At 45.4% G+C, this 113,396-nt stretch overlaps 7 protein-coding genes and 1 long non-coding RNA gene across 12 annotated transcripts in view; 2 read left to right on the top strand and 6 right to left on the bottom strand.

Annotated features, from left to right (window-relative positions):
- Window positions 1–2,148: 2,148 nt before the first annotated feature.
- Window positions 2,149–22,293, bottom strand: WBP11 (WW domain binding protein 11). 3 transcript variants are annotated; one of them, XM_075934578.2, is made up of 12 exons: window positions 21,851–22,293; window positions 18,942–19,055; window positions 18,148–18,179; window positions 14,879–14,972; window positions 14,134–14,330; window positions 12,567–12,700; window positions 11,183–11,382; window positions 9,241–9,429; window positions 8,207–8,308; window positions 7,152–7,460; window positions 4,417–4,599; window positions 2,149–3,278 (listed from the first exon to the last, which is right to left on the bottom strand). In XM_075934578.2, exons 2-12 carry the CDS (start codon window positions 19,003–19,005, stop codon window positions 2,860–2,862), a joined length of 1,923 nt encoding a protein of 640 aa, XP_075790693.2. In that variant the 5' UTR covers window positions 19,006–19,055; window positions 21,851–22,293; the 3' UTR covers window positions 2,149–2,859. The 3 variants fall into 3 exon arrangements, with proteins under 3 accessions (XP_075790693.2, XP_075790699.2, XP_075790709.2); XM_075934584.2 differs by having other exon boundaries at window positions 22,030–22,293; XM_075934594.2 differs by lacking the exon at window positions 21,851–22,293 and adding an exon at window positions 21,331–21,351.
- A 668-nt stretch (window positions 22,294–22,961) lies between these two features.
- Window positions 22,962–32,974, top strand: LOC102454470 (uncharacterized). Its single transcript, XR_012905520.2, has 3 exons — window positions 22,962–23,117; window positions 29,132–29,221; window positions 32,838–32,974. It is a non-coding gene; the product is annotated as an uncharacterized LOC102454470 (long non-coding RNA).
- On the bottom strand, window positions 24,526–25,750 carry SMCO3 (single-pass membrane protein with coiled-coil domains 3). Its single transcript, XM_006125884.5, has one exon. The coding sequence runs from the start codon at window positions 25,748–25,750 to the stop codon at window positions 25,073–25,075; it is 678 nt and encodes a 225-aa protein (XP_006125946.3). The 3' UTR covers window positions 24,526–25,072.
- Window positions 32,975–33,071: 97 nt separating the features above from the next.
- C1H12orf60 (chromosome 1 C12orf60 homolog) lies at window positions 33,072–33,629 on the top strand. The gene has a single exon (XM_075927578.1). It carries the CDS (start codon window positions 33,072–33,074, stop codon window positions 33,627–33,629), a length of 558 nt encoding a protein of 185 aa, XP_075783693.1.
- A 1,764-nt stretch (window positions 33,630–35,393) lies between these two features.
- ART4 (ADP-ribosyltransferase 4 (inactive) (Dombrock blood group)) lies at window positions 35,394–47,049 on the bottom strand. 2 transcript variants are annotated; one of them, XM_075934618.2, is made up of 3 exons: window positions 46,410–47,049; window positions 37,656–38,373; window positions 35,394–35,529 (listed from the first exon to the last, which is right to left on the bottom strand). In XM_075934618.2, exons 2-3 carry the CDS (start codon window positions 38,353–38,355, stop codon window positions 35,438–35,440), a joined length of 792 nt encoding a protein of 263 aa, XP_075790733.1. In that variant the 5' UTR covers window positions 38,356–38,373; window positions 46,410–47,049; the 3' UTR covers window positions 35,394–35,437. The 2 variants fall into 2 exon arrangements, with proteins under 2 accessions (XP_075790733.1, XP_075790722.1); XM_075934607.2 differs by lacking the exon at window positions 46,410–47,049 and adding an exon at window positions 41,571–44,077.
- A 143-nt stretch (window positions 47,050–47,192) lies between these two features.
- Window positions 47,193–57,394, bottom strand: LOC102443906 (osteocalcin-like). Its single transcript, XM_014574980.4, has 4 exons — window positions 57,224–57,394; window positions 52,779–52,814; window positions 50,113–50,185; window positions 47,193–47,723 (listed from the first exon to the last, which is right to left on the bottom strand). The coding sequence occupies exons 1-4, from the start codon at window positions 57,288–57,290 to the stop codon at window positions 47,594–47,596; spliced, it is 306 nt and encodes a 101-aa protein (XP_014430466.3). The 5' UTR covers window positions 57,291–57,394; the 3' UTR covers window positions 47,193–47,593.
- Window positions 57,395–68,732: 11,338 nt separating this feature from the next.
- MGP (matrix Gla protein) lies at window positions 68,733–75,776 on the bottom strand. Its single transcript, XM_006125880.4, has 5 exons — window positions 75,699–75,776; window positions 73,101–73,241; window positions 72,104–72,139; window positions 70,383–70,455; window positions 68,733–69,111 (listed from the first exon to the last, which is right to left on the bottom strand). The coding sequence occupies exons 2-5, from the start codon at window positions 73,159–73,161 to the stop codon at window positions 68,967–68,969; spliced, it is 315 nt and encodes a 104-aa protein (XP_006125942.1). The 5' UTR covers window positions 73,162–73,241; window positions 75,699–75,776; the 3' UTR covers window positions 68,733–68,966.
- A 34,035-nt stretch (window positions 75,777–109,811) lies between these two features.
- Window positions 109,812–113,396, bottom strand: part of ERP27 (endoplasmic reticulum protein 27) — a 21,118-nt gene continuing 17,533 nt past the window's right edge. For both annotated transcript variants that reach the window (XM_006125920.4, XM_089780606.1), the window contains 2 exons: window positions 111,456–111,653; window positions 109,812–110,075 (listed from right to left, as the gene is read on the bottom strand). In XM_006125920.4, the coding sequence (XP_006125982.3) occupies window positions 110,037–110,075; window positions 111,456–111,653 (237 nt within the window). In that variant the 3' untranslated portion in view covers window positions 109,812–110,036. The remainder of the gene's footprint in view (window positions 110,076–111,455; window positions 111,654–113,396) is intronic.

Below are 113,396 nucleotides of genomic sequence, written 5' to 3'. Positions count from 1 at the left end.
ACTCTTCAACCTAGCAGAGAAAGACATCACACAATCTAATGATTTGAAATTGAAGTTAATTCAAATCAGAAATGACAACATTTGAGCAGTGAAAATAACTAATCCTTCAACCAATTTACCAAGGGTCCTGGTTGAACCACCATCACTGAATTTTTAAATCCGGATTGGATTTTTTTTCCGTCAAGATGTGCTCTGGGAATTATTTACAAGATGTTCTTTGGACTATGTTTTATAAGAGATAAACCAGAAGAGATCATTCTGATCAGCAGTGATGTCATATTTAACAGCAAACACTAGAAAGTTAAGTCAATTAGGTCCCAATCTCAATTCTGCCCTGATCTCTACTCAGCCCTTCCCTCCTGACTAAAAAACACTGAGTTGGTCAGCTGAAATTTCAGTTTCTCCAACTAAGTAATAAATTATAAAACATAGTGGCAATGTCTACATTGCCTCTTGCGCAAGAAGGAGCTGTCTACACAGCTCCTTGCGCAAAAAAACCCTCTTGCGCAAGAGCCATTCTGCCACTTATTTTCAGGCAGCACAGCTCTCATGCAAAAGGGGGGTTTTGCGCAAGGAACAGTGTAGACAGCTCCTTCTTGTGCAAAAAATGGCGGCTCATTAAGTAAACAAATGAGGCACGGCACCTCATTTGCATATGTTCTTGCACAAGAGCACGCAATGTAGATGTAGCCAGAATTTTAGTTTTCTGATTTGCTCATCACCTTCCCATTTATAACACACAGGTGGTCTATAAATATAAGCACAAGTAAAGGGCAGATTCTTAATATTAGGATCAGAAGTCAAAAAGCCTCAGTGGAGGACATGACAGCTGAGTGCTAGTGTGTCTTAAAACTTATGCAGCATAGAACAGAGACTGAACAAGCAGGAACATACTGCATGTTTTCACCTCCTCTTTTCGTATTAGAGGAGTATTGCCTAAGGGAAGAGGAACAGGCAGTATGCAGCAGTAGGAGGATGCTTTTACTATATTAACTACAATTGGTTAATAAAATACTTGGTCAGTCCTTTCACTGTGAAAATATATATAAAATAGTAAATGAAACAATGAATTCACACTATTGTGGCTCTTTCGGGTAATGAAACGATCACTAATTTGGCTCTTGAAACAACAAGGTACAGACCATTGGACTTCCCCAAACTAAATTGAATACAATACTTGTGGCTGAATTGTAGTTAATATAGTAAAAGCATCCTGATCAATAATTACACTAGTGTTTAAATCTATTTTGCAAAGAGCAACAGGAAAAGCATTTAAAGAGCCACCTGCAGCTCATAAGCCTCAGTTTGAAACTGCCCAAAATAATCACAATTGGCCATCTGGCCTTAAAAATCAATGACACACTGGGGGTTAGTCCCCATTTGGTACAGAGAAGCTAAAGTACTGGTTCTATTGAACACAAGCAGATGGAGTAGAGAAGCAGGTTTGTGTCCTGCATGTGATAGGAATATATTGGTATATATGGTGAATATGCAGATGCATGCTGGCAATGTTCTGTAATTACTATCGGAAAAGATGGAAGAGTATGGTGAATGGAACTAGCAGAGTTCTCTGGCCTATAAGTGGAAGGAGAGTTGGCGTACGGAGAAAGGTTAAATTTAGAAACTGTTCATGTTAAGTAAGAAAAGCCTAAAGTTTAACATTTTAGTACAATATTAGCACTTTACAGAATTTACTAGAATTTTTCTTGTCAGTAAAAATAGTATTCATGCTCTTAAAATTTGTAAATTGTTTTTACTTCTAGCGATGTATTCTCTCATCAGTCCCAGGAACATCCAGTGTAATTAAGTATTTTAGGCTTGAAGTAAGTTAAAGCTTTTCTGGCTTAAACAAGGAAGCTTGTTAACCGTTATGAATTCCACATTTCTGGTCTCAAAATGAGATGTTCCACTAGCAGAAGTTGGTGGACAAAGAGGGATTATATACGATACAGCAAAGTACAAAAGCGGCAATAGATACAGTTTTAGTATATTTAAAAACTGCTTTGTGAAGTTGTGACTACATGATTGTACTTAATTCAAAATCTAGCCAGGCTATTCTTTCATAAAATTAATGCAATAATCTCACCACAGGAGTTATGCAGAGTCTTTCCCCAGCTGCATTAATACAGACACCAGATTACAACAGGATAGGAGTTTTAGTACATCAAACATTTATTTGTTTCAAGAGAGACACTGACATTTCCCCTGTGAGCAGGAAGCCATCACTTTGACTCTGGAGGGGACAGGGTGCAAAACTCTCATGAAGTATATGCAGCAAAAATACCTCCCTGACAGTCCCCTGCAGGAAGTGATTGATTAATCTCACTCCAACTAAAAACACAGTATTACAAAATATTTACAAAAAGACAACCAAAATGGAACATAAAAACTTAATGACTGGGTGTGTATATGAAATGTTGCCAACATATTTCCAGCACCTCAGGAGTTTATTTGGACTACCCAGAGCTGTCAGATGAAAAGATCCCAGTGGGAGGGCCAGACCCACTTGTCTTTCAGTACCAGTGTCCCACAATAGAAAAGCCAAGATAGGTTCCATCATAGTGTCACTTCTGGATTTTAGTCTCCGCCCACAAAGAGAACAGAAAGTGGCAATTCTGGCTCTGAAAGGACAATCCCCACCAGAATCTGTCTGCAATGGTCTCTAGTCTGTGCCTGTTGGTAAATTCAACTGTGGTTAGATGGAATATTCCAATCACACAACCCTCCTCCCCACACACTCAGCAGATGGAGCAAGAGGGTGGTCTCCTTCGATGACTGGGTCTGTTACAGGAAACAGAACTCCCACCACCTTACAGTAATTTGATTTGAGCTCAGAAGGTAGGAGGCCTGAGTGGGATGTCACAGGAGCCCCTCCATTTCCTTCATGAAGGCTTCATACACATCATCCTTAGTCTGCACAGAGATAGGGGCAGAGGAGCCAACCTTCGGGGTTGCTTTGGTTAACTGGAGAGCTGGTTCATCATCATGTTTTCTCTGGGAGACAGCAGAAGCCCCCTTATTCTCACGTCGCACTCGCAGAGCAGTGGGCACAAAGCGGGTAATTTCTGCTTTGGGGTTGGTAATCTGTGGCTTGGCACTGATTGTGGCTGTGGCTTTCTTTTCAATGGTCGCTCCACTGGTGTCATCCGCCTTGGGGCGCTGGATCAGATTGGGTGGGGCACTCAGCACTCCTGGGTTTGGAATGGGAGCCGGCGGAAAGAGTCCTGGTGGAGGCACGAGAGGTGGCCGCAACATGCCTGGACGAGGAGGGGGGATACCTGTGGACAGGACAGAAAGTTTGAGGGAATTTTAACAGGGAGGTTCAATGCAAGAGGCAATCTAGAACAATTCTGTGACAGTACAGTAAAACTCCAATGGTCCAGCACTCCTGATGGTCCGGCACCATCAGGAACCCGGAAGTGCTCCGGGCAGCCGGACCATTGGAGTTGCTCTGCCCCCAGCTTCCCCGATTCAGCCGCTGCTGAAACTGACCAGCAGCTGACTCCAGGAAGCCCGGGGCAGAGCAGCTCTGCCTCAGGCTTCCTGGAGTCAGCTGCTGATCAGTATGAGCAGCGGCAGACTTGGGGACACCTGGGGTAGAGCAGCTGGGGTGCTGCCGGGTTGGTCCAATAGCACCGCTCCTCGGCGCTGTGGGACCAACCCAGCAGCCCCCCAGCTGCTTTGCCCCACGCGTCCTGATTCAGCCACTGCTGAAACTGACCAGCAGCTGACTCCAGGAAGCCCGGGGCAGAGCAGCTGGGGGGCTGCCGGGTTGGTCCCACAGCGCCAAGGAGCAGCGCTGCCGGACCAACCCGGCAGCACCCCAGCTGCTCTGCCCCAGGCATCCACAAGAGCAGCTTGGGTGCTGCCGGGTTGGTCTTGCCGCGCCAAGGGTTGACGCTACTGGACCAACCCGGCAGCACTCCAGCTGCTCTGCTGCAGGCATCCCCGATTCACCCGCTCCTGAAACTGACCAGCAGCAGCTGAATCAGGGATGCCTGGGGCAGAGCCGGACTATCGGCAGGGGGGGCTATGAGGGGTCTGTGGTGGCATCCCCCGCACCCCACCCCAGACTCCTCAGAGCCCCCCCTTCCGATAGTCCGGCATATCTGATAAACTGGCACCCCCTGGGTTCTAAAGGTGCCGGATTATCGGAAGTTTACTGTACAATGAAAACAAACATTGCCAAAATGGCAATTCAGACCTCCAGATACAAGTTTGCATAGAACAGCAGGGAATTAGTCATTGACGTTAAAGGGAAAGTAACAACTTCAAGACACCAGTGTAGTAGTATAGCCTAAATGTAGGCAGTCAGGCACTGGAACGTAACAGTATACGTGGTATGGGGAAATAACTCAAGTACCAGTGGGAAGGTTTTAAATAAAATGCACAAAATAAGGAAGCAGAAAAATATACCTGGTGGTGCTGGAGGTGGCAAACGAGGTGGGGGTCCACGTGGAGGAGGGCCAGGTGGCAGTCCTGGAGGTGGGCCTGGTGGAGGACCAGGGGGCCGGCCAGGTGGAGGCCCTGGTGGTAAGAGTCGTGGTAAAGGCCCACGCAGCCCTGGTAATCCTGGAGGTCTCAGGAATGGAGGAGCCCCTGAAAATAAGCACACACAACATAGGCAACTTAACTCAGGAGTCAAAAAAACACTGCATCACATAACAACAAGCAGCATCTGAGATTATGTGGAGTCGTCTCCAAGACGAGACGAACCTTCCAAATAATTCATCATCTAGTCTTATGGCATCTTAATCCTTTAGACAAAGGCTAAGTCGGTACTATGTGTACACTGCATGCATATAGATATTGACCCTTGCTCTAATGGAGGTAGTGAAAGTACAAATGGTAGCGTAACCACAGTAGCCCGAGTAGCAAAGGCACAGTTCAGCCATGCCAAATACACATTCATCAGTTTCAGGCAGGTTTGTACTCAGCATGACTCATCCCTCACTCCGCTACCTATATACCAATGCTATACTGTTTTCCACTTGCTCAAGGAGGGCTGGCACAAATACACACACATGAACAGGAGAATCACACCCCTACCTTACAGATTATGCAGAGCCCTAGATAATGTGGTGTCCTGGCTATTCAAGCCAAGTCATCCCTCTTTTTTCCACTAGGGATGTTGAAATAAATGTATTTTTATAAATGTGTAACCGCTGATAAAGAGGCACCAATGCAGGGAAAGACAAGTGGCTACGTGGGAGCCAATGCTCATGGGGAGCCAGCTTTTCACTGTAGTATCACATTCCAGTTGTGTTAAAGTGTCCTTTCCTCTGTTGTGACAACATCACAATTTGCCCTTTATCCCCCAACATTTCTCCTATACAGGCAGTCCCCGGGTTACATACAAGATAGGGACTGTAGGTTTGTTCTTAAGTTGAATTTGTATACAAGTCAGAACTGGTACATATTGTACCCCAGGTGTCCCCGATTCAGCCGCTGCTGAAACTGACCAGTGGCGAGAAAAGCCTGGCCTGCTGGGGGGGGGGCGGGGGGGGAAGCACTAGCTGCGCCCCCCCCCCCCCCCCCCCAGCAGACCAGGGAGACGCGGGTGGCGCGGCTTTGCTCCGCGTCTCCCTGGTCTGCTGGGGGGGCACCCCCAGGAGACCAGGGAGATGCGGAGCAGCTTTTCTCGCCGCGGAGGACGCGGGCGGCGGGACCGCCACGGCACGTCTCGGCGGTCTGCCGGGGGGGTGCGGGTGTGCAGCTAGTGCGAGGTGAGTCACCCCGTTCGTAAGTAGGGATCCGACATAAGTTGGATCCATGTAACCCGGGGACTGCCTGTATAGTGTTTAATGAGATATGCAAGTGCTCAATATCACACCACATTCCCAAGACTGGAACTTCCTTTTCTGGAAAAATGTGTAGCTTTCTCCCAGTAGCTGTCTGAGAGACTCTCTCCCCTACCACGTACTGCAGTGACATTTGAGAAAACAGTTAATGAGTCAACAGTGCCTACATTTAAAATCCTGACGTCCATATCTTCAGTTAAAAACCTTTCACTTTGGAATCTGCTTCCCCCACAATCCTGGCTGATGGCGGTTTCTATTTTTGTTTTGGGGAGGGTGTGGAAGCAGAACTGAGGAACATGTCTCATGTTTACTTATTAAAACCATGTTTGTTATTCATAGTGTGTATGCACATGAATAGCACTGGGCTCATTTTATATATTGTTCTAGATGTCCTAATGCTACCAAAGCCAATATTATATTTAATTAAATTAAATGGTTCAGACAATGAGTTCGAGACTTTCACCTCTAGGCCAACTACTGCAATCCAGTGCAGAGAGGTGGTCACCAAACCATTTTCCCCTGATCTATGTGAAATAAGTTGCTGTCTCCCTATGGTTCCTGGTGAGATAAGTACTAACACTGCAAAACCACTATCAGAAAAGGCACAAATTGTCCATCTGACTCACTAGGAAGGCCTTCTTCTGAATAAGAATGGGATCAAATTTCCCTTTCCTAAGCAGGGTGGCTAAAAATCAAATAATAAAAAACAACAACAAAAATTGAAAGCTCTGCTTTTGAAAGTGAGATTGGAAAAAGATATGCAAATTTCTGCAGAATTTGCTTATCCTCTTTTGACACTCTAGCATAGTCTAGATGAGCCCAGAGACAGCAATGTAGGGGGGGCGAGGGGAAGGGCAGCAGCTCCTGCCATCCTCTTTGCTGCCTGATACAAAGGCAGCAGGAGGGGGGTGGGGGGTGAAATGTGTGTGGTTGACCGGATTAACCAATAAGCCCACGCTTATCTACACATTAACATTCCTATTAATGAGTATGAACCACTAAATTAATAAAAATGAAATTATCTAAAAAGTTACCCAAAGTATACCATCTAGAATGATGTAAAATGCTGAACTGTAAGTTAACATGTTTTAGTGATTAGATTTGCACTATTGCTAGAAGCAACATGTGAAGAATCAGTGGGAAACTTGATTTAAACCTGATTTGATTTTTTTGGTGATTTCAATTAATCCACCCTGTTCCTAAGTATGTTTCCCTCCCTGGTAAGGGTTAAAAACACATTAACTATGTAGCTAGCCTGGGAATAAATACTGATGGTCTGCAGGTTTGAGACTGGCACCTGATGACTTTCAGTAGAAGAAAGTTAATGTAAACAATAAGCTAAGTGTTCACCTGGTGGAGGACCAGGAGGAAGACCAGTAGGTGGTCCCGGAGGCCTCAGGGGAGGGGCAGGAGGTGGTCCCAGAGGGGGAGGCCCAGGCATGGGCGGTGCCTGTATCTGAGTTGGAGGAACAGGCTGTGGTGGTGGTTGCTGCTGCTGCTGCTGAGATGGTGTAGTAGTTGATGACCCAGTATCTGTAAGAGACTCCTCCTTGTGTTGCTGCTGTGGTGTCTCTTCAGATTCAGAATCATCTTCATCCTCCTCTTCCTCTTCTTCTGAATATTCCTCCACTTCTCGGCCCTCCTCAGGGATTTCCTGACCTGAAGACAGAGAAGAATAATTTATGGTAATTTATAATCACCATAGAAAATCCTGAGATGGAGGATCATCTCTTCCCTCACAAAATGGTGATAGGGAGGAGGGGGAAAAAAACCTAGCCTCATGTAGCTACTATAAGTATTTAAATAATAAAAAAATAAATAAAAAAAAAGAGTACAGCTCTCATTTATAGCACTATCATGGATCACAGAACGGTGTACCATAACCTCTAAAATTATGGAGTGGTTAACAATTCCTTTGGGGTTGAAATTCCTCTCACAATTTGATGCTGCTACACGTTGGGGGATTTTAAGAGGAAAACTGATTCAACCATTTGAAGCATTCAAGAATTTTAAAGAAAACCACTTTAAGAAGGTGATTTTGTATGACATAGAAGTGAAACAGCAGACACCTCTGAGCTGACAAATGCAATAAGGAAGGAAAAACAAGCTCATGTTTGGAGAAAGACATCCTAGTATTGATGAAGTTATGAGATTACCTTTATACATCTACAGAGACATCTTAGTTCTGAAAGGGTTTAGACTATTGAGAACCAAGTTGCTTCAAGAGAGAAATTACTTAAAACCTGAGTTGCTGTTCAATTTCTCCCCATCTCTTCTCTTAAAAGCAGAAATGTTAACATTTCATTAATCCAAGTTACCTTCATTAAGGTTTAGAAATTAAGCAAGCAATTTTTTTAAATAAAGCTAAATATTCTGTATTCTAATTAAAGAATCTATGTTCTCACCTGCCATTCGCAGCATCATGGCCTGAAGTGGAGTCAGTTCCTTCATGTTCTTCTTCTTCTTCCGTGACTTCCCAGGCATGTCAGCAAACCGCACACTAAGTCCTGCATTGGTGGATGGGAGTGATCACATATATACATGAAAAGTTATCAAGTGATATGGATAGCAAATCAAATACCTTGAGACTCTTTTCAAAATAGAATGTTAACACTGGTGTTATTTGTCCCATTACAATTTGTTAACCTAAAATTCCAATCAGTTCCTGACTTCTACTCAAATAGTTGAACAGATGGTTGATGCTCGTTCAATGAGTGAAATAATCATGGTCTATGATTAGCAGGAAATTCAATTACATATCTTGTATAGTTCTTTTGAAAAGTCTCAAGTTATTAAAGTGTGGTTCTAATCTGATATAGAATTAAAAATTGCATTGTGGAGTTCCATGTTTCTCACTAAATGCTCCAGATTCAATGCGTATATATGTTAACGAGAGCGCTAAATTTGAATACAATTGTTCTAACCTCAGCCTGGGAGCTCAAATTCCAGGTAGAAGCTTTGATTCATTTATCAGCAGAATGAAAAATTCTGTAATAGAAACTTCAGTAATAATTTAAGGGCTTCAGGGGATAGCCGAATTAGTCTGTTACAGAAAAAACAACAAATGGTCTGGTAGCACTTTATAGACTAACAAAACATGTAGATGGTATTATGAGCTTTCGTGGGCACAGCCCACTTCTTCAGATGATCGGAGTTATGAGTAGGGGATATGAAAACTGGAAATAAATAAGAGAGGGGAAGAGAAAGGAAAGAGGAAGGGGGGCAGGAGGGAGGGTCGCAGAGAACAGGGCATCATTAAGTATCTGGAGAATGGGTAGTTAAACCTAAGCAGATATAGATCAAATTCAATAGATAGATTTAGTTAGTTAACCCAGAACAGAATTCAGTTTGTTCTCCTTTCAGCTTCATGTCTAGAGAATGAACAGAAAGAACTGTCACTTTTCAGGTTATACTGAAATGGAGCTCCCACCACACACACCTGATTTCTTGTCTTCACCACCCTCCCTTTCATTGTCATGATGCAGGAAGTCATCAGCTTCGCTGTCTGCATCTGATCTGTCACTATCACTGTCATCACTACTGTCATCATGCCTGTCTTGATCCATATCCTCAGGATACCCTTCATCTTCACTGGTACTGGAGGCATCATCATCATGCCCTCGCAGACCTGAGAAGAAGAAAGCAGAGCATCAGGAACCAAAGCATGGAAGAATGAGAATATACATCTTAGGTTTATATCTATATAGTTAGAGAACCCCCATGCCCAACAAACTCCATTCTAGCGAGGAACAGACATTCACTGTCTAGCATTTATCCTTTTCAGATCCCCCATCACATGGAGGGTTAATCAGCTCTATCGCTGACAGCGATATGAAATTACTGTCTTCTAAGAATGGGGAGAGAGAAACAAAAGAAAGGTAAACTCTAGGAGAGAGGTGAAGGTTCTTTAGTTATTAATTCAATCAGCTATCACCCATTGCTTGTCTTTTGGCTACTAAACAATGTCTGCACTCTAAAATTCAATGAGTTTGTCTCTACCTTTTCATTTCTACCTATCTCTGGTCACCTGACTTTGTGCCTTTTTTAATCCTGCAAATCTTAATGTTATGTCTACACAGAACTTCAACAACATGCATAAGCTGATAAACTTAGCGTCACCATACAATATATGTAGATTCTGCAGGAATTAAATGAAATTTGAGGGTCTAATTAGTTTCACTTCTGGGCTACTAATTCTACAGGTGCTAATGGGAAATACTTTGGATAGAAATGGAAGCATGCCCAACTTTTCTGCTTGATGCCAATTAAGGAAGATTTTAAAATGCAAGTCCCACAATCTTGCGTCCATCAACTCTGGCATTAAACTATGCAGCATACTAGCACCGAAGGAATACAGGACAATAATCTTTTAAATGAAGACAAGTCTTGGGGGCAGCTGTATTAGTCTGTATCTGCAAAAACAAAAAGGAGTCCTTAAAGATTAACAGATTTATTTGGTCATAAGTTTTTGTGGGTAAAAATCACTTCGCTAGATATATACATGAAAACCCATGAACATTTATGCCCAGATAAATCTGTTAGAGTACATATACACTGCACCGCTATTTTGGGATATTTCCAGTATCCTGAAATAGCTATTCCGTGTCTTTTGAACAAGCCCGTTATTTTTAGCTATAACGGGCTCTCTATCCCAACATCCCTATAAACCTCATTCCACAAGGATTAAGGGATATTTCAGAATAGCACTTTATTTCAAAATTTGGCGCTAAATTACAAAATAAACTATTTGAAATTAACTTGAAATAAACTACGCAAATTTGCGTAATGCAAATTGCATATCTTATTTCGACCTAAGGGTGCAGTGTTGATGCACCCTTAATCTTTAAGATGCCACAGGACTCCTCGGTTAACAGGGCACACATCCGAGACACAAGACTTTTGCTCACAGAAGTCTGAAATGAAAAGTTATTCCTCTCCCAGAAGGATCATTTTTTCAGATCACTGTCTCATCAAATGATGGATTTTTCTACCATTTCCCTTTTGAAATGATTCTCTGATCTATGAGATTTAACTATTAGCAGCAAAGGCTTATTGATACCCAGTCTCATTTTCCTCCTTTATTGGATTTCATTCCATTTCTCTTAGGTGTAACAATCTAGATAGTCTCAACACCTAAGAACCTTTCAAACATATGCAAATTTATCTGATTTCAGTTAACTACATAGCTTAGCCAAATGGTATTTCATTCTTTCATACAGTAAGAAAAATCTCTGTGAGCCTATAGAAGCCAGTCTCAGATAATACAACACTGCACTTTCCCTCCAAAGAGCAATACCAATGGAAGAACAGGGAGAAGTTAAGGTACATCTCCAGTACAAGGATTACATGAGAACTGGGGGAAAGGAGGAGCAGCTTTTTACCTATGTCTGGACTGTAAGAAATCTCTTCCTCTCGCCTCCAAGGGGTCATCTCTAAAGTGAAGCCCACTTTACGGCCATACATCTGTAAGACTTGAGGCGGGGGAGGTCCTGGAGGTGGCCCAGGGGGCTTCCGACCTGGGGGTAAACGTGGCACGCCAAGCCCAAGAGGTGGAAGTACAGAAATGGGCCGGACTGGAGGGCTGGAAATGAAAAAAAGAAAAAAAAAAAAAGATACTGAAGATGATCATGAGAAACTGGGACAGGTTTTCATGTTTATCTTCACAGCAACCATTAGACAATGATCTATCTGTCCATGTCTTAAGCATAATAAAAATACATTAAATGTTTAAAAAAAAATACCTAGTACAATATGGTCCTTGCCAAAATTGTTTATGAATTGGCTCAAAAAGAGGTAAAAAATTATATGAGAGAGGACTTGAGACACTGATGATGAATATTAGAGATAAGAAAGCTTTAGGGAAGAGGTAAACGTAAAGACAGACAAAAGGAAGAGATAAGGATAAGTGGGAACTGATGCAAATATTGGGGACAAAAAATGGGAAAAAACCCATGAAACCAACAAAAATAAAAGGATGCTGAGCAATCAGTAAGATAAAGCAAGAAATAAGAGGCAGAGGCCAGATTAAGAGGTGAAATAAAACCTTAAATTTAATGCAGCAGCAGATAAGCAGCCTATAAAAGAATATAAGGCAAAAAGCGTAAAATAGTGAGAACACTGGGGGCACGTCTAGACTACATCCCCCTTTCGAAAAACCCTTTTTTGCAAGAACGCGTGGCTGCCATTATGCAAACGAAGTGCGGGAAATTCAAATCCTAGCTTCATTTGCAATTTCAATCTGCCTAATTTACATCCCTCTTTTGAAAGTGAAACCGCCATCTAGACACGGTTCTGCTAAAAAAAAAAAAAAACAAAAAAAACCCCACACATTTTTCAAAATATCTGATAGTACAGGATCTTTCAAAAAAAGGGGTTCCCCCCCCGAAAGAACACGCGGCTGCCATTATGCAAATGAAGCGTGAGAAATTCAAATCCCAGCTTCATTTGCAATTTCAATCTGTCTAATTTACATCCCTCTTTCAAAAGGGAGGATGTAGTATAGACATTCCCGGAGGAAGAGAACTCTAGCAATGGGGCTTAAGGCAAACAAACTGGTGTGCAAAAGGAGCTAAGCAGGAATATTAGGGACATTTATCTTTCATATCGACTCTGATGACCAAAGCACAAAGGTTTTAACAGCAAAGACAGATGGGGAGGTCACTTCCAACTCCCATCTCCCAAATATCACTTCTAGAAACAGCCCCTTCCACCATTCTGCAACGAGTGTTCAGCATTTAACAACCCTCCAGGACACTCCACTCTTACCCATAGGCTGATGTCTTCTTGAGGATAGAAGGTGGTTGAGCCCCAGGTAGGGGGATGTCCTGTATCAGGATGTTGGAGGGGGCATGAGGCATGTCTGGCAAGGGTATACTCTCCACCTCAACATGCTGCGCATTCTGGAAGAAATGCAATCAAAAGGCAGGTTAATCTCTCAGTAGGTAGAGGGAAAAGCATCGTATATACACTCCTCACTTTATAGATTATAGAGGTAAGGTGTCAGTTCCTTCCCCCTCATAAAAATGGTTATTCATTAAAGATGTCTGTACAGCTGGTATGGTACACTTTGTGTTAGACATTTGGAGAAACAGATTGTAAGTATACAATAATTAAGGCTTCTTTTGTCAAAGGTGACACAGAGCTCAACTAATATACAACATTTCCCCATTCAAATAATCAAATCTGATCAAGCCTACGTTCCTGGTAAGATACTTAGTCCTAGTCTACACTACAGCTTAAGTTGACCTAACTATGCTGTGTCAGTTTAGACATTGCCTTCCTTACATGGTTGTTGGCTGTCATTGACAAGGAAGTTCCCCCTGCTCTCAGCCCAGCTGCTTGCTCGCTCGCTGCATGGGCTTCCTGCTTAGGCCTGGGCAGCTCCTAGGGTCCTGGCTTTCAGCTTCCAGCTGAGCTGCTACCTAGGCTCCCAGCTGGGCTGCTCCTGAGGTCTTAACTACCCACTCAGAGGCCAAAAGGCTACCCTGCTACCAGCAGGGAGCTGAAATCCAGAGCTTGCCAGGCTTCTAACAGGAAGTGGAGAACCAGGGAAGACAAAAATGGAACATGTGGGGAGCCTGTGGGGCAGCCAGACTCCCAGTAGGGAGCTGCAAGACGAACACAGAGCCTGGGATTTCAGCTCCCCATACTGCTCCTTTTATTGGTGAAGACAATCCTGTTGCAGAAATATCCCACTGACTGAAGGAGGTTAATGTGGTCATGACCCACTGTGTGGCTCTACATCAACCTAATATAGGTCAACTTTAAGTTTTAATATTAACATTCCCTTAGCTTCCAAACCAAGAACACCATGCCCTTGCAGAACATCTAAGAAGCACATTACAGTTGACTGGGACAGAGCTTAGGGACTCAGATACTGCGGCAAAACCACAGAAACACTTATAAATAAATGCTGAGAGCCAGCCTCATTACATGCACACAGACTGAAGCAGGTTATAAAACAAAATCAGCTTTATTCATGTTACAAAAGACATCTCACAAACCGGGATATGCAAAAATAATGAGGGCTTCCATTCCATTTTAAAATCATCCTTCCTTGTAACCCTCCGAGAAATAAAGTCTAGTACATTAAAGGACAACAAAGACATGCTAATGGAACATGCTGCCCCTGTTAAAGTACTACAACTGAAGAGGTAGCCAACATGATTCATTTGCCACTTGGTAAAAATATTCAATATGGCAGGGACTCAGAACCACATACAGAATACACCAGTCTCTTCTCGAGTTCTTTTCCTTTGCAATGGCTCTGCTTACATAAAGTACGATTACCACCATAGCAATGAACACGTTTACATGAGAGGAACAACGTTACCTTGACAGCATCGAAGTATTGGCTGAGCTGCGATCTCTTCTGCTCATACTCCACTTCAAGCTTGCGCAGTTCTTTATAGATGTCAGGGTTCTCCTTCTCATAGAGCCGCAAGATACGCTCGAAAGTCTCACGCAGCTTTTTACGCTTGTCCTTTAGCACCTTCTCATTCAGTTGTGGCTGCTGTACTGGGTTAAATTCTGATTTGGAAGAACAGAACCAGGGCAACAAATAAAACTCCAAAAAAGAAATTATCAGGAAGACTTACAAAAGAAACCATGACCACCCCGCTGCATATACTGCACAGGCTCAATACAGCAATCTCTGGAAACAATGACAGTGACTATCAGAACCAGCTTTCTATAAGGTCTCTGGAGCCTTAAGGAGATTGTCTCCTTTACCCAACCCCTTTTACCCAGCCATTAGAGAGACAATAGGCATTGCTCCTATCCTTTTGCCTTCCATAGGAACATCCAGTCATCCACAATTCTCCAAAATCCAATTGCCTTGAAAAAGGTCCCCACATCTTACCTTTCTAAGAGCCCTTTACCCAGCTTCTTTCTCCAATTCTTCCAACAAGTAAAACCCAGTATTTGGCAAAGTTTCTGCAGTTTCAATCCACACAGTCCCTCCATTAACCCATAAATCTATTTTGTCCCATCTCTCAATTCTCACCTCCCATTTTATCTGATCCTTCCATCTCTCTTCTTACCCTAAACTCATGTCCCTCCAGATGGCATCTACTCACCCATCTCATCTAATTTTTCCATGTCCCGAATGATCTGTTTGGGATCTTTCATCTTAAGTACAGCTGCTCGTACCATCATCCGCTGCTTCTTGTTCTGAGAAGGTCAAAGAATAAAGAATCAGGAAGAGTGTTGTTCTAGGATAAATGGGGGAGTAGATATCTATAATATCACATTTCTCTTTATAATTCAGGTTTCCAGGACTTCTAAACATGCTAAAAGAACTTCCTTAGGAAAGAGAAATAAATTCATCCATTCATTTCAAAGTACTTTACAAATGTTCTTCACTCCACACCATCTAGTAAGATCCATTTCAAAAGACATGGCTCTTAACCTTTCCAGACTACTGTACCCTTTCAGGAATCGTATTTGTCTTGCATACCTCCAAGCTTCACCTCACTCAAAAACTACTTGCCCAGAAAAATCAGATACAAAAATGTAAGTGTGACAGCATGCTATTACTGAAAAATTGCTTACTTTCTCATTTTTACCATATTAAAAATAAACTGGAATATAAATATTGTACTTACACTTCAGTGTATAATATACAAAGCAGTATAAACAAGTAATTGTCTTATGAAATTTTAGTTTGTACTGATTTTGTAGTGCATTTATGTAGTCTATTGTAAAACTAATCAATCAGCTAAATGAGTTGTGTCACCTGAAAGACCTCTGTGTATCTCCAGTTGAAAACAGGGATGTAAAAAGTTGTTTAAAAATGTAATCACATAACTGCTAAAAATCCTATACAGGCAGTCCCCAGGTTACATACAAGATAGGGACTGTAGATTTGTTCTTAAGTTGAATTTGTATGCAAGTCGGAACTGGTGCTTATTGTAGGGGAAACTCTAGCCAAACATTTCTCCAGAGCTCAGTTTTATTCTCCCACACCTCACTTCCCTCAGTCCTTTATTCTCAAGCTGAGGTGTCTACTGAGAAAAGCCGCTCTGCGTCTCCCTGGTCTGCTGGGGGGAAGCAGCTAGTGTGGGGTTGCCTCACCCCGTTTGTAAGTAGGGATCCGATGTAAGTCGGATCCATGTAACCCGGGGACTGCCTGTATATAAGCTTTACACACTGCAGAGGCTGCAGCAAAGCTGGCTCCCTGGGACCCAGCGAGTAACTGTAATGGAAGCCAATATGCTGATGCTTATCAGTTAACCATTTAGATCAAGGCTATTCAACATGTGGCCTGCGGCCCATTTGTTTGCAGCCCACAGAACGCAAGGCTCAACATGTGGCCTGTAGGTGGGATCCTTTGAACATGGCCTCCACTGGGAACATGCTCCACAATGGCAAGTCAATATAATGGGCTTCTGTTGAGATGAGTTTTAGTAGTTACATTCCTGGACTGTCATTGCTCACTAAAAGTGCTGTCATATGGGTGGAAACTGGGTCAATATTGCATTTTATTAATATCAGCAGAACTGACTTAAATGAGGCCTGTGTGTTGTGTAGTCTTGCCTTAATCTTTGTATTCATGCGCGCGCACACACACACACACACACACACACACACACACACACACACACACACACACACACACACACACACACACACACACACACACACACACACACACACACACACACACACACACACACACACACACACACCGCTCAATAAATGCACTCGCCCGCTCGCCCTTGGCAAGTAGATTTTTCCAGCTGGCGAGTGCAGGGGTGGACTGGCCCGGTGGGCCGTTGTGACGGGCTGGCTAAAGCCCGCACTATGGGCGGCCTGGCCCCATCCAATCCGCCGGCCGGCAGAGGAGCACAGCACCGCTGGGAAGGGAAAAGTGGGGAGATTCTTCCCACCGGGCTGCCTGCGTGTAGCTCCGGCGCGAGGAGGCAGGGTGGGATGCCAGGCAGGGTGGGATGCCAGGGATGGTGTGACCTGGCCCCGCTGATTTTAAAGGGCCACGGCAGCTCGGCTCTAGCCACGTGTCCCTGGGAGCTGGCTGCGGCGCGCAGCACACCCAGGGCCTCCCCCACCAGCTCCAGTCCTGCCACAGCCCCACTTTGTCTCCGTGCCACCCATTCCCCATGCCTCCCCTTCACCCCAGACCCGCTGCTCTCCCTCTTCCCTGCGACCCTTTGGCTCTGCGCCGCCCTTACACCCCGCACCCTGCTCCCCCCCGATCCCTGCCCCCGCCCAGCTCTGTGCTGCCCATTCCCTGCACTGCCCTAGATCCTGATCCCTCCGTCCCTCCTGTTCCCCGCATCCCATTCTCCGTGCCTCCACCGCACCCCCGCACTCCCCGATCCCTGCCCCCCCCAGCTCTGTGCTGCCCATTCCCTGCACTGCCTCTAGACCCCGATCCCTCTGTCCCTCCCGTTCCCCGCGTCCCATTCCCCGTGCCTCCACCCCACCTTGCTACCCCCATTCCCTGCATCCCTCTGACTCTGTGCCTTCCATTCCCTGCGCCACCCCCGTACTCCCTCACTGTTCTCTGCACCCCTCTGGCTCTGTGCTGTCCCTGCACACTGCTCCCCCTGTGAGTTGGGAGTGAAGGGTGCTGGCCCATAGCGAGGGGATGGACAGGGCAGGGAAAAGGCTGCTGTGACCCAGCAGCGAGTGAAAGGAGGAGTTCACTTGAAGCACCTTTGCCTTTATGGAAAAAAAACGAATGAAAATGCTATTTGTTATTTATAAGGCTAAAATGCCGACACACACACACACACACACACAATATGCAACTATACTTAAGTTGCAGCGCTCTGCATGTGCTGTATCATTGTGGCCCCTGGAGCTTCCAAAGTTCAGTAGCTCTGATTTAGATGGTTACACTCTTACATCCCTAGTTGAAAACCACCAAGTTATAGTACTTCGGGGTAATCTATGTACACCGTTTCCTGGCACTGCCATTTGTTGTAACACTGCAGTCTTTTTTCTCCTTGTGTTTAAAAATGTTTCTTGATGATCCCCAGTTATTTTGGAAAAGACCCACGCAAACAAGGGAACACAAGAAGTGCTATCAAATGCACAAAGTAAATGGGAGGAAAAAAAAGTGTGGGTTTTTTCCCCTTCAATTTTAGGCATTACAAATTGAAGTTGCAGATTAACAAAATTCAGACAAATGTGATTTAACTTGACATTTCTTTAAATTATGTGGTCAGACAATATTTTCCACAGTATAGAACATGGATCCTGAGGCGCCAACCAGAAAGTCTGGATTCTACCCACGGTCTGAAGCCCGTAACAGTTAGGAATGTGATGCATATTGGAAGGCTATGTATTAATCAAGTGCTCTTAGGGATAGTAAGTATCTTACCTTCTTCAGCTCCCTCTTCCGGGCCTCCTTTCCTGCACAGGAGAGAAAAAACTAATTTAAAAAGAAGCAAATATAGTCATGACTCTTTTCCCTTATGACTCCTACTGGAGTTCTGTTTAATAGCTTGTGATTTGAAAGCCAATTCTACTCACTTTCACTTTAAGTCTCAGACATTTGATTAGAAACAATCATATTTTATACCCGTTATAGAAAAAGGAACGGGGCAGCTGGTCATATTGGCAATATCACCGCTCCAAAAGGAGATTTTTTTTTTATATATACATATATATACATATACATATACATATACATATACATATATATATATATATATATATATATACACACACACACACACACACACACACACACACACACACACATATACATACACACACACGCACACACACATACAATTAATGCAACAAAATTGGAGTAGGAAGTCTTTTTGAAACAAAACAAACAATTAACACCCTAGAAACTGAAATATTCTGTGTACACAAGACAAAACATGATTTTTTTAGAACCTGCATTGTGGACAAAACATTGCTATTCACAATCTGCAGAATTATTTGACGATGAGTTGGTCTTTTTGCTTGTTCCTACATGCTTACCTGACCATCAGAATCTTAGTAATTATACTAATGCAGAAGAAATAGCCGTGGGTAGTTATTTTCTTCTCTAAACTACACAATGCTTATGGAATCTGACCTGACTCCCAGTCAGCTCTCACTCCCATCTTTATCTCAGATGAATTAAACATGCTTACATCAAGAAATTGAGTGAATACTTACGGGCCTGATCTGTAGGATTCATGAACTTCCCACTCTTGGTGGAGGATGTTGATCTCCGCCCCATTTTGACCAATTTTTTTTGACTGCTTCAATAAAATGGGGGGAAAAAAGCACCTGAAAAAAAAGCCATGCCCACATTAGTGTTTGTTTTCTGAGAAATTTAAATGTCTATCACCTCCCTAAATCTCAGCTCTCAAAAGCATGCAAAATGCCACTGCAGACTCAGGCAAATATACAAAGCTGGACAACCACTTGCCAGGGATGGGCAACCACAAATAGTGGGTGGATCACTTGAGTGGCAGCGGGCTGCAGCAGCCTGCGGCTCTCTAGGGTTCCACCTGCACCCCCTCCCCACCATACTCTCCCTCCCCCAAAGCTGATTTATGGTATTCCAGCTCTGGGAAGGAAGAGGAGAAGTGAGGACAGAGCGCAAATCAGGTGATTTGCAACTCCTCCAAAAGTGCTGGGAGGAAGGGGAGAGGCATAGGAAGTGCATGGCTCTGGTGCCCCAGTGCAAAAGAGTCACTTGGGTGAAGGGGATAGTCAGAGAGTCCACAGGGCACAGGTGGAGCCCCAGTGGGCAGCAGGTTGCCCACCCCTGCTTTATGTCATCTAATCCAGTGGTCCCCAACGCAGTGCTTGTGGGTGCCATGGTGCCTGCCAGGGCATTTATGTGCGCACGCCTAGTGACCAGGGCTGGCCCGAGCCATTCTTGCACCCCAGGTGCCCGGCGCATGCGCGGCCCCCACCCTGGGCTCACAGCACATGCACAGCGCCACCCCCAGGCACCCGGCAGCCCCAAAAGGTTGGGGACCACTGATCTAATCTCTCTATTTCAGGAACTCCCTGAAACACTCCCAACCTCATGCCAGAATCTCCAAATGCCCTCAAATCCTTCCACCAAATGGTCCCCTTTTCTCTCCCTCACAGGGCCTCAGTGTGATCTCCCATTTCACCCCCATTACAGGGGCCCTCTAATGTATCCCATTATTTCTCTCTCACACACACACACACACACACACACACACACACGGTTCCCCCTTCTCTTCTACTGGGCTGCATGCCATGGCTCTGTGCCCCCAACTCTCCCACATTTCTTCTTCTGTACAAGAGAAAAGCAATTCAGGATGTCAATGTTAAACTCTACTGGGAGGATGAGCAGAGAAGAAACGGGGTATTGTTATGTTGCAAGGTGTTAGTATTGTTGGTGAGTTACTGGATCTATAAACAACTATAGCATACAGAGCTGTGGGCATGTCCACTAAACGGATGGCAGAAGATCTGCACGTCCTAGGGATGTTAGCTATTGGTTAACTGACTAGTCAACTAACCACATGAATTCTTAGGGGTTAGTCAACTACTCTGTACTCCCTGGGTACAGGGCTGACAGCCAGTGCAATCCAACCCCATTCCCAGGGAGCCCCCAGCCACCCTGCACTACTGCCTCCAAGAGTAGTGTTGGGTGCCAGGCAGGAGCCGGTACACAAGGGGAGCCAGTTTGAAATCCAGCTCCCCTCACAACTCCCCTGTGATATAGAGGCAGCAGCATGGGATGGTAGCAATCCCTGTCCATGGGGATCCAAGCTCCCTGCAGACAGAGGCTGCTGAGGGGAAGTGGGAAGGCTACCCTAAAGCAGCCTCTGTCCACAGCCAGCACTGGCACTGCTGCAGGCAGAGGCTGCTTCATGGAAGCTTCCCCTCCCCTGACTCCCACCGCCTATGGTGGGAGGGAGGGCGCTTTTAAGGTGGCTTTTAAGCCATCTCCCCCCAGCACCAACTCCTGCTTCCCCAGAGTCAGCAAGGGAGGAATGCAAGTAGTCGACTAGATTAACCAATCGGTTAATCAACTAGTTGGCTACTGGTTCACATCCCTAGCATGTTCCCCATTCTCCCGTCTCAATTTCCTCAAAACAAATAGTTTTTCTATCCACTGACACCAAGAACATTACCTGAAATTTTGGAATTGTTTCAATCCAGTATTCAAAAGTTATTGATTCCAATAAACAACCATTCAAAAAGAGAAATGACATCAAGTTGAATTTAAGGTTGCACAAGCCTGATCAGAAGCTCTTTGGGCCTGTTGCAGACTCTCACATATACCTCTCTGTATACGGTTCCTACACATCCAATACCGATCATCTCTCTCACAGAGATATCTTTATGTGAGGAGTCTCAAAAATGCATTGCTCAACACCTGGATTTAGAATTATTCCTTCATAAATTGTAAGTCTAATACAAAGTGTGAAGAAGTGTCACCACACTAATCTTTCCTCTCTTTGTGCTCTAATTTAATTACCTGCCGCTAGCATATTTTAATATCTAAACTTTGTATCTTGTGTGTTATGAAACATTATTTGCCAGATGATTATTAAAATAATCATATGATTACCTTTAAAATACTAAGCAGTGCACTAATGTGGTATTAAATGCCCTCAGTCTGTGAGCAGGACTGGACCTTTACACAAGAGGTGGAAATGATTATGGTCAATACTGTTTAATCCAACATTTGCAAAATCCTTTTATCTGCACTGTCTAGCTAGAGAGCATCACTGTGTTTGCAACTAAAGCGGTATAGATTTTGCATTCACTGATAAAATAAGAGATCTCTTATGGATTGCTAAGGCAGCACGAGTTTGATTTGTGTCACGGTTATTTTCTCGAAGCAAGAACGCTCCGGGACAGGGAGTTAGCGAAGTTCTACTTCTCACCTACGGGCGCGGGAAACTCACGTCTCTAAAACTCATGTCGCCTTCCCACCATCCCGCTTGGAGGGCACCAGCCCTTCGCGCCACCAACCTGTTCGCAGCCTTAACTGCGCCGCGAGCCGCCCCCCCCGTACAGACACCAGCTCTGCGGGGCAGGAGCCCGAGCCCACGAGGGGCCCGCCCCAGAGGCGGCTGCGAACAAACCTTCGCTCTGCTGACGCCTCCAACTGGCCCGCACCGCGGCGCCGACCACCAGCCCGGCCCGCGTGCGCCGGCAGGCGGGGGAGGGGGGCAGGCGAGGCCTTGGGGCCCGGCAGGCCCCTCCTGCCCGGCAGCTCCGCGGGACCCCCCTGCCGGGCCCTGGGCTGCTCCGCTCCGCGTACCGGGCCGGGGGCGCGCAGCAGCCTCCCGCCTCTCTCCCTTCTGAAGGGCTGGGGCCGAGCAGCCTCGTGCCTCGCTGCGGGGCGGCTGCTTCTAGGCTGGGCCCCCGGCTCCTCGCCTCCTAGGCCCCGCCGCCATCTTCAATGGGCCCAGGCGGGACGCGCGCCGCCGGCCATCACGTCACTTCCGCCCCGAACCGCCGGCCGGGCGCGAGCGCCTCAGCGAGACGACGGAAATCGGCAGCCAGAGCGTCGCCCGCCTCAGGCCGCTCCATCAGAGACAGGCGCCAGCGTGCGGCGGTGGGGAAGAGAGAAGCGGGCTCCGCCGCCTATTGGCCCAGTCACCACGCGGGGGAACACGTGATGCGGCAACGGTGGCGCTGATGAACTTGGAGCGGGAAGAGGAGGGGGCGTGTCCGCCGGCTGTAGGAGCGCCACGTGGCTCAGCGGGCGGGCCGCGGCTCACGTCACAGAAGCCGCCTGACAATGGGGGCACCAGCGCGCCCGTGGCAGCGTCACCAGGCAAATCAACAGCTTCTGTGGCCAAGCGCCTCCCTGCTCCTTAGAAGCGGCCCTGGGTGGGAGCAGAGCAGGACGCTTCCCCGCCTAGCTAGTGACGAGCCACTAAGTAGCCAGAGAGGCAACAAACACAGGGCAAGCCTCAGATTGCTTGTGAGGATATGCTTGCAGCGGGCAGCTGAGCGCACACTGCATTGTGGAACACAAAATACAGCAAGCATTTTTCAGCCAATAAAAACACATTGTAAATAATAAAAATAATCACCCACATTATATTCTTGTTGGATTTAGGAAGACAAATCTGGTGAAAGTCTGAGCTAATTTACAGTTCGCTTTAGCCTATTTCAAGGTAAAACACAGGGGTCCTTCTGCCTGGTTTATCTGCATAAACCTCTGTGAGGTAGCTGCCTCATCTCTTGAATCATGCAGAACTGCTGACTGCCACAGGCCTCTGTGAGGTCATTGCCTTGTGCTCTGTATTCTGTGGGACAGCTGGCTTGCCACAACCTCTGATATGACTATTTGGATTTGTCTTTCCTTCTTTCCCGCTGTTGTCAAAGAAACGTAGAAAGGTGAATTTCTTTTTATCTTTTACATTTTTACAATTTTTGCTGGGAATTTCCTAATGGTTGGTGATGGATTGGCCCCTACTAAAACAGATTGCTAGGTGTGAGTCTCATCTGTAAGTGCTCCCAAATGCTCTTTTGCTGAATGGATCAGACAAGCTGAAATGTACACAACCACATTGTTTTCTAGAGGTGCAGCCTATGGAGGAACTAAGACCTAGGAAAGAGGAGAAGGGAGGGAGGAAAGATGGAAAAGGGAAGAAGGGAATAAAGAGAAGGATGGGAGATAGGAGAAGAGATTAAAAAGTGGAAAAAGAGAAAGGGAAGGATATAAAAAGAGGAAGAGCTACCTCTCTTACAACAATCCCCCAGTGTAGTAGTTTTTTACAGATACAAGCAAGTTATTACTATTGTACCATTGCTAAGTATTAGTCAATATTTCTGAATAGTTTGGTCACAATATGGTGTTTGTGAAGTATGAAAAGATGAACCTTTGTATAGCCCTAGACTCTTCTTAGCATATAAACAACATCATTCAGGGGGCATGTGATCAGGATTCATCACCAAATTTTGTCTACTGGTTGGGTCATTAGCTCTCCCAGCCTGGGCTAAGTACAGATGGGAAGTACATGAATTCAGATTCATGAATGATAATCTATACTGTGTATGCTGAGTAATTAATATACTACATTTAAGTTCCCTATAAACTGTGCAGCCACATGGCCAGCCATGCAATAGCCTCTTAAGTGCTGCACAGGCATTCATGCTGTCGTGAGGAGAGATGCCTTTCCCCCATCAGCCCTGAACCTGCTGTGGCCAAGGGAGAGGTGCCCCTAGCCCCAACCCAGATGTGCCATGGCTGGGGGAGAGGCACATCTCCACAGAACCCAGCCCTAGCCTAGACCTGCTGCAGCTGGGTGAGAAGCACCTATCCCACATTACGAACTTTAAAGCTGTCCCAGCAGGGAAAGGCACCTCTCCTCCCCAGCTCAAGTGCTGCTGCAAAGGAGAGAGCTGGGGGAAGTCTTTTCTCCTCACTGTAATCACAGGGAAGCCTTCACCTAAAACTCTTTATCTTCAGCCCTACCTCAGAACTTGCACCCCCAGCTGGAGCATTCAATGCCCCCACACCGCAATCTTCTGCCTCATTTCTGAGCCCCCTCCCACACTCCAAACCCCTTCACCCATTTCCACCATATGAATTTTATGTGCACTAATAGGGAAGTGATTGGTACACATAACAACATTCATTCTGCACATGCATGGGAAAAAATTGAGAAAACAGAGTATGATCTGTAATATAGATTGTAATCTTTCTCTTAATAAGTGCTGTGAATAACATAGTTCTGGTTTGATTTCTGAGATAGAAAGAATAAGTAAATATGGACTAAATCAGCTACACACAGGGATGACAACTCTCAAAACCTATAATGTATATTTCTAATTCATTTTAAATTACAATTTTTCTGCAAAGAACAAAACAGAGAAACAAATCAAAGCATGGGAGAGAGAGAGTCCAATCAAACTTTTAGCTCTAGCCTTTTATTTACAAAATATGCAAATTAAGGACTTTTAATTTTGTGCTAGTCTTATAATGATGTATGAAACTCAGAATTGTACTAAACAAACCCTCACATCACTTTATCAGACTTGTCAGGCCCCTGGGCAACGGGGGCAGCTCCACACTCGTGGAAGGGGCAGGGCCCCGGGCACCCAGAGCGTGCCATGATGGTCCTCCCCACCTGACTTTTACATGCTACCTAACAGGTTTGAATCAATTTACCTATTGGTATATTTCTTTGCCAGTCTCCTGATCCATTAAAGCCCCCATTTCCCTAGCTATTTTATGTGTTGCTAAAAAAGAAGTAAGAACATTCACTCTATTATAAAGAATCAGAAAAGTTAATGTAAGCGTAACTGGTGTGGATATTGTGACAGCCAGGGAGAACATTAAAAGCCATTCATTTAATTTTACATTTCACCATGGAAGTTACTTCAGTTATGGCTTGCTGATATTTCTCTGAGGCCATCTTAAATTCAGCCAGATGCTCCTCATAACTTTTAACACTTGCCAGAAGTTGATCCCTCTCAACTGCCCCCAGGATGGCCTGGAGGATCATGTCAATACCTAGCCCAAGAATGGTAATGCCAATACCTCCAAGAACCGAAGCGCCAATCTGGGCAAGCAAAGCAGCCAACTTGTTAACAGCAACAATTATAATATTTGAGCTGATTAATTTTACAGCTACCATCCCAGCAATGGAAGTGGCTTCTCCTAGAACAACTGAAAAAACTTTATGTGCTATTGCAATTTTCTCCATCTCTGGCTCTTTGATATCATAAAGCTTGTGGTACAGCATTGGCTCCAGTATTTCCTTCATTTCTTTGTCAATCTTCCATACTTCTTGTTGGACTTCACTCATGGCTCGGATCATAATGTCACAGTTTTCCTTGATGGTTCCACCCTTTTCCATCTTAATCTGGGCAATTGTGCACCCCAAATGTGTATTCAGTAGTGCAATTAATTCATCTGTGGCATGGAAATTAACTAACATGCAGTCTAGCAGCTCCTGGTGCAGACGGATCACTTCTTGACGTCTCTTGGGGTTATCTGGGTAGAGGAGGTCACTCAGAGCCATTCTTCAGAAAAGAGCTGACAAAAAAGAAAAATAAGGTTTGTTAACATCTTTAAAACCCAGAACATTGGAGGGGAACTGGATTGCATTGGGAACTGGGATATGGAGTCTCTAGGTCAATAATTCACTTTAGATACAACAAATCAAATCTAGAGGTGTTACTGTCAGCAGGTCTACACTATGGAGCAAGGTCAATCTAATTTTTGCAACTCCAGCTACATTAATATAATCAATGGAGTAGTCAAGAAAGCAATCAGTGGTTAATTTATAGCGTATTTTTTACTAGACTTGCTAAATTGATCAATTGCTGCAGCGCCAATTCCCTGGTAAGTATAGACATGCTCTCAATCTGTCTTGAAGTAGTCTTAAAATGACATAATTTACAACTTCTGTAATTGTCCAACATATACATTATAGCATTCTAGATTTTCTTAAACTTATACCTGCTTAACATTATGCAATTGATATCACCTCTGAATTTAGCCCAATGAATCTGAGACTGCTAGGGAATTTGAGCAGAAGTAAATCACACCACTAAAGGCCTAGAAAAGAGGGGTATTGCAAGCAAAAAAACTCGTAGATCAGTGTTAGCATATGTGTAATGTATGGGCAGTAGGTCAAACTGCAGCGTGGGAAGTCCGCTGCCTGTGACTCCACCCATACTCCCTCCTGCTCCGCCCTTGCCCTGCCCCCTCTTCGCTGTTTCCCTCTTCTTTTCCCTACCCGTCTTTGCTCACCCTTAACAGCCAAATCCCTGTCCCCAAATGTAGCACTTGACATTTAAAAAAAACACTTCTAAAATTTCTTCCTAATGAAAATGGAGCACGTCCACTGTATGCCTGATTGTGAAGACTGAGGACATCCAGAAGATATCTAATTAAAAGCACTACATTTGGGAATAACAAATGTCAGTCACAGGGTTTATATATATATACCTGAGGTTTGTTAGCGTTTTATTTGCAAAAACTTTGTAGTAAGAGCAAGTCATCTGTCCTGCTAAACACAACATTAAATATTATGGAATACTGTACATGCGAGGATATTTAATATGGTACGACTTTTGGCTGTGTCTAGACTGGCCAGTTTTTCCGGAAAATCAGCTGCTTTTCCGGAAAAACTTGCCAGCTGTCTACACTGGCCGCTTGAATTTCCGCAAGAACACTGACGATCTCATGTAAGAAATCAGTGCTTCTAGCGGAAATACTATGCTGCTTCCATTCGGGCAAAAGTCCTTTTGCGCAAAAGAGCCAGAGTAGACAGCCCAGATTTGTTTTCCACAAAAAAGCCCCGATTGCGAAAATGGCGATCGGGCTTTTTTGTGGAAAAGCGCGTCTAGATTGGCACGGATGCTTTTCCGCAAAAAGTGCTTTTGCGGAAAAGCATCCATGCCAATCTAGATGCTCTGTTCCGAAAATGCTTTTAACGGAAAACTTTTCCGTTAAAAGCATTTCAGAAAAATCATGCCAGTCTAGACGACGCCTTTGTGTATCGCCAAGGTCTAACTTATGCCTAACTTATGCCACTTTACACATCACCTCCAATAACCTGTTTTTGTCCTGATATTTAATCTATATTTTTGCTTTCTTAATTTGATCTCAATATTCCTGTTTATTTCCCTATCACCATAAAAATGTTCTCCATTTGTCAAATATCTGAAGATGGGTGTTGTGTCCCAAAGAGCATGCTTTTTAGGCACTGTCCATATGAAAGGGTGATGCTTAACTGCACTGCCCCACTAGGAACACCAGGAGGCATCTAGCCTCAGAGATAAAATGTCTCTCTGAACTCCGGGGGGGGGGGGGGGGAATGTCTCTCTGAACTCCACTTCCACACCCCTTTGTAAGTAGTTACCTTCTCCACACTGTGTCCGTCTTGCTCCAGTGCAATGGGTGGGAGGACTAGCCAACCCCATCTTATCTTAATTGCCTTTGGGGATGCACTGTGCCTAGGGAAGTGGGAACTAACCAGCTATCTCTCCCCAGACTGCAAGCTCTTCAATTCTGCCTGAGTACACAGGTTGCTCACACAGGCCTAACCACTGAGTTCTCATGCAAAGACTAGGCAGAATCTGACTCTGGATTATTACTAAACTAAGATGTAATATATTATTTTAGCTCTTTCAATCTTTCCCTGAAGGATGCCGACCTAATAAGCTGCTACCCTCTCAAGCCTCCTAACAATTTTTGTTCTTCTTGACTGAATAGTCTCCAGTTCGACACTGTTTTTATAGAACTGAAGCACCAAGAAAGGAGTATTATTCCTCTGCCTCAGGATATGTTGCTTTTGTACATGCAACTGAGCATTGTTGGCCTTTTTCTGTATTACATTATAAATCATACCTAACGTATTATTCACCTTGCTCCTTCTGTGCATATATCTTCTGGCTTGTGTTTTTGCTTTATCCTCCTCATCTGGGTTTGTGTATTAGCATATATTTTTACAGGGTAAGTCTCATTTTGTTATCAGTGCTTAAATAACACAGTCATAAGCCCCTCAAGAATATCTAACAGATAGGGTTTCCAGATGGTTTAACCAAAAATACCGAACACCCCTCCCGCCCAAAAGAAACAGCAGGACAAAAAATCTGTTGAGGAAAAAAACAGGGGGAGACCAAAGTTGTTGAGCAGTTAAGCAAAAATAAATAAATAAATAAATAATCAGCATGGCCCCTTTAAGAAGAGGCTTTTTTTGCCAGTGGTCATTTCGTTTTTCTGTTCCAGCTACAAGACAAGCCCCTCTGGAACCAGATAAGCAGGGAGGGTGAGAGGAATCCGGGGGGAGAGCTTGGTGGAGGGTCCAGGGAGGCCCAGCGGGAGGTCTGGGGGGTAGGCCCGGTTGCTGAGTGTGTCGTAGTGTTGCCAGGTGTCCAGTATTTTCACCTCCTGGCAGGGAAAAAAACCAGAAAATACCAGACATTTTAGGTGTCCGGTATTTTGTGAATTTTTTTACGGGACAGAAGGTGAAAATACCAGACGGTCTGTGTCAATACCGGACACCTGGCAACCCTACTAACAGATGGTAGCTCATATAGCTATTTCCTACTGCTAGGCTCCTTCAGAATTCCATCTTCACTAGTTTTTGCTACACTTGCCAATTTAGAATCAGCTGTCACCCACCTGATGGTACTCTTTTCCCTTCCACAGCAGCAAGCATTGCTATACGTAATTGTTTTGATTTCTCCTCCAACCTGCCTTCAATCCAAGGGACCGTGTTCAGCCACAAGCCAATTGGAATGTATAGAATTAGTAACCTTGTGTGGAAAATTTAGAGTATGAAAATCCAAACATATTATATCCCCTGTATTTCCTTTGCACGCTTATTTTGTAATTCTCTCTCAAAAAAACTAGAGCTATCATTTCAACTCATACTTCTTTTTCTTTTGAGGATGGAGGAGATATTGGTCATGTACATGAAGAGTTTGTGATTTTGATGAAAAGTCATAAACTGATCTGAAACAAAACCTTGTGAGAACAGGTATGATTTCTTATCAATTCTACCTAAGGAAAATAGAGAACAGGCTTCTTTCTGACGCCGACTGGTTATTTGGGTCCTTTCTCTCTAAGAAGTGCTCTATGGTTAGTACTGTAGTGTAGAAATTTGGAGGAAATGAATGTGCTAAATGGAGCACAACTTTTATAAATGTGATCAATAAAATAGAAATTTAAGAAATGGAAAAGGCCAATCAGCTCATATTTTTTTATTCCTAGCCAATCTAAGATTATTTCAGTTTATCCTATTACTCCTAGTTTTATCTCCTCCAGACACCATCAGCCTCATCTTCTTTGGCATTTACACTTTTCAGACATATATTATACTACTTCTAAAGTTAAATAGCCAAATTGGCCATATATATTACACTAAAATGTTGTGCACACTATAAATCAGCCCCTGCAACCCAGTATATACTTTTTAAGGAATTCTACACAGAAACTCAAAAAGGCGACTTACCTGCTTTTTGTCAGAGCTCTGTAATCAGTGGTAGGTGTGCAGGCCAGTGAATTTTCTATTCACTGGGTTTCTCTGGCTCTTTCTGGTGGAATGCGATGACCTAGGTCTGCAGGGATTGTTGCTTCAACTGGGTCCTGCTGCCTGCCTGGTTTCTAGATTATTGTAGTGGAATGCTGCTCTCTAGACTCTATACCCAGCTTTGTCTCATTGGTTCTCCATCTCCATTTCCATTTTTAAATTCTTTTGTTTAATACATGTTGATAAAGTCATTTGATTCACAACCCTAGAATCCATAGCCTTCTGTTTATGCAACAAACAGGTACCGTACAAATCTATATGCAATCTAATGCATGCACCATCTAAAACATTTCTAAAAAGACGTACTTCATAAACTTGAGTGCCCTGCAAACATAATTACAAACAGCTAAATCTTGCTGTAACTGTACATCTATGAATTCCAAAAGAATAGTCAGTGGCAGTTCAATATGAAGAGAAGAGTATATACCCAAAATATATGCCAGGTACAGGTTGAACTTCTCTAGTCCAGAACTCTCTGGTCTAAAAAAATCTGTGATCTGGCATGGTTTTAATTAGCCAGATGTCCACTATTCATGGGTGTGGCCAGGTTTCCTATGGCCCCATAAAGTTTGTTTATAGCCACCAGTCCTAGCTCTCAGCATTCTGTGCTATTATTTAGCACTAATTTATCCCTAAATGTCTTCTAACAGCCAGTAAGCAATGTAAGTGTTGGTAATGCTGCTAGATAATATTGACCTCCTGTGGTCCAGAAAATTATCTGGTTCAGAACTGGTCAATTCCCAAGGGTGCCGGAATAGAGAGGATCAAGCTGTATTACAGGTTGAAACTCTCTAATCCAGCACTCTTTGGTTTGGCAACATCCATGGTCTGGCATGATTTTAATTAGCCACTTATCATGAATGTTGCCAAGTTTTCCACGGTCCCATAAAATTTGTTTACAGCCACCAGTCCTGGCTTTCAGTGTTCTGTGCAGTTATTTAGCTCTAATTTCCCCCTAAATGTCTTCTAAAAGCCCCCTAAATGTGGAAGTGTTGGTAATGCTGCTAAGCATAAGCATGTTTTCATATTTTATCTACTTATATCCTTGTGCCAATATAGTAAAATTTTGTAACAACACTAAATTTTGTTATGAAGAGAGCAATAAGACTTGGCTAGATGTAGGCTTTGATAGGGTGTATCCAGACAGTCATACATTAATAAGCAGCATTACAAGCGTTGTTCCATTTATTCCGCTCTGTAAATTTTTTTTAAAAGAGACATGCTTACTACCATAGTGACCTCCTGTGGTGCAGCAAATTCTCTGGTTTGGCAATTTGTACCAGTAGTTCTTTAGTCAATATTAGAACCTGAAGTGCTTGTCTTAAACAAGAACATTACATATTTCAGACTTGATTCTGCTCCTACTGAAATCCATGGTAATTTTGCAACTAATTTAAAAGGACGCAGAGTTGAGTCCTTCATGAGCAGGAAATACACATCCAACCTTTCTGCCCTTTTGACATAGCTCTAAATTAGTTATGGAGAAACCTCATAAAATTGGCATTTCTCTTCAATTCAGGTGCTTATCTGAACCTTATTAGACTGAAGATCAGATTGGAAATGTGAAGAGAACAATTTTTTAGGAAATAACTGGTGGTTTCTGCTGGTCTACAGAACATTTAATTGTCTTTCTCGTGGTTTTTCAGAACCCCCTTTTACAGCCCAAACCAGGAAATTCAGGGACACCTGATTGTTTTGTTTTGTTTTGTTTTGTTTTGTTTTGTTTTGTTTAAAGAATGTTAATTACAATTCGTCCAAAGCTCTTGAGTTTGGGGGAAAGATTTAATCTGGTTTGCCCACCACTAATCTTTTTTGTAGACATTTCAAGTGCTAGATCCTTCTTTCTGATCCCCTAAGAAGGGGCTAAGAGAAGTGGAGAAACTCTTAACTTTCACCACCTCTGTGCAAGAAGTAGGGCAGAGTCTCTCCCTAGCAGTCAAAAAAATGATAAAATGAAAGCCCAGTCAGTGATATGCTTGTGCATCAGCCTACCAAGAGTTGTGGAATGCTGGCTGAGTGACCTGTAGGTAACTTGAGCTGGATACCAGGGTAACAGCATTCAGCAATACCTGTTTGCTGAGGAGATGCTCACTGCTCCAGAATAAGGAAGAAGCAGTCTGCCTGACTCCCAGTCCTGAGTCAATCTGCCCTATGAGCTGTGATTGAAGAATGGCCCTTATGGAATTAGTACCTTTTTGCTTCTTCCACAGAGGACCTTACTCCAATTTTATGTGGTGTACACAGTATATACATGTAGGGAAAAATGTTAAATTTAACCAAAACAATTACAACTAGTAAGGGGGAAGAAAGGTATCATATTTTCCAAAGACTTGCAGTAAATCTAGCAACAAAGGGACACATTCTCATCCCTACTCTTAATTCTTTTGTCTGCTTACACTTAAAGGGTCAGATTCATTCCAGGTGTAAGCATCAAAATCAGTGGAGTTGCACCTGCTTACCTCAGTTCTACATGTGACCCAGAGAATAGGACCTTCAGGGGGTAGCCGAGTTAGCCTGTACAGAAAAAAAACAACAAATGGTCTGGTAGCACTTGTTTTGTTAGTCTATAAAGTGCTACCAGACCATTTGTTATTTTTTTGCAGAGAATAGGGTACATCTAGACTACAAAGCTCTGCCATGTCCAAGGAATGCATCTGCTTTTCCGAAAAAAAATTCAGAAAAGCAGATGCGTTTTTTCACCTTCCCTGTAAACCTTGTTCTATGAGGAAGAAGGGATGATCCGAAAGAGGGTTTTTTTCTGACATTTGGCCCGTATAGACGAGCCAAATGTTGGAAAAGCCTCTTTCAGAAGAAAAGCAGAAAAAGATATGCAAGTTGCAGTTCGCAATTTGCTTATCTTTTCCCAACTTTTCTTTGTAGTGTAAACACAGCCTAAGACACATGAAATGTAGAAGCTTTTGGAGATACACTGTTTAGGAGTTGTACTGCAGTTCTGATTTGGAAAAAAAAAAGTACCTGGGATTATTTTTGGAGATGTATATCTCAGGATACAGGTACTATATCTCTTAGATTCCTCACTTGTGTCTTTTGGCTTGTTTTTCAGTGTCAAATCTCTTCTCTGGAAATGTTGTCCATCTTTGGTACAGAGAGAGATAAACAAAGGGTGCTTGCCGCCAGCCAGACTCTATATGATTTCATATACATATATGTCTCTTCCACTAATACAATATTCCGAATCCTCAATCAACACCTTGGCACCAACTTCCCAATCATTACAGTGAGGGAAAACTTGAGCATTAAGGAGAACCTTCAGCTCCTAATCAGTACGCTGAAAGAGATGCAGTCTGTTGTGGAAATGAAAGACAAAGACGTGCAGAAGAGCATCAGCCACTGCTTGTACACTAAGATTGCTGGACCCATCACGTCTCTGCAGGAGAAGATTACTGTCCTGAAAGATCTTTATGAAAATTATAAGGGGATCCTAGGAAGTATCATTGGCCCAGTGGCTGCCGTACTACTGAAACATAGCAATCTTCCTGAGACTATAGAGACTGCCATTCGTCATATAGCGACTTCCCCTGCCCTGTCCCTCCGAGTGGTTGACCTTCTGATGAGTCACGATGAAATTGCCAAAATATTTCCAACTACTACTGAGCACAATCCTTCCGGGAGTAAGGCTGAAGAAGCTAGACCTCGCAGTACATCAACTTCCTTCTCATTTTCCAACTTCTTGAAATCTGTCCTTTGGGGACACGCTTCTACAAACATCCTGAAAATAACCGCCGACTCTCTGGAGGAGGCTGTCAGAGTGCTGAGACCATCTTGTGAATCTTTCCAGTGCATTGTTAAACTGGCTGAGGTCTATATCTCACTGATAACAGACAAGTTGCAGTAATCCATACAGCAACTGTTTGTGAGTTAGAAATATGCCTCTTTTCTTACACCAAGAGAAGTTGCACAAAGAAACAAGAGAAGGTTGTGGCTAATTGCTGAACCCACAATAATTTCTGCAATCACCTTTGGTGTCTAGATTTGAACATTGAACTAAGGAATCAAGGTGAAGTCTTCTTGCTTTGTTAATTTAAAACCTTGATTAAAGAAAAATCAATGGGAAATAAAATGTAATAACCAAAATCTGAAACAGTTTCTATTTTAATAAGTATGTTTGAACTTTCCGAGAAAGCTTTTTAGAGTATTCTGATAGCAGCAATTCAGTTTGGCAGGTCAGGTTATAGTGGTTAGCTAACAGAAATTAAAATTGAAATAAACTATGGTATTGACAGTACCACCATGGTAAGATTTTCATCTGATTGACCAACAAAAAATAGTAAATCACTGTGATTTGAGATGAGAAGTTTCTGGATAATCTGGGGCAGAGTGAAAAATAATCTTATAGTCTGCCACAGGCTTTGTGTGCAGCTTTTGGGTAAATCATTTAATTTCTCTTTGCTTCAGGTTCTCTGTGAATCTGGCAGATTTTTCCCTATCATAAAGATGCGTTGTGAGGGTACATTTAGGAATGAATGTTCACCACTCTGAAATGCTGGAATGGAAGGAATTGTATAAGGGCAAATATTATTATGAGACTAAACTTTTGTGTTGGGGCAAGTAAACTAAAGAAACATAACTCATGAAAGGGATTTGCAGAAGCTCTTTCACACCAATGTATGATCTCAGAAACTAATGTGTTTTCTGTTACTTTCTGTCAGCCGACGGTCAGGGCAGTGTGTATCCTGGGTTTATAGGAAGAGCCTATTACATCTCAGATTTTAGCTGCTAGAATACAGGATCCCTTCACAGCGGGCAGTCCAGGAAAGACTGAGAGATGCCCCAACGGATCTGTCTGATTGACACTCAAAGTGAGTGTGCTGCTGGACCCATCTTTATACCCATGGGGTCACGTGTTTCTCTTTCTTATCTGTGATGCCAAATGGTGCTGGTCTGTCTTTTGTGAGACCAGTTCTTACAAGGGAGTTGTGAACTTAATTTACACTTGTAAGAGAGATAACTAAATTGGAAGTACTGGGGATTCTTTTCTCAGTGGGAGATTCCTCTCCCAGGGACTGTGTGTGATCGTATCAACATGGGTGCCAGCCAGGGCAGTTCTCGCAGCCTCGAGGTCAGCTTATTGCCTTAATCGCTCTCTTCTCATATCTATTTTCACCCATATGATGGCACTTTTAATGAGCATTGATAGTCCAGGAATTTAACTACTAAAACGCAAATCAATCAAAGACCATTATATTTACTACTTTTTGGTTTTGGCTCCACCAAATTGCACTGCGGGCCGCAAACAAACAGGCCCCGGGCCACATGCGGCCTGTGGGCCGCCTGTTGAGTAGCCCTGCAGTACAAGGTTTATTGTGGTTCAGGAATTCCTATTGTGTGGCTATATCCAAAGCCCTGCAGATTACATCACTAGATGACTGGCGTTGCTGCCATGCTCTTCAGTAAGCACACAGACCCATTACTTTCCTAGTCTGAATACACACTAAGTGTCCTAATTTTGCTAGGTATTAAACACTTCCTTTGAAATTCTGAGCAACTCATTGAATTCAGGAGAAGTTAGAGGTAAATTCACAGGAGGTGTTCAGCACCTTATAGTGTCAGTTATCTCTGTGGCTGGTTAGCTGTAAATCCCTCACACTCATAACTCACTCTGGTTTACACAGCACATGAATCCTTCTGTGATCAGGGAAAGAGTCATTGTCTGGTAGAGTAGAAGAAAGCACAGATCACACAAGAAAGAAAGGCAGCAATAGGAGGATTGTGGATGTAGTTCTTGCTGCTTGAAGCTGCAAAAGAATCAAAAGAGGTGTCCTTTAGAAATTCAGCCCACAGCTTTGATGCACATGGTAACATGTCTCCTCCCTAGAACAATAATTTCCTCATAAAGTATTTTAAATGAATAAAAACACTCATTCAGGTGAACAGGTTCAGATTATGAAAACCAAACAGCCACAACAACAACAAACCCAAGTATTTGCCCAGAATTCAATACATATAGTCCAAACATATTTCTTCCTGAGGTTTGACTGTATTGGTAGTTGGAATAATAGCACAACATAAACCTCAGCTCAGAATGGGCTGTTTCTAAGGTTTCCCTGCCGATACCTTTCTGAGCAAGACCCCAGTCCTGCCCAGAGAATCTCTGCCACCTGGTTTGTACCCAGATGGAGTTAATCCTCACTTGCCACAATGATTAAATAGAATTTACTCAGCAGATGTATGCAGGGTTCTATCTAGGGACGTGACGATTTAACCAGTTAACCAGTGGGGGTTTGAGCAACTCCCTACCTACCACAGGCAGAAGTTTGCTCCAGCCCAGCTAGAGTAAGTAGCCCCTGCCTCCAGCGTGAGGCAGGGCTGCTCCAGCCAGGCTAGATCAGTCCCCTCCCCCACTCACCTCCTTTATTGGTTAACTGGTTAAGCAATATGGTTACATCATTAGTTTTAATATGTTTAACAAAAATCCTACCACCTTGTTCCAGAGCCATATTAAAGTAAAACAAATCTCAGTCATCATTTCCCTAATACATTCTAACTGACAATAAGATTTAGCCTTAAAAGAGTGAAAGATTTTTGTTTGTGTTGACATTTCAATGGGAATCAAAATCAAACTTACAATGCCATGGTGAATGCAACTTTACTTTCATCTCTCCATTCCACACTACATGCACCTTCTGAGCTGGGGCTAAAATTCCGGTCCTATACCTCCAAAAACCCTAGGCCTGTATCATGGCAGCTAAACAAAGATGGGTTTTACATGCCAATTATTGAAAGAAACATACACACACAGTGCCTAGAATTAAAGATAATGGCAAATATTACCATTGACATTATGGAAGAACATCTGGGCTCAGTGCTTTCTGCAACAAAATATATATGCATGTATTTTCAGGCTCAACTCATTTTTCAAACCAGACTTACAAGAGTGTCAAAATAGATCTTTAGAATGGAAATTGATTGCAACTTGAACTATGGAAAGGTCATTCTCTGCAAATTGTTGCCTCTGTGTGTGTGTGTGTGTGTCTTCTATCAATGCTGTGAAAGGAGTTAGGAAGGAATGTTTAGCACCGTTCTTATTGACTGATATCTACACTGGAGCAACAACTTGCTACTGTGCATCAACCGTGTGAATAGAATCAGTGTGCTTTCGGGTTCCCAGATGGTTTAACCAAAAATACCAAACACCAACCCCCTCCCCCCTCCAAAAAAAAAACACACCAGGGGAAAAAATCTGTTGAGGAGAAAAAGAGGGACACCAAAGTTGTTGAGCAAAAAAAAAGGACCCCCACCGTTATTAAACAAAAAAACCAATTAAAAAAAAAACCAGCATGGCCCCTTTAAGAAAGGCCTTTGGGGCTTTTTGCCAGTGGCCATCTTGTTTTCCTGCTGTGAGCCACAAGACAGTTCCCCTGCGAAACCAAGGTTTCTGGCTGATTGTCAATTAATGCTGTCCGGGATGTAATTCTTACAGACACCCCAAAACAAAACCTTTCACTTTTGCTCACACTATTTAATCTGCACCACTGTAAGCACATTTGGAATCCCATTGCAGATGGCTCTGCATGTCTTGCAACTCCAGCATCATGCTAGGATTTGGCTAAGGGAATCTAGGTGGGAGTAATGGAAGCATGGAGGAAGGACATCTGGTTAGACCCAGGTTCCTTTACAAGCAGCTTCTGGAAGAACTTTTAACCTGTACACACGTGCAAAAAAAAAGTCTGCTTGCTTCCACCACCTTTCACAGCAGCCAGAAAACACAGTGCACGCTCAGCAAGAGCACATTCCTGGCTTCTTCTGCCCCCAAGGGAGATACTAGGCCTGAAATATGAAATGTGGTACAGCAGGGTGAGCTCTCAAGGTGCAGCGCAAGACCCTCCTGGATCTCCACTATGAGAGTTTCTACATACCGTACCTTTCAGGAGCTGGCAATTGTACTGGCTGTAATTTCCCACAGATCGCAGATAGAGCTGGTTACCACTTGGTGTTTGGCTGAAGTTTCTGACCTGGAATATCTCATAGGGTGGGATGAGGACCTCCCTCTCAGAGAAGTAGTGGGAGAAGTCTTGCACAAGCGCCCCTGAGCAAGTCATCAGGGTGAATATTGTTTCGTTCCCAAATCTCTGGGCTTCCTTCCGGAGGAGTGAAGTGGAAGTGAAGCGGCCAAACCGCACTTTAGTGCCTATCTCCGCCTCAAAATACAGGCCTTTTACCCCCCGGTGCACCCGGTAGCACTTTCTTCTAGAGGTGCCACTTTTCCATCTCCTCACCAGTTGAACGGCTGTTGTCAAGTAAAAGTGGAGGTATTTGAAGGGGAAGCTATGATTGTAGTGCTCTGGGGATCTCCCAGCTCTGGACACAGCCCAGTTTAAATCAGAGTGCAGCGAGGTGTTCATGGTGTAAGCCGTGAGGGCTACAGCGTGATTCTCCTGCATCTCCCTTAGCAGAGCTCTTGGGTTTTTTGACCAGACCAGCTTTGCTTTCTCCCAGATGCTGGAATAGTTCTTGTTACTACCCAATTCCTTCTGAAAGTAGTCTCCTCGATCCAGTTCCTCCCTGACCTGCTCACGGCAACCCTGGTACTGGTCATCAAAGGAATCTGGTGCCATATCCATGACAATGTGGGATGTGGCCTGCAACATAAAGGTAATACCCATTTATCCTCAAGAATGTGACCGTTAGTATGTGTGTATTTGTACAGCAGAGTTCCCTACTGTTTTTGTCCTGCTACAGAGATCACAGAGTGCATGATGCAACATTAAAATTTCTCAACACAATGAGTACAGACCAATATTGCACCCATTTTGAGCTTGTCAACAGCATATATGCAACCTTAGACATTTGCACCAGTTTCCCGGTAAGAGAATATTGCCCAGGATACTGCCATCATTTCACTGAGGCAAATTCATAGGTAGGCTGGGAATGCATGCAATAGCCAGAGGAGAAGAGTTTAGGACACATTGATGGGGCTGGAGAAAGGAGCATTCACCTGGACTCAAATTTGGGATATGGTAGAACACTCACCTAGGCTCTAAACAGTCTCTCACAGACTTGAGGTGAGGGACTAGTCAGCTCAGAGCTATGGATCTGAGCAAGGACACCATTTCAAGAGGGAAGGGGGACAGCAGCTGTGCATATTGGGATGCTGCTTGCTTTTCTTCTCATTCCCCTGACTATCAGGGAGCAAGGAGAAAGTACACAGCTTCTCTGCATGCCTCTCTCTCCTGGCTGGTGAAAGGAGGGGACAGAGGAGTAATTCTGAAATCCGTGTACTTTCTCCTTCCTCCTGATAGAGAGGGGAATGTGAAGAAAAGCAAGCAGCATCCCAGTATGCACAGCTGTTGCGCACCCACCGTCTCCCCAAATTGTGCCTTGAATCTGAGGTTGCCACTGATATTTTGTTTCCTATGCTAGGTGCAGAGAAGACATTACTCATGAAGCTTTCTGCACACTACCAGGTCAAATGCACAGATATGCTGTTGGAGACCCATACCACTTCATCTCAGCTCTGACAGGTGAAAGTAACTATATCTCCAGTGTCTCCACTCCCTTATATTCCCTGCTGCACCACATAAGAAAGAAAGGTGGGTGGACAGAGATAGTTGGGTAGACCATAGGTAATCTAACTCCGCTTGGCCAGCGCTTTGGTAGAAAATAAAGGAACCTATAATGCAATATATAAATTGTGTAATGCTGTGGGAGCGCACTTGAGAGCTGAATTTCTTCCTATTGTCCTGCTTAGAGTTCATTGGATTATTTTTTTGTCAAAACAGTTGTGCATTGGAAAACATCCTCTCAACAAATCTGAATTTTTTTCATAAAATCATATTGATTCCAATGAAATGTTACCGATGGGAAAAAATGAAAAAAAAAGTTTTGAAAATGACAATTTGGAATATTTTGACATTTTCAGAATGTTATGATTTCATTTTTCATTTCAAAATTTACTTTATTTTGTATTTTAAAAGTTAAAAAGGGATAAAATTGAAACAAAATCCTTTGACAGAACTGAAACAAATTTATTTTTGTTTTGGAATTTTATAAGATAAAAAAGTATGGATTTTTGGCTTTTTGTCCTGATTCAGGACAAAAAAATCAAAATGACATGATTTTTCATGGCATAAAAAATCAATTTTTAACCTGTTGAATTGAAGTAGATGTTTTATCTGAAGGGCTTTTTTTACATAATTTGGGATAAAAATAATCCTAAATCTCATAAATAGCCTATACTCATGTCATTCATTCTAGTGGAGCCAGCTGGACGAATGCAAGTGAACACTTGACAATGGTTAGGTTGCTGGTATGCTCAGATCACTGCCTATGATGCTGATCACTACTGTCTCATTGTTTCTATTTACTCCCCTGTCTGTATCTATCTGTGATCTCTTATCTTAGATTGTAAACTCTTCAGCCCATGGAGTGAATTTTTGTTCTATGTTCATACAGTGTCCAGCATAATGGGGTCTTGTGTGTGGCCAGATCTCTGATATATAATATTCTAAATACAATATAGCTGGGCCCCATAACAGGAAAATAATATCTAGTGTGTTCAGTTTGTGAGTTTGTGCTGCTGATTAACTATTGATATCAATTCTTTTTCTGAAAACCTTCCATGAACAAATATCATAATGCAAAAAGTCTCAGAGGAGTAGCTGTGTTAGTCTGTAACTTTAAAAAAAAACAAATAGTCCTGTGGCAGATGAGAGACCAACAAAAATATATGGAATCATGAGCTTTTGTGGCTAAACCCATTTCATTAGGCAAGTTGGAGTTCATTAGGCATAACAGAATGCAAGATATATATAACAGAAAAAGCAGGTACCTGTCAAGTGTAGCACCAGCGTTAATGAAGCTAATTAAGTAGTCTGGATGTGTCCCATTCATAGCTTTTGATGTGAAAATGCAAATGTCAAAAGCAGGGGACATAATGCATGTGATGATATCATTGATCACTTTTTTCACTGTTGGAGTTTTAAGTGGGCTTTGACTAAACATTATATCCAGTTATTTAATATTTGACTGAATATAAGCAGAGACTGAATTCACCATGAATATTCATTCTCACTTCTCACTTGAAAAAGGGCACCTAAATGAAGGCACTGACCAGGCCCATGGAATTAGTAGCGTGGACTTCACAGTTTTCAGACACAACTTCTCTACCCACAGTATCTGAAATATTTTTGGGAAGAATCCCAGATACAGTCCCATGGGATAGAAAAATTAACAAAAACATACCTGTACCATCTAAGAAAGACTGTATTGATTGGGGCATTTCCTTAGGCTCAACCACAAACATCCCCTGGAAAACATGAGACTTGAAAATGGAGGGCATTTCTCAGCAGGGTTAGAGAAAGTGAGAAATGGAACAGATCAAGTCAAAGCAAAGTAGTTCCTACATTATACTTGATTCAAAGCCCACAGAAGAGAATGGAAATACACTCATCATCCTTAGTGGTCTTTAGATCAGCCATTTTCTCTGAGGCTACATCTAGACTGCAGCTTTTTATCGGAAATGGTACACAAATTGCACTCTGCAATTTGCATACCTTTTTCCAATTGTTTTTTCGGAAAAGGCTTTTCTTTAATTTGGCCCATCTACACTGGGCCACATTTCGGAAAACCTCCTCTTTTGGAAGAGCCCTTCTTCCTTGTGAAATGAGGAAGACAGGGCTTCTGAAGGAGCACTTCTGCTCTTCTGCAAAAAATGTCAGAAGAGCAGACGCGTTCCCTAGACGTGGCGGAGTTTTTCCGGGATACCTCTGATATCCCAGAAAAACTCCATAGTCTACACATAGCCTGAGTAACTTTACAACTTCAAAGAAAACACAACCTTTTCTCCTTTTTTCAGCCCCAGCAGGGGGAAGATCAGCACCAGCAGGCAGACCAGTAGATGAATTGTCATCCCAGAATCCACAGGAGAGCTGCTATAGGACATTGAACTCCTACAGAACCAGAAGAGGGGGATTCTCTCAGTTTCTTCTTTTCTCTTTTAATGTCATAAATTGAATTCCAGCAAATCTGCAATGTGAAATTGACACTCAGATAAGAGCCAATATTCTTTCTTTTCCTTTCCCGGAGCTGGGATCATTCATCGGACTTCAGCTGTAGTTTGAAGGCTACTAACTTAGTGCCAAGGTGAGGACAAATCAGTCATAGTAGTTCCTCGTTTGAAATAAATTTGGTAAAAACGGTGTCCAAAATAAATGATCTGGGTCCTTTAAAGGACAGTTTCTCCTCCACCCCAGTTCCAGTCGGTATGTGTTCACCTGTCCTGTATCAGGTCACTTAATGCTGAGATTTCCTATCATCTTCTTTCTTTTCCTTCTGTCTCATGAAGATTCCTTATGTCAGGCCTTGTTTAAATCCCATTAATAGTCCAAAAGAAGAGGAGACTCAGACTGTTGAGGCATCCAAGACATCTTCTTCTGTTGCTTTAAATGGCAAGATGAGGTTGAGTGAAACAACCTATCTCCAGCCAAAGGCTGAATGCTCACTGAAAGGAATGCAGGGTTCTGATAAAGGCAGAACTGAGATGCCTCCCTGGTTCAAAACCCATCTGGCACCACAGATAACACAGCTGCCCAACCCCTTCTTCTCCCACCCTGCCCTAGCCTCTAAAACCATACTGCTGCCCATCCCGCTCTAATCCTTTTTCATAGATACTGTAAATTAATATATTGCTTGGGAAAGGTGCCTGACAGCCACGCAACCAAGCCTGGCTTGCCAGCTGCTCCCCACCAAACAAGAGACTGCTGTTCCCAGCCTTGTTTTCTGAGACAGCCAACAAAGGCCAAAATACTGGCCAAAGTTGAAGATGGCATGGTCCCATGTCCCATAAATGCACTGTGACTAGACTGAGACCCACCAGCTCATATTACATGTCACAGAACAGAAGCAGAAGATAGCAAATTCCAGACCCTGCTGACTGGCTGGATTCCAATGAGTGCCTGTGGTGTGAGAGGCTATATGTCCTATTTCCATTTAGCACTTCCATATGAGCTAGTTTTGAGAAGCAGTCCTGGTTTGAGGAGGGAGACTCCCTCACAGCCTGTAAAAAGCAACTTGCACAACCCTGAAGAGGGATGACCCCAGGGTTTTGAAGACCCCTTGCAAAGTAGCACATGCTGGGCCCCACTCAGCGAGCTTCACGAATCCTCATCCATCCGCAGTTTCCCATTTCCTTATGACCTCTCCTCCAATAAGCTGTGGGAATCTCTCATTCTCCCATCCCACTCTATGGGCTTTGATGATGATTATGCATAGACACCGAGAATGTTTTGGAGCTGAGTTTTACGGTGCGATTAATTGTGGCCTTGATACACGCCACAGGCACTTTTTCTGTGGATACTCTGAATCTTTTCAGAAGTACTGAGATAACAGTGCGCTGTGTGTGGTGGCTGCTTTCAGGCCCTTCCACCTCTACCACCCAGCCACAGTCCAGTAGGTGCCTGGAATTTCGAATGGTCACAAGTGGGGAGAGAGGAAGCATTTCCATGAAGAGCTTATGGTGGACATCCCGGATGGGACCAACAAGTGGCAGCGCTGCCAAAGGGGAAAGAATCCCCGGCAGATGGAAAGGCACCAACAGATTGCAGAGCACAAGGAGAGGCTTGCAGCACAGTGTGTGGAGCAGGAACAACGCTTGAGGGAGGAGGAGTGTTGCTGGGGAAGAGGGACAAGACATTCAATCACTAACACAGTTTGATAGCAGTGGGGGCAGATGGGATTATGGATGGAGAATCTAAGCTAAGTACGCAGTTGTGTTTGTGGTTTGATACATCTGAAAAAAGCAGGTTCTTATGCCATCACATGGATGACAGGCCTACAGTCATGACTGATGCTGAAACATAACCAGGGGCTGGCATATTGTGTCAAACCACTTCAAAATGTTCATACATTGTGCGATGATATGTCAGTGATGCAAGGGCATTTGCATTCTTGTGCTGATGTCACATTGTGCCACAGAGGCAAGGTAATAAAGGCAACCAACCTCCTCCTAATTCTTTGACTCGTTATCTCTGTCCCTATCTTTTAAAGCATGATGTCTCAGCCTTCAACTCATAACCCCTTTGGAGGGATCATAAGCATATGTCAATACCCTGGAGCTTCCCAGAGTGCTAATTTGATTAGGCTAACTAATCATGACTAAATCCTAGCTTGATTAGAAGGAGTTCTACTATAAAAATAGTTGAGAACCACTGCCACAGGATAATTGAATTTTGGCAGAGCTTGTCCATTTGGGGGCTGTAAGCAAGAATATTTCCTCCCTCCCTTTCCCCCACAACACACAGTAAAAAAGTAAATCAGGGTATGTCTACACTACCCCGCTAGTTGGATCTAGCGGGGTAATGTAGGCATACCGCACTTGCAAATGAAGCCCGGGATTTGAATTTCCCGGGCTTCATTTGCATAAGCGGGGAGCCGCCATTTTTAAAACCTCGCTGGTTCGAACCCCGTGCAGCGCGGCTACACGGGGCTCGAACTAGGTAGTTCGAACTAGGATTCCTATTCCGAACTACCGGTACACCTCGTTCGGAATAGGAATCCTAGTTCGAACTACCTAGTTCGAGCCCCGTGTAGCCGCGCTGCACGGGGTTCGAACCAGCGGGGTTTTAAAAATGGCGGCTCCCCGCTTATGCAAATGAAGCCCGGGAAATTCAAATCCCGGGCTTCATTTGCAAGTGCGGTATGCCTACATTACCCTCCTAGTTCGAACTAGGAGGGTAGTGTAGACATACCCTCAGATTCCCTGCCCCGGAGCCAGTCAGGGCACTAAGCAATTACTTCATCTGTTTCTACCTCATGCCAGCTCTATTTGACTAATACTGAGATAAATCCCACATGTCTCTAGAGTATAATTTCAGAGTTGGTGTTAATTCATTAATCTGTCTGTGCATATCATGTCCACTGTCCATTATCCCTCCCCACTAAACACTTAGGCCTTTGCCACTGTGTATATTTTAGTGGATGATAATGAGGATTTGCCTGAGTGTGTAGTGCAGGATCATGCCCTGTGTTCATGCAGAGCTCTGAATATGTATCAGAGGAGTAGCTGTGTTAGTCTGTAACTTTAAGTTGCCACAGGACCATTCGTTGATTTTAGAGACTAACCAAAATATATAGAATCGTGAGCTTTTGTGGGTAAGATCTAAAATGCCTTAGTAGTGCCATGAAATGGCCATAAGGTGGCAGCAGAGGATATCTTATGAGACAGGGCTGCACAACCATAAGCCTCTTGTGCTATTGGAGTCTGTGCAGACTCTACCCTCCACACTTCAGTAACATATGCCTGCCCTAAACAAAGCCCATCCCAAGCCATACAAGCTCAGCACGGTTCACACTATGACTATTTAAGCTGGTTAGGATGCCCATATCAACAGTACAGCATTAGTTCAGTATCTTACAGTTGTATCCCACAAACATATGCTGTCCGCAAATAGAGTGGGGTTCCTCCTGTAGGGGGAACAATTGGCCTTTGTCTCTGCAGGAACTCCAGTCATCCAGCTCAAATATAGACCTGTTCTGTGCAGGCTGAAAGACTTAGTTCCTTCTGAGCCACATGGTACAGTACCAAGTAATTATCTGGTGTTAGACATTCCCGTTGCCCTTCTTTTCACTGCAGAGCCAAGAAGGTCAGGCATTTTGCTCAGACCCACATCTCTTTCTGGTTACAGTCAGAGTGAGATGCCCAGAGAAGGAAAAACATTCATTTCTCAGCCCAAAAGAAGAAGTTCCTCCAGGGGAGAGTTAGGATTCCCATTGGAGTCTGTGGGGACCAAGTCTATTTGTATATGAACATGGAGACTATGTCCCTTTTTCCTCCTAAGAAGAAAGTTTCTCCAGGGGAAAGCTGAATTCCACTGATGGTATCACTTCATTTATTTCAATGTAGTTATGTCTGATTAACACTAGAATCAAGCCAATGTTGTTGTTTCCTGTTACCCATGATACAGTAAAACTCCAATTATCCAGCATCCAGTAGTCTGGCACTCCTGATAGTCCAGCACCAACTGGAACCCGGAAGTGCTCCAGCCAGCCGGACAATTGGAGCTCCTGTGAGCCCCACGCACGCTCAAAAGCCGGGAAAGGGAAGGGAAGGAGAGGAGAAGGGGATTATACCCCTGTGACGGGTCTGCCCGGACCCACCCTGGGCCCGGCTGGGGGGCGGGGTCAGCGGGGAACGGCACAGCGAGGGGTGAACCCTTCACCATTTTGCAGGGAGGCGGGGGAAAGCCCCGCGCAGCCATCTGCTACAGGCCAGCTGGAGCTGCAAACAGTGGTGGAGGAGAGGGGGTGAGGTGAGGGGTGGCGCTGCAGGACCAATCTGGCAGCACCCCAGCTGCTCTGCCCGCCGCTTCCCCAAGTCCTCTGCTCATCAGTTTCAGCAGCGGCGGACTTGGGGAAGCCATGGGGCAGAGCAGCTGGGGTGCTGCCGGGTTGGTCCTGCAGCGCCGCCCCTCCTGATACTCCGGCATATCCGATAATCCGGCACCCCCTGGGTCCCAAAGGTACCAGATTATTGGAAGTCTACTGTAGCTACAAAGAAAGAGCTTTAGCTTCCAGACGTCTCTTTCATCCCAGCTGATTGACACCACCTCTAACACCCCCATTGGATGCTATGCAAATGAACAGAAAGGAGTAGAACACGAACCTGATTTATATAACTAACCTTTATTATAGCCAAAAGCTGGGGATGATTTCACCAGCCAGCATGCTAATTGAAAGATCTCCTTCACTCCCCATCTCAACTGCTGAGGAGATGCCCGCCTCTCTGGAAAAGCTGACATTTTCCTTACAGAGCAAAATATATGACAGTATAAGTGAAATTTCAGAAAGCTGATAATGTATAATATTCATTAAAAATACCTGCCTGAATTTGCAAAAAAGGAAGATACATACTGGGGATAAGGAAACCTATTCAAATAAACCAGGTACTGACCCAACTTCAACCCAAACCAACCCAATCCTGAACACACACATGCTTTTTTTGAAGATTCATAAAAGTTCAGTTAACTTTTTGGTTTATTTTTACTGTTGCCTCTGCATTTTGTTGTAGTTTTAGCCAGAACCAGAAACATAAGTGATAAACTAATCATGAGGAACAGCTTTTCTGTTTGAGTATTTTCAGCCTGACCAGAAATAGAGTGTACCAGACGCACCTGAGGCTTCCACCCAAATTTTTGCAGGTCCAAGAAGCTCAGTGAAGTATATGAAATCAAAGTGCTTAGTTGAATAGAACCACCAAACCTTTGGGGGCTCATGCATCATCACTAACACATATGTTGGCTGGTTATCCCATCCTAGGTGGCAAACTGCTGAACCTTTCCCCTCACAACAGAAAGCAGCAGGAGCAGTCCCTTTCTATTAGGGGCATGAGGATCACTGTTCTCCACAGCAAACATTACACACATACCCCGCTGCATTTCATTTATTATTCACTCCTCTCCTTGTATTTTTGTGGGGGGTGGAGCGGGGGGAGAGCCCAAAAGGTCTTGCTGCCACCCTTTGTCATATTTTGAGTTTCTTCAGAAGAATCTTCTCTTTTGGCTAAACTTGCTCTGGAACTTTCCTGCCAAGGAATCTCCTCACTTTCCTTTCTCTGAAAAAGCTCAGAATACTATGGTAGGCCGGAGTGGAGGAGGGTAAAAGGGTTGCAACTAGTGTTCAGCAGTCTCGTAATGGAAAATGGACACGTTGGGTTCATTTTGCTATTTTGCTCTGATCAATGCTAAGCAGAATTCAAGTGGGCCCAATTTACCTCTCTCTTTTCCTTCCTTCCCTCCTTCCCCTACCCCACTCTTTATGGAAATCAGGCTGGACCCCAGCCAAGTGAGGGAAGGGACAGTCTCTTCTTCAGAATCTCCCAAAGAAACGCTGATAAGCGACATAAAATCCCATTTGTTCTGAGAGGTAGTCACAGGGGGCGTAGTTTTCACACTGTTCCTTCCTCAGCTCCATTGGGGATTTGTGCCGTTCATAGTACCTGCAGTGGATAAAGAGAAAGGTGCTATTCATCACTCCCCAAACTCTTCTGCTGCCTGTGAGTGCTTACCCAGCATTCCCTAGAAATGGACTCCCTTATAATGAGCAACTAAAAAGGGCTAGAACTTAGGGTGTGTCTAGACTACCTAGTTTTGTCGACAAAAGTGGACTTTTGTCGACAAAACAATACCAGCGTCTACACTACCGCGGAGTTCTGTCGACATAACGTCGACAGAACTCCGCGGTTTTGTCGACGCTGGTATACCTCATTTTACGAGGCATAACACTTTCTGTCGACAGAACTCTGTCGACAGAAGGTGTTATTGCCTGTAACACTGCGTCCAGACTACGGAGTTCTGTCGACAAAGCGGCTTGCTTTGTCGACAGAACTCCATGTGTCTGGACGCAAATTGTCGACGGAAGTTTTGTCGACAGTATCTGTCGACAAAACTTCCGTCGACAAAACGCGGTAGTCTAGACGTACCCTTTGTCCCTTCGATTAATGCCCAGGGGTGGGAGAGAGCTCTTTCAGTCGTGGATGAAGCCCCTTCCCCATCTCCACAAGACTCTAAACCAGGAGTCAGAAACATACGGCACATGTTCCATAAGTGACATGCAAGATGATTTTGAGTGGCACCGGCCGCCTCCCAGGTGGTCCGTGGCTTGAGTGCATACCCCGCACCCACACACAGTGGGGAGCCTGCACTGCAGTTCGAGCTTCATGTTCACCACGCAGCATGGCATAGGCACCAGGCAAGCAGAGCGGGTGGCATGACCCTGCTCTGGGTTCTGCATTCCTAGAGCGGCCCCGACCAGGCTGGGCGTGCAGCTTCCTGGAGCTAAGGGGTTAACATCCACTCCTCCCCCCACTACAGGCTCTGCCTCCTGTTCCAGGAGGAGGCAGGGCTGGGGCTGCTCCGTAGATCGGGTGGCATGGCCAGTCACACTCTGCTGCCACCTTCATGGGGCACTGGGGCCTCTTCCCCAGCACCCTGCTGTGCCCAGCTGGAGGCTGGAGCCAACTCTGGGCAGCCCCAGGCTCTGAGGGGGTGAGCCCTGGGCAAAAGGCTGGGCTGGACAGGGAAGTGACTCTGTACCCCCACAGCCCTCCTGGCCCCAGTGCTGCTCCTGAGGGGGCTGCGAGTCTCAGTGCTGCTGCCCTGCTAGTGTGTGCGCTGGGGGCACAGGGATGTGGGGGCAGAAAGAGGGTAAAGGAGGATGCAGCACACACTTGAGGCCACTGAGAGAGATTAATGAAGCTGCTAAAATGTAAGTAGGACTATTATTGACTTTAAAAAGTATCAGTGGCATACAGATACATACATAGAAGTGAATAAGTGAAATCTCGGCACACCACTTCTGAAAGTTTGCCAATCCCTGCTCTAAACAGTGGTGTCCGAAATGCTAGCCACTAGCCATATGTGACTATGACCAGTTGAGTGTGGCTAGTTGGCTTGAACAATGTGGCTATTTTGCCGGTTGACTGTGGCGAGTTCGCTATAGCAGTAGCCTCTCTAGTGGCTACTGCTTCAGAACTGGCTGGACACCATTGCTGAATATAGAATCTCAGCTCCTGGCTTATTGTTCCATGGGAAAGAGTCTATAAAATGGGGTTCAACCCAGGAACCTTAGTTACCTCAGAAGCTTTATGAGCTACGTATTAAAGCCAGGCTTTTAACTCCTGCCCAAGGATGCTCCACTAGAAATGTTTTATCTCTCAGGGCCTCTGTGAGACGTAGCATCATGACCTCTCCCCAGAGGTGCATGAAGCACGTTCTTGTGTCAATCTGTCAGCACAAGTTCTGCGTCCCTATCTCCAGGAGTGTTGTAAAATAAGCCCTTAATGTAGTATTTGAACCTAGCAGACCCAGTCTGGTCTGACCTTATCTCTGCATTACAGCTGAGCTTGGTGCAAGAACTGAAGGCAAAGATTAAACCACCTCACTGCATTCTGTGCTGCAGATTCTTTCAGTTCCTGATACAGATTAGAGCATCCTCAAACTTGCACCCCACTCTCCCTGGCTCCTGTGTCAATAGGCAGCATTAACCAGGAGCTTAGGAACACTGGCCAAGTTCCCTGCTTCCGGAAATACCCCCAGAATGCATCTGACATGCCCCTGTGCTGGGGGCTCCTACAGGAGGTGATGTAAAGTTGACTATGCTCACTCAATACCTAACAGACATTCCTTAGAGGATTTGTATGACTCAGTAAGGAAGAATAGGCCATTTGTCTCCAGGATCTCCTGCATCTTCTTTTTTTCTGTTTCTGTATGTGGGGTGCTATCCCAGACATAAATCAAATTCCTTGCCACATCACACTGCCTTTCTATCTCCCTCTTAAATAATCAGTTCTCTCCTGAGCCCCACTGGTGAGGCAGGGAAGATTTTACCTTTCATAATAGGGGTAGGACCTCTTCTGCCTCTTCATAAAGGCATTGGCAGTTTCTCTTTTTACCTTGATACCTGCCGTGGGAGAATAGAAGAGTGGGTTAGAGCCCCAGGGTTGCCCTCCTATAGTCCAAATACTAGAGTGTCCTCTGGAGATGGAACATCTGCTGTCCCTCATCACAGACCCTTTTCCTCTACTTCCAAGGATGTATATACCCAACCCAGTCTCCACAGTTCTGCCTCCCTAGCTTTCACAGCTGCAGAGACTTGACTCCTCCTTCTCTACTCCATCATGCTTGGTCTCAGGTGCTAAGTTCCTCCTTAGTCATGAACACCATGAGCATGAGTCCCTTGTCATTTACCCTGTTAATCAGGAGCAAAGCTATCGAAGTCAATGGAGTCACCACAGTATGAGAAGAGACTCAAGCTCCAAATATGCAGGGATACAAACATGCTTTCCAATCCTGATGACCTTAAATCTTGTCACCTTCTATACAGTCTGAGCCAACCTAACATGGACTGTCCCACTGATCACTGCACAGTAAAGCCTTGGTACTAGTGTCCGCAGTGCACCCCAAAGTAACCAAAAGCAATGGGTGTTGTGTCACTGACTGTCGCCTGGTGAGATGCTGGTGACCATGCAGCCAGAATACCGCTGAGGGACTGTAAGAAGCCTGTGCTTAGAGTATCAGTACCGGTGTGTACAGAGTGCTAGGGAAGATTGGGAAATACACCAGTAATCTCTGCACAGAGATCCTGGTGCTCATGGGTAGAGAGTCTAGAGAAAGCAGAGGACTCTGCACTCTTTGCCCTAGCACACTGAGCACTGCATAGAGAGTTTTGGTTACCTGTGTTTGGGGAGTGCTCAGAGAGGGCGGCCAGTTGCTTCCCACAGAGAGCTTTTACCATTCCCAGCTCAGCTCCCTAACCCAGGCTTTCAACTGCCAGCAAAGTATTTTTTTCTGATGCCAAGTTACTTGGCCAGTGAGAAAGCCCAGCTATTTATCTCATGGGCAGGGAAGGGGTTATCTCTGGGGATCAATTGGTAAATGGATCTCAGTCAGACCTGAAATACCACTACAAATAAATCTTTAAGAAGTGCCAGACATTGCAGCCTCCCATGTAAAGCTCTCTCTCTCTCTCTCTCTCTGTTTTCATTGGTTCTCTGGGGAAATTCCAGTTTTAATGAACCCTAGTAGCAATTTATTCTTCAGCCTATGGGAGAAGAGAAAGGACAAGGGAGCCAGGAGATAGCTTTCCTAATGAAGTTCTGTTGTGAGACAGGCTGCAGAGCAGAATGAGGGACAGGGAGAACATTCAGATCCTAAACTCAGCTGAACAGAATATGCACAGTCAATACCTAGATCAAACTTACCTTTTTCCTGGCAGTAAAAATTGCAGCGATACAACATAAAGCTCAGCCTAAACTTTTTCTCAACACTTGGCTAGTCTTAGGTTTTCCTTGAAGGAACCTCTTTGTCCCAAACCCTACCTCTCTGTCCCTACACCTCACTTACATCCTAGTGGACCTAATAAGCCTCTCTTGCCCCTGCAAGTCAGCAGAACTCACTAAGCAGCTCATGCAGGTTTCTAACTCCAACTCTGAGGAACCAACAGAGTAGTGGTTTTCAATCTTTTTTTCCTGCAACCCAGTTGAAGAAAACTGTTGATGCTTGCGACCCAACATAATTATATCTTTTGACTAGAGTGCAGGCTCTAGGGGGACAGAGTGCAAGTCTGGGGTGTAGGAGGGGGCTCTGGGTTGGGGGGGCTCACGGCTGAACAAGGGGTTTGGTGCTCATGGTTGGGCACAAGCTTACTTCCAGCAGCTCCTGGTCAGCAGTGCAGTGGGGGTGCACTGTGGATCACTCTGTGCTCCAGATGCAGCCAACAACAGATCTGGCTCCTAGGTGGAGGCATACAAGCAGCTCTGCATGCTTCTCTTGCCTGCAGGTACAAATCCTCCCCACTAGCTCCCATGGGCTGGGAACTGGCCAATGGGCATGTGGAGCCGGTGCTCAGAGTAGAGACAGCACATGGAGCCCTGTGCCCCCTCCCCCACCTAGGAGCCAGACCAAATACAGCATGGTCCATAGGGCCAGGACAGGCTGCCTGCCTTAACACCCCCCACTAGTCACTGTGTCACCCTACAGCAAAGTGACCCGGTGCCTGACATTGTGCGAACCAGTGCTAGGTCATGACCCATAGTTTGAAAACCTTTGCAATAGAGGAGCCCTGCCATTCTGTGATGCCCATTATAGGTACCCCTCTGTTTGGCTATGTGCTCAGCTAGCTCATAGCCTAAATCCCCTGTGGCTCCCAGGGCAACATGATTGTTGACTGGGCCAGCTGCCTCATATCCTGGTTTGTTTGAGAGCTGAAAAACGCAGCCTGCTCATGTCCGTGCTGCCTGCTTCTCACTACTGTTTGCAGAGTCTACACTTCTGGGTCATGTGAAAATTGGATCTTTGGTTGTCACAGCTGGTCTGTTGAGAGGAGAGGACTCATGATGACACCTGCTGCAGATCCCAGTGTAGGTGAAGGAAAGAGAAAGAAATTAGAGGATTCCACAAGCGTCTCACTCATTCCCTAATCCTGATAAAGAGAAAGATGAAGGCAGATGCAGGGCTTGAGACAAGTACAGAGAAAGTCATGGCAAGATGCTCACCTGCTGCATCATGTGATTTCAGGGAGTCCTTTGAATCTGGAAAACAATGAATAGAAGGAATCAGGGAACACCACATAGGAACCAAACATGTGACTTCAGTCTTTGGCCCCATTGAGTGACTGTATCTCCCTTCCTTACTGGGCAACACCATTTCCTTTCCCACATGTGAAAATTTTTTCTCTCTACTCCCATTAGGACCTTGGCTGCACTGGAAGTTTGGGGCAAAATTTACCCACCGTTGCTAACACTAGCTCAGCTCTGTCAATAGTCATCAAGGGATCCATCCTCCTCATTCCTAGGCTGCAGGGCTTGAGCCAAGGCCTGAGTGTACTATGGCTGCAGGAAAACAGCCAGCATAAGCAAGGCAGCAGGTCCACCCCCACCCCTTGCCAAGGACGAGTGACCATTTCAGGCTGCAGTTTGCCCCTGATAAGCGACATAAAATCCCATTTGTTCGGAGAGGTAGTCACAGGGGGCGTAGTGCAATGGGTTACTGAGGCAAGGTGAATTGGGTTCCCTGAGAGGGGAGGACGCTAGAATGCAGGGGCACCGACCTAGGATGCTACCAGCAGACGTGACACTAGCTGAAAGGGGGCACTCCAGGGCTGAAGAGCTAATTCCCAAAGCAACCAGCTGGAGACATTGGGGCGGGGGGGGGGGGAGACGTGCTCACCCCCATGACACTCTGACACCCATTCCTAGCTTCTGGAAAACAGTGGCTAGGGACATAAAAACATAAGATCCCACTGTATGCAACAAGGTCACTCTTAATTCTAATCTTTGATGGTCCCTGCAGTCTTCCAAGGGGAATTCCCTCTGATCTTATGGAGGCTCATGGAACCCATACTCATCTAGCCACTCAGACCATGGGGTTCTGCTCTAGTTCTTCGCTTATCACTCCTCCACCCTGGCCAATCCCAGCTGCTGTTGTATTAGAAGTGTATTATGGGATAAAGAAGAAAAGAAATGGCTAGATTGTAAACTCTCTGATGGGAGGATTGTGTTCTTTTGTGTTGTTTTTTTTCCAATGCATTATGTGCATTTACAGCAGCAGGACACATTTGTGTCCAGACTCTAGACTATCTGTGGAGAAAGGTGCCATTCAGTAGGAGTCAAGGTACCCGAGTTTGACCCTAAGTCACCTAGGATCAGCTTGTGACCCTCAGGTCCATGTTAAATACACCTTAATTGAGTAGTAGCATTGATTTCAATGGGCCTGATTTGCCAAGTAAGGTCTTACTCAACTTGAGCAAAGGCATCAGAATTGCCCATTTCCTTGCAGCTTCTGGGAGCTAATCAGAAGTTTTGCTGTGTCACAGCAAGAGAGAGGGGAAACTGGTAGATGTCTGGTTCACTATCTTCCAAGTGAACTCTGTCCCCAAGCAGCCCCCTGTTCCTGTTCTCAGCCATGCAAACAACCTGCCACCAGAGGCAGGAGGAAGAAGCTAACCTGACAGACTTTATTTTGCCCCATCCCCTTCCCTCTGCCCTGAGAGGATATGGGCTGTCTTCACACCTGCCCCCTGACCCACCATCCCCATCTTTACTGACGGCTGCCCACGCAGCTTCTTCACCGTCATCCTGCTCCATTACACTCCATTCATCTGGCCCGCAGTGCTGCTGCTCCTTTGAAATTCATCTCCTCCTGAGTGCTGACTGCCACAGTGCCCTGAGTCCCCCAGCCCTTAGCTACAAAGAGCCCAGAAGAGCAGCAGCTTCATCACAGAAACCTTCAGCACCTTAGTAATCATGTAATGTAATTACAGCTCCAGTGTTTTTCACCTCAGGATCTCTCGCTGCCCCTGTGAGTTAGGCAAATGCAATAATCCCCATATTGCAGCTGGAAGAACTGAGGCACAGGGAGGTAAATGAGTTCCCTGAGGTAACACGGTGGAGAATAGACACTAGGACATTTGACCCCTTCCCACAGCTTCCTTGTTCTACACATTAGCAGCAGGTGAGGTAGGCAGATCCTACAGAAGGATTGTAGTAAGGGAGGCAGAAAGCAGTGACCAAGGGGATACCTCTTTTACCTCCTCCTCTGAAAACGTTGCAGATGAGAGGCAATGGGGAGTCTTTAACCTAATGCTTTTTAACCTTAGAAAGATTCAGTTCAACTCTGAACTATGGCAAAGGTACTGGCCAACTCCTGTTTTATCCAAATGCCAGGAGACATTGGTGCCTTACGAAATGTCAGAGGACAACATGCTGCCTGCAGCAGAATGGAGCCTTCTGGATATCTCTAGGCTTTTGGAGTCAATCTGCATTTTTCTCTCCACGTGGAAACTGATATAAGATTAGACCAAGGCAACTGGACAAGCTGGAATACAATAGTTGCTTGAGAGCAGGCTGACCAGGAATGAGAGAGAGAAGCTGTCCGAGAGGAAAACAATTAAAGATTAAAAACTAAATTGCAAAATATTAACTAATTTCTAATTTATTCCAAATCTGATGCCAGGGAGAGTGAGGAATTTAACACTGACAAGAATTGCCAAATACAGGACAAGCTTTCTGCTCTTCCTCTCTCAGCATCCCCGTCCATTCTGCCAAAGCAGAGAAAAGTTGAACACTAGCTATTTCAGATCTGGGTCTCCTGTCCCTGCCTGCTCCAACTACGTGGCTGTCTCCTGATCACAGCACTCTGGCTATTTCAGCTATTTCCTAGTTTAGAGGGATGACTCTGTACATCCCAGTCCAACATATTTCAATGGAATTGAAACATGTAGCTCTATTTTTCTCCTGACATGTCTCTAGGTACTGTATAACTTTCTAGTGTTGGCAGATATAATGGTTCCTTACCCATGGTCCAAGCAGTTTGGCTCAGCGGTTCCCAACCTTTTTTATACTGCGGACTGGCAAACCCAGTCACAAACATTTGGTGGATTGGTAGAATCCTATTTTCATATTTGCATATTCATTGTGCAAATAATTAATATGCAAATACGTAAATACATTATACTGGTCCATCAAAAGTCCTGGACCCCCAGAGCGGCCACAAACAGCCAGCTTCAGCTCCAGCAGTCGCCACGTGGCAGACAGCTGCTGCAGTTCAAGCCAGCTGTTAATGGCAGCTCTGGGAGCCAGGGCTGGGGTGCACCCTGGCCCCAGAGCCCCTCAGTGCCAGCCCCCCAACCCAAAAGCCTTAGAGACCCCCACCACAAGACCCCCAAGCCTCCCTTTTTTGGAGCCCCACTGCACCTCTCCCCCCTCCCCTGAGCCTTCCCCAGTGCCAGCTCCCAGTCCCAAATATTAGCCCCATCTCCAGAGCCCCCCAGTGACAGCCCCCTGCCTCTTAAAGCCCCCACTTCCACAGCCCCCCAGCACTAGCCCCACCCCCTCACCTAGCCCTGTGCTGCCTCCCAGCTGCCAGCTGAGCACTGCTTCCCAGGTCACAGCTGCTCTAAGGCTGCCATGCCAAGCTCCGTGCAGCCCTCCCATCACGCAGTGAACCGCTCTTCCGCAGCTAGGAGGAGACCCCACTCCTGTCCAGCGCTGGTTGGCTGAGAGGTGGGGCAGGACACACCTCTCCCAACAGCCACAGTAGGAGGGGAGGCGCTGGGTGGGGTACTGCAGCCCCAGGCCCCAGAGCCGCTGCAGCCCGGCTACGGACCAGCAGTTAGGAACTGCTGGTTTAGCTAATTTCCCTGAATTCAGACTTGCAGCCAAAGTTCCCTCCCAATTGTTTCCATCCATGTGCAGAATAAATTTTGTTATGTGCACCAAGGTATGTGTGTATGTGCATCTCCAGTAGAAACATATGCTGCTGACTATGGGCAGCTGTGGGCACTCTGCCAATCAGCTGGGTAGTATGTGAATCTCTCCTGGGCAGCTGCCCAAGCACTCAGCTTACAGGGAACACTGCAGCCCAGTCCATTTGTCCAAAACTGGGGACCTAACTTTGCTAATTCACCTTAATCCTAAATTGGATTTCTGAAATTGCCAGTCATGCCCAACTGTGCAATAGTGTGTGTCCTGGTGCTGGCAAAGATCTAGCAGGGTTAGGCTAGAGACTCCAGACCCATTCTTCTTTGTGACCTGTCTAACACCTTGCCAGTGCAGTAGCCCAGTGAATACTGCCTGGCCCCAGAGCAGGTCTTCTCCCAGGCATGCAGCCTTCTTGGGTTTCCAGTGTTCAGTAAGACACTCACGCTATATCTACACTGCACGCTTATTTTGAAATAACTCATGTTGTTTCAAAATAACAGAGCGTACATCTTCAAAATAATTTTGAAATAACAGGCTTCTTACTCTGACTTTTGTAACCCTCATTTCAGGAGGAGTAAGGGAAATCGAAGGAAGAGTGTTCTTCCTTCAACTTCCTTCAGTGTAGACAGTGCCAAAAGTCAAGTTAATTAATGCAATTAACGTAGCTGACGTTGCGTAGCTTAACTTGACATTAGCCCGTCAGGGAACACTCGGGTGAGATAAATGCTGTGTCTCCTTACCTCTTTCACAAGAGCAGAAAGCTGCCAGGGCCAGAGTCAGGAGTAGTAGCACCAGAAGTGTCCTCATTGCCTCCTTTTTGTCTAATACTATTCTACAGCCGCAGCGCTTCTCTTGCAGGAGGGTTCTGGAGCTTGTCTCCCAGCTGCAGTTTATATCCTGTGACCAGCAGAAGAGATCAGGACTCTGGCCAAAGTGTCTCAAACTTCAGCATTCCTATGTCCCAGCTCCAACACAAAGCTTCGTCTCTGGGCCAGTAAACATCTGGTCCTGGCAATCATGTGCACATCCATCTCAGCCCACAGGCTCACAACACTTCCAAATGACTCCGTGGAGTGCCAAATGGGAAAATACAGCTTAATTACAAACATCCCGGAGTTCAGTGTTAAGTGAGAAACTGATTTGCCACTGCTTCTAAGAAGGGCAATTGGAGAGAACCATTGTGTCATGAAGTGGTGTGGCCGATGAAGGGGGTTTCATGTGACCCATTTTGCTAATCAAACAATCTTAACACCTTCGACAATATGGGTTTAATCAAATCCTGCTTCAGTTCAGATAGGATGAGCTCCGTCTAGTCTGGCATGCTGAGGTCACCACAGAGGCTGTTTTCTTTCTGTGCTATAAGTGGCTTGCCTGGAAGGAACACACCACATCACTTTTCACCTATTCCTCAGACCCCTTTCAGGAGCTCCTTCCAGACCAAATCATATGGAAGGATCCACTGTGCAGTGCAGGGACGGGGGAGCTGAGCAGAAAAGGCAGACCCGTGAAATATAGGTAGTAATTTGATCTGTTCCAGTCTCAAAGCTAAGCAGCGCTCTTGTTTCAGGCTACGGGTTTGGTGACCTATTAGGGGATTGTTTTCCTCTAAGTCAAGACTGATCTAAACTAATGCTCCAGAAGGAACCTTAGGGCACTTTGCTGCAGGAGGTGGCATCGTACAGGTAAGATATAAAATCAAAGCTAAATTTCTGGGGCTAGATCCTCGGCTGATGTAAACTGGCTCCACCAATACCAAGACAACAAGGCCTATACATACCACCTGAAGATCCCATGCTTTCTGAAAGAGAATAAATGTTAGTTCCAGTGTCTTGGCCAAATTGCAATTTAAGTGGTTACATTCTGTCAATTCCCCTTGTAGTGTCAACTAGAGACAGAGTGTTTCCTGTCCTAAGATGTTGTGCAGTGTTGTGTTAAATTAAATGTCTGCCAAAGAGACAGCTACATGGCAAGGGAATGAGGAAGTGATCTTGCTAGAGCCTGGTTTTCAAAAATGGGCTCTTCACTCTGATGATTTTGGAAGCCCTAGAGCATGCTTATATTATGCTGACAGACCCTGGTCGTCTGCAGGCCAAGTTGAGCCTCAGACCTCTGGAGCTTAGTGCATGAGCCTCTACCACGCGAGCTAAAATCCAGTTGGCTGTGAGCAAGGGTGGTATAGCAGACTCATTATTCTCTCTGTGAGCAGTCTTGGGGTACGTCTAGACTACCGCGTTTTGTCGACGGAAGTTTTGTCGACAGATACTGTCGACAAAACTTCCGTCGACAAAGAACGTCCAGACACATTGAGTTCTGTCGACAAAGCAAGCTGCTTTGTCGACAGAACTCTGTAGTCTAGACGCAATGTTACAGGCAATAACACCTTCTGTCAACAGAGTTCTGTCAACAGAAGGTGTTATGCCTCGTAAAATGAGGTATACCAGCGTCGACAAAACTGCTGAGTTCTGTCGACGTTATGTCGACAGAACTCAGCGGTAGTGTAGACGCTGGTATAGTTTTGTCGACAAAAGTCCACTTTTGTCGACAAAACTAGGTAGTCTACACACACCCTTGGTGCCACTTGATGGGACAGCTCACCACACCCATGAAGTGTGTGGGTTACATACTTCCCCTAGCTGAGGAAGCACATCCCAAGCTTTAGAGACTTCCCAGTTTAAATTCTGGTTGGCCTCCCACATGTACTACTGAGAGACCCCAGTTGTCTATGGGCAGAATCAAACCTGGGATCCTCTATCCCATGAGCTAAAAGCCAGCTAACACTGTAGAGCAGACACATTTTTCTCTTTGTAAGTGGTCTCAGGTCCACTTGATAGGACAATGGACCAAACCCAAGAGGTGTGTGGGTTACAATTATACACAGGAAATAAGGAGGATGTAGCAGCACGGGGGCGAGAAGGATCAATGAGTTGAAGATTAGGAAGACAGAACAAGGGATAACTATGTAGGTTTGGCCAGGATGAAGAAAGGAGTAGATACACAGCATTAAAGGATAAAAGGGAAATGGACAAAAAGATGATCCTAGTGAGACCAAGTGCATGAAGTAATGTCTTTTATTGGACCAACAGAATTCAATATCCTGAGTTATCTAATGTCCTGGGACTGATACAGCTTCAACAACACTGTGTATGAAAGATGACCCTGTAAGACAAGACAGTGAGGTAATTAGAACAACTTCCACTAAAAGATATTACCTCACCGACCTTGTCTCTCTGTACTATCCTGGGACCGACACAGCTACAACAACATTGAAAATCACCCTGTAAGAATCAGAAGAGTATTGAAGATGGAGTCCCACCCCCCTAGGCTGTGTCAAGACTCAAGGGTTTTTTCGAAAAAAATAGCCTTTTTTTGAAAAAACTTCACTTGCGTCTAGACTACAGCCGCGTTCTTTCGAAATTAAATCGAAAGAACACGGCTTTTCTTTCGACGGCGGTAAACCTAATTTCACGAGGAAGAACGCCTTTTTTCGAAAGAGCACTTTCGAAAAAAGGCGTTCTTGAATTCAAACAGGGCATTTTCGAAAGAGAGCATCCAGACTGCCTGCATGCTTTCTTTCAAAAAAGCGGCTTGCTTTTTCGAAAGTACTGGTTGCAGTCCAGACACTCTTTTTCGAAAGAGGCTTGCAGTCTAGACGTAGCCCTAGGAAGTCTAGGTGAAATGAAAATGCTCTCAAGAGGTGTCTGGAGCACCGGGTAGAACGGCAGCTGAGTATTAAGGTTGGGCTGAGGCACAGAAAGGCACTAAATGTAAGGGAGGAAAGGAAGGAGAAAGAGAAATGAAGAGAAACAGAAGAAATAAAGACTAAAAACACAAAGGACAGGAGCAGAAGCAATTTCATTGGTGAAGAGGAAGGCAGAAGATAGGAAACACATTACATGGAATTAATTTAAGGATAGTAGTTAAGTAAAATAAAGAGGAGGAGAGAAGATGGAGATCTGCTTATTGGATAAACCCCGTGATTTACTGGGCTTAAATTAAAGTTAAAGATAAATAAATGGAAATCTAGGCAGTACAGTAAAACAAATAAATAATAACAATTATCCCTAACTTCCTGGAAACACACCAGCAGCCAGCCAGCAGCCATAGAAACTGCCATTTGACAACATCAGGCAGCCCTCGATATCTTCAACATGATACAAGACTTTGTTTTGGGGGAATTTAACATTCATTCTCCTGAACTTTTGGGTGTTGGACCCTCTCCTGGTACAGAACTGAACTGTATATTATCTTGGCTGCCAGGAGATGCAGTCAGGACCAGAGGCAGAAACAAAATAAAACAAAAAATCCAAGCCTGTTTTGAATTCATTTGGGCATAGGCTGGATGGTGACATCAAATCCCAAGCTGCCTGCAGCTACTCTGGAGATGAGAGCACATTAACTAGTTCTTAGAGGCTGACTGTGTAGGTGTTCTCAGTTGTAAATAATGGTGTTTATGGAGACAGAGTCTTGTTTGGTCCTGGCTTCTCCCACCAGTTAATCTTTCCCTGTGCATGAATGGTGGGATTGGCATACTTCTCCATCATTCCTCCAGCTATCGCTCCGTTATCCAAGGGTCCATTATATATCCCTCTATGTGTGTGCACTATATAGCTAGCTCTTTGTGTATGGGTTTGAGAAAGTACATGGTATATATGTGTAGAACATTTATTAAATCTTTTAACTCTGCCAAATGTGAATTTCACTGGACCACGTCTGCAATCTAGGGACCATGTTTCTGCCAAATTTTAAGATTCCAGCAACTCTAGAGCACAGCGATAAAAGGCATAGTGTTTTTCTTAGCAGAAAATGGCTCACTTGATTTGGAAGGAACATTTTGAAAAAAAATTGTGTCCCTTGACTGAGAGCAAACATCAAATTTCAGCTGAAAATAAAAAAGCATTGAAAAAAACATGGAAAAATGCCCTTTAAAATGAAACCCTTAGGCAGCCTTAAGTATAGACCTTGCTATGATTCCTAGCTATAATATCTACGTGTGTATGTGTTTAATAATATATGTTCTTGGAGAACATTATTCAGCCACTAAATTCCTCGGTGCTCTGCATAAATTTCCAGAAAGTGTATGCTTCCCGGTAAATAAAGGAGACATAGTTGAAACTCAAGCTGTGTGAGAGCCTGTTTGTTTGTGTCTTTAGTTTATATTTATTTAGCTTAATAAATGCCTCCATCTTAAGATGAAATGTGATTCCATATACCATGGCAATCTGCATTTAGGGAATGCATGAATGTGTGAGGTGCTCATGTATGGGACATGAGGTATAGATGGCTTCATTGCTCATAATTAATGGGTAAAATATGCAAATGATTCCAAATGAGTACAGCTAAACCCTTTATACCACACCACAGTATGTTTTATTTGCTGCATGCCATATATTGTACATGTAGGGAGAAATCAACAAACATATAACAGAATCTTTTTAGTGCATTGTGACGGCATTAGAATCAGTCCCAGAAGACATGGGTTTCATGGCAGAATTCAAGTGAGGTGCTTATGGGTCAACAAACCCTCAGCAATATGTGCTTCTGCTTTCCGCCCATGGATGTTGTAAGAATGCCTCATGAGTAATTTCATTTGCTCCTGTGCCCAGTTTACAGGTGCTCCTCTCCTGGCCTTGTCATTCCTCAGTAGGATTTGTGATTGGCCTATAAAAAAATAAAAATCCACTTTTATTTTTTTTTTCAGCCTCTGAAACTCTGTTGCACCTTTTGAATGTGGCCCAGTTTCCCTAGGCTACACTGCATAGGTGATTTCAGCTTGCTGAGAAAAGCATAATGGATAGTCTAGGTAGGGTTGCCAGGTGTCCGGTTTTCTACTGGACAGTCTGGTTTTTGGGCCCTTTGTCCAGTAAAAAAATCCAGAAAATACCAGACATGTGCAATGTCCGGTATTTCCTGGATTTCTGACTGAGCACCGGATGGAAGCCTGGCGGGGGCTGGGGGAGTGGCTGGGAGGTGGGGCGCAATTGGCGCTGGGAGCCCTGGCTGCATCTGACGCCTTGGGGAGGAGGAGAAGCCCTGTCCCTGCTCCTGAGCGTGTGGTGGAGCCGCAGCCGGACTCACTCTCGCTTCTCCGGACCATGCGCGGGACTGACAGTGCCCTGGGATCTGCATGTGCCTGGGTCTGTCCCACCCCCGTCCTCCCGCTCCCGCTTCCCCCGACCCCGTCCCAGCCACCCCTGCTTCCTGCCGGCCAGTTCTTCTCCTTCCTATCTCCCCGGGGCCAGCCACACTGCTCCCGACCCCTCCCCCAACTCCCTGGGCCAGCCACGCTGCCCCTGCCCATCCACTTGCCCAGTCCCCTTCCCCCTTCCTGGCCGGTCTCCCCCCCCCCCCCCCCCCCGCCCCCATCAAGTGTGTCCAGTATTTTTTCTAAACCTACCTGGTAACCCTAAGCCTGAGGGGTAGGAGTTAAGAATAAGTTTTATGGAGCCTTTTATAAATCTCCAGACAGGTTAAACTAAAAGCAACTGAACCACTGCCATGTACAGTAGCTGCACTGCAACAGGAATCCCTAGTGATGGCCACCCCTCCTCACTCCCTGCCCCAACAATACACACCTACTCTACACATCCAATGCCACCATAGAACAGGAACCATCAGTAATGCCTGTGTCTCTCTTCTCTGCTCCTCTGTCTCTACAACAGGAGCCATCAGCGAAAAAGTACCAAGTACAGGTGTGAGTGGATATGTAACAGAAAACTGAAAATCCAGTTGATATAACTAGCATGATTTTTCTACAGCACGGCTACTCAACATGTGGCCCATGGGCCGCATGTGGCCTGTGGCCCATTTATTTGTGGCCCACAGTGCAGTTTGGGTTTATGTGGGGCTCAACATGTGCCCTGCGGGTGGTATCCTTTGAACATGATCTCCACTTGGAACACACTCCACAACCGTGAGGCCTCTGCCAGGTGGGGTGAGTATTAAAAGATGCAAAGAGACTGGCTGGCTGGAACAGATGGGTACAGGGTGTCGGCGTTTCTAGACGCCAGAGAGGAGGTGCTGGGAGCACCAGGGCATTGTAGGATGCTTTGTATTCATGCCCGTCAATGTGAAAGAAGCTTTTTGCATATATATTTGCATGTATATGCAACCACACTTAAGTTGCGGCCCTCGGCATGTGCTGCATGTGCTGTGGCCCCTGGGGCTTCCAAAGTTGCGTAGCCCTGCTCTTCAGTGTCTGCTTGCTTTCTTTCAGCAAACTTAACTCACCTCCTCCTTTTGATCTGGGAATCACTGGGCTTGTGTGAGTTTGTATATCAGCCCCACCAGTACTTTTAATATTTTTATTCCAAATTCGCTTTTGCCTGAGAAGCACTTGAATTTCCTTTCACTGAATTTGTATTGGTTTAAGTCCATTGACTTGGCTGGAAGTCCTCTTAAGTATGTAAATGGGATAAGAACTAACCCAAGAACATTAAATTAAGCTGGAACAGATTCTCAACTGGTATAAATCAATTTTAGTTAATGAAGTTTGGCTGTGCCACTTTCCATCAGCTGGGAATCTGACTGTCTCTGGGAGGTTTCTTTCTGTGTGATTGTATACGTACTCGTGCTTTATTCATGTGGTTTACATTTTTGTTTGTTTCCCTGACTGCTTGAGGCAGATAGAGAGATTTGTTCCTTCTTTCTTTGCATTTTTCCCTATATTGTTACATTCTTTTCTGTAAGTTAGTAAGTTTAAGGGAACAATAGAACCTTGCTTATTTTAGGCTCCTGAATTTTCAAAACCCCCAACATTCTACAGCTTTATAAAAACCACTCTTTTGGTGGGGGCAGTGATCATCCAGGCTATGTCTACACTGGCAGCTTCTTGCGCAAGAACAGCCATTCTTGAGCAAAAACTACACTGCACGTGCGTTCTTGCGCAAGTAAATTTACAGTCTGGCGTTGTAAAACAGGGATTCTTCCGGAAGAGTTATTCCTCTTCCCATGAGGAATAAGCTCTCTTGCGCAAGAACTCTTCCACAAGAGGGCAGTGTAGACAGGCATCATGAATTTCTTGCGCAAGAAGCCCCTCTGGTTAAAATGGCCATCAGAGCTTTCTTGCGCAAGAGAGCGTCCACACTGCCATGGCTGCTCTTGCGCAAAAGCACATCTCTTGCGCAAAAGCACATGCCAGTGTAGACGCTCTCTTGTGGAAGACTTTTTGCGCAAGAACTCTTCCACAAAACAGTTCATGCGCAAGAAGCTGCCAATGTAAACGTAGCCCCACTGTTTATAACATACAATACTGCACTTCTACATAGTGATCTAATCCTAACAGTTGAATAAGGCATATGCTGCTTGCCCAGGGTTAAGTCTTTATTTTGGGGTTGTGGTAGACACTCCAAAAGAGGAGATTGAAGACCGATAAAGAACTTGATATTAACCACTGTCCTGCTGAAATAAACCAGCAACCCATCTGAGATGCTTCATGTGGGAAGTTATCGCAGAGTAAATTTTGTTGATGAAAGTCCAAGGCAAATTAGACAAGGCACTTTGGTGCAATTAGTGTTTTTAAGAAATGAGGTTTTGGTGGTGGTGATGGTGGTGGTTTTTATTTTTGGTTTTGGTTTTTGAGGGTTTTTTTTTTCTTTCTGGAAAGTTTCCTAATTTAGATTCCACATTTGTTTTATGCTATTGGGTTCAAAAACTGTTAGTTGCTTTGGCTAGTTTAGAAGAGTTACGAATTTAGGATTTGTTGGAGTGCGTCTACACTGCACCTCTATTTCAAGATAACTAGCATTATTTTGAAAAGATAATGTGAGCTTCTACACAGACATTCTGTTATTTTAAAATCATTTCAAAATAATAGACAGCTTATTCCAAAATCTGTAAACCTCATTCTACGAGGAATAACGCCTATTCCAAAACAGTTATTTCAAAATAAGGCATGTGTGGACACTCCACTGCTGCTATTTTGAAATAGCCCCTTACCAAGGCCATTCTAAGTTATTCCTCCCCAGTGTTTCTGGGGCTCCAACTCAAGATAGCATGTCTACATTAAGTAAGCCTGCCTCAAACTAATTTTGAGGCTTTCCTGCGGTGTTGACGTGCTATTTTGAAATAAGCTATTTAGGAATAACTATTCACAGGAAGTGCCTATGTAGTAAGGACAGTAGAATGTCCACATGGACTTTCTGTACATCATATAGAGGCAGGGGCAGATGACGATTTTGCGGGGCCCAGGGCAGCACAATTTTGTGGGGCCCCCCTTTGACATGGCACATGCGCAGTGGCGCCACAACGTATGTGCGGGGCTTCTTGAAGCGCGGAGCCCGGGGCGACCGCCCCGCTTGCCCTGCCCTATATCTACCCTGCATAGAGACTTAATGTGGGAACATTCACTGCCCATGGTTTTCTGTCAGAAATCAATTCTGAGAAACATTGACTTTTAATGTAATAAATTTTAAAAATATCATTAAACTTGAGCAAAGATTGAATATGCATATAACTTCAGGGGAAAGTGCCTTCAAAACACAATGATATATGTAAAAAGATTGAAAATATATTAATGCAAAATTCAGGGAACCCAAATAACCATATAATCTAAGACATAAACACTGGAGTGTCATTTGCAGTGAGGCAAATCCAGAGTAACTCCCGTGAAATCTGTAGCAATACTCTGGATTTACACCAGTGAAATTGAAATTTGACCAGAAGGACACTGCAAGGACACTACATAGCTGCAGTCTGGCATCGCTGGCCAGTAATCTTGGGCTACATCCTGGGGTGGCGGGGAGGAGAACTGCCCTGCCCCTGGGCCAGGTGGGAGGGTGCGTATGTCCCGAGTTTGCCTGTGTATTTGACAAAAGCTGAAGGCTGTTTATGGAAGATACATGTTTATAATATGTAAAGTAGATGTGGGTTTATGCTTAATCTCACAATATATCCACAAAATTGGCATCTTATAGCTCATAACTCTAGGTGGTTTCCACTTCTATATTTGAGTATTTGCATATGAACCTGAGGAAGCCTGGAGCCTTGAATACTGAAGCAAGGTATATTTAGCAGGTAGAGAAGACTTTATGTGTTTCAAGAGCCCCAACACTGCAGAGATTCAAAAAGTTCTGGTTGCTAATGGACTTGAGGGGTATTTACATTCTTGTCTATGGCAACACTGGGTTCTATTAAGAATGTGAGAAGGGCTTTGCCCATTTCTTTGGTGTTGATACAAGTTATAATGTGTCAGATGTTTGTGTTCTTCCCCTGTGACTGAGACATGAATCCTTGGTTGTTCTGTGCACAGTGTTCAGGAATCAGGCTGGGTCTTCATTTCAGATATGGTATGGACAGAGATGGGGTCAGAGTTAAATCTGTCTAGGTGAATTTAATTGGTCATTTCCAAACGTTGGAGGTTTTAAGCATAACCTTAACTTTAAATTTCCTGGCTTTCTAAAAATTAGAGTAATTTTTATTTATATATTTTAGTTACCATGCTCTTTTCCCCTGGCACTCATCATTTTTCAATCTTAACAAATTATTTTGTTTTAAAATTAATATACAAGCTCTTTATCAAACTATATAATGGATTTTTTGCCAATTATACACATAAATTCTATGACACAAGATGTACTTGGTACATATCTACTATTGAAATAATTTCTGAGGACACACAGTTTACAGAAAGACCTTGTCATTCTGTCTGCTGCTGTCTCCTAAAATAGCAGCTCTCAAGCTTTCCAGACTACTGTACCCCTTTCAGGAGTCTGATCTGTTTTGTACACATCTAACTTTCACCTAATTTAAAAACTATTTGCTTACCAAATCAGACATATTAATATATAAGTATCCCTGCATACTATTGCTGAAAATTGCTCACTTTCTCTTTTTTGCTATATAATTATAAAATAAATCAATTGGAATATTTTACTTCCATCTCAATGTATAGTATGTTGAGTAGTATGAAAAAGTCATTGTCTGTATGGAATTTTAGCAATTTTAGCACTAGCAAACTCATTGTACTGAGTTTGCTAGTGCTTTTTATGCAGGCAGTTGTCAAACTAGGCAAATGTCTAGATGATTTGATGTACCACATGAAAGACCTCTGCGTAACCTCAGGGGTATGTGTACCGCTGGTTGAGAACCACTGCCCTAGTACAGTCAAGAATACAGTACCTGTACCTTTACTCCTAAGCATTTACCACAATATACCTGCACATATGTGCCAAATGTGTACACTATGCCCTGAAGCTCAGGTCCTCTTCTGTGCCTGGGGGGCCTACAGATTGCAGAGGAGGCAGCAAGAGAAATGTATCTCTTGTACTGTTGTGGAGTATAGTGAGAAAAACTAACCCTTCCTGTAGAGCCGTGGTCACCAACCAGTAGATCGCAATCTACCGGTAGATCTCAGAGGCTCTAAGAGTAGCTCTTGAGCCCTGTCTGAACTGCGTGCCTGCACAGTACATTTACGTTAGATGTCCTCATTTGAGGAGCAGCTACTCACCGAGCAACAACACAGGTGAGTAGCTGCGAGGAATGGTGGGAGCTGGGAGGTCAGGAGGGCTGAAATACCCCAGCAAGCTGACTTTGGCTTTCAGCTGAAAGAGGCTGCCCCCGCTCCAGCTGATCGGAGGCTTCTCCTCTGCGCCTGCCCACGTGGAGCTTAGTGCACCCAGGCTGAGCACCATGGCCAGCTGGCCAGGCAGCCACTTCTCTTCCATCCAGCCTGGCTGCCCTGCGCTCAGCCCAGGGAGGCTGCATCTTGCTCCAGCTGTGCTGGAGCAAGCTTCCCAGGCTGAGCGCAGGATCACAGATGCCCATCTGATGGACTGTATAAGACTAGCAATCTCAGACTACAACCCAGACTTCAAGACACTGGCAAATACTGTTCAGTCACAGGTGTCACACTGAGACTTTGTTATTGGAAGAAAAAATATATAATTCTCAATACTTGATTTATTGATTTTAGATTTACAAAATAGCAGAGAACAAAATGTATCATTGTAAATGCTTCATTTGACATTTAAATAGCATGAATTAAAAACAGACCATTTATTTCATAACTATAAACATGTTATTTTAATTTTATATATTGCATAATTTAAAAATAAACTGTTTAACAGAGTGTATAAGGGCTGGGGATAGCAAGTGATGGACAGGAGAATAGAGAGGGCAGGGCTTCAAGGAAGGGGCGGGGCTTCAAGGAAGGGGTGGGGTGGTAGATCTTCACCTGTTCTGAGACTTAAAAAGTGATCTTGGGTGTAAAAACGTTGGAGACATCTCCAAAGAAAAACTCAGGAGTCACAAAGAAACAGTATCAAACTGGCAGTTTATTGTGTAATAAACACCCACATCCTGGCGCCTGTCCAACCTCATCTACATCGCCATTAGACTAATTAACACAAAATCTAGGAATCCTCAGCTACAGGGGAGTGAAGCAGTGGGCAGGATAACATACAGTGAACAAGCAACTTAATAAGTTTCAGAGACTTTGCTCCATCTAGGTACAGAACCCGGGCTCCAGGCTCCGGGAATGGGAACTTGTCACTCAAATTTGCTCCTCCGCTGCCCAAAGAAGCGCTTGTAGGCAGCAGGGTAGCCATAGAACATGGCGTAGCGCTCACAGGGGTTATAGTCCTCGCAGATCTCTCGCTGGCGTTCCTGGGGGCTCTTGTTACGTTCTCTGATCCTGTATATGCAAGGAAGGTGAAGGGGACAAGAGAGAGAGTTATTATTTTAAACTCTGCTGTTGGTAGCCAGGTCCTCTTGCCCCACCTCTTCCCCTCCCCTCCCCCCTTGCCTCTGTAGTTCTTTCAGCTCTCCTTGGTTCTGCCAAGGCAATAACTCTGCACCTAGCCCTTTCCCAAGTGCCATTCACCGCAAATGGAAACTGTACATTCTTTTGTTGGAGGAGTGGGTCTTACTTCCCCAGTAGCTCAAACTGCTGCCTTCAGATCTTTCATGTTGCCTGGGATAGGGAAAGAAGTGGGAACATCCCACAAAGCGATCATCTAGCCCTCTCATTGGGGGACATGTGAACTCATCACCTTCTTTAGAAAAATAAGCTCAGAGGGCTAACCTTTTTACAATGAACTTTGTTTATGTTATTTATTTGAGATAACAACATAGAAATCTCATTACAAGGGTGCCTCCTTCCTGTCTGATCCAGGGGCAGACACATCCAGAGTCAGGAAAACTATTCCCATTTCTGATGCCAACACAAACCATTGGGGAAAAAGGCTTGCCTTGGGAAAATCCTGCAGCTGATGCTGATCTCTGCTCACTCCAGAGTAGCTACACTGAAATCAGTGGAGTTATTCTAGGCTGACTGCCATGTAAAAGGTCTGAGCTAAGGCCTTCGAGTCTCTATTATACAGAACAGTGCTCTTCAGCTCTGGGTTTCTCTCTTCTTCTCTTTCAGGACTCACCCTCAACCCATTTCTGTCAGTTTTAGGAATTACTATGCCCACCTCTCCATCACTGTAGTATCTGGGCACCTCATACTCTTATCCTCTCCACACTTCCATGAGGTAGGGAAGTGTTGTTATGGGAATTTGAGGCACAGAGAGGCTCACTGAATTTACACAAGTCTGTGGTGGATCATGGAATGAGCCTGTGTCTCCCCAAGGACTAGACTGGTATCTAACTGTTGGGTCATCCTTCCTGTCAGGATTTACACTAGTGATTTCCCCACTGTTCTCTAGCACTCAGGCTGACTAGTTTATGCCCAATGGGCACAGAGAAGAGCTCCCATGCTAAGAACACTCCTTATTAATCTCCCTCTTTCTTCAATTAGTTTTGGATTCCCCACGGGGATCCTCAATCTGAGAGAGGAACTCCACGTCCAAGCCAATAGCATGGGTCTCCCTCAATGGCATCAAAACTTGAACTTGCTTAGGAGAGATCTTTATCTCCCCCCATTTCCCTCTATCTGTGTCCTAAGACCCTATGAAAACATACCTCTCCTGCACAAAGTTTCGTCTCTGCTGAGCGTTCATGAAGTTGTTGGCATTTCGTCTGTTAATGAAGGGATCTGATGAGGTGAGAGAGTATTTATTTATTTGTCATGAATGTGTAGTTGAAATGAAGCTCACCAACTGCTTACAACAAACCCTGGACCCCATTAACCTCCTATTTCTACTAGCTGCCTGTATGACAAAGTCCAGAACACGACCAGCCTCTCATTGTCATGGGTGTCCCCTGTTCCACTAGCCTGGCATTCTCACCAGTCTCCTACTCTTCATGACTTCATGCTCTCTGAAGCCTGCTACTCGCATTCCATACATTCAGGATGGAAAAGGTCATGCTGCTCAGCCAGGCTCCACTGCTTGTTTCTTCCACTGCATTCTCCAGATCAACTTTAAATAACCCATCAATGAGGCTTCCCTCATTTCTCTAGTGAGATCATTCCGCACTCTAACAGATCCATAACCTGATCTTTTTCCTTAATATTCAGCTTAAATTGCTCACGGTCTGCTATCATCTCATTGAGCCACACTAAATGGCTTCTCCTCATCTCTCTTTATGGTGTTTACATTTGTCAGATACTGATCCGTGATTATCCTGTTTCCCTGGGCTGTCAGGATATAGATTAACTACATGTCTCAAGGACTCTCTAGTGCTGTGGTGTCCAACATGCTAGCTAGTAGCCACTTGTGGCTATTTGGCCTGTTGAGTGTGGCTAGTTGGCTTGAATAATGTGGCTAGTTCACTATAGCATATTCAGAATAATGTGGCTAGTTTGTTAAGTGGCTACTCCTTCAGAACTGGTTGGACACCACGAGCCCTGATGCCAAGAAAACAAATCCTGTTGCTGTTTGATGCCTCTGTAGATATAGCCCAGTTATAGAAACTCTTTTCAATTTTTTTGCTGCCATTTAATATTACAGGATTATATTCCGTTTTTGGATCCCTCTGACCTAAACTCTCCTTTGTAATGTCCTGCTTTTTACATGTCTCCCTGCTACTGATAATCTATATTTTGAATTATTTTTCCCCAAAATGTACTAACTTGTATTTGTCCAAGTTATATTTCTTTAAAAAATAAAAATGTTACCCATCTATATTTTGAACTTGCTCAGATTGCTCTTTATTATTATTCCTTCCTCAAATTTATCATCCTCTTTAAATTGAGCCAACATGCTGTTTACTTCTTTTTCCAGATGAGTAATAGCTCCACATGCCTGCCAATCTCAGCTGCTTCTTGTACTGAAGAGGGAAAGGCAGCAGGGCATGAGTTCTCTTACAGCAAGCATCTCATTAGTGGTTTAATACCAGATGTGGCGTATCTCTGCAGCACCTCTTAGGCAGCTCTTCCCAAAGCACTTTGCTGTTTATCAGTAGCATTTTCTGAGACCCTTTCCTGGGCATGTCAGTGATCAAAGCTAGTCTCAGTTAGCTTTCAGGTAAGATTCTGTAAGACATTCTGTCAAATGCTTTCCTGGAGTCAATGTGCATTTTATCTTTTTTTGCTCCCCCTTTCAGTCATCCTGAAATTCCGTCGCTACAGAAATCCAATTTGTCTGGAGGGATTTATTCTCCCTTTTCCAATTTCCACCAATCCCCCCACTCTCATGCAGCCCAGTCTCAGCTGAACCCCTAGCAGAGGGTAAAGACAATTGAGTACAGGGATCCCTCAGTTCCCCCTCTAATTTAAATAAATGAGTAAAATTGTCTCTTACCAAAAATCTCATGGGATTCCATACTCTCGTGGGATTCTGGAGAAAGAAGAGGAAAACGTTGAGTGAGGCACTACAGTTTAGGAATCTCAGAATTTTTCACTCATCATTAATAAATGGCAGGGAAGAGAGACTGAGTTGTCTTATTTAAAAAACAAAGCAAGGAAGGGAATATGCCATCTAGAGGAGGATTGCACCAGTGGGTTCTATCCAGGGCTGTGCCATCTGCTCCTTTATGTATCCCTCTGTATATGGGTATAACACCACTTCACAGTGGGGCAGCCTGCTTCATTAGTGAATTTGCATTTGTAAAGCCCTTTGAGATCCTTCCATGAAAAATGCTATAGAAGTCAACAATATCACCGTGTGTGCATGTTTCAATGCAAGGTCAGATCCCTCCATTAGTATGAATGTACTATTAGAGAAAACAGGAGAGCTATTACATAAGGAGACAGGAAAGTTTGGAGGAGATATCTCGCTCACCATTAACAAATACAACAGGATGACAACCCAGGGATAGTTCAGAGAGTCACCTTCTTATAGGAAATAAGGCGTGGGATCTATACGAGGAATGCCCCTTACCAGATCTTGCATCACTTAGCTATGCAAGCAGCACCTAGGATCTCCCCTCCAGTGCATCCACAAGTTGTGTTGATCAAGGAAGGCCTAATCAGATCCCTTCCATCTCCTCTGCCTATGATCCACACAGACTGGGATTGCCAGAGATGTGGGGATAGTTTGCAATCATGAGGGACTGGGTAAAGAGGAAGGATCCAAAGTGCAGGCATCTCTAGACTAGAGGCAGATTAGGTGACTGAGCTCTGGAGGAGAGGCAGAGTGGTCTGACACTTTGGTAGAGGGAGTTCTGGGGTAGAGGATGGGCAAAAAGACAGCAACAGAGAAGAGGAGATAAACATCAAAGTAAAACATCTCGACAGACCAGGGGGTATCAGTGACCAGCGGCCACTCCAAACAAGTTCCAAGAAAAGAGGTCACCTACCATAGCAGAAAGCTGCAGCCATCAAAACAGCCAGGAGCGCGAGAAGGATGAGGGTCCGCATTGTGAGGGAGTTGTTCTCTCTTGCACTTTCTCACTCTCTGACTGTCTTTCCACTCAGGGCAGAGGGAAATTCTGGGCAGGCTGCAAAGTTAGCAGTGGAGTGTTTATTATGAAAGCAGCAGCTGGGAGGAGAGGAATCAGAGGAAGCCTGGGGAAAGTAGAGCCTGGCTGCTTCTTGCCTTCTATGGGACTGTTACAAAACACCCTCTATAAACAGGTCTAATCTGCCTTTGACGGTAAGGCAGGCACGCTCCCTTTCCCACCCTTGCTTAGGGGGAGGGTGCTGGAGTTCAAAGGGAGGTGAGCTGTTAACACTGCATGTCCAGAAATGCTGAGCTATCTGAGTGTAATTCCAGACATGGAGGGGGACCACACATGTTTGTCTCCCTAATTCCTTCACTGATCTCCCCGCTTTGCCATCACCACCCTTGGTCTTGACACACCAAGCCTGTACTGTCTGTCAGCTCCATAGCTGGAAGGAATGGGACCAACCCCCTGCTTCCTGGTGAGATGGGGAAACTTGAGCTCAAATGCTCCATCCTTGGCTTCCTCTCAGTCTGATCCCTAATATGCCCCAGTTCGGCTCTGGTTGCCTCCATCTGCCAGGGATAAGAGAGGTGTTCAGCCTGGTTATTTCCCTGTTCTCACCCTACTGTGCCCTGTCTTCATGGCACTCAGAGTCTTGACAGGATCCCATCTGCTGGGATCACTGTTAGTTCACATTTATGCTGCAGTAGCCCCAGAAACCTACCTCTATGTTTCTTCTCTGAGACCTCAGGCAAATGCTGCTCCCTAAGTAGAATGAGGCCAGGCCACCTCTTCTTGGGCGAATGATGAATCCTTCACTCTGAGCGGCTGACTCTTGGAACAAGATCTGGTGCTAACACTCTCCCCTGACATACAGGGACCCAAGTTCAGCCAAAATCCATTGCTCTGCAGGCCAGCAGGAGCCAGAAGACCTGCAGAGTCTGCCCCAGTGATCTAGCCAAAGTACTCTGGCTTGCTATGTGGGAAACTCTAGTCCAGCTTCTGACACCGGTTTCTCAGGCTGGTTGGCCCGGGGGAGGGGGGAGATGTGAACTGTTGTCTCTAGCCTCCTAGCTGCCAGCTCAAAGAAAAGCGATCTAGGATCAATGGTTTCACTTACACCACATGTGAAGCCACAGCCAAAGCAGCGTGTGTGAGTGCAGGGCACACTGAGCAGTGTCTGTGTCTGAGTGGTAAGAGGCTGTTCCAGCCAAATGAAGTTCACTGAGGACGGGTGACATAGCGCCCCATGCCAGCCAGTGGCATGCAGATTTTTCCAGCAGTCTGGAGCTGTCACACAGCCTGGGCACAGATCCAGCTCAGTTCATGCCCTGAGGCCAGCGAGACAGATGCTCTGTAGCCAGCGTTATACTTTGCCATTGTGGTTACACGTGTACAATCCTCTCCTGGAGGATTCACACTCTGCAGGGACCCTAGAATGCACCAGAATTTTGTCCGGAACCAAATGATTCCCTCCCAGGCTGAGCCTTGGACCTGTGAAAGGACCAGATTATCCTGGGCTTTGCCAGTATCTCTACCAATGCCAGGAAATAGTTGACTCCAAACTCACAGTTCCTCCCTGCCTCACACACACTCCTCCTGCTCCTCCCAGCACCTCCTGGATTTGAGAGCAGTGGTCTGCTTTTTTTAAGGGAGCTTATAGGCCTGGGTAAGGAACTGTTGCATTCCATGCAGTTCAAGGGCTTTTACAGAATGTGGACTTTATGGGCTTAAACCGTGGTTGCTCCAGCAGCTTGTGGGAAGGCTGCCGTGAGAGAGATAAGGAGTGAGCCTGGAGAGGCAGAGATTGGAACACAGAGAGGGAGATGCTGGAAAGATATACAGAGAAATGTACTGGTGATGGGGGTCGCACAGTGCTAACCAACTCCTCTCCATGTACCTGTCCTGTCCTCCAGCGCTGAGTCCTCATGGTCACTGTTCCAGCCCCCAGAATGCCTGTGGCATCACACACTGCCACCACAGAAGTGAGGCCATGTCATGAACAGGCCTTAGCCCAAACACTTCACTTTTACCCACAAGCAGACATTGTTGGAAGGCAAATTAACCACCCTTCTACGCTGTCCTCAGGGGACTGCCTGTGCTGTTGCTGTGGGAACTTCATTGCAGAGTCCCTGGCTACCTACCACCAGGCTCCTAACACACTCACATCCCTCCCTGGGGGGTACGGACCACCCTGCCAGGGGAAGCCAGCAAGACTCACACCGCATGGAGCACACCCAGATCAACACTTGACTCCCAGCCCTTGTCAACTAACAGTATCTTCTGGTGTGCAGTAGTCACAGAAAAGGAGCTAAGATTAACTGCCTGCAAACTACGGAAATTTCTGCAGTCCCTGGGAACAGGGTATCGCAGCACAGGCAGCCCTGGCGCCCTTGTCACGGTGGATGAAATAATAATAATACATTCCACAGCGTCTCTCTAACATTTTACTGCTGCACAGCACTGCACAGACATTAATAACTAACTCCAGGGAGATTTCTGCATACTCACTCTGGACTTGCTTCCTCTTCAGTCTGCAGCTCTTGTCTCAGGGGGAGTTCTCCCAGTGTCCTGTAGCATTAACTGGAGACAAGGGGGCCTTTTTATTTATTATCAGTGATCAGTGACTCCTCCTCTCTTCTGTCGCCCCCGCTGGATCCACCCTCCACCCCCAGGCTCCCACTTTCTCTGCCAAAACACCTTCTGCCCTCACTCAGGAAACCAGAAACCTCAGGAAATTGAGCCAGGAGAGAGTGGGGGAGCCAGAGTGGATGCCAGTGGCTAATGGGGTCAAGGCTGCGTCTAGAGCAAGCTATCTGGGTCCAAGCCATTAACCAGCCGTGGGCAGAAGGACCCTAAATGGAGGTCTAGTCCCTTTCCTTGAAGGCTGAAATCATGTCCTCCTCACTAAGTCTTCCCATAATCATGCACTGAGTCAGAACCACTCTCAGCAGAGCTGGTCAACAGGAACACCTGCAATGCATTGTGGGTTAAGGTCAGAGGCTCCCCTCTCCCACGTCTGATCCCCTCGCACCTCCTTCACTATTGGCTGGAGTCCCTTCTAAGTGGCACATTAAAGTGAGAGAAAAAAGATTAGGTGATTTGAGCTCTCTGCCTTGGAGGGGCCTCAAACAATTATTTTCTTTTTCCTCCAATAGCAAATAGATGTCTCAGATGAAGTGAGAAGCACAGCATTGACAGAGCCAGCTCAGAAAAGCTGGAACTGTCTGGGAGCTGGTCGCGGCTGAAGGTGGCAGCTTCTAAATGAGCTATTAGTGGGATTAAAGAAAATCTATTACATGCACTAAGGAAACAGCTAAAAACCTTTTAACTTCCCATTTACAAAGAAAGATCAAACTTAGTCCAATCTGTAAAGTCTCAGAGGGGTAGCCATGTTAGTCTGTAAGGGTATGTCTACACTACAGTGTTATTTTGAAATATCAAATTTCAAAATAGTTATTTTGAAATATCTTACACAAAATGCATTTCAAAATAGCTTTTTGCTATTTCAAAATAGTGCATCCACACTGATTGGATGCTGAATCGCATTTAAGGCCAGCCGGAAGTGGTTCCGGCAGGGCATCAGGTCAGAAGTCACATTGTGGCCAGAGTGGCACCTGGGAAAGGCTGGAGGCCCCCTATTTCAAAATAAGAATCTACACAGTGCTTATTTCGAAATAGCAATTTCAAAATTGGCGCTATTCCTCGTGGATTGAGGTTTACCAATTTTGAAATAAGCCCTCCGCTATTTTGAATTAATTTTGAAATAGCAGTTGGCTCGTGTAGATGCTAGGAAAGTTATTTCGAAGTAATGGCTGTTATTTCTAAATAACTTTGCTGTGTAGACATACTCTAACTGAAAAAACTGAAAAAACAACAAATCGTCTTGCAGCACCTTAGAGACTAACAAATCATGTAGATGGTATCATGCACTTTCGTGGGCACAACCCACTTCTTCAGATGAATGAAGTAAGGGGTCTGGGGTACAAATGAATAGTGGAGAAAGAGAGGGGATGGGGAGGGAAAGTAAAGGGAAAAAATAAGAAAAAATATTGTCAATTAGAGTGTGCATGTTACACGAGGCTAATAGACTTGTCTGTACATTCCCAGTGCTTAGCTTTTTATGTCATTAGGGTGTGGAATGTAGTGGCCCATGCAGCTCAGGTCTTTGTTCAAACCTTGATTATAGGTGTCAAACTTGTAAATTAAACCAAGTTCTGCAGCTTTTCTCTCCAGCTGGTCTTTGAAATTGCTTTGTAATAGTCATTTTTAGATCCATTAGTGAGCACCTGGGCAAGTTAAAATGTTCCTTAACAAAATGCAGGACAATGTAGCACTTTAAAGACTAACAAGATGGTTTATTAGATGATGAGCTTTCATGGGCCAGACCCACTTCCTTTTTGATCTGAGGAAGTGGGTCTGGCCCACGAAAGCTCATCATCTAATAAACCATCTTGTTAGTCTTTAAAGTGCTACATTGTCCTGCATTTTGCTTCAGCTACCCCAGACTAACACGGCTACATTTCTATCACTGTTCCTTAACAGGCATTACTGGCACTAGATGGCATAGATCATATTGGTGGATGTGCAGTTGTATGAGCCTTTGATGTGGTGACTGACATGGTGAGGTCCTGTGAAGATGTTACTTGTAGAGATATGTGGACAGAGCTGGCACCGGGGTTGATTGCAGGGCTAGATTCCTGGTAAATATGATGGAAGTGTGCTGCATGGTTGCTGGAAAGAATTTGTTTCAGTTTGAGGGGTTGTCTGTAGGTGAAGATTGGCCTGTCCCCCAAGGCTGTGAGAGTGAGGGGTCATTTTCCAGGATAGGTTGTAGATGGTTAATGATGCCCTGGAGGGGTTTAAGTTGGGAGCTGTAAGTGATGACAAGTGGTGTTCTGTGGTTTTCTAACGTAATACTCGGTCACGGAATAAAAACTGCAATGTAACTTGAGTTAAGGAACCAGCAAAAAATAAACTATATGGGGGCTCCCCAGTTTATTGCAGAAGATATGACTTCTTGCTGGCTAGCCAACTGGCATGATCCACTGCTCAGTACACATCTCCACATCTCCCCTGCCCAGTACACAGACTATTACAGCCCTCTATCTTCCCCCGCCCCACATTACAGAGAATGGCTCATTAGCTCAAGATGTAGTGCGCAACTCATGCTTTTAGCTTGGGAGGCCTCTCATGTGTCAGCCAAATGGCAGCTGTCACATATGTTTCTAGTGCAAACACCTCACGGCCCACACAGCCCAGGCTCAGCATCTTGAGGCCAGAATTCCTGAGCTGGAGAAGGGGGAGAGAGGCAGTTATTCACAGAGACAGCTTGGAGCTGCAGCAAGGCCCAGGGATCTTGCCCACATATTCTTCTAGGGCTGTTCCTTGCAATAATAGGGCAGAGCAATGTGCTCCCCTCCCCTTTCCCCCAGTGCACTAGGGCCATTCCACAGGCCAGCACAGAGGAAAGGAAGGCATGGCCTCACCTGCTACCCAGGGCAGGCATGGAGAGCTAGGCAGAGACTCACTTTCCCCAATGCAAATTTATTGGCTAGCAATTTTCTGCATAACTTCCAGGCTTTAGAACAGGGCCCCATTCAGTTTCGTGCTAGTGGACAGCAGATGACTCACTTCCTACTGTCCAAAGACAAGAGAAGCACATCTATACTCATCCTGCTGGATGCCCCAGTGGGACATAAATCTCAAAACACAGCTGCTCCCAATCCAAGAGCCTGTGAAGGTTCAATGAAACATCCTGAGATGACTCACATCTCGCTCCTGGACCAAACCTATGGGATGGTTATGGGCCACTCTTCCTCCTGTGATGTTCAATCCTCTCCCCATGGCCATCGACATCACAAGGAAATAAGAGGGATAGCTCATAAGATAACCAAATAGGCCAAACACCCCTCAGATCAACCTCTCCTCTACCTGAAACGTAAATAGCACCATCTCCCTTGAAATCAAGCTGAAATCAGTAGCTGGATGAAGAGCAACTGGCTAAATCCGAAGCCAGGGTATGACTAAGTGATGCTGTCAGGACATGGAAAGTGCTTTGAGGAACTGCCTTCAGTTCATTCAGTTGTTTTGCAGTCATGGGATTCTTTTGCATTTTGTCTCTGCTGTTGGGTACCCAAATAGCATGTGATGGGTACCAAACACAGGAGTCCTCTTGTTTAGTAACACAGGTAATCAGGAACACATCACTTCATTGCTTCATTTCCTGCAGCATCTCTCAATTGAATTCAGAGGCCAGCTTATGCTTTTTATCCTACTATCAAGAGCTCTCCATGAGATGGGCTGTAGCTGCCTGAGAGAGCAACTCTATGACCCCGACTTCCCACAATAGCTTCGATAAATTGAAACAATAAAACTGTTGACCAATGGTGGGGGAAACAGTCAAGGACAGAGGTGACAGACCTTCCACAGGAGCTGGCCTAGGCTGGGAAACTCCCTATATAAAGTGATAAGAATGCCCCTGGACTTCACCATATTCAGAACTAAGTGCAAACTTAATCACTGTACTGTACTTGGTTATCCCTTTATGAGCTCTTCACCGCACACACCCAGGCTAATTTATCAAGCTATTTCTTCTAGAGCTTGGGAAGGAAGAAAGGAAGGAAGGAAGAGAAGATTGCTTAGGTTATTTTTATTTTAATACTTGGCTAGGACTCACACACTATGGCGTGGGCATCCATATGAGTAACTAGACTGAACTCGTACTTCAAGCAATACATAAAAATTAGGTAAAAAAAATAATAAAATCAAGACTTTCACTGTAAAAACACAGGATGCTGCTGAGCCTAGCTCCTATGAGACAGCAAAATAGAATTCCTCCCTCCTCTGCACTTCCCTTCCCACCTCCTGCCACTCAAGTTGTGTAATGTCATGATCTGACTCATTTTATGGAGCCAGATGAGTTTTATCCAGTCTAGTTTCTTGTCCAGACTTGCAGAGAGATAAGAAAGCGACTGTGATCTCATTCTGTTCAAAGCCAGCATCTGCTGGATAAAGAGAACCACATTGGTTGCTTTGGACCAAAGAATTTAAATAGGTTTTTAGATCCAGAATCTACAGTTTTGTTGGAATGCAAAATTGGATTGAATCTGTTATAAAAAAAACCCACCCTATTTTGTCTATCTGGAGTGGAACTACTTGTGGCCTACCATCTCGGTATATGCCATACACACATTTTACCCTGAGGGGCTGAGGTGCAGGGCTGACTCACGTCCTATGCCACCTCTGAAAAGCCCTTCCCCCTAAAAAATTTTTCATTCATAAAGAAATGAGATTTGCTGCACCAGTTCAGATCAAGTCTTTTTTTGTCTCTGTTTGCAGCTAGTTCCTTCAGGAAAGCTGCGGGGGGGGGGGGGGGAGGGGGAAGGGGGCATAATATACCCAGGCTATTGCTCAATGCTGTATGGGGGAGTAGGAAACAAATCATTATATCCTGAAGCATGAGATTGGATTACTGTTATCTTCATATGCATAACTACACATGGTATTAATGCCCATAACATTCAGTTCTAGCCAAAGTATTTGACCTGATGAACTCCAGTGATAGTGAATTTCACAAGCTAGCAACATGCTCTTTGAAGAAGTATTTATTATGATTATTATTTTGTAGTAAATTTACCAGTTGTCATTTTTATCTTGTTCTCATAAAATGTGAGAGGATGAAAAAGTATGAGGGTCTGATCAGTTTTCACTACACAGCTATGCACTATTTCTTCCTCCTGCCATAAGAATGGAGTCCACGGCTAACTATGCCACTGGCGAAAGCTCCTTTCGCTAAGGGTACATCTAAACTACATGGCTCCATTGATGGAGCCATGTAGATTAGTGTACTCGAAAAAGGGAAATGAAGCGTCGATTTAAATAATCGCCGCTTCATTTACATCAAAATGGCTGCCGCACTGTGCCGATCAGCTGTTTGGCGGCACAGCATGGTAGTCTGGATGCTCCATGGTCGACAAGGGCTTCCCTTGTCAACCGCCCCGGTAAACCTCATTCCACGAGGCATAACAGGGAGGTTGACAAGGGCTTCCCTTGTCGACCGTGGAGTATCGAGATTACCGCGCTGTGCCGCCAGACAGCTGATCGGCACAGCGCGGCAGCCATTTTGATGTAAATGAAGTGGTGGTTATTTAAATCGCTGCTTCATTTCCCTATGTCTAGAAACCTAATCTATATGGCTCCGTTGACGGAGCCATGTAGTCTAGACATACCCTAACAATCCTAATGTTGTGTGAATGGGAAACAGAAAGGTGACCAATGGACTAATGGTTAATTTTACTCCAAATCCCTGGTATATAATGAGTCTCCTCACAAAACTATCTCAGGGTACGTCTACACTACAGCGCTAGTTCGAACTAACTTAGTTCGAATTAGTTAATTCGAACTAAGCTAGTTCGAACTAACGCGTCTAGAACTAAAAACTAGTTCGAACTAGCGTTTTGCTAGTTCGAACTAGCAAGTCCACATTGAGTGGACTCTGAACAGGGCTTAAGGATGGCCGGAAGCAGTGCCGGCAGGGCATAAAAGGAGGACTTAGAGCATGGAGATGCTGTCTCAGGCTAGCCGAGGGCTGCGCTTAAAGGGTCCCGACCCCCACCCCGGACACACAGTTCTCAGGGGTGCCCCGCTTGCAAAGAAGTTCTGGCTTGGAGTGCCCTGAGTGCCCACACTGGGCACATCACACCACTCGGCCATCAGCCCACCTGCACTTGCCGCAGGCTGCCATCTGGGGAGAGGGAGTAATTGGGGGGCTGCAGGAGAACTTCCACCCCCAGAAGCCCGCAGAGCCAGCCCAGTCCTCCCCATCGGGGGCTCGTACCCCATTCCTCCCTCACCTCCTTCCACTTACCCTTCCTTAGCCCCCCTTCTTATTGATGTACAAAATAAAGATAACGTTTCTTCCAACATTGACTCTGTCTTTATTGAAAAAAAACTGGGGGAGACTGGGAAAAGGAGGTGGGAGAGGGGAAGAGAAAGGCTGGTAGAGGGGAGGGCAACTAACATGATCAGGGGTTGGGAACAGGTCCCAGATGAAGAGAGGCTACAGAGACTGGGACTGTTCAGCTTAGAAAAGAGGAGACGGAGGGGGGACAGGATAGAGGTCTCTAAAAGCAGGGGTTGGGTGGAGAGGGTGCATTCAGAAAAGTTCTTCCTGAGTTCCCATAAAGAAGGACTAGAGGACACCAAAGGAAAGGAATGGGTAGCAGGCTTGAAACTAGTAAGAGAAAGTTGTTCTTCTTCACAAAGCAAATAGTTAACCTGTGGAACTCCTTGCTGCAGGAGGCTGTGAAGGCTGGAACTAGAACAGAGTTTAAAGGGAAGTGAGATCAAGTCATGGAGGTTGGGTCCATGGAGTCCTATTAGCCAGAGGGTAGGAGTGGTGTCCCTGCCCAAAGTTTGTGGAAGGCTGGAGAGGGATGGCACGAGACAAATGGCTTGGTCATTGTCTTCGGTCCATCCCCTCCAGGGTCCCTAGGGTTGGCCGCTGTTGGCAGACAGGCTACTGGGCTAGATGGACCTTTGGTCTGACCCAGTACGGCCATTGTAAGCTCAGGGCTCAGTGTCGGGGGTCTCAGTGGACCCCCTTGATTTTCATGCACACCTGGTCCTGGGTGGCCAGGCTGGCAGCTCTCCTGCCCTAGACGGCCACTTTCCTGTGCCTAGTGCGGAGATCGTGGACAAGGTCCACGATGTCCGCACTAGCCCAGGAAGGTGCCCGCCTCTTGCGGTCCAGGGCAAACTCCCGGGAGCCGCCAGCCTGGTCCCGGCAAGAGGGGGTGGGCTGGGGGGCATCGGGTAGGTGGCTCTGTGCCGTGCCAGGTGCAGGGTCTGCTAGCTGGGTGCTGGCAGGCTTGCACCTTGCACGGGCACCGTAGCCAGACCGTGCCCCTTTAAGGGGTCCGGGGCCGGGAGGGGGGCATAGAGTTTCCCTGGTGTTGGCCAGAGTGGCCACCAGGGAAACCTGGGGAGGGCTAGCCTCCCACTAGTTCGAACTAAAGGGCTACACAGCCCTTAGTTCGAACTAGCTAGTTCGAACTAGGCGTTAGTCCTCGTAAAATGAGGTTTACCTAGTTCGAACTAAGCGCTCCGCTAGTTCGATTCAAATTCGAACTAGCGGAGCGCTAGTGTAGTGCCTATTAAAGTTAGTTCGAACTAACGTCCGTTAGTTCGAACTAACTTTGTAGTGTAGACATACCCCCACATAGCTCTTCAGAGTTTGTACTTGCTCTTGTAGTGGGGAAATTCTTTCATCTTGGAGGCTGATCTCTGCACAGCTCTAATGTGGAGTCCATTGGTGGAGCACTGAGAGAAAACCCATGACAGAATAAACACGGAGAGTGAAGGAATGGATGCTGAGCTACGTGAAGAGATCGAGTCCATATATGTCACCCTCTTGGGACTCAATTGATTTGGGGTACATGGATGATACTCTCCAGAATCCATAAGGTTTCAATACTTATTGTCTCATTCTGACGTATGCATAAACCCCTGAGTCCATGTCTCCACTGGGAGAGTGGGCATGCTGGGCTAGAAACACGTGTTGGTTAACTCGCTACTATACAGGATTAGCACCTAGAGCACACAAGCACAAGTTAAATTTACAAATGTATTAGCTGGTCATAGTTAAGCCAAGGTTAGAACACATTTTCTAGCACAGTGCACTTCCCCAGTGTAGACAAGGCCTTAGAAATGAGTGTGCTATATTTAAATCAGATTTCTACTCTTTTTAAAACACATTTATACCACTCAGAAACTTTTAGAATCTGCTCATTGCTTGGGTATTTTCTGTCTGACTTAGACTGTAAACTCCTACAGGCAGATGTCATTTCTGACTGAATTGTTTTCCTTGTCGAACCTGCTCAAAGCACTCAGTAAATAACAGATAAGACATATTTATTCGATTTTTAAAAGACACCCATCAAGCAGTCATTGAGCATGTCTGCCTTGGAGACAGTCCCTATTGATCCTGCTCCTACCCTGCTCATGGGAAAGCATAGGCAGTCCAACCTGCTTAAAATATCCACAGGCTTTTTTGGTCCAACAGGAGAACATGGTCTAGAGTCAAGTGCCCTCCAATGAGGTATCTGAGTTGTGTACATAACAATGTCTGGACCCTCTGAATCTTTAGGATGGAGTCTGTTGATCTTTAGGGATGGCTGACACTTTCTGGAAGCCTAGAGGCTCTGGGTTCAAGTAATTGTATAGGTGACACTTGGGATCTTTGAGACCCTTTCAAAGCACTGACACTGTTCTGAGTTAAGGCCGCAAGCCTAATGAAAAGAGTTTTTTGGTTACTCCCAAGATGTGAGGTGGCAAAGGATGGGACAGGCCCAGTTCTGTGACATTACCAGATCCCGGAGGACTTCCATGGTAGGCTTGAGGTCTCACAAGATTTGGCCTGTAATTTGGAGCCATGATAAGATCCATGTGCTCAGAGCCACTTCCTGAAAGTTGGTTTCCAGTAGTCCCTCACCCGCCATCTTGTTTGCTTGGTCAGGCTGTACTAATTGCCACTTTGAGACTGGGAAGGAATTTTTCACCATACCACCAGAGTGACCAGGGCTGGCTGGGGTTTTTTAACCTTTCTCATAGTGAAACCTAGGGTTGTGTTTGGAGAAACCAGACCACTGGAATTCTCCTCCCAGAGGTCACAGTTTGGACCTATGTGAGAGTCATTTCACTGCCACAAACTTTGTCCAAAGCCCGACACTGATTTCAACTCCAGATCCCAAAATGTAACATAAGGAAGGAGCATCTTTGCAGGCAGGCTTGCAAACCTAGTGAGGAGGGCTTTAAACTAGGTTCATTGGGGGATGGTGACCAAAACCCTGAGGGGAGTGGGAAAGTCAGATACCGGGAAGAAATGCAAAGAGGAACGAGCAAGAAAGGAGGACCCCTGATTCGAATGGAAAAGATAGGGCGATCAGCTGGTTATCTGAGGTGTTTGTACACTAATGAGAGAAGCCTGGGCAACAAACAGGAAGAACAGGAGGCCATGGCCTAGTCCAAGAAATATAATTTAATTGGGATAACAGAGACTTAGTGGGATGACTTGCATGACTGGAGCACTGTCATGGAAGGGTATAGACTGTTCAGGAAGCACAGGCAGGGGAGAAAAGGAGGAGGAGTTGCACTATATGTAAGAGAGCACTATGATTGCTCAGAACTCCAGTATATAAAGGGAGAAAAACCTGTTGAGAGTCTGTGGGTTAAGTTTAGAGGTGCAAACAACAGCAGTGATGTTGTGGTTGGTGTCTACTACAGGCCACCGAATAAGTGGATGAGGTAGATGAGGCTTTCTTTGGACAACTGAGAGAAGCTTCCAGATTGCAGGCCCTGGTTCTCATGGGGGACTTTAATCACCCTGACATCTGTTGGGAGACCAATACGGCAGTACACAGGCAATCCAGGAAGTTTTTGGAGAATAACTTCTTGGTATAAGTGCTGAAGGATCTGACCAGGGACCGTGCGCAGCTTGACCTTCTGCTCACAAACAGGGAGAAACTAATAGGGGAAGTAGAGGTGGGTGACAACCTGGGAAGCAGTGATCATGAGATGGTAGATTTCAGGATCCTGACCAAAGGAAGAAAAGAGAGTAATAAAATACACACTTTGGCCTTCAGAAAAGCAGATTTTGACTCCCTCAGAGACCTGATGGGCAGAATCCCCTGGGATGCTAACATGAAGGGGAAAGGAGTCCAGGACAGCTGTCAGTATTTTAAAGAAGCCTTATTGAAGGCACAGAAAGAAATCATAGCAAGAGAGGCAAACATGGTAGGAGACCAGATGGGCTTACAGGGGAAATCCTTGGTGAACTTAAGCACAAAAAGGAAGCTTACAAAATGTGGAAACTTGGACAAATGACCAGGGAGGGGTATAAATGTATAGCTCGAGAATGCCAGGGGGTTATCAGGAAGGCGAAAGCACAGTTGGAATTGCGACTGGCAAAGGATGTGAAGGATAACAAGAAAGGTTTCTACAGGCATGTTAACAAGAAGAAGGTGATCAGAGAGTGTGTGGGGCCCCTATGGGATGAAGGAGGTAACCTAGTGACAGATGATGTGGGGAAGGCTGAAGTACTCAATGCTTTCTTTGTTCCTGTACTCACGGATAAGGTCAGCTCCCGGACTAATGCGCTAAGTGACGCAAGATGGGATGAAGATGGACAGCCTTTGGTGGGTAAAGAACAGGTTAGGAACTATTTAGAAAGGCTAAACGAACACAAATCCATGGGTCCGGACTTAATGCATCGAAGGGTACAGAGGGAGTTGGCAAATGTCATTAAGGAGCCTTTGGCCATTATCTTTGAAAAGTCGTGGAGATTGGGAGAGATCCTGGATGATTGGAAAAAGGCAAATATAGTGCCCATCTTCAAAAAAGGGAAGAAGGACGATCCAGGGAACTATAGGCCGGTCAGTCTTACCTCGGTTCCTGGAAATATCATGGAAGGGATCCTTAAGGAATCCATTTTGAGGCACTTGGAAGAGAGGAAATTGATCATGAGTAGTCAGCATGGATTCACAAAGGGCAAGTTGTGCCTGACCAATCTGATTAGCTTCTATGAAGAGGTAACTGGCTCTGTGGACATGGGAAAGTCAGTGGATGTGATATACCTTGACTTTAGCAAGGCTTTTGATATGGTCTCCCACAATATTCTTGCCAGCAAGTTAAGGGAATGTGGATTGGATAAATGCACGGTAAGATGGATAGAAAGATGGCTAGAAGGCTGGGCCCAGCAGGTCGTGATCAACAGCTCGATGTCAGGATGGCGGTCGGTTTCTAGTGGAGTGCCCCAAGGTTCAGTTCTAGGACCGGTTTTGTTCAATATCCTTATTAATGACCTGGATGAGGGGATGGATTGCACCCTCAGCAAGTTTGCAGATGACACTAAGCTAGGGGGAGAGGTAGATATGCTTGAGGGCAGATATAGGGTCCAGAGTGACTTAGACAAATTGGAGGATTGGCCCACAAGAAATCTGATGAGGTTCAACAAGGATAAGTGCAGAGTCCTGCACTTGGGAAAGAGGAATCCCAAGCATTGTTACAGGCTGGGGACCAACCAGCTAAGTAGTAGTTCTGCAGAAAAGGACCTGGGGGTTACAGTGGATGAGAAGCTGGATAAGAGTCAACAGTGTGCCCTTGTAGCCAAGAAGGCTAATGGCATATTAGGTTGCATTAAGAGGAGCATTGCCAGCAGATCCAGAGATGTCATTATTCCCCTCTATTTGGCTCTGATGAGGCCACATCTGGAGTATTATGTCCAGTTCTGGGCCCCCCACTACAAAAAGGAAGTGGACGCATTGCAGAGGGTCCAGTGGAGGGCAACCAAAATGATTAGGGGGCTGGAGCATATGACTTATGAGGAGAGGCTGAGGGAGTTGGGTCTGTTTAGTCTGGAGAAGCGAAGAGTGAGGGGGGATTTGATAGCAGCCTTCAACTTTCTGATGGAAGGTTCCAAAGAGGCTAGAGAAAGGCTGTTCTCAGTGGTGACAGATGGCAGAACAAGGAGCAATGGTCTCAAGTTGTGGTGGGAAAGGTCCAGGTTGGATATTAGGAAAAACTCTTTCACTAGGAGGGTGGTGAAGCACTGGAATGGGTTACCTAGGGAAGTAGTGGAGTCTCCATCCCTAGAGGTGTTTAAGTCTCAGCTTGACAAAGCCCTGTCCGGGTTGATTTAATTGGGATTGGTCCTGCCTAGATCAGGGGGCTGGACTTGATGACCTTCTGAGATCTCTTCCAGCTCTATGGTTCTGTGATTCTATGATAATAGGCATCCTAAGCGCATCTCCTTACCAGATAGGGGTATCATGTCTAATCCCCTAAGGGCAAACTCAAACCTGAGGCTTGGGAACTACATCAGGAGACCACCCAACCAATGCACTTGATGGCATTGATGGCTGGGGATCGAGATCTTCTCTCACCTCAAGCCCCAGAAGGGAGAGGGATGCTAGTGGGTGAGTGAAGCTGCCCTGAGACTCTCCTAGCATCATAGTTGGGTTCCGTGCAGTGAGAGTCCCTAAGAACTGACAAAGGATGAAAGGATGAGGTGCAAGTGACCATGCTGAACTGTCCATCACTGAGAACCTTGGATATAATTTGACTAATTAAAGTGCAACCTTTACCAATTGTCATTGCCCTCTTCCACACAATGAGCACCCCAGATATGACCAGTGTCTCCTAGGGCCCCGGACTGGAGCAAGTCAGGGGCCCCAGTGCCAGAACTTTGGGTCTGTCCCACCCCTCCCACCTGTGACCCTGCCCCTATCCCACCCCTTCCATCTGCAACCCCGACCATGGCCCCACCCCATTCCACTCCTTCCCCAGCAGCCCTGCCCCTAGTTCACCCCTTTCAGCTCCCCCATTCCACCTTCTGCTGAGGCACTGAGCCCCAAGAAGCTCTGTGCCCTCACTGTGGCCCTGGGGCCATAACAGGGATCGAGAGCTCCTCCAGTCCAGGGGCCTCGGCAGTGGGAGATTTTTCCAGGGGCTCCAAATCGGGTGGAGCCCCAGGTATGGACCTCATTGGCCCTTGTGCTAATCTGCCACTGCTGCATTGAGGTTTTTGTGAAAATCCACCTTTATTGCTGCAGTTCCACCATTGTAGAAAGAGTTGGGAATAAGTCCAAGCATTGGTGTCTTTACCACCATATTATATTAGGCGTACTCTCAGCAAGGTGAGATGGCAGCCCCAGTAAATAGGCTGTGCTAGTGTTGTACCCACCGGGAGCTACACACACACACACACATAAAAGGCTTAGAGAAGTAACAGAAAAATTAGAGAAGGGAGTGACTCTCAGACAAAGCAATAGCTATGAGATCTATTTCAGCTCCTTCTCACCTGACTGCAAATAAACCCTGACATGTGAGTTATTGCCCTTGTCATGTTTCTAGCTCCTCCTTGGAACATACAACCCTGTGGTATGAAATTGACTTAAAACTGCTCCTGACAAACATGCCCCTGCTCGCCTTGGGATTGATGCCATTTCCCATCCCTTACTGCCTGGTTGGGCGCACACCTTCATTCCTGAATCCCCCAGTGATTGTTGGTGCCTCTGAGAAAGCCGGGGGGCTGAGCCAGCATTCCTCTTATACTGCCTAATAGGGGTTGTTGGCTACTTTTCTTCCTGAGACATGCAGCAACACCATATGGGGCTGTTCTCATTGATGCCAGCAGAGATAAGAGGCTTTATGTGGTTTAGGAGAGGAGAGAAGAAAATTCAACAGGCCCCTAGACAGGCTGGCAGCTTGGAGCAATCAAAATGAGATCTAGTTTTCTAGGTAGCTAAGAAAAGGGATCTATTTCAGCCAGCTTCAAACCCCTATATTAAAGGGCTCAGCTAAGGGTATGTCTGCACTACAGCTTAAGTTGGCATAACTTATATCACTCAGATAAGGACTACACTAAAGACGAAGGTCGAATCAAGATCTGCAACTCCAGCTACGTTAATTATTTAGCTGGAGTCGATGTACCTTGTTTTCAGTTTCCCTGCCATCCCTACATCAGGAGGCTGATGGGAGCAAAAATCCCATAGTTTCCTTTACTCCTCGCAGGAGTAGGAGTATCTGCCACTGATAGGGGCACCCATAGAGTTTGATTTAGTGGGTCTTTACTAGACCCACTAAATCAAACTCTGGAAGATCGACTGTGGAGCTTCGATCTTCCCTCGAATGGAGACATGGTCTCAGGGAGGTAAATGAACCATTCACTGGGTCCCATAAGTGATACCAAATAAGTGATCTTGTGGACAGCACTATATCGGCGGAAGCACTCCTAGGCTGTGTCTAGACTGGCCAGTTTTTCTGGGAAATCAGCCACTTTTCTGGAAAAACTTGCCAGCTATCTACACTGGCCGCTTGAATTTCCGCAAAAGCACTGACTTCCTACTGTAAGAAATCAGTGCTTTTTGCGGAAATACTATGCTGCTCCCATTCAGGCAAAAGTCCCTTTTGTGCAAAACTTTTGCACAAAAGAGCCAGTGTAGACAGCTGAGATTTGTTTTCCGCAATAGAGCCCCAATTGCAAAAAAGTGCTTTTGCAGAAGAGCGTCCGTGCCAATCTAGACGTTCTGTTCCGAAAATGCTTTTAACGGAAAACTTTTCCGTTAAAAGCATTTCCGAAAAATCATGCCAGTCTAGACGTAGCCCTAGGATATGTCTAGGGTACATGGCTCTGTCGCCAGAGCCATGTAGATTAGTTTACTAGACATACCCAAATTAAGTGGCAATTTAAATAATCGCTGCTTCATTTAAATTAAAATGGCTGCCGCGCTGTGCCGATCGGTTTGGCGGCACAACACTGTAGTCTGGACGCTCCGCGGTCGACATCAAAGGCATTTGTCAACCTCACAGGTATGCCTCGTGGTATGAGGTTTACCGGGGAGGTCGACAAATGCCTTTGTTGTCGACTGTGGAGCGTTCAGACTATAGCACTGTGCCGTCAAACAGCTGATCGGCACAGTGCGGCAGCCATTTTAATTTAAATGAAGTGGCGATTATTTAAATCGCTGTTTCATTTGGGTATGTCTAGTAAACTAATCTACATGGCTCTGTCGCCAGAGATCCAGTGATCGTCTTTCAGTGGTTTGATTATGCTGATGTGAGAGTGCTCTTGTGTTAGCATAGAGCATCTTCACTATAGGCACTGCAGCTGTGCAGATAAGCCTTTAGTGTGAGGGAAAGACACTGAAATAAAAGACCTGTTGCTGTGAGTCTGCTATATGACTATCCCAGACAGAAATGACAGGTCCTGGTTCCTAGTTAAAGTTACAATTAATCCTGATTTCAGGATTCTTCAGAAACAGTGGGTTGTGCCCACAAAAGCTCATGATACCATCTACATATTTTGTTAGTCTCTAAGGTGCTGCAGGACTATTCATTGTTTTTTAAGTTTTTCCAGTTACAGACTAACTCGGCTACTCCTCTGATGGTATTGTTTGAACATTCCTGAACTACTAGGGTTCATGTACTATTCACCATTGCCTCTTGTGAGCTGGGCAGGGACTTGAGTGGGATTCCCCTCCCCAAGTCCTAAACAGCTGACAGCAAGGGAGTGAGGCATGTGTACAAGGAAGCAGCTGGAGCCCTTTCCCCATGATAATTCTGAACTGGCTATGGGCTCTTTGGAGGGAGGTGAAGGCTGGTGGTGAGTTCATGTTTACATGGAATAAGAAACAAGATGAATGTCTGGTCTGGCAGCACCTGGAAGACAGCAGGAACACTCATGCCAGTCACGAAGGAAGTGGCTTACAAAAACCCAACCTGTCCCATCCGACATGTGTATTTTGGCTCTGAGCTCTTGGCTTGCCGTCAGACAGAAGAGAGAAAAGGACCCTTCCCCCACTCATTGCTTTTCCTACCTCCTCCACCTCTTTCCCCTCACAAACACAGGCTGTTTTGGTACACAGCAAGGCCAATCTTCCCAGCCCACCTTAGTGACTACATTTTATGTTGTTGGTTAGTTTCCTTTAACCACTGTGTCCCTCCCCCTCTCCCTCTGACACCTCCCTCTTCACACACCACTCTTTTCTCTGCCAGACGTGGGTTAGATTGAGTGGATACTTGATGGAGCACTTTTCTGGAGCCCTCATCCATTACTGCAGATTGAACATTTCATTTGACAAAGCTGACATATTTTAGCGTAACCACACTGAAGTCAAGGCAACTACTCTGATTTACGCTAACTGAGGATCTAGCCTCATATTTCTAGCCCTTTCAGCTTTAGAGAAACCCTTCTGAATCTGTTGTGATGTAGCCATGTCTGCAAACCACCTGACACAATAGCTCTATGAGCAGTCTAAGTCCCTTGGATATTGACCATGAGCCCTAACGATGACCATTGATTTGTCAATAAGTTTCACCACTGATCATTTTTGCAAAATCATCTAATTTAGGATTGCTGCCTGAGTTTGAGCAAAGTACCAATACAGTTGCCCATTAATCTTACCTTTCCCTCTCCCTTTTCTGAACCCGCTCAAACTGTCCTGAAGAAAATAAAGTGGTCAGATAAAGGCCCCTTCGCCCACAACAGAAGTGGATTAAAGGTTAAATGTATTCTAGATTGATCAACAATGCTAGATTCAAACAACATGCTCTGAACAGTAGGTAGCAAAACAAAATTCACAAGCAGGGAAGAGGGATCACCACAGAAAAATAGTTTGCAGGTGGCAACTGCCTAGTTTGAGCATGGAGAAGCACCATGACACTACACTATCAAGGCTGCATCTAGATTGGCAAGTTTTTCCGCAAAAGCGGCCACTTTTGCGGAAAAACTTGCCAGCTGTCTACAGTGGCCGCTTTGAATTTGCACAAGAACACTGACGATCTAATGTAAGATTGTCAGTGTTCTTCTGCAAATACAATAACTCTCTCGTTCGGGAAAAAGCCCTCTTGTGCAAATTCTTTTGCGCAAGAGGGCCAGTGTAGACAACTGAGAACCGTTTTGCGCAAAAAAGCCCCGATGGCGAAAATGGCGATCGGGGCTTTCTTGCGCAAAACCGCATCTAGATTGGCACGGACGCTTTTCCGCAAGAAGTGCTTTTGCGCAAAAGTGTCCACGCCAATCTAGACACTCTTTTCCACAAATGCTTTTAACAGAAAAACTTATCCGTTAAAAGCATTTGCAGAAAATCATGCCAGTCTAGACGTAGCCTCAACAGTGTAGACATGGAAGGCACTGGATGGCAGGTAGAGAATCAGGTGGGACACAGGTATGTGTTCACTCGCTTAAGCAGTGCCTCGCCCTCTACACAACTATTTATACCTGTGCTGGGGGGAGGGCAGTAGTGTACATACTTGATACCCATCTGTATGTGTAGACATAGCCACAGATATCCTTTTTCTACTGCAAGGAAAGACTCCAGCAGCAGAGGAAGGTTCTGGTGGGTGAGGCAATGTGAGACTGATGGGTGAGACTCTGACAGCACCTTTTCCCACTGTCTCTTCTCTGCCAGAGCCTTGCCCTGCTGCATGTAGCTGCACACCATGTGTGGACCCAGCCTGCTTTTCACTGGGAGATACAGCTGCATGGATGCTACATGCTGCCACAACAAGTATATGCAAGCCTTAGTGTGTGAGTCCTGAATGTCAGTCATCAATCCACTGCTGTTCCTCCCCTGCTGGTTTACTGGTAAGAGTTTCCAGATCATGATACCCCCTTGTTTTCTGCCCACTTTGTTAAAAAAAAAATTCTTCCTCTCTCTTAATCTGCTGTGGTTTCCTCTTCCATCCCACCCTCCCTTGGTTCCCTTTCACTCCCTGTGTTACCCTTGTTTTCAGTAGTGCCAACTCGCACAATTTCCTCACAAGAAACATGATGCTGGCGCCTGCTGAAGCCAGTCTCACAATGCTGTGGGGAGCTTCAGCTAGCATGTAATCTCTACGCCCAGCCTTGAGCCTTCATGCCTCTGGGGAAAGATTCAGCCAAGCAGGGCTGCAGGCTGCAGCAAAAGCAGGCGGAGAATTGAAATAGAGGCTTGGGGTGGGTAAGACAGTACTGGAGTGGGGGATGGGCTCGTGTGAACAGGGATGGGCACAGAATTAATTCATTGGAATTTGAGGTTTGTAGGACAGCTGAAAACTCTGTGCTACCAGGCAGCCAGCAACAGCTTCATTAGTGGGGATCAGAATCATCTTCTTTACATCTGGGAGAATTGGCAGCAGCGTAACTGCCCCTCCCTGCCCCCGCTGCCGCAAATACATTTAAAAATCAAAAGGCAGCCTAAAAACATAACCTAATTGGGGGGTGGGGGTTAATGATTTGTGGGTCAATTCCATGATTTTGAGAGAGTGTCTGATTTGTGATGGGCGGGGGGGGGGGGATTGACAATGCTGGGGTTTCTCTTCTTACCTCCTCTCCTTACCCCTTTGCTGCATCAGAGCCCTGGCTTCCACCTTGTGTTGATAATCAAGCTCCCTGGGAGCTTTTTAGGGAGTGGGAGTGGGTATTTATCATGAAATAAAGCCCTTCCCCCACACTCTCCAAAGCATAACATAAACGGTCTGGAACTTGTTTTCCAGATGCAGGCAAATTTTATAGACAGATTTAATTTATTAAACAAAAATAAACTGGAGTCTGAGTCAACTAGAAATAGAATGAGCCACTTCAGGGTTTGGATTTTGGATATCCTGATTTGTGATGCAGGACTGGATTAAGGCCAAATGAAGTTAAACACCCACTCATATATTTCCAGGCAAGAGTTACAAAATGTGGGGGAGGGGCCGGCAGTGCAAAGGTCTCAAAACAGCTGGTTCATTTGTTCCCTTGTTGTTTTTTATTTTCCCCTTCAAAGTTTACCTCAGTTTACCTTCTGGGTAAAGGATTCTAATGAGGAGTAGTGGGGGTGCTGAATAGGACCACAGTAGCTATGGCAATAGACCATCCAGACATCATGTGCAATTGCACACCCTGGATAGATCCAACCTCTGTAACAGCCCCAGCTGTTCTGTCTAGTCTTGTGTTTTGTGCTTCAGTTTCCCCATCTTCTGAACGAGAATAACGTTCTGCAACAAAGGTGTGCCGGCACTTAGTCAATGACTCTTAAGTGCTAAATAGTATTATTATTATTTATTATGAAAAAAGTAGTCAAGCCTCTAGGTTTTTATGCTTCCCAAGGCTCACAGGACAAGGCCCAATGAGCTACTTAAATATCAGAGCCACATGTCAGTAGATTTTTGCAGATTCCATTTAAATCTATTTCTATTTCTGTTCTTTGTTTGGCCCATGTCCTCTCTGCAACATTCCTTCTTTATCCTGCCTTCCCCCATTCCCTACCACCGTTGAATGAACATAGCCAGCTCTTTCAAGGGTTTTCTTTTTCTTTTTTTCAGTCCTATTTCCATTGCCCTCCTCTCAGCTCTTTCCCTATCCTTTCTGAAATGTGATCCCCAGAACTAAACTCAATCCTGCAGAACCAAGCAGTGTGTCACAGTTACCTCATTTGTTTTGTAGATGTTACATAAAGTCATAGAATTGTAGACGTGCAGGAGTAGAAGGGGCCTCAATAGGTCATCTAGTCCAGACTCCTGCACTCCAGGCAGGACTAAATAAGAATGAGACCATCCCTCACAGAAGTTTGTCTAAACTGCTCTTAAAAGTCTCCAGTGATGGAAATTCTACAACCTCCCTAGGCAATTTGTTCCAGTGTTTAATCACCCTAACAGGAAGTTTTTCCTAATGTCCAACCTAAACCTCCTTTGCTGCAGTTTAAGGCCATTGCTTTTTATCCTATCATCAGAGGTTAAGGAAAATAACTTTTCACCCTCCCCCTAGTAACAACCTTTTGTGTATTAAAAACTGTTATGTCCCTGCTCAGCCTTCTCATCTCAAGATCAATTTTTCTGAATCTCACAGATTGTGGCTCCCTATGCATGAGGCTGGCAGCTCACAACCCCTACATAATAAACTCACAACTCCCAGTTTGAGAAGACCATATCTAGCTATATTTTCCTGGTTTGTTTATGAAAAAGTCATGTGAGGCAATCTCAAAAGCCTTACTGAAGTCAAGATATGCCACATCTACCACTTGCCCCCATTAATAAGGCTTATCACCCTGTCAAAAAATATTAAGTCGGTTTAATATGATTTGTTCTTGGCAAATCCATACTGACTGTTACTTCACCTTATCATCTTCTAAGTGTTTGCAAATTGATTGCTTGATTATTTGCTCCATTATATAGCTAGGTACTGAAGGTAAGATAACTGATCTGTAATTCCTTGCATTATCCTTATTCCCCTTTTTATAGATTGGCACTGTATTTGCCCTTTTCCTAGCTTCTAGAATCTATCTCTTGTCCGTGAGCTTTCAAAGAGAATCGCTAATGACTCAGATATCTCCTCAGTCAGCTCCTTGAGTATTCTAGAATTATTTCATTTGGCCCTGCCAATCTGAAAACATCTAGATTGTCTAAGTAAGTTTTAATTTGTTCTTTGTCTATTTTAATCTCAAATCCTGCCTCATTTTCACTGGTGTTCACTGTGTCAGACATCTGATTGCTACTACCTTTTTCATAAAAATAGAACCAAAAAAGTCTTTTAGTGTTTCTGCCATTTCTACTTTTTCTGCCATTGTCTCTCCCTCCTCAATGAGTAATTGGCCTCCCTGTCCTTGAGCTTCCTTTTGCTTCTAGTGTGTTTGTAGAATGTTTCCTTATTGCCCTTTTTGTTTCTAGCTAGTTTAATTTCATTTTGTAAATTGACCTTTCTAATTTTGTCCCTAATTTGACCTAATTACCACTTTTTGTAGGATTTTTTGTTTGGTTGGTTTTTGTTTCACATCATAGAAAATCTCTTGGTAAAGGCAGGGTAGTCTCCCACCATACTTCCTTTTCTCCTATGCAGTGGGATAGTTTTCTCTTGTACCCTTAATAATGTCTATATGAAAAACTGTCAACTCTCTCAAACTGTTTTTCCTCTAAGTCAAACATGTTTCTTATAGAATCTTGCCTATCAATTTCAGGAATTTTCTAAAGTCTGCCTTCTTGAAATCTATTATCTCTATTCTGCTGTTTTCCCTCCTACCACTCCTTAAAATGATGAACTCAGCCATTTCATGATAACTTTCACTCTAGCTGCCTTCCACTTTCAAATTTTCAACCAGTTCTTCCTTATTTGTCAAAATCAAATCTAGAACAGCCTTTCCCCAGTTGCTTTCTCCACCTTTTGAAATTGCATTGTTGATTCAATTGGGTAGAGCCAGTTTTTTTATTCTGCGGGCATCCCTGACAAGGTTAATCTAAGGGAGTCCAGACACAGCCAACTGCTTACAGGGATATTTGTGTTCTTGCATTGCACTCTTGTATCACTGTATGACCAAGCTGCACCATCACATTGTGGGTAACTCAGCTAGAACATATTAGTTCAATACCACCATACCACAAGGCTGGAAATGAATCTGAGACTCCAACTGTGATAGTACTAAGGCTTATAGTTGATTGGATGCACCTGTGAAAAAAGACTTGTCACATGCATGTCAAAAAAGTTGTGACCCTGTCCTATTAAATTAGGGTATGTCTACACTACAGCACTAATTCGAACTAACTTAATTCGAATTAGTTAATTCGAACTAAGCTAATTCGAACTAGTGCATCTAGACCTAAAAACTAGTTCGAATTAGCATTTTGCTAATTCGAACTAGCATGTCCACATTGAGTGGACCCTGAACCGAGGTTAAGGATGGCCGGAAGCAGTGCCGGCAGGGCATCAGATTAGGACTTAGAGCGTGGAGCTGCTGCCTCAGGCTAGCCGAGGGCTGTGCTTAAAAGGACCCGACCCCACCCCGGACAGACAGTTCTCAGGGGTTTTCCGCTTGCAAAGCAGTCCTGGCTTTGAGTGCCCTGAGTGCCCACACTTGGCACATCACAGCACTCGGCCATCAGCCTGGCTGCACTTGCCGCAGGCTGCCATCTGGAGGGGGTCAATCGGGGGGCTGCAGGAGAGTTTCCACCCCGAGGAGCCCGCAGAGCCACCCCAGTCCTCTTCATCAGGGGCTCATACCCCATTCCTCCTTCACCTCCTTCCACTTACCCTTCCCTAGCCCCCTTTCCTGATGTACAAAATAAAGGCCACGTGTGGTCAAAAATACAAACTCTCTTTATTGAACAAAACTCGGGGAGACTGGGAAAAGGAGGTGGGAGAGGGGAAGAGAGAAGGTGGGAGAGGGGAGGGCAACTAAAATGATCAGGGGTTTGGAACAAGTCCCATATGAAGAGAGACTAAAGAGACTGGGACTTTTCAGCTTAGAAAAGAGGAGACTGAGGGGGGATATGATAGAGGTCTATAAAAGCATGAGTGGTGTGGAGAGGGTGCATAAAGAAAAGTTCTTCATTAGTTCCCATAATAGAAGGACTAGAGGACACCAAATGAAATGAATGGGTAGCAGGCTTCAAACTAACAGAAAGTTCTTCTTCACAAAACAAATAGTCAACCTGTGGAACTCCTTGCTGCAGGAGGCTGTGAGGGCTAGAACTATAACAGAGTTTAAGGATAAGTTAGATAAAGTCATGGAGGTTGGGTCCATGGAGTGGTATTAGCCAGGGGGTAGAAATGGTGTCCCTGGCCTCTGTTTGTGGAAGGCTGGAGATGGATGGCATGAGAAAAATGGCTTGATCATTGTTTCAGTCCATCCCCTCCAGGGTCCCTAGTGTTGGCCACTGTCGGCAGACAGGCTACTGGGTTAGATGGACCTTTGGTCTGACCCAGTATGGCCATTCTAAGCTCAGGTCTCTGGGTCGGGGGTCTCACTGGACCACCCTGATTTTCATGCAAACCTGCTCCTGGGTGGCCAGGCTGGTAGCTATCCTGCCTTAGATGGCCACTTTCCTGTGCCTAGTGCGGACGTCATGGATGAGGTCCACGATCTCCGCACTAGAACAGGTGGGCGCCTGCATCTTGCGGACCCGGGCAGGCTCCTGGGAGCCGCCAGCCTGGACCCGGGAAGAGGCGGAGGGCTGGGTGTCAGCGGGTAGCTGGTTCGTGCCGTGCCAGGTGCAGGGTCTGCTAGCTGGGTGCTGGCAGGCTTGCACCTGGCACGGGCACCGTAGCCAGCCCGTGCCCCTTTAAGGGCTCCGGGGCCGGGAGGGGGGCAGATGAGTTTCCCTGGTGGTGCCCAGAGTGGCCACCAGGGAAAGCTGGAGAGGGCTAGCCTCCCACTAGTTCGAATTAAGGGGCTACACAGCCCTTAATTCGAACTGCTTAATTCGAACTAGGCGTTAGTCCTCGTAGAATGAGGTTTACCTAGTTCGAATTAAGCGCTCCGCTGGTTCGAATTAAGTTCGAACTAGCGGTTTGTATGTGTAGCGCCTATCAAAGTTAATTCGAACTAACGTCTGTTAATTCGAATTAACTTTGTAGTGTAGACATACCCATAGTGTCTGTTATTGGCCTAAAACTTTAAACTTAAAACTTAGGTCCATCCAGCTACATTGCTCAGCATTGAAAAATTCACATCCAGGAGACATGTAATTAAACCAACATAAGGCCCAGTATAAATACTACTAGGTCGAGGAAAGAATTCTTCTGTCAGTCTAGCGACTGCCTCTTAAAAGACTGGGTTTAGTTCAGTGAGGGAAGAAACCCCTGCTGTGGCTGTAACAGAGTGCCACAGCTGTGCCACTGTAATGCTTGTAGTCAATACAACTCTGACAGGCCTGGCGACAAGGGGAGGGGCAAAGGAGGCAGTTGTCCTGGGGCCCAGCGATTCAAAGGAGACCAGGGATCCTGGCCACCACTGCTGCTACTGTGACAGGGGTGGCGACCAGAGCCCCGGGCCCTTTAAATCAATGCTGGAGCGCAGTGCTACACATTCTGTGCAACTCTGCAGGCAGGGGGGAAGGAGCATACTGAGCTGCCACTCTCCACATTTTACTCAGGGGCCACGCAGGCTGTCGGCCATGGGCGACTGGTGAAGCCCCAGCTGAGGAAGGTAACTGAAGTCCCGTCCCTACTACCCAAAGCCACAACCCTTCCCTGAGACCATGCCCCTTCACAGCCATTCCCACCAGCCCCAGCCAAATCCCACCCACCCCCTGCTGAGGGCTGGGACTGCTGCGAAGCATGGATCCAACCTTCCCCAAACACCAAGGGAGCAAGGCTGCCAAGTGGCCAGCCCCTCCCAGTCAGATGGGCAGTGTAGGCAATTTTGGGAAGGCAATGCCTTCCCTTGCCGACATTACCAGCCGCCCATGCTGTCAGCTCCCCTGAGGGTGGACATACATTTTGTGTATTTATCAAACATTCAGTGTTCCCCAAATCCTTCTTTGCTGAACTGCTTCCTCGACAAAGGCTTTACTGTACAGTATCCAGCCATGGCTGATTTATGCATTCCTTTGACTTTTTTGTAGATTTTATCTCCTAACTTGCAATCAAAATATTTTCGCAACTGCCAAAATCCTTGATGAGAGAAGGATTGAGTAATTGCCACAAGGCAGGTGGGAAATCCAAGCTTCCCAGAAAATCTAGAGTTAGTAACTGAGAAACCCTAAATGGTAAAATCATGTGATGGAGGCATAAGCTTCCCTCCAGGAATCAAAAGAACAAAATTGTTACTTGTGAAGGAATGTGCTACGGCAAGAAAAGCAGGCAAGTTCAGTTCATCTCTCCAGCCAACTGCTAGCCACTTTCACCAGCTGCCCAACAGCTACCTTCTCTTGCCACCTTCCTCTCGGCTGTGACCTCTATAGATCAGTCTCTTCTTGATTTGTAGCTCTCAGGAGGCTGGACAGAAACACTGCCTCCCCTTTCCCCACCCCACCCCACCCCACCCCACCTCACCTCACTCCACTTCACTACAGGTGATTTCAGCTCTCAGCCCTGGTCTACACCAGGGAGTTATTCTGAAATAACAAGCAGAGCATCTACACTGGGGGGCTGTGTCTACACTGGAATCCCTTCCGGAAAAGGGATGCTAATGTAGCACGTTGGAATAGGCAAATCCGCGGGGGATTTAAATATCCCCCGCGGCATTTGCATTAACATGGCTGCCGCTTTTTTCCGGCTTGGGGATAAGCCGGAGAAAAGCACCAGTCTAGACATGATTCTCCGGAAAATAAACCCTTTTCCGGAGGATCTTTTATTCCTACTTGAAAGTAGGTCACAAAGTTATTGTATAGGGGTTATGGTATTGTTACCCTTACTTCTACACAGCTGCTGCCAGCAGCACTGCAGAAGTAAGGATGGCATGTTATGGTATTGCCACCCTTAATTCTGAACTGCCTCAGGCAAAGCTTGGCTCTTAATTAGCAGCCACCACTCTCTGGCCACCCAGTGCTGAAAGCAGCAGTACAGAAGTCAGGTTGACATGGATATGGTAGTACCACCCTTACTTCTGCGCTGTTGTAGGCAGACCGCTGCCTTCAGAGCTGGGCACGCAGCCAACATGACAACCACCGCGCTCCAGTTGCCCAGCTCTGAAGGCAGTGAGGAAGTAAGGGTGACAATACTGTGACTCTCCTAAAATAACCCTGTGAGGGTATGTCTACACTACAGTGCTAATTCAAACTAACTTAGTTCGAATTAGTTAATTCGAACTAAGCTAATTCGAACTAACGGATCCAGACTAAAAAACTAGTTTGAATTAACATTTTGCTAATTCGAACTAGCATGTCCACATTAAGTGGACCCTGAACCGGGGTTAAGGGTGGCCGGAAGCAGTGCCGGCAGGGCATCAGATGAGGACTTAGAGCGTGGAGCTGCTGCCTCAGGCTAGCCGAGGGCTGTGCTTAAAGGGACCCGACCCCCACCCTGGACAGACAGTTCTCAGGGGTGCCCCGCTTGCAAAGCAGTCCTGGCTTGGAGTGCCCTGAGTGCCCACCCTGGGCACATCACAGCACTTGGCCATCAGACCGGCTGCACTTGCCGCAGGCTGCCATCTGAGGAGAGGGGGCAACTGGGGGGGCTGCAGGAGAGTTTCCACCCCCAGAAGCCTGCAGAGCCAGCCCAGTCCTCCTCATCTGGGGGCTCGTACCCCATTCCTCCCTCAAATCCTTCCACTTACCCTTCCCTAGCCCCCCTTCCTGATGTACAAAATAAAGAAAACGTGTGGTCAAAAATAGAATCTCTCTTTATTGAACAAAACTGGGGGAGACTGGGAAAAGGAGGTGGGAGAGGGGAAGAGAGAGGGTGGGAGAGGGGAGGGTAACTAAAATGATCAGAGGTTTGGAAGAGGTCCCAAATGAAGGGAGGCTAAAGAGACTGGGACTTTTCAGCTTAGAAAAGAGGAGACTAAGGGGGGATAGGATAGAGGTCTATAAAAGCATGAGTGGGGTGGAGAGGGTGCATACAGAAAAGTTCTTCATTAGTTCCCATAATAGAAGGACTAGAGGACACCAAAGGAAAGGAATGGGTAGCAGGCTTCAAACTAGTAACAGAAAGTTGTTCTTCACAAAGCAAAGAGTCAACCTGTGGAACTCCTTGCTGCAGGAGGCTGTGAAGGCTGGAACTAGAACAGAGTTTAAAGAGAAGTGAGATAAAGTGATGGAGGTTGGGTCCATGGAGTGGTATTAGCCAGGGGGTAGGAGTGGTGTCCCTGCCCAAAGTTTGTGAAAGGCTGGAGAGGGATGGCACGAGACAAATGGCTTGGTCGCTGTCTTCGGTCCATCCCCTCCAGGGTCCCTAGGGTTGGCCGCTGTCGGCAGACAGGCTACTGGGCTACATGGACCTTTGGTCTGACCCAGTACAGCCATTGTAAGCTCAGGGCTCAGGGTCGGGGGTCTCAGTGAGCCACCTTGATTTTCATGCACACCTGCTCCTGGGTGGCCAGGCTGGCAGCTCTCCTGCCCTAGATGGCCGCTTTCCTGTGCCTAATGCAGAGGTCGTGGACGAGGTCCACGATGTCCGCACGAGACCAGGCGGGTGACCGCCTCTTACGGTCCCGGGCAAGCTCCCGGGAGCCGCCAGCCTGGTCCCGGGAAGAGGGGGAGGGCTGGGGGGCATCGGGTGGCTGGCTCGAGCCATGCCAGGTGCAGGGTCTGCTAGCTGGGTGCTGGCAGGCTTGCACCTGGCACAGGCATCGTAGCCAGCCCATGCACCTTTAAGGTGTCCGGGGCCGGGAGGGGGGCATACGAGTTTCCCTGGTGTTGGCCAGAGTGGCCACCAGGGAAAGCTGGGGAGGGCTAGCCTCCCACTAGTTCGAATTAAGGGGCTACACACTCCTTAATTCGAACTAGTAAGTTCGAACTAGGCTTAGTCCTCGTAGAATGAGGTTTACCTAGTTCGAACTAAGCGCTCCACTAGTTTGAATTAAATTTGAACTAGCGGAGCGCTAGTGTAGCGCCTATCAAAGTTAATTAGAACTAACGTCCGTTAGTTCGAATTAACTTTGTAGTGTAGACATACCCTGAGCCCTTTGCAAATCACCTTTGGATCAAGATCCCCAATTTGAGAAACACTGGTCTCCCCTGTGAAATCTCCACAGTATAGGGTAAAAGCGCACAAAAAACCAGATTTCACAGAAGGACACCATATTTCACAGTCTTGTGATACATTTTGTATGGCTGTGAATTTGGTAGGATCCTCTCTATGAGTTTACACAATCACAGTGGCTAGATGCCTTGGGCTTATACTTCAAACTTATATCTCAGAGGTTTTGGGGCAAAAGCACTGAAGACAGACCCCTTTATACAGCAGCACTACCACCACGAAAGGTCCATTGTCCAGCGTCTGTTGCGGGCAGCAGACTGTGGCTTTCTGTATTGTCACAGTATTGAACTATGGCAAGGTGGGGGGGAAATGGGAAGCGATCTTGCCTGCTTTGTGGTTCAAGGATTTGTAGGTTTACATTTAGCCTTCCGGAAGACACAGAAGTAATTAAACTCACCAGTGTACATAACAAGGATCTTTAAAAAATTGTCCCTATAATTAGCTGTGTACACTTATGGGACAGTCACTGGGGAGGTTTCTGCTGCTCAGGAACATGTTTGCATAAACATAGCTCCATCTCCCTTCCTGTTTTCTTTTTCTCCAGCCAATGTGGCTGACAAGTACTCACATTACATTGGGAAAGGCACAGCAGTGCAGCCACTCTCCCCACTAAAAACAGTGCTCTAGCCTCCTCTGCAGTGTTCTTGCTGGACCAGTTCCCTGCTTATTATTATTATTTATGCAGTACCACAGGACTGTGTGACATTTATAGCATATGCCTGGACAAAGCCCTGACATGTAGAGTTCACAGTCTAAAGTCCTGAGCTTGCTATGGGATCTGCCCTGCCGTGAGCCCTTACATAGAGCAGAACCTTGCTCACATGTGGAGCCCAAATGAAGTAAATGAGTCCACACACATGGGACAACCTGCAGAATCAGAGTCTGGATTGTTAGATAGCACATGATTAAAATATCTCAGCGTGTGAATAGAGGTACAGTGGATCTCACTCTGCTGGCTGTGAGCTACTCTGCCTTTCCTTGCACCACAGCTTTTGCAGTGTTCTTAGGAGATGCTGGCTTCTGGCTGTGAGCTTGGGAACTGTGTTTGTCCCCACCCCTGCCCCTAAGGAGAACAATCCATGCTTTCTACTCCAGTTCTTCCTCTGGGCCAATCTCTGAGGAGGGTCTGTGGTTTCTCAGCTCTACAGTACTTAGGCACTTCTCTTCAAAGCCACGTCCCTTCGTGAGAAATAATGTAGTGACTGTTTGAGGGGAGCAGGAGCATTTCAGGCCAAGAAATCTGAGCCAAGTGCTAGGCAAACTTGCCACATAGATGTGAAGGAGCAAAGCAGTGAAAAGGATCATAGAAATGTAGGGCTAGAGTGGACCTCAAGAGGTCATGAAGTCTAGCACCAGGGACCAAGTAAACCTATACCTGAGGGGCGTTTATCCCACCTGTTCTTAAAAAACTTCAAGTGATAGTGATTCCACAACCTCCCTTGGAAGCCTGTTCCAGAGCTTAACTCCCCTTGTAGTCAGAAACTTTTCCTAATATCTATCCTAAATCAACCTTGTTGCAGACTAAATCCCTTACTTATTGACCTACTTTCAGGCTATGTCTACACTATGGGGTTTTTCTGGGATACTGGAGGAATTCAGGAAAAACTCCGCTGCGTCCAGGAAACACATCTGCTCTTCTGACATTTTTTGCAGAAGAGTAGACGCACTCCTTCAGAAGCCCTGTAAACTTTGTTTCATGAGGAAGAAGGGCTCTTCCAAAAGAGGAGGTTTTGCCAAAATTTGGCCCAGTGTAGATGGGCCAAATTCCAGAAAAGCCTCTTCCAAAAAGAGAAATCGGAAAAAGGTGTAGTGTAAACATAGCCTCAGTGGCCAAAGAGAAGAATCTACTAAACCTCCTCTCTGTACTAGCTCTTAACAGATTTAAAGGCTGTTATCAGTGCACTGCTCAGACTTCTTTTTTCAAGACTAAAGATGCTCATTTTTAAAAAATCTGACTGTATAGGCCCCATATTTCACCTGCAGCATCCCCTCCTATTTAATCTTTGGACTCAGCACTTACAAACATAAGGTCGGCCATGCCTGGTCAGACCAATGTGTTGGGGAAGGGGCGCTATTGATCTTGAATTCGCCACTTTGACTTTTCTGAGGCCGCTGTCACCTGATCTTAATCTGCTCAGAAACAGAGGGCATATAAGAACCATTCAACTGTCCCCCAACGCTCTTCTGCCATTCTGAGGCACTGAAGTGGCAGATCTGTTGTGACCCTTTCCTACCATCAGGAGACCAGAAATCTCTAGCCAGAGATTATGCTTGATATGGTCCCTCAATGGTGGAGCAACCCAGATACCCACACATAGCAATAGCTCAGGGTAATAGCATAAGGGCTGAAGTAACTTGATTCTTCAAAGCAGACTGGCACTCACCCATAATTTACCTCACTCAACCACAGGGCAGCCGACAGCCCTGACAGGCTCCTGGGCGGGGAATGGGCAGCTCTGTGCTCCCAGAAGAGGCAGGACCATGGCTGGAAGGGATGGAGCCAAGGCAGCCAGACCTCAGCACCACCCGGAGTGTGCCACACCATCCTCTCCCAGCCCTTCCCCAGAGTGTGCCACGCAGTGCTCTAAGGACAATTTAAAGTAGTGGCAGTGACCGGGTACCCCATGCCCTTTAGAATCACTGATCCACAGGCAGCTGCCCCAGTGGCCTACACACACACACACACACACACATTCTGTCAATGGGCCTGCTTAACCACATTCTTCACTCATGACACTGAGTCAAGAAGAGAAGATCTAAAGAAAGAAGATCATCCTCTGCTTACCTGAGCATCCATCTGAAGGTCTAGATCTGTGTCCAGTTATCCTGAGTTCCTTCCCACTGTCTCCCATTCCTGTGCGGCCTCCTACCCTGTCTACTGTAACCAAGAGCATGGTAGAGTGATTCCTTTTCTATTGTGTTCTGTCCTGATGTTATTTGTATTTGAGATTCTAGCTTCCATCCCATTGTCTTTGTGATGACAGCCAGATCTTCTTGTTATTTGTCGGGTTGAAGGGGCCCATTAGTTGGTTGGTATTACTTTGTATAAAGCTATTCACTGACCCCAATCATCTGGTTGTGTTCTTTGTACTTAACTAAATAACTGGTGATGTGGAACTTGAGCTTGGGACCTTCTGATTCAAATGCTGTAGCTTACAAATGGATTAAATTAAATCCTGGCCCAACAAATGGTCCATCTAGCCCAATGTCCTTTCCTTACACAGAGGCTACTCAGTGTGCCACACACAATTTTGCATATATCTGTAGTCTTAAAGGCCAGATTATCTAATCTAACCCTCCCTTGCATATAAAAGGCCTACTGCAGCAGTGCATTATGGGCCAAAGAACACTCCAGAAAGGCATCTATTGTCTTCACTAAAGACACCGAGATGGCAAAAGCACCACTTCCCTTTGTAGTTAGGAGGAAATTTACTCAAGGGGAAGGGAATTGACCCTCAAAGCCACACTTCAGAGTCTGAATCATAACACACATGCACACCAGTACTATGCTAAGGTTGTAGATGTAACCTTAATTCTGATGCTTTCTAGTGTTTAAAGGCCTGGGCTATATATTATAAAACTATTTTGGGTAGGGATGCATTGATGCATTTCTTTCTTTATTTCTACCTAATAGCTGTCCCAGTCCCATTTCTAGCATGTGCCGTTATAGCTTCATAAAAGTGCCTTACACCAGTAAATCTTATTCCCTTTGTTATGCTGGTATAAATCACCTTCACACTGCTATGACTGTGTCTATAGGAGGGAGGTTGAGGGCTTTTTGTTTGTTTGTTTCTATTGTTTTTTGTTTTCTTCTCAGATGGTAGCCAGATCAGTGAGGGTTTTTTGTTTGGTTGTGGGTTTTTTTCCCCCTTTTTGCTTCTCACTTGGGGGCCAAGCCAGTGAGGCTTGTTTGTTTGTTTGTTTGTTTGTTTGTTGGAATTTTTGCTTCCCCACTCAGGACCAGATCAGTGAGGAGTTTTTTCTTTTGTTTCTCACTTTAGTGTGGTCTCCAGCTGATTTTTTGTGTGGCCCACAACTGAAAAAAGTTCTCCACCTTTGATTGAAGAAATAGATTACATACACCACAGCTAATAGCTCTGGAATTTCACATCTGATGTCCTTCAGATCTTGTGAGTGAATACCATCTGGTCTGGATGACTTGTTATTGTTTAATGTATCAGTTTGTTCCAAAACCACCTCTACTGACAACTCATTCTTCTCAGTCCTGACTGGAGGTGGGCAGGAAATGATTTTCCATCCTGTGGAAATATTTGGGATATCAAAACAATTTTCTGTCCCAAATTAGGACAAAGTTTTAGAATGGCTCAGGTCAATTTTGATCCTTTAGTGTATTTATTTATTCTACAGTAATTAGCTTAAATTTCACAAACAAAAGTTATGAAAAGCCAGAAAAACATGTTTTCATTTAAAATTATCAAAACAAAATATTTTTGCAAATTTTGAAACTTTTCTTCCAACATTTTTTCAAATAAAAATAAATGACTTACAGCAGACCCATGTCCAGATAAAGTTTTAGGTTTTGACGATTCAGCATTTTCCTGGGATTAAAATGTTTCACTCTGAAACGTCCAACTAGTTGTATACCTGAACCACAGCAATTCTCACTATTCCATTCCTCAGAAACCCACCACCCAGCAGCCCATATTTCCATTGCAGGCTTTGATTCCCACACTGTTCTGCCTGTGTCCTCTAAGCCAAATTAACACTTCTGATTTTCCAGGTCTGCACTTCTTGACAGCTGTGCCAACATACATCAATTCCACCCCATCAGTACCCAGTGCAATTCCAGCCCTAAACCTTTACCTACAAACTCTCAGTCTGACAGTACAGAAATACAGTAAAAGCTGTATTATCTACCAGCCAGGAAACTCCATAGACTGGCATGTCTGATGTTGACCTTCATAGAGACTTCACTTTATAGTCCAGTTGGCAGGGGGCAAGAATGCTCCCTACTTGGGTCAGTGGGGCTCTCTGGAAGTGGTAACCAGTGTTGCCTCTAAGCTGCATGGCAGCACAGCTTCACAGGTGATTATTCAGCCCCATCCAATTAGTCAGCTCCATGCAGAGAGCCCACAGCTTAGAGGAAATTCTGGTGGTGACATGTTTATGCTGCTCCTAGGCAGAAAAACAGCCATGGAGGCTCCATGCACTGCCCCTGCCCTGCTTGCTGGCGCTACAGCTCCCATTGTCCAGGAACCACAGCCAATTAGAGTTGTGAGGGCGGTGCCTGTGGGCATGAGGGCCTAGGAGTCATAGGGTCCTGGCAGCTGCTTTCTGAGAACCATGGTAAATATTATCAGGACTTTGCACCCCACCCCCCTACCCCAGCCTGGAGTCTCTTTCCACACCCAAACTAGGGATGTTAGTGAGTAGTCAACTATCTGATAAGCAAATCAGATAGTCAAGTAGCCACTCAACTAGTCACTACCCGCCACTTGCTTCTTCTATCAGTGGGGAAACGGTGCGAGCAGGGACTGCTTCAGCTGGGTCCCCTGGAGACAGGGGCTACTTCCCAGCAGTGTCCTCTATACCTTTCCCCCACCCCCCACTGGGCAGCACACTGTAGACAGTGCTGGAGAGAACCAGCTTTTAAAGGGCTGCTGGACTCAGCGCGAGCCAGGACAAAGCAGTCCCAGTCACGCTCATCACTGCACCTCTGCTTTTTAAACCTAGTAAGAGCCTAGCAGCTCTTACTACATTTAAAATGCAGAGCAGCAGCGCAGGTGGCTCTAGAGCCAGCTCCTGGAGCTACCTCCACTGCAGCTCCGCACAGCAGCGCTTATCGACTACTCGTATAGTCGATACAAATTTTATCAACTATACGATTAGCCAGATCATCACATTTTAACATCCTTACCACAGAGCCCATGCCCCCATCCCAGAACCCATACCTCTTCCCACACTCTATCCCCCTGCCTCAGCCTGGAGCCCCCTCGCACACTCCAAACTCTTAGTTAACCAGAATATTTGACTAATCAGCACCCTCCTTTCTCCTAACATAACAGATAACATGCCAGATAACAAAGCTTTTTCTGTATCTAAGTCAAAGGTAGGGCACTCTGAATATAGGTTGAGTAACATGATTTACTTAGTGATCTGACTAGTCAGATACAGCAAGGTTGTTTAAATCCAGACCAAAGAGAAAGCTGAACCTTTTTTAAAAAGAGATATTTAGGTTTATTACTTAAATTAAGATAAATAAACACACAAATTTGGGGAATTCAATTTCTGCTTTATTTAGTAAAACGTAATATTGTAGGTCATGCAGCCTCAGGCAACAAATCAGCTCCGAGACCCAGAGAGAAATATAAGCAGTGCTTTTTTTGTGATGGTACTGTCCGGTACGCAGTACAAGCACCTCCAGACGCAGTACCGGTACCTCCAGTCAGAGCTCAACAACTTTTCCCCTGGAGTACCGGCACTTTTTTTTTTTTTTTTTTAACAAAAAAAAGCACTGGATATAAGGGAATCTCAACAGGGTACCAATTAAGGGGGCTGAGACAGAGTCATCAGGAAAACAGACATGCCCATCTCTGCATAAACTGCAAAGCATGTTTTTGACACTGCAGTTTCATCATATTGCCCCTTGTGCTACCTATGGCAACTGACAGTGGGAGCCCAGAAGGACCAATGCAGTACAGTGCCATGGCTCCTGGAGCATTACGATGAGAGGGGGCTGACCTGGCAAGTGAGAAGTAGACAGAGATACCTAAAAAGGAGAAAGAGCAACTATGTAAATGGAATGGAGAAAGGTTGATCATGGTTGACTTGGCCTCGTATTCTCATTGTCCCAGGGCCTCCAGAGATGTTGGGACACAGTGAATGCTTCTTACACTGAGTGCAGGGGCACTGAGCACAGTTTTCCATGGTGTTCTATCAGGTGACTCAGAGGGGAGTCAGAGCTCCGTCTTCTCCTCTGGGCTGGGATCTTCTTTCTAAAATACAGGAGGGGCAAGCAAGCTGCATTGATACCATCATGGTTTTCATCAAAGAGATAAAGAGTGCATCTGCACAGCCAGGCTTAATTCAAAATAAGCTATGCAAATTGAGTTATGTCAATTGTGTAGTTTATTTGTAAATAGCTTATTTCAAAATTGGAGGCATCTACTGTACACACCACTTATTGCGAAATAGAGCACTCTTCCTCCAACTTCCCTTACCCCTTGTACAATGAGGGTTACAGGAGTCGGAGGAAGAAGTCCTCCAGCTTGACAGTATTTCGACATTATTTCAAAATAACTGCCTGCTGTGTAGATGCGGACTAAGTTATTTCAAAATAATGTTGCTGTGTAGATGTACCCAAAGGGAGAATAATATTTAAATTCTTGCTTCAGCAGCCTGTGTTGCCTAATTACCCCCATCCCATTTTAGTAGCCCACAGTTACTTTCAGGGGGCATCACGTGCCATAGGCTCTGTGGTTCTTAGTGCAGCAAGTTAAGCCATCATAAAAGCAATAGACACTTTAGACTGAACGAAAATGAAGGTTAATCCCCTCCCTTCACAGCAGGGTGGTGATCCAGCTCAGGCAGATTTGACCCAATTTTGAATACTTTTATCTGAAAGGTTTTTGGTGAATTTCCAATCTAAAACCACCCTCTGTCTCCTGGGCCCCCATAAAGCTATATTCAGGGCCCAAACACATTCACTTCTGCTACTGATCCCTGCATCTTGATGCAGCCCTTACTCTCCATCTCACCAAGGACTGCTCTCAGGAAGGGAAATGGCTTCCTTAAATGAGACTAGTCCTGAAGTCATGGAGGGAACATGACACCTTCTTGCTCTTGGGCTATAAGGTAAAAGTTGGGGAAGACAGGGGCTCTCCAAACCCAGTCTGCTGTACAATTCCTGAGACCTGATGCCCAAGAGTGATGGAAGAAATGACAGAGGCGAGAAAGTTTCAGAGAACTCAGACTGTCCTGCTCAGAAACATGTGAGCAGTAATGCTCTCCCACATACAGGCAGTCCCCAGGTTACATGGATCTGACTTACATCGGATCCCTACTTACAAACGGGGTGAGGCAACCCCGCACTAGCTGCTTCCCCCCAGCAGACCAGGGAGACGCGAAGCTATCGCCCCTCCCCAGCAGACCAGGGAGACGCGGAGCGGCTTTTCTCAGCAGACACCTCAGCTTGAGAATAAAGGACTGAGGGAAGAGAGGTGTGGGAGAATAAAACTGAGCTCTGGAGAAATGTTTGGCTAGAGTTTCCCCTACAATATGTACCAGTTCCGACTTACATACAAATTCAACTTAAGAACAAACCTACAGTCCCTATCTTGTACGTAACCCGGGGATTGCCTGTACTAGCCACTCACCATTTGCTTTCGCTCTAAGAAGCCATTGCAGAAGTCCCGTACATGCTCCACTGAGACCTCATCCAGGGGCAGCACATCCTGCTTCTCATCTGGGGTATGGAATATAGCCAGAGCTGGCAGCTGGGACTTCTTCAGGTTGAAGAACGACATCACACGTCCATTGCCCTTCACATTGCTGTCCACCAGGATAAAAAGAATCTGCATCGGAGAGAAAGCAAACTAGAGATCCTGAAGGAGAATGGACACACATGCTCACACAAATGGTACGTCTACACTTGCCCCCTAGTTTGGACTAGGAAGGCAAATGAAGCATACCGAAATTGCTAATGAAGCGCGGGATTTAAATACTCCTCGTGCAATGAGGAGTAAGAGTTAATTCGAGGGAAGGGTTTTGGATCAGACTACTGCGTCTACACGCGGCGAGTTAATTTGGGCTACCGGCATTTTAAAATGGCGCTGGCCGCGAATATGCTAATCAAGCGCAGGATATTTAAATCCCGTGCTTCATTAGAAACTTCGGTATGCTTCATTTGCCTCCCTAGTCTGAACTAGGGGGAAAGTGTAGACATACCCAGAGATACTACTGTAATGAACTGTCTGTAGATGCTAGATCTCTATAGCCACACTCCTGCTTTTCGAGGGTTGAGAGTGCTACTGGAATCCTGCTGGCCTCTCAAAGGCTGTCAGCCTGGCAGAGAATGCAGTTGCCACAGAAACAACAACCATCTTGTCTCTTTATCCAGCCCTGCATGGAGAACAGCACTACAATGTCCAGCCAAACCTGGAGCAGCGTACAGTCTATTCTTTATACCAGATTTATGGAACAGTTGGAGACCACGTTTATTATACATGTAATAAATAGAGCCCTGTAGGTTTGCAGAGAGCCACTTTATATCCACAGGTATCTGCATCTTTGGAGGTGGATGTGGATATCCACTGCCCATTTTTGTGGATTCAGATACAAATGTAGTATCTAAAACCCTGCACATTTGCAGATGTCTGTTTTATATCCATGGGTATCTGCAACCAGGGACGTGCATGTGAATATCCGCAAATCATTTTTGCAGATGCAGATACAAATTTTGTATTTGTGCAGAGCCCTAGTAATAAATCCCCCTTATCCTTGGTGGTTTCATGTTTGCTTTCTATAGACATTTGAGCATTCAAGCTGGACTACTCCTGAAAAGAGCATTTTTTGCTCAAATTGTCACTCAAAAACTAATTCCTAATTGTGGGCCAAACCCTCAGCTAGTGTAAATTAACAAGCTCCATTGAAGTCAATACCAGTCTATATCAGCTATATAGTCAATCATAAACTAAAAATTAATGCTGTGCTGGTTAGTTATAGTATATAACTCATGTATTGTTATGCTTCCATTCCCTGAAGACCTCTCAACCATCAAACCTGCTTATGTATGGCAGAAGTTATCACTATGTACACAAATGGCCAAAATATGTAATGGCTATGTTTTCTTCAGTGCTGCAGCATAACTGACACATTGTAATTATTATTATTTATTATGATCATAAAATGTATTTCTAAGATTGTTTTCTCGCTCTGTGAATCAAAAGAAGCTATTTTGCAATCGCGTGCAGTGTGTTTCCACACACTTATGCAATAACTACAGACATATGTGCTCAAATGATACCAATTTATATTGCACACAAAGAATATGTCTTTTACACTTAACTCCTTACATCTCTATCTCTGTGGAATGACAATGCTGAGTTCTCATTAATGTAACCATACTGGAACCCCTTTCAAAAGCAGCATTTGAATGGAGGAAGCAAAGTAAAATGACAAATTGTTTAAAATGAGGCAGTCTGTTAGATTCACATAGCTTCTTCAGCAGTTCCCTCCAGTATTCTGTCACACAGTAATGTGGTCTGCTTACTGGCCCAGTGAAGTTGTCAATAACCTCAAACTCATATGTTGTTAAA

Source organism: Pelodiscus sinensis, chromosome 1, assembly GCF_052426305.1.
Source record: "Pelodiscus sinensis isolate ZL-2025 chromosome 1, ASM5242630v1, whole genome shotgun sequence".
NCBI lineage: Eukaryota > Metazoa > Chordata > Testudines > Trionychidae > Pelodiscus > Pelodiscus sinensis.
Note: the sequence above shows the minus strand (reverse complement) of the source record. Positions and strands in the feature narration are given on the sequence as shown.

Coding starts and splice junctions, on each gene's coding strand:
- WBP11 (XM_075934578.2), bottom strand. CDS start 19,005: ATGGGGCGGAGATCAACATCCTCCACCAAGAGTGGGAAGTTCATGAAT. Junction 14,973..18,147: donor GGAAGAGGGAGCTGAAGAAG/GTAAGATACTTA, acceptor TGACCTTCTCAG/AACAAGAAGCAGCGGATGAT. Junction 4,600..7,151: donor TCCTCCTGGTCCTCCACCAG/GTGAACACTTAG, acceptor GCTTATTTTCAG/GGGCTCCTCCATTCCTGAGA.
- SMCO3 (XM_006125884.5), bottom strand. CDS start 25,750: ATGGCTCTGAGTGACCTCCTCTACCCAGATAACCCCAAGAGACGTCAA.
- C1H12orf60 (XM_075927578.1), top strand. CDS start 33,072: ATGCAGTCTGTTGTGGAAATGAAAGACAAAGACGTGCAGAAGAGCATC.
- ART4 (XM_075934607.2), bottom strand. CDS start 41,675: ATGTCCTATAGCAGCTCTCCTGTGGATTCTGGGATGACAATTCATCTA. Junction 38,374..41,570: donor GGCTGAAAAAAGGAGAAAAG/GTTGTGTTTTCT, acceptor TTTATGTTGCAG/GCCACATCCCACATTGTCAT. Junction 35,530..37,655: donor CAATTGCCAGCTCCTGAAAG/GTACGGTATGTA, acceptor ATTCTTTTGCAG/CTTCAAGCAGCAAGAACTAC.
- LOC102443906 (XM_014574980.4), bottom strand. CDS start 57,290: ATGAGGACACTTCTGGTGCTACTACTCCTGACTCTGGCCCTGGCAGCT. Junction 50,186..52,778: donor GAAATCACATGATGCAGCAG/GTGAGCATCTTG, acceptor CTCCCACGGCAG/GTATCAAGGTAAAAAGAGAA. Junction 47,724..50,112: donor TCCTACCCCTATTATGAAAG/GTAAAATCTTCC, acceptor TATCCACTGCAG/GTACTATGAACGGCACAAAT.
- MGP (XM_006125880.4), bottom strand. CDS start 73,161: ATGCGGACCCTCATCCTTCTCGCGCTCCTGGCTGTTTTGATGGCTGCA. Junction 72,140..73,100: donor GGCTGCAGCTTTCTGCTATG/GTAGGTGACCTC, acceptor TTCTTTCTCCAG/AATCCCACGAGAGTATGGAA. Junction 70,456..72,103: donor GGAATCCCATGAGATTTTTG/GTAAGAGACAAT, acceptor TCACCTCATCAG/ATCCCTTCATTAACAGACGA.